Source organism: Bubalus kerabau, chromosome 8 (assembly GCF_029407905.1).
Source record: "Bubalus kerabau isolate K-KA32 ecotype Philippines breed swamp buffalo chromosome 8, PCC_UOA_SB_1v2, whole genome shotgun sequence".
NCBI classification, from domain to species: domain Eukaryota; kingdom Metazoa; phylum Chordata; class Mammalia; order Artiodactyla; family Bovidae; genus Bubalus; species Bubalus kerabau.
Genome location: NC_073631.1, coordinates 69,083,803 through 69,219,864, shown reverse-complemented (window position 1 = coordinate 69,219,864; position 136,062 = coordinate 69,083,803). Strand labels below are relative to the sequence as shown.

At 42.9% G+C, this 136,062-nt stretch overlaps 1 protein-coding gene and 2 long non-coding RNA genes across 3 annotated transcripts; all 3 read right to left on the bottom strand.

Moving 5' to 3' along the window:
• Positions 1 to 41,640: 41,640 nt before the first annotated feature.
• NOD1 (nucleotide binding oligomerization domain containing 1) lies at positions 41,641 to 83,061 on the bottom strand. Its single transcript, XM_055590484.1, has 11 exons — positions 82,883 to 83,061; positions 81,444 to 81,618; positions 76,833 to 78,660; positions 70,606 to 70,689; positions 69,284 to 69,367; positions 67,788 to 67,871; positions 60,501 to 60,584; positions 59,325 to 59,408; positions 54,720 to 54,803; positions 49,814 to 49,897; positions 41,641 to 42,593 (listed from the first exon to the last, which is right to left on the bottom strand). Exons 1-11 carry the CDS (start codon positions 83,057 to 83,059, stop codon positions 42,521 to 42,523), a joined length of 2,841 nt encoding a protein of 946 aa, XP_055446459.1. The 5' UTR covers positions 83,060 to 83,061; the 3' UTR covers positions 41,641 to 42,520.
• Positions 83,062 to 83,064: 3 nt separating this feature from the next.
• LOC129659262 (uncharacterized) lies at positions 83,065 to 135,820 on the bottom strand. The gene is made up of 3 exons (XR_008717917.1): positions 134,940 to 135,820; positions 85,586 to 85,683; positions 83,065 to 83,180 (listed from the first exon to the last, which is right to left on the bottom strand). It is a non-coding gene; the product is annotated as an uncharacterized LOC129659262 (long non-coding RNA).
• Positions 126,564 to 134,847, bottom strand: LOC129659261 (uncharacterized). The gene is made up of 2 exons (XR_008717915.1): positions 133,833 to 134,847; positions 126,564 to 126,839 (listed from the first exon to the last, which is right to left on the bottom strand). It is a non-coding gene; the product is annotated as an uncharacterized LOC129659261 (long non-coding RNA).
• Positions 135,821 to 136,062: the final 242 nt, after the last annotated feature.

Genomic DNA, 136,062 nt, shown 5'->3' with positions numbered 1-136,062 from the left:
TTTAAGTGCTCAAGAGCAACATGTGACCATTGGCTACTGTGTTAGACACACAGGTCCAGATGACTAGGAGGTGGTTTTTCTACTCTGTCCTTAACGTGAAAATATTTTTGAAAGCCTTATAATTCTGACTTTAGAGACCTGAGTTTCTCAAAGTTGATTTAGCTACTATGCATGAGCAGAGCTGGTCTTATTTTGTTACCAAATGGAAATATGGAAATAGAATATCCAGCTTGCTTTCTTTCTTTTTTTTTTTTTTTAATGAAAAAGGCTAGAAATGTCTTAAAGGTTGATGGCCTAATGAGCCCTCTTTGTGTGCTCTCATAAATGTCACTTTTTTTTTAACCAATCAATTTTTTTAATTGAAGGATAATGACTTTACAGAATGTGGTGGTTTTCTATCATCATCATCAAGAATCAGCCATAGGTACACCCATGTCCTCTCTCTCCCATCTCCCTCCCCATCCCACCTTCTGGATTGTCACAGGGCCCCTATTTGAGTTCCCTGAGTCATACAGCAAATTCCCATTGGCTATCTGTTTTCCATATGGTATTGTAAGTTTCCATGTTACTCTCTTCATACTCTCACCCTCACCCTCCTCCCCCACACCCACCCCGTGTCCATAAGTCTGTTCTCTGTGTCTGTTTCTCCATTGCTGTCCTGAAAATAAGTTCACCAGTCCCATCTTTCTAGATTCCATATATATGCATCAGTATATGATATTTATATTTCTCTTTCTGACTTACTTCACTCCGTATAATAGGCTCTAGGTCCATCCACCTCATTAGAACTGACTCAAATGCGTTCTTTTTTATGCTTGCGTAGTATTCCATTGTATATATGTACTACAGATTCTTTATCCATTTATCTGTCTATGGACATCGAGGTTACTTCCACGTTCTAGCTGTTGTAAATTGTGCTGCAGTGAATATTGGGGTACATGAATCTTTTTCAGTTTTGGTTTTCTTGGGGTATATGCACAAACAGGCTCTGAATAACTGGTCCAATTGATAGATAGGAATGAGTGTCTGGTGTTTTAGCCAAATGACCAATAGGAATTGTGAGCAGTGCTGATGGATAGCACTTGTCTGAATTGTCCCCTGTGTCGAGCTCTGCAGGGACAGTTTTGTGAGTTTCTGGCCTTCTTAGCCAGTGGTTGACTTTTTACCACATCCATGCTTAAACCTCTAAGCTTGTTCACCTGATTCTCATTCACAAAACTCAGTCTTCAAAATCCAGCTTGAGAGTCACCAATAGTTAATTCTAAGCTCTCTTCTATAAGATATTCTCCAGTTGGTGTGGGGATTCTATGCTCTTAGTGAGCTGTTGTGCTTCCCCAGTGGCTCAGCAGTAAAGATTCTGCCTGCAGTACAGGAGACACGGGTTCAATCCATGGGTCAGGAAGATCCTCTGGAGAAGGGCATGGCAACCCGCTCCAGTATTCTTGCCTGGAAAATCCCATGAACAGAGGGGCCTGGCTGGCTACAGTCCATAGGGTTGCACAGAGTTGGACACGACCAAAGCGACTTAGCACACACAGCACAGCATAGCGAGCTGTTGAAAGGAGTCAGAGGGTGGGGTTGTGAGGGAGCTTGTCTACAAGGATGGACCACATCCAGGGAAGACACATTACGCTCTTCTGTTTCAAGATCCCCATCAGCCAGTGATTCTCAACACTTGACTAAACATGAGATCAACTCAGAAGGTAGGAAGGTAAGGCGGAGGTGGCTCTTCAAAGATCCCACTGCAAAGATTCTTGAGTTGATTGTTCTGGTGTGATACTGTTGCGTAGCCAGAGTACACCCCTTATCTAGGGTTTTCTCACACCCGCAAAGTAAGGGGTCAGCCCTTGAGGAGGAGAATGCCTAGCATATTGCAGACCTCTGCAACTAAGCTGTAGCTTCATCCCCTCCAATTCTTTTTCCTGCTTGACTGATCTCTTGACTCTTTAAACTAGAAAGCTGCTCCTTTATCATGCATTCTTCCCAACTCTGTGGTTCATAGAATAAGCTACCTTTTTCAGCAAGGCTCACATCCTTGATTTGCACAGCAGAGTTTCTGGATTCTTGAAAGCCCTTTCTGCCTCCAGGACATGGCTGTGACAGATCAAAACAAGCTCTTGTCTTTTCTTTTGGCTCTTAAGAAGTCCACTTCGACTTTCGAAATTGAGCAACAATGTCTTTGTTTTAATCCTTATTGTCTCTCCCTAAGGAAGCAGCAGCTGCCAGTGAGTCACTGAGTTGCCATAAGCAACCAGGAATGCAAGGAATGAAAAATGTAGCAGTTAATAATTCAAAAATAGCATTTTATTACACTCACGTCAATCACTGGAAAGCCACTGTGGTAACTGTGTGGGCATATGAGTAGCTAGAGTCTTGTATAGCCTTCGTTCTTAATGTTGGTAATCGTCAGTCTTTTCACCATGAAGAAGAATGTGTGGGAGTAAATGGAATGCAGGGTAAGTTGAAGTGGTTCATTCATTTAGCACATATTTAGTGAATTTGATAGATACAAGATACTATGCATGTATTGAAATATTTCCTGCCCTTAGGCAGCTATATGGTTCTGTATTCCTGTTAGAAGTTGGTAATCAGCTTTGGTGTAGCAGATATACGACTATAACATGGATGCTTAAAACCTAGTTCTTTTTCTTTGCAGTTTTATGAAGCACGTGCAAGTGTAAGGTGTACGGCATGATAATTTGACTTATATGCATCACAAAATGACTACTATAGTAAGCTCATTAAGTATTTATCACTCATATAGATACAAAATTAAAAGGAAAAAAATTGTGATGAGAACTCTTAGGATTTACCCTTTCCTATATAATACATCAATATTAATTATATTTTTCATGTTGTATATAACACCCCTAATACCTATTAGTCTTATGACTGGAAGTTTCTAACTTGGTTCTTGAATAAGCATTTTTGTCAGATCTTTCAAAGCATGAGATTATTAAAGTAATTAGAAACCACTTGTGCACCTGGTAACAGTTTTGTACCTTGTGCCTGACCCGTGTGTGTGTCAGTGCTGCTAAAACAAAAGTGAAAACAGATGAAAGTGCTATGAACTCTGTTTGCAGTAAAGACAACCACATAAATTTGTTAACTCATTTCCATTTTTAGAGATCTGTTTCCTCAATGAGGACGGTGTTATAGTTCTAATCCATTTTTTTCTCCTCACCTTATTAAAGCAGCTAATGTAATGTTACATAGTAACATGTTTTGTACAATCTGATGAGTTTGGACACACACACACCTGTGAAACCATCACTAAACCAACATGAATATATTTCCATCCCCCTCAAGAGTCTCCCTCCTCAAGCCCCTTTACAGTCGGTTTCCCCCATCCACACTCGGGCCTGCACAGCCGTTAATCTACTTGGTGCTGCTATAGATCAGACAGAAACGTCCAGCATGGGCTTCACTGGTGTCAGGCTTGCTTGGCTCAGCATGTTCGTGAGAGGCATCAGTGTTGTTACTTGAATCAGTTCTTATTGCTGAGTATTCTATTATATGAATATGACTATCTTGGTAGTGTGTTATCCATTCTCCTATTGGTGAGAGCTATTTCTAGTTTGGGGCTATTATGAATAAAGTGGCTATGAACATTTATATATAAATCTTTATGTGACATGTGATTTAATTTCTCTAATAAATACCTAGGAGTGGATTTACTGAGTTGTATGCTAAATATTTAACTTCATAAGATACCACCAAACCATTTCCGGAGTCGGCTGTACCAGTTCACATTTCCTCCAGTAACGTGAGGGTTTATCATGTCATTGTCAGCACATGGATTTGTCAGTCTTTTGAATTTAGACCATTCTAGGGGATATGTTGTGGTATCTTGTAGTTTAGTTTGAACTGACCCAACCACTAATCATGTTAAGCATCTTTTTATGTGCTCTTTTGCCCCTCTTACATTTTTTTGGTGAAAGGTCTGCTCAAATATTTATCCTGTTTCAATAGTTTTGTTGAAGTATAATTTACAGAACCATAAAAATCTAACCGTTTGAAGTGTACGAGTCTATGGCTTTTTAGTATATCTACAAAGTTGTACAATCCTCATCATACCTAATTCTGTAATATTTTCATCACCATAAAGAAAACTTTATACCGATGAGCAATCACTCCTCGTTTCTCCCTCCTCCAGCAGTTAAGCAACCACTAATATATTCTGTCTCCATCATTTCCCTTTCTAGCTTTTTCATATAAAAGGGGAATCATACAAAATAGTCTTTTGCACCTAGCTTCTTTCACCTAACATGTTTCTGGGGTTCACCCACATTTAGCAGGTGTAACTGCCTAATTTTGCTGAATAGTGTTCTACTGTATGTATATACCGCATTTGTTCATTTACTAATTGATAAAATTTGGATTGCTCCCACTCCTTTGGCTGTTACGAATAATGCTGTTAGAAACATTCGCCTTCGGGTCTTTCGTGAACATACATTTTTCGTTTGTCTTAGGTAAGTACTTAGAAGTAAAATTGCGGGATTAGATGCATGCGGCCTTCTATCCCATCCAGCCTGAGATATGTTGGAGGCTTACTGTTATCTCATCCCCATATCACCATGTGAAGTTTCTGCTGTTCTGTTCACCTGTTGCTTGCCACAGCCAGTATCTCATCATCAGGTTAGCTGGAATGTTGGCCTTCTCTGGTTGCCCCCAAGATGATACTGTTTCAGCAGCACTCCTGAGCAGGAGTTTTCTCAGCATGATTTTTCCCCAAATCAGTTCAGTGCCCTCCAGCAGATGCAGCCTGCTCCACTCTGGTAGCACTACAGTGCCAGCAACTTGGGAGATTTCTGGGGGCAGGTGGAGCTCCCACAGGCTGAAGTGCTGGGCTCCCACTGATTTTGCCAAGATTCAATAGATTTTCTTAAGTAAACGTCACTGTTGCATGCCTTGGGTCAGTTTCCAATTTTGAAATGACTCTTTTGATAGTTTTGTCAAGTTTTAGTATTTTGTGGAGACAAAGTATGCTGTACTCGTGACACACTTATTCCTGAGGTCTTACAGGGCTGCTTATTTTAAATTGTGAAAGTGTTAAGTTGCTCTGTCGTGTCTGACTCTGCGATCCCCTGGACGATAACCCTCTGGCTCCTCTGTCCATGGGATTTTCCAGGCAAGAATTCTGTAGTGGGTTTCCATTCCCTTCTCCAGGAGATCTTCCCAACCCAGGGATTGAACCTGGGTCTCCTGCATTGCAGGCAGATTCTTTATCATCTGAGCCACGAAGAGATTATTTTTAAATTGGGTCATGCATAATCTTCTTATTGAGTTGTCAAAGTTCTTTATATGTTCTGTATACAAGACTTTAATCAGATATATGATTTGCAAATACTTTCAGTCTGTGGCTTGTCTTATTGTCTTAACAGTATCTTTGAAAGAGCAACAGTTTTCAGTTTTGATTGAAGTTCAATTTATTTTTTTCCTGTTCATGCTTTTTGTGTCCTAAGAAATCTTTGCTTAATACAAAGCCACAGAAGTTTTCCATTTAGATCTATGATACAGTTTGAAATGATTTTTGTATATGTTGTGAAAGTAAGTATTGAGGTTTATATTTATCCAGAGGACTCTCCAGCTTATTTTTGTTGATTCTCCTTTCCCTGTGGAATTAACTTTCCATTTTGTTGAAAATCAAATGGTATGTGTGGATCTATTTCTGGAGTCGCTTCTGTTGCATTGAACTATATGTCTTTACTTATGCCATTATTACACTGTCTTGATTATTATAGATTTATGTAAGTCTTATATCACTGCCTTCAGCTTTGAAAAACATTTTGCTGGTCATAGAATTATACATTGTCCTTTTTTGTTTTGTTTTCCGGGACTTCCCTGGTGGCTCAGATGGTAAAGTGTCTACAATGCGGGAGACCCGGGTTTTGTTTTCCTTCAGTACTTAAAGATACTGCTTCATTACCTTCTGTCTTACATAGCTCAGGCAAGAAGTTTGCATCATTCTTTTTAAAAAAAGTTTTTAATTGAGCCATAATTTGTATACCATAAAATTCACCATTTTGAAATATACTATTACATGTTTTTGGTATATTCACAAGGTTGTGCGACCACCACGACTGTCTAATTTCAAAACGTTTGCATGACTCCAAAAGGAAACCCCATGCCCATTAGTAGTCATACCTCATTGTTCCCTTAGCCCTGCTCTCTGTGGAGCTGCCTGTTCTGGACATTTCATCAAATGGAGTCATAGAATATGTGTTCTTTGGTATTTGGTTTCTTTCACTTAGTATGGTGTTCTCAAAGCTCATTCTGCTGTGACACATGGCAGTACTTTTCTTTTTATGGTTGAATACTATTCTGTTGGGCTTCCCTGGTGGCTCAGAGGTTAAAGCGTCCGCCTGCAATGTGGGAGACCTGGGTTCCATCCCTGGGTCAGGAAGATCCCCTGGAGAAGGAAGTGGCAACCCACTCCAGTATTCTTGCCTGGCGAACCCCATGGACGGAGGAACCTGGTGGGCTACAGTCCACTGGGTCACAAAGAGTCGGACACGACTGAGCGACTTCACTTCACTTTGGTATTCTGTTCTATGAATATACCACATGTTTTTTTGGTGGACATTGGATTGTTTGCGTTTCTCACTATTTTGAATAGTGCCACTGCAAGCATTCATGTACAAGTCTTTTTGTAAAAGCCTGTTTTTAATTATCTTTGGTATGTACCTTGTAGAATTGCTGGGTTGCATGTCAACATATGGCGTCTCTGTGATTAACTCAGTCAGCTACCAAACTTTTTCCAAAATGGCTGTGTCATTTTACATTCCCACAAAAAATGTATAAAGTTTCCAATTTCTTCACGTCCTCACCAACACCTGTTATGTTCATCTTTATTAATATAGCCATCCCTAATGACTTCACGAAGTGGTATTTCACTGTGGCTTTGATTTGCATTTCCATATCTGTGTTCTTCATCTTTTCATGTGCTTATTGGCCATTTGTATTAATATATCTTCTTTGGAGAAATGTCTTCAGATCCTTTCCCCATCTTTAAATTATTTGTCTTTTTATTGTTGAGTTTCAAGAATTCTTTTTAATATGTTCTGGATTCCTAGACTCTTATCAGATATATGATTTGTAAAGCTTTAAATATTTTCTCCTGTGTTTTGAGTTGTCTTTTCACTTTTTTGATAGTGACTTTTGTAGCACAAAAAATTTTAATTTTGATGAAGTTCAGTTTTGTCTTTTTCTTTGGCTTGTGCGTAGGTGTCATCTGTGAAACTATTACCTAATCTAAAGTTAGAAAGATTTACACCTCTGTTTTCTTCTAAGAATTTTACAGTTTTAGCCCTTATATTCAGGTCTTTGATCCATTTGGAGTTAACTTTTATGTAGACCAGGAGGTGCCAGCATCCACATTCATTCTTTTGTGTGTATGTATCCAGTTGTTCCAGCACTATTTATTTGAAAGACTATGCTTTCCTCCATCTTTCTTTTTTTGAAAATCAAGTGACTGTCAATATATAGAGTAATTTCTCTGTTTTATTCCATTGATCTATGTCTATTCTTCTGCCAGTATCACACAGTCCTGATAACTATATGTTTGTAATATGTTTTGAAATTGGGAATTGTTCTTGGTTAAGAAATGTTGGAAGTTTTCCCTGGCAATTGACCTAAAGATAAGGTGATACCAGTTTGTAAGTATTGGCATAGCTTTACATTTTTGCACATAGTAAATGATGCTGTAATCCAAATGATAGGAAGATCCTTAATTGGGCATTCTTCCACAATTGAAATTGACAAATCTTTGCTTGATAGGATTTTCATAAATATTGTACTGTACCTTGTCTAGCAAGGTGAGACCTCAAACCGTGTTGAGAATTGCTAGTGTTTGAATTGTTAGCTGACAGTCAATTCAGAACAGCTTGTAAAAAATCTTCCTTTGGAGCTTTCCTGAGAGTTCCATGTTTGCAGAATCTGTAGCCACTGGAGAAGTGGAGTTTCCCTGAATGTAGCCACCTTCTTCTCTCCTGGGTTCCATCTCTTGTGGGTCGTAGAGGCCCTGGAGGAGTCAAAGGGCCTCACCACTCCAGAGTAAGGTGAGGCCGGGCAGGAGGACCTTTGAAGAGAAGACTTGCCCAGCTCCCTGTCCCGCCCAGACCCTAAAGTAACCCAACATGACCTCCACATGAGGGAGCATGGAACATTGGCTTGCGACACTTCCCGGAGTCCCCAGGGTGTTGTCTCCTAACTTACTGACTCAGAGGTGCTTGGCTGCCATTCTGGGAAATCAGCTCACCGACATTGCTCCCTCCCGGACACTTTGTATGGAGGAGTATTTCTCAGACATCTACAACTTTCATTGTAAAAGTCTGGGGAGTAGGCACTTCTTTAAAGTTGCTGGAGTGAAATACCAAGAAGGCCTGGTGGTTGTGAAGGTCTTTGCAGTTCAGGATCCCACGTTGCCTCTAACCAGCTCTAACAAGAGCTTGAGGAACTGAAAATCTGGCTTCGTTCTGCACAGAACTGTCTGTCTTTCTAGAAAGCAGCAGAAAAAGCATCTGAGAAGGCAGCCATGCTCTTCAAGCAGTATGTGCAAGACGACCTCTATGATCGCATCAACACTCGTCCGTTCTTAAATAACATTGATAACAGGCGGGTGCTGATACGATCATAGAGGGAGTCTGGATCCTCACAGCTGTGGACGAAGCACACAAATCTGGAGTCGGTCATGGGGACGTCAGGACGGAGAACGTGATGGGTCCTTCTCACTGGTTTTGCCAGTTTTAAATCCACTTACCTTTCAGAGGACAACCCAGCAGATGTCAACAATTTTTTTGATACTTTACAGAGGAGAACTTGTTACATTGCTTAACCCACTATGATGCTACTATTGTTAGACTAGCCTATGATGGTTAGAGCTTGTGTGTGTGCGCTCAGTAGCTTCAGTCGTGTCCAGCTCTTTGCAATCATATGGACTGTAGCCCACCAGACTCCTCTGTCCATGGAATTCTCCAGGTAAGAATACTAGAGTGGGTTGCCATGCCCTTCTCCAGAGGATCTTCCCAACCCAGCAATTGAACCCATGTCTCTTGCATTGCAGGCAGATTCTTTACCCACTGAGCTACCTTATTGTCCATATAATAACAATGCATATTTTTGAAGTTAGTGATTATAATATCCCTTATTTTTCTCATATCTTTGAGGATTCCAAGGGTGAACTTTGTCCCTTCAACTATTTGTGTGCATTTTAATAATATTTATAGCTGATCTGTTGCTGGGACTCAAGCTTTGTGGGTACCCTCATTCTTGAAGTGACCAGAATTAAAGGAAAAGTATATAATACAGGATCTGTGGTTTTACTGAGTGTATAATTTGGAGTAAGACATAACTACATTTGTGTGAATATCAGTGTATAAGTCTACTGCTGTTGACAAAAATATTGCTGGTAGTTTGATGTTGAAAGAAACTAGCCTCGTACGTTACTGAATTTTAAGGTCCTTTCAGCTACTGTGATGCTTAGGGTATGTGGCTTCTTTGTGATGAGGTAGGTGTGTTATGTGACACACCCACCTGTTTTATTTGTAATTCTCACTCAAAATCAGTTGATACAGTTTCATATTTTTAGCTTCCCAAATTAATTTGAATGCTTAATTCTGCAAGTAAAATTTCATTGAAATATTTACATTATTTCTAAAATGTAATTTGTTGGGAATCAGATTCTGAAGTCTGTAAAATAGTGCATATATGTGGTGATATTGTCACCTTCTTTGAAAGATACTGGCTTATTCATTATGATTTACTTGTCATCATTTTAATGGAGTATGAAAAATGCTCTTGGAACTGTGTCTTTATGCTAGGCACATCCACAGAGTGATTGATGGTTGACTTTCTTAAAAATACATATTTTTTATATTAAAAAAAACTTTTTTTGAAGATATAATTGGAAAAGTTATATTGTTAAAATGGTCATACTGCCCAAAGCAATCTCAGATATGTAATCCCTATCAAATCACCCATGTTATTTTTCACAGAACTAGGACAAGTAATCCTTATATGGAACCATAAAAGACCCAGAATTGCCAAAGAAATCCTGAGGAAAAAGAACAAAGCTCAAGACATATCCCTCAGACTTAAGAAAATACTACACAGTTACAGTAATCAAAATAGCATGGTATAAAAACAGACAAATGGATTAATAGAGTAGAATAGAGAACCCAGAAATAAACCCACACACCCAAGGTCAATTAATTTTTGACAAAGGCAAGAATATACAATGGAGAAAAGACAGTCTGATCAGCAAGTGGTGCCGGGAAAGCTGGAGAGCCACATGTAAATCAAGGAAGCTAGAAGACTCCCTCACACCCTCAAAAACAATCTCAAAATGGCTTAAAGACTTAAATGTAATTCACAAAGCTCCTAGAAGAGAACATAGGCAAAACATTCTCTGGAATAAATAGTAGCAATGTTTTCTTAGGTCAGTTTCCCAAGACAATAGAAACAAAAGCAAGCAAGGAAAAAAAAAGGGGGGCTGGCTAATCAAACTTATAGTCTTCCTTTGCACAGCAAATGAAATCATAAACAAAATGAAAAGACAACCTATAGACTGAGACAATTGCCAAAGTAATATGTAAAACCACTGTTAATATCTGGTGAATACATCACTTACTGTCCACTGTTGTTCTGTATCCTCTTTCCTGTTTAATTTTCTTTGTTAAGATGCTGTGTGAAAGTAGTTGACTTATCCACCAGTATCTCTTGAGATTATAAATTGAAAAGAAGGTAACTGAAGAATATAATTTAGTATATAGTGAAACTGTGGTGTCATCTCATTCCCGGGCATAGGTTAGCCACACATGATAATGGTAAAAATAAGACTATTAATTAAGCTATTGACATCAGCCCTTTGATAGTTCTTTTATCCGGCCAGCAGCCCACCAGGCTCCTCCATCCCTGGGATTCTTCAGGCAAGAACACTGGAGTGGGTTGCCATTTCCTTCTCCGACGCGTGAAAGTGAAGTTGCTCAGTCGTGTCCGACTCTTAGCGACCCCATGGACTGCAGCCCACCAGGCTCTGTCCATGGGACTTTCCAGGCAAGAGTACTGGCGTGGGGTGCCATTGCCTTCTCCGTTTGTGTAATGAGCTTATGCTAATAAAAGCCATATCTTGTATTTTGTAGCACTCACTGTCTGCCACCCATCATGCTAAGTACAGATATCTCATTTAATCTGTACAACAGCCTTTCAGAAAGGAATTTTCAGCCTCGTCTTCACTGACAGGAAACTTGAGGAAGCTAAGTGATTTGACCAAGGGAAAACCACTGGTAGTTGACTGAACCAAAATTGTGAGTATGAATATCAGAGTTCCTGGCTCCAGAAATTTGATAGTGTACCACCAGAAGTTTATAGAGAGGATATAAAGCAGAGCTTGATAAGATGTTAGTCTAGGATTTCCTAGTATCAGAAATAGCAAACCCTTTTTGTCTCAACACAGCTGATCACTGAAGCTATCTTATGGTAAGTAGGTTGCTTGGTTAGTCATGGAATGCTTCAGTAGAGGTTAAAACAGAGAGGACAGATGTGTAAAAACCTTGGGGATCCTCTGTCTCCAAAGGCACATTGAGTGGAAACCTCAAAGTCCAGATAAGGGGGAGTAGGACTTAAGTTGTAGGGCTAAATGTTGACACATTTATTTAGGCTCTTAATTTGTAGTTGAGCATAAGTCCCCCTCTTAAACCTCACCTGAGTGTGCCTGGGAGCTTTTAACACCTCATACTTGAAACATAGTACTTTAACTCTGTAACCAAATTCTATCTTTTCAACCAGGTACACTGTTTTTCCCATGTACCTTAATTCAGTTCAATCACTCAGTCCTGTCCAACTCTTTGCAACCCCATGGACTGCAGCACACCAGACTTCCCTGTCCATCACCAACTCCCGGAGTCTACCCAAACTCATGACCATTGAGTCGGTGATGCCATCCAACCATCTCATCCTCTGTCATCCCCTTCTCCTCCTGCCCTCAATCTTTCCCAGCATCAGGGTCCTTTCACATGAGTCAGTTCTTCACATCAGGTGGCCAAAGTATTGGAGTTTCAGCTTCAACATCAGTCCTTCCAATAACACCCAGGACTGATCTCCTTTAGGATGGACTGGTTCGATCTTGCAGTCCAAGGGACTCTCAAAAGTCTTCTCCAACACCACAGTTCAAAAGCATCAATTCTTCAGTGCTCAGCTTGCTTTATAGTCCAACTCTCATATCCATACATGACTACTGGAAAAACCATAGCCTTGACTAGACGGACCTTTGTTGACAAAGTAATGTCTGTGCTTTTTAATATACTGTCTAGGTTGGTCCTAACCTTCAAGGAGTAAGTGTCTTTAATTTCATGGCTGCGGTCACCATCTGCAGTGATTTTGGAGCCCCCAAAAATAAAGTCTGACACTGTTTTCACTGTTTCCCCATCTATTTGCCATGAAGTGATGGGACAGGATGGCATGATCTTAGTTTTCTAAATGTTCAGCTTTAAGCCAAATTTTTCACTCTCCTCTTGCACTTTCATCAAGAGGCTCTTTAGTTCTTCACTTTCTGCCATAAGGGTGGTGTCATCTGCATATCTGAGGTTATTGATATTTCTCCCAGCAATCTTGATTCCAACTTGTGCTTCGTCCAGCCCAGTGTTTCTCATGATGTACTCTGCATATAAATTAAATAAGCAGGGTGACCATATAGCTTATGTACCATATAGGAGGTACTCCTTTTCCTATTTGGAACCGGTCTTGTTCCATGTCCAATAGGTTTCTCAAGAGGCAGGTCAGGTGGTCTGGTATTCCCATCTCTTTCAGAATTTTCCAGTTTATTGTGATACACACAGTCAAAGGCTTTGGCATAGTCAATAAAGCAGAAATCGATGTTTTTTTGGAACTCTCTTGCTTTTTCGATGATCCAGCAGATGTTGGCAATTTGATCTCTGGTTCCTTTGCCTTTTCTAAAACCAGCTTGAACATCTGGAAGTTCACTGTTCACATATTCCTTAAGCCTCAGTTAAAATCATTTGTTGCATCTTCAATAGACCTCTGTGGCAATCTAAAGGAATGGATGTCTAGGTTACTTTTCCCTTACATCCTTGCTTATAAATATTCTACCATCCTATAAAACCTTTCAAAACGCCCTTTCTTAGAGAAAGCTGCCTCTGTGCTAACCTATTACAAACCACATCCTGTAATTTGTAAATACTTAATCACACTTAGCCTAATGCCTTTTATCGGTTATTTATTTTCTTATCTGATTCCATCTAGTAGACTTTAGGCCAAAGGGTGGACTTAGTTTTAAATCATATCCACAAATTCTTGGGTGTTTCCCCAATCAAGAGGTAAAAATCAACTTTATTTGTCTTGAGTATGGGCTGGCCCTACTAATTCTAACTAATACAGCAGGAGTGATGTTGAATGCCTTCCGAGTCTTGGTTAAAAAGGGGAATACTGTTTCTCTCTGGCTCTCTCAGGAAGTTTCCATTCTCTGAGGAAGCCCAGGCCACATCAGTTGCCAGATATGTGAGGAAGCCTTCGAGATTACCCCAGCCCCAGCTACTATCAGACTACAACTATAGGAGAGACCCTGGGTGAGAACAACTTAGCTGAGTTCTTTCAACCCTCAGAATTGTAAGAGATGATAATACATGTCAGTTTTGTTTTATGCCACTAAATTTGGGGTGGTTTTTTACCCAGCAGTCACTAACTAGAACAGAAACCTAGGAACTCGAGAGTCAAGGACCATCCCAATAGATGAAATGGCTACTTCTCTCAAGCAGTGCCAGGGCATGTGTTTGCTGTAAGTCTTCTGTTGACCAGGGCTTCTTACCAAAGCTTTTCTTTTCTCAGCACCCCGATGCTTTGGAAATCCTTGTAGTTATGAGAAATGTACAGCTTTCCAAAAATTGGCAAGCGAAGTTAAAGTAACTACTAAATTTAAGCAAGAAGGAAAGTAGTCCAAGTTAAGAGAGTTGTTCAAGACAGTTAACTGTGTTCTCTTTAAGCGCTTCCTGAATGCAGCTGACATTTGTTAGCCATATACATGCTGCTTAGTTAATATTCATTTTTGCTTATCATCGTAGTTGAAATGGGCTGTGTATGTTTATTTTGAGCTTAACGTAAAACAAAGAAAAGGTCACTTTAGTTTATGGTTCTCATAATTCCTCTTTTAGATGTTTTAAAATAAAAAATTTCAAGAAAATAAGGATATTTGTTGTAGAAGTTTTCAAAAATCCAAGTGTAACACAAAGGAGAAAACACCATGTTTTTCCTTTTCCCATTTCCCCATGGATTTTAACCCCCTTAATTTGTTGGTATATGTCATTCCAGACTCTTATTCTATGTCTATCTATGTATTCATAAGATGCCATAATATATCAGATCATATTATTCCTCTGCTTAAGATCCTCCCTGGATCCCATCTTACTCAGACACAGCTGGAGTCTTTACCATGACCTCAGAGACCCTACAGCATCTGGGGTTTGTGTGTGTGCACACACAGGTGTGTACATTCCAGTGGCTCTTTCTAAAGTCATTCCCCCCACCTGTCCTCCTGTTCCCGTGTAGCCACACTGGTCGTTTGATGTTCCTGAAATACAGCAGGCAAGCCCCTGCACCAGGGCCTTTGCGCCTGATCTTCCCTCTGCCTGTGACCTTTCAGGTCTCGAGTATCTTCTTTCACTTTTTTGTTGCTTTGGCTCAGCTGTTGCCTTCCCTATCAGAGATACCTTCCTTCACCATGCAATACAAAGTGGGAGTACCTTATGAGCCCACTAATCTCCCCTCACCCTCACATCTGTTTTCCTTATCCCAACTTGCTCTTCTTCTATATCACATATTTGGCAAACTTGGCCCATGAACCTGAGGTTGCTGAGTCATGTTCTAGAAGATTTGGTGTTATGTTTATTCTGTGATCCTTTTCCAGGTTGTTTGTTTTGTTTTGTTTTTTTTTTTTTTTTTTTTTTTTTTTTACTATGGTACAAAGTATGGATTGAGGCTGCTGGGTTTTTTTTTTTTTTTTTTTTGCATATGAATATCCAGTTATTCTAGCACCACTTGTTGAAAAGACTGCTCTTACTTTGATTATATTGTGTCAAAAATCAATGATCTGTTCATGTGTGGGTTTGTTTCTGGATTCTGCCTTTATTTCTACCCTTCCCCAGTACTACACTATCTTGATTGCTGTAGCTTTGTGCTTTGTAGTAAGTCTTAAAATGAAGTAGTGTGAGTCCTCCAACTTCTTTATTTCCCCTCAAATATTTCAGGTTTTATATTTTCTCCCCCTCTTCCTTCCTCCCTCCCTAGCCTCTTATTACACAGGCTTGGATCTCCAGTGTGATATGAATAGAAGTGCTAAAAACTGAGAACTTTGCTTGTTCTTGAACATAAAGGGAAAGCCTTCAGTCTCACTTCTAAGTTTATGTTAGCTGCAGTGTTTAGTAGATGACCTTTATAAAATTGAGGAAATTTCCCTTTGTTGTTATGTCCTGAGACAGTTTATTATGAATGGGTATGGAATTTTGTAAAATGCTTTTTTCTCCTTTTCTTTTGAGATGATTATAAGGTTTTTCTTCTTTGATCTGCTAAGATGAGTTTCACTGATTTTTGAATGTTGAGCCAACCTTTTATATATTTCTGGATTCCATTTGCTAATATTAGTTAAGATTTTTTTTTACACCTATGTCTGTGAGAGATGTTGGTATATAGTTTTCTTATATTGACAGTATCTTTGGTTTTGGTATCAGGGTAATGGGGGGGCTCATTAAAAGAGGTACGAAGTGTTACTTCCTCTCTTGTTTTCTGAGTTTGTATAGAATGTTGTAAATTTTCCTTTTTGTTCTACTTTAGCTGTATCCCATGAAACTGATATATTGGTTGAAAACAAGGATGGGGGGTGGTAGACTATTGGGAGCTGACTCACATTAGACTTGAGTCAATTTTTGTCCCTTGAGGCAGGCAGATTTCCTGAGTTAAGTCAAAGAATTCTTTCAAATCAGGCTGAAGAGTCTCTGAAGAGAATAGACTGACCGTGGCCACAAGTATAGGGCCAGTGTTTGTTTCCACTCGTAATGAGCGGGTAATGTTTGTACAATAATGATTTCAGCAGAAGTATTCTGTTGACTTGAGGTTAGGTTCCAGTTTTTATAAGACTGAAGGGTTGGGGTTAATAACTGTGAGGGAAATCAAATATCATAAAAGACCTTTTGTCTGAAGTATATAAAATAACAGTTGTCACTTGAAACTTTTGTCGGTGAGGTCAGGTTGTGGATGAAAAGAATCTAGCAGTCAATTAGATTTAGAGCAGTAACGGGATTGACAAGAACACACAAGAGGTTTTGCCTTTTCTTGTATCACAGAGAGGGTGGGAGAATGCAAGACAAAGGTGAGAATTGTGAAAGTGTTTTGTTAAGCCATTAGGTGATGGCTAGAGGGCACCAAAGTATGGTAACAAATAGGGTTAGCAGTAAAGAAGAAACCCTGAGACATCAGGAAATTCATCTCATTCCGCTGTATTGGGTAGAAGAAGCTGTCTGCTTTGTCATCATCTGTTCTATCTGAGGGCCTTCAGTCTTCAGCTGAAGATCATCTGCTCCGAGAAGATCATTGAGACAGACTCCAGGGCGTCGGTCTCCTGGAAAGGTCTGTTTCATCCAGACTCAAAGGTAATTTTTCTCTGATATTAAAACACTTTTAAAAATTTCTCTTATGACTTGTCAGTTTTTGTTCTCCTAGCCCAAGTTTTGAAAATGAAAATAATCTCTCAAAATAGTTTTTAGTTAAAATACAAATCACCAGACAAATTCAGTTTTTTTCTGTTTTTCTTCCCTTTATATGGTGAAGAAAATCACAAATTACCTAGTAGCTGCTGCTGCTGCTGCTAAGTCGCTTCAGTCGTGTCTGACTCTGTGCAACCCCATAGACGGCAGCCCACCAGGCTCCGTTGTCCCTGGGATTCTCCAGGCAAGAACACTGGAGTGGGTTGCCATTTCCTTCTCCAGTGCATGAAAGTGAAAAGTGAAAGTGAAGTCGCTCAGTCATGTCTGACTTTTCGTGACCCTGTGACTGCAGCCCACCAGGCTCCTCCGTCCATGGGATTTTCCAGGCAAGAGTGCTGGACTGGGGTGCCATTGCCTTCTCCTACCTAGTAGACTTTGCACAATATCCAGAAAACATTGCATTGTAAAAGACACATTGGAAGTTTTAGCATTCTCAAATTGGGAGGGGCAAAAATAAAGAGTTGACAAGGAGACAAGACAGAAACATAAGTATCTAACTGCAAAACATTTTTACAAGTTGATATGTAAAAATAGTAACAGTTGCTATTCAAGTCACTCGGTTGTGTCGGACTCTTTATGACCCCACAGACTGCAGCTTGCCAGGCTCCCCTGTCCTTCACTAACTCCGGGAGCTTGCTCAAACTCATGTCCATTGAGTTGGTGATGCCATCAAACCATCTTGTTCTCTGTCATCCCCTTCTCCTCTTGCCTTCAGTCTTTCCCAGCATTGCAATCTTTTCCAATGAGTCGGCTCTAAGTGACAATTATACGAAATTTAATTTTTTCAAAAGAAACTGTTAAAATAATTTGAGTGTGCCAAAGATATATAGATTTCACAATATTTTTATTTTTTAGGAAGAAACTACTGTCTGGGCACAGAGTAAATTGGGTCATTTTATGGCAAGAAAACCCTAATTTTAATTTGACTTTATTGTATATCACCCAAACGGTGATTCACAGTGATGGCTCTGTCTGCCTTTCGTTAACACAACTTTCTAAAGCCTTCCTAAATATTTGTTAAGACATATGTAAGCATGTAATTTTAAGTTTTAATCCTAAAAAAAAAAAGTTTTAATCCTGCTTTAAAATAGGATTACCAATTATACTGAATTTCCCATCTTAGTAAAATCATTTCCTTGATAAATAGTTAAACCCTATGCTTTGCTTAGTCACTCAGTCCATCAAGGGTCATTGCTTTGCACTCGGACCACTTTATTAAATAAATGTTCCTCAGTGTGTGTGGTCTGTGCTTAATCTCTCAGTCATGTCTGACTCTTTGCAACCCTATGGACTGTAGCCTGCCAGGCTCCTCTGTCCATGGGGATTCTCCAGACAAGAATACTGGGGTGGGTTGCCATGCCCTCCTCCAGGGGATCTTCCTAACCCAGGGATCAAACCCAGGTCTCCCACATTGCAGGTGGACCCTGTTCATTATCTAATATATATGAGATATGTTATTTTGTAACTATATTATAGTTTCAACCATTTTATTAGTTACTACCTAAACCAAGATAACTCATTTTATTTCCTCCAAACAGAGAACTAGAATACATGAAACCAAAAACTTTAAATTTTTTTCTCCATGGTTGGCTGTATATTTTGTATCTTTTATAGACCTAAAGATTACAAAAATAAATATTTTCCAAGGCATTTACCCTTACTCTTTAGTCATTCTGTAATTTTTAAAATAGGAAACAAGAATAAATTAAAACTAGGTAAGTGACCAGCATTTTGTACCTTTTCTGTCAAAGTGTCCAAAGATAGTTTAACTCAATTTAATATTAAGTTCTTAACAAAGTTAACAATGGATTGGGAAACTGCAATTTGTTTACACATGAAGTCCCTATAGTTCGTAGCATAATAAGTATTACACATGACTAAATCAACTTGACTAAAATGCAAGAGATGTAGAAAAGTTCAAATCATAAAAACATTAAATCCAAGTCTATACAAGCTAGTACTTTGCACTAGTATTATTTTTATGTGATAGTAAATACGTGAGAAGATTGAAGGCCGGTTTCATTTCCATCCATAAGCCAAAAATGCAATGTCAAAAGTGTTAACTTTTCTGCTTTTTTTTTTAATTTGATAAGCTAACATGCAAGGCCATTATTTAATCTGACAATTAACTTTTCACCTGTATTAGTTTTAGCAAGCAGAATTTGAAGAGGCAATGTGTGTAAAGCTTGAGACTGAAAATTATTTGCATTTTATCTGGGCTGGAAGCATATGTGAATAACAACAGATAACTTTTTGATTAATTTTTACTTTTTAAAATTAACTTCTAGTTGAAGAGGAAGGGAATGGGGGGCAGGGAGCCAGGTCTAGGCAGATGAGATCAGGAAAGTTAACCTATCATCTGGTAATTGTATAATTCTGTAAAGTATAATTTAATATTTATAGAGAAAGTTGTAGGATTTATAGTACGACCCATATCAGTTTGAAAGTTTTGTTTCTGTCCTTCCATCAGAGATAATCATCTTGGGCTAAGGGAGATCATTGGTGTTTGGCCGCTACAGTTTCCTTTATATCTCCTTTATGATAGTCTAGAGGCTTCAAGTTCTTCCTGTTTTCAGCTAGAATGAGAAATTATTCCAGTGACCTTTTGGGTTTACAATGTCACGTTTTTGCAACTCCTGGACCCATCAAAGGGAAGAACTGCTTGAGTGCTTGAATGAGGTCAAGAAGGTTTGAGCCAGGACAGAATTGGGAAGTCCTTAACAATGGCACAAAGATCTGAATGTAACCAGGATTAGAAGTTGACATATTAGGGGCCTCTTCATATAGAGATTGCAGGACTACCTGGAGTTATCGTGGATCATTCCAAAGATAGAAAAGGAGAGGAGAGAAAGGAAAGACAATAAGAAAGTGTGGAACAGGGTTAAGATGAAAAGACAAGTGAGGCAGATTTTAAATTTTGTACATTTTTTGGCCTAGGGAGTCTATTAGGGAAGTTTTGGAGTCTGGCCTGTATTTAGAAGTGCTTCCTACTAATTTTTAGCTGTATTTTAAAATAACTTTACACTCACAAGGAATTGCAAAAGAATAGGACTGAGAACTAATACCTTCACCCAGAATTCCGCATGCCCTGGTGATAAGACCTTATATAACCACAGTTCACTATCAAAAATAAGAATTTGACAGTAGTACAATGCTTTTAACTAAACTACAGATCTTTTTCAAATTTTACCAAGTTTTACATGTGTTCATTTTTTAAATGTATAGTTCTATGACATTTTATCACATATATAAATTCCTACAACTACCACAACAATCAGGATACAAAACTTTCCCATGCTAACCTTTTTATAATCATACCTTCTCCGTAGTTGTAACCACTGGCCACTACTGATCTCTTCTCTATCACCATAATTTTGTCATTTCAAGATGGAAATGTATATATAATTTCTATAAGTGGGATCATACAGTATATAACCTTTTGAAATTGGCTGTTTTTACTCAGGTTAATAGCCTTGAGATCCTTTCAACCTATTGCATGTATCAGTAGTTCCTTTTTATTGATGAGTAGGATTCCATTGTATGGACATGCCACAGTTTATCCGGTCACTTTTTATAGGACATTTTGATTGTTTACAGATTTCAGCTATTACAAGTAAATCTGCTGTAAATATTCATGTACATTCATGTACAGATTTTTGTGTGGGCATGTGTTTTCATTTCTCTAGGATAAATACCCAGGAGTATGATTGCTGATTCCTATGGTACGTTTATGTTTGACTTAAACTGCCAAACATTTTTCCAGACTAGATGTATCATTTCATATTCCCACCAGCAAAGTATGAGAGATCCAGTTGCTCTATATCCTCACCAGCAGTTGGTACTGTGAACTTTTTCATGCCATTCTTTAAGGTTTCTAGTTGAATTTTTTGCTTTCTCGCTCTTGCATTTAGAGAATATACATGCTGAAAATAGGACTCGTGAGAATTGTGGATTGCAAATGTATCTCCTAGTTCATATATTTTCACCCTTTTAACAGGGTTATTCTCATAGCAAAAAGACTTAGTATTGATAAACTTCAATTTGTTTTTATTTTTCTTTTATGATCATGATTTTGGTGTCATAACTAAGAACTGTGCCCAACCCATAAGATTCTCTCCTATGTTGTCTTGTAAAAGATGCATGATTTCACTTTTCACATTGATATTTACGATCCATCTTGAGTTAATTTTGTGTCAGGTGTGATGATGTTTATGTTAAAGCTCGTTTTTATAAAAGTGTAAAAAAGTACAGTTATAATACCATTTATTGAAAAGCCATTGTTTCTCCTTTGACTTGTTTTGCCCTTTTGTCAAAATCTGTACTTGGTGTGTTATTTCTGGCACTATTCTCTTCTGTCCTGTCCCTCTACCAATACTACATTGTCTTAATTACATATCTATGTAGTAACTATTAGAAAATTGGGTAGTGTGATTCTACCAACTTCTCTTTCTTCCTGAAATATTTATTTTTCTATTTCCATATAAATTTAGAAAGCTGCTCTATGTCTACCAACAAAAAAGCCTTCTGAGATTTCAAAAAAAAATTGCATTAAGCCTGTAGATCAGTTGGGTGATAATTGACACCTTTAATATGTTGAATCACTTTTCAATCCATAAATACAGTAGGTTTCTCTACTTATTTAAGTCTTTAAAAGTATTTTCATCAGAGTCTTGTCATTTTCTTCATACCAATCCTGTACATATTTTGTTGAATTTAGACTGTAGCATTTCCCTCTTTGTGTGTGTGTGTGTGTGTGTGTGTGTGTGTGTGAAGCAATTACAAGTGTATGTGTATTTTTTATGTAGATCGTTTTTTAAAGTGTTCATTGGCTTTGTTGCAGTATTGTTTCTGTTTTATTGATTTTTGAAAGCGAGACATGTGGAGTCTTAGTTCCCTGCTACTGCTGCTAAGTCACTTCAGTCGTGTCCGACTCTGTGTGACCCCATAGACGGAAGCCCACCAGGCTCCCCCGTCCTTGGGATTCTCCAGGCAAGCACACTGGAGTGGGTTGTCATTTCCTTCTCCAATGCGTGAAAGTGAAAAGTGAAAGGGAAGTCGCTCAGTCGTGTCCGACTCTTAGCGACCCCATGGACTGCAGGCCACCAGGCTCCTCCGTCCATGGGATTTTCCAGGCAAGAGTACTGGAGTGGGGTGCCATTGCCTTCTCTGAGCAGGCATCAAACTCACACGCTGCATTGGAAGGTGGAGTCTTAACCACTGGGCTACCAGGGAAGTCCCATGGTTTTGTGTTTTTAATTTCATTTTTTATATGTTTATTGTGAGTACATAGACATCCAGTTGATTTTTGTGTGTGGATCTTGTATCTTGCAACCTTGCAAAACTCACTGTAAGTGGTGCTCTCTGTTCTGTTTCCTGGAAGAAATGGTATAAAATTGCTGTTATTTTTTTCACTGTTACAATTAAGCAATGAAACCATCTCGCCTAGAGGTTTCTTTATCAAAAGGTTTTAAACTGTGGATTCAATTTCTTTAGTATTTACACAACTTCAGGTTACCTATTTTATTTGGGTAAATGTTGACAGTTTGAAACTTTTGCGGAATTGGTTGATTTTATAAGTTGTCAAATTTATGGACATACAGTTGTTTTCCCTTAGTATCTTTTTAATATTTCCTGAGTCTGTAGTACTTTTCCTTCTTTCATTCATGATGTTGGTCATTTCTTGTAAGACAGGAAAATGCATCTTTATTATGTCAAAGTTTTTAAAATCATGTATAGACTATTTACATGTAATTTTGGTCAGTCAGTCAGTTCAGTCGCTCAGTTGTGTCCGACTCTTTGCGACCCCATGATCCGCAGCACACCAGGCCTCCCTGTCCATCACCAACTCCTGGAGTTCACCCAAACCCATGTCCATCGAGTCGGTGATGCCATCCAGCCATCTCATTCTCTGTCGTCCCCTTCTCTGCCTGCCCTCAATCTTTCCCAGCATCAGGGTCTTTTCAAATGAGTCAACTCTTCACATCAGGTGGCCAAAGTATTGGAGTTTCAGCTTCAACATCAGTCCTTCCAATGAACACCCAGGACTGATCTCCTTTAGGATGGACTAGTTCGATCTCCTTGCAGTCCAAGGGACTCTCAAGAGTTTTCCCCAACACCACAGTTCAAAAGCATCAATTTTTCGGCGCTCAGCTTTCTTCACAGTCCAACTCTCACATCCATACATGACTACTGGAAAAACTGTAGCCTTGACTAGATGAACCTTTGTTGACAAAGTAATGTCTCTGCTTTTGAATATACTGTCTAGGTTGGTTTTAACTTTCCTTCTAAGGAGTCAGCGTCTTTTAGTTTCATGGCTGCAGTCACCATCTGCAGTGATTTTGAAGCCCCCCAAAATAAAGTCAGCCACTGTTTTCGCTGTTTCCCATCTATTTGCCATGAAGTGATGGGACCAGATGCCATGATCTTAGTTTTCTAAATGTTGAGCTTTAAGTCAACCTTTGCACTCTCCTCTTTCATCAAGAGGCTCTTTAGTTCCCCTTCACTTTCTGCCATAAAGATGGTGTCATCTGCATATCTGAGGTTATTGATATTTCTCCCAGCAATCTTGATTCCAGCTCATGCTTCTTCCAGCCCAGTGTTTCTCATGATGTACTCTGCACATAAGTTAAATAAGCAGGGTGACAATATACAGCCTTGACATACTCCTTTCCCAGTTTGGAACCAGTCTGTTGTTCCGTGTCCAGTTCTAACTGTTGCTTCCTGACCTGCATACACATTTCTCAGGAGGCAGGTAAGGTGGTCTAGTATTCCCATCTCTTTCAGAATTTTCCACAGTTTATTGTGATCTAGACAGTCAAAGGCTTTGGCATAGTCAATAAAGCAGAAATAGATGTTTTTCTGGAACTCTCTTGCTTTTTCTATGATCCAGCGGATGTTGACAGTTATGTTAAGATTTAAGTATACTATTTTATTTTCTCTTTGTTCCTTCTTTTTTTTCATTGATCTTTTCTATCTTGTGAGTTATTTGAACATTTTTTGTAGCATTCCATTTAAATTTATTTGCAGCATTGATAAGTTTATCTCTTTGTACAATTTTTAAGTGGTTATCCTGCATTTGCATATATAATGTATATAACAGTTTACCAGTATCAGCATTATGTCACTTCAAATGGAATGTAGAAACTGATCATTGGTTAGTTGGAATCTTGTTCCCTTTTTGTGCTAAAGTGCCTGTCAGATGAACAACATTGCTCATGTCAGATTTCTCCAAAGTGACCACTGCAATACCTAATTGTCTTTGATAAAATTATGCACCTTGAAGAGATGTGTGCATGATTTAGCAATATAAGAGGTATCATGAAGAAAAGGTTTTTGGCCTTATTAGGGAGTGCAAACTTAGACTAAAAAATTCTCATGAGGATTATTGCATTGATAATGTGCTTTTGTAACTATGTCTCCAGTTCTGTCAAAGACCAGATTGCAGGTGAGGACTATTTGGAAAAAAAAAAAAAAAAAAACAGCTCTAAGAAGACACAACTATAGAAAGTAAGTCTTAAAATACCTTGAAAGGTGACTGTTGTGGGTTGAGTTGTCTACCAGAAAGCCATGTTGAAGTCTAAACTCCAGGTACCTGTGAATGTGAGTTTATTTGGAAATAGGGTGAAGTTAAAATGAGGTCATACTGAATTAGGGTGGGCCCTGAATCCAGTGACGTGTCATTCGATGGAGAGGGAAGTAGGCCATGTAATAACAGCGGCAGAGACTGGACAGCTGGAACTATAAGGTAAGGTAAACCAAAGATTGCAACAACCACCAGAAACTAGAAAGGACTCAAGTAATACAGTGACCCAAGGCAGAGTTTATTCCAAGGATCCAGGGCTGATGAGATGAGACTTTCCGAACTTAGAAGCTATCAGCACCAGCCTCACTGGCAAGCCGTCTGGTCTGTCTCCCTCACTGTAGGCTTTCCTTTTATAAAGGAGTGATTGTCAAGAAAATGGACAACTAGGCAGATAAATAGCAATGCTGAGTTAAATGCTTAGCAGCCAAATTTTACCAAAGAGCAGTGATCAGAATTCAGAAGTCCTAGGAACCAAGTATAAACCTAATGTTGAAGGGCTCAACAAATTATTTGGAGCTCACATTTCAGCAGCAGTCCTCTTGTAAAGGACAACCTAGAGACTATGGAGATTCAAGGAGTTTGAGATTCGTTCCTGATTTACAAGTCAAGCATGGTTTGTGACAGAGAAGGGTCTAAACTAGATTCAGGAAGCTCCACTCTTGTCATAACTGACCAATCACAGACCACTGTGACCACAACTGAGATCAAAGTGAAGTTTCTTTAGCAAGGTGAGGACCTGAGGGGCATCCTTGTAAGAGAGTTGGAGCAAACTTACAGGTCTGGACTGGTGCTGGGTGATTCAAAGAAGGGTTAACAAAATGGAGGCTGGTAGTGATGTGGGTGCTGTCAGGAGCTTGGGGCTACTCAGTAATTGTATACCTTGATAATTTTATCTAGGAGGCGATACATGTAAAGCAGAGATAGAGTTGTTGACAAAAAGAAAAGTCATGTCAGAAACAGGAGGTGCATAATTACTTTATGCAGAATGTAGTTGCAGAATGTCTCATCTCTTGTTTGAGACGTGCCTGCTGAGTGGTTCTGCCCTGCTGGGTCCACTGTCTTCACCGAGCTGCCTCGTCTGATCATTGATATATTGTTGTTGATATATTGTGACCATTGTTTATGTTTAGGTGAGGCTGTCGCAGCCTTTCTACTACTTGCCAAGACTTCTTCCTTTTCTAGGAGTCCGACCTGGAGACCGCATTTATCACTTCTGCCTACATGCAGTTGGTTAGGACACAGTCGTGGCTACAGCTAAGAGGATGGGAAGTAGATTTTAGCTGTGCCCAAAGAAAATGTGAAATAAGTTTAGTAATTATGTGACACTCTTTTTTCATTGTTTTTGTTCTTTTTTCTCTTTATCCCCATTTCCACTCCCATAAGACATACAACGTAGTATTTAATATGTGTCCTTCTGAAGTACCTTCTATATATTTAATTAATTAATATGAATCTTTGAAAGATACATAGGATTGCTTTGAGTGCATTCATAAAGTGTAAGTAAATGTTCATTGTATATCATTGTGATAATTTTTCCTGTATTTTTGAGATCCATTTATGCTGCTACATACAGATCAAATCCATACCTCCTGATTGCTTCAAAATATTATGTTTTATTCATATTCATTTGACATTTTACTTACCATTTCACCACATACAAGAAGTCAAAAGCCTTACTAATTTGTCGTATTTATTCTTCCAGTTATTTTTGCCGAGTGGAGCACCCCTTAGTGGCTTACGATAATGATTTTATTTTAATCACATGTCTGCAGTTGGCCTGGGACTGGCAGAGACAGCTCATCCGTGCTCCATGCACTGTTAGCTGGTGCTGGCAGGTTCTCAGCTGACTGGGCTGGAGTCCACTGAATGCTCTGTGGCCTCTGGTGGATGATGTTGGCCATTGGTGGGGGCCTCAGCTGGGACTGTTTGCCAGAGCACCTACATACAGCGTGTCCATGTAGCTCCCCGGCTTCCTCAGTGTGGCGGCTTGGTTAATCTAGTCCTGGAAGAGGTTTCAGTTTAGCAGATCTGTCTTTGATGTTGAGAGTTACAACCTGTCTTTCTATCCTTCTAAATAAACCCTTCTTTTTGTGATAAGACTGCCTCATTAGACTTTCTTGACTTACGTTTGAAACTGTTGTTGACAATCCTACTGCTGTCTGAATAACTTGATGTTACTCTCTATTTCTCCCCATGCTCTTTGATTTCTTACACCACTCAGTTTAGTTATAATAATAATGCCATCAGCTCCCATTTATTGAATGCCTATCACACACCAGACACTCTACCCTGTACTTGGCATTTAAGCCTCACAACAACCCACTGAAGATGGTAATTTCCCTATTTTTTGGAGGAAGAAATGAAAATTTACATGGATTAGGCCATTTGCTCAGGTTATATATAATTGATAAGTATGGAACCCAAACCCTACTCAGATGTTTCTAATTTTTAGTCTGTTTTCAGTCTGCCATACTGGACCTGACGGGCATGATTTTTATCTCCTAAAAAGCCAACACAGTTATGTAGCATCAAGCTGTGAGTTGTCCATCAAACTACTTCCTCCTGTTGCTAGGCGCACGACTAGATTCCCTCATTGCAGTTAGGCTTAGCCACATGGTTGGGTTCTACCTACAGCATGTGAACAGAAGAGATAGACCCTATTTCATGGCCAGGCCCAATAAAATGTTCCATTTCCTGTCCTTTATGCTCTGCTTCTGCCATCTATTAATAGTTTATGGTGCCTAAAATGACCTTTGAAACCACACATTGATGATGTCAAAAACTGACAGCCCGGGTCCCTGACAGGGGTACCTGACAGAGCTCCCTGCCACCAACCTCAAACCTCTATAAACTTTATATGAGAAGGAGATAAATTTCTGCTTATTTAAGCCATTATGTTTTTAGGGGTCTATTTATTACAGCAGTTAGCCTTCCTTAATTTTTATGGACTGTTTCAATTATGCTTTTGTGGGTAACAACCCACCTCAAAATTTTAGTGGCTTAAAACCATAGTCTTCACTCATGATTCTGTGAATTAGAAACTTAGGCTCTTGCCTATGCTTGTTCATACAGCCACAGCCAGCAGGTGGGTGAGCTGGAGGCTGACTGGTCTAGCATGGCCTGACTCATGTGTCCTGAGATAAGAGCTAGAGCTGGCTGCTGGCTGGACCACGTGTCTCCAGCAGGTTTGCCTGGGGTAATTCACATGGTGGTAGAAGCGTTCTCAGCAGCGAGAGGGGGCAAGCCCCAATCTGCAAGTACCTTTAAGGCGTCTACTTGCATGTGTTTGCCAATTTAGCAGTATCCAATGCAAGCCACATAGGTGGAGGGAAATGTGATTTCTTGGGGAGTGCTCAGTGCAAGCACTCTGCAGACACGCTACAGTACTCATGTGCAAAGTAGGCAAATTGTTCACGTGTGCAACAGCTCAGCCACACATTTGATAAGAGATTCCAGCTTTAAGCTGTATTCATAACCTCCGAATCAAGTTGTAATAGCAGGGTTGGCTTTAATAAAAATTATGATGATTTTGTTTTAAAATTACATTTCAGGTCTATATGAAAAAATGAAATATTTGCCAACACGTGATACGTTCAGGTTAGTAGCACTGGTACTATAACGATGATGCTGTAGTTTATGGCCTAAATTTACCTGATGTTTTATGAATTCAGTTTATCAAGAGCCTATGGATTTGTAACCAAATCCATACTGTGAAGCAATCTTTAATTGCTAGATTTTTAATTTAGATCTTTTAACTCTTTAATCTTTAGATTCACCCTTATTTAGGGTCACTTGTAAATAAAAAAGCTAGAAGTTCAGTACTTCCTCACTTTCTTTTACCTTTTGCTTTATTAGGCTGCACTGAGCCACCTGCAGTGGCAGAATGCTTTCCTGTCTGCTCAGGGTAAAGTACTCTGCATGCTTTGCCTCCGTGATGGTATCAGTACAGTGGTTAAGGCCCTGAGTTCTGGAGCCAGAATGTCCAGGGTCATATCCTATCATTTCAGCTGGTTGTGTGACCCTGGGCAATTTAACTACACAGTGCCTCAGTTTTTGCATCTATAAAATGGGGATAATTATCACAAAGTAACTCATAGGATTTTTATGAGATTAAATGAGATAAAGTATATTAAAAAAAACAAACAAAAAAACGCTTAGTTCAGTGCCTAGCCAGTTAGAAGAAGTCATAATCATTTTTTTTTTTAATTTTAGGTTTCTTGAGGTGTAATTGACAATTTAATATTTTTAATTACTCTTCAGACCTATGAGAATGAAATATTTACCAATACATCAGAAACTCAGGTTTGTAGGAGACTGCCTATTAGGAGATGCAAGCTGAAGCCTCGACATAAACGTTTCAAGATGTATATAAGTTACTTTCAAATGCTATAGCAAATGGAAAAATTATGTTGAAAATATATTAAGGTTAAACAAATATGATAAAATGTTAATACTTGTCAATATATGTAGGATATGAGTGTTCATTTATTATTTCAGGTTTTCTGTAGGTTTGAGACCTTTCCTGGTAAAATATGGAGGATGGACATTCTCTCCCCAGTTCTCTCAGCATCCCATTTTTCTTTTCATTCCTCCTTGCTTTCTCTCATCTTCCCCAGATTCTCTCCCCAGTCTGTCCCATGAGGGCCTCTTGTCTCTGCTCATCTACAGGTCTCTCCTTGTTTGTCCTTACGACTAGCAGCAGCGTTGCCAGTATAAGTGGTTAAACATACAGCTCTGGAGCCAGGCTGTCTGTGTTGGAATATCTGCCGTCTCTCTTACTGTGTGACCTTGGGCAAATGACTTTTAAACTCTCTGTGGCTCCTCCAAATGGTTGTGAGGAGTGAAGAAACAATGAGTATCTATAAATAATTAGAAGAGGGCCTAGTATCTTGAGAGCTTTCTGTAGGAATTTGCCATAATGGTACTATCCTCCTGGTGTCCTTCACTTCTTTTCTGTTCAGCAATGATGGGCCCTGCAGCCTTCCTCCTGAGGACAGGTATTTGAGGGAAGATTGCAAATGCTTCTTACTTAATACCTTTTTTTTTTTAACACAAAGGAATTGAAATGAGCAAAACTCTTCCTGAAAAAGGTTTCCACATTTAGAAGAAATATATTCTACTCTGTTTTTGCTTTCCTATTACCCTCTGAAGAGATGATTGTTTAAGAGTAAAATCTTGCATTAACCCTGGATGTCGACCATGGCATCAACACCTTACCCTAACCTCACAAGCCCACCTCGTCTGCACTGTCTTCTCAACTTACTCTGGAAATGGCACCGCCCTTCTTCCCGTGTGAGGCCAGTCTGTCACCTATGCTGGAGATTCCAGCCTCCTTGCCTTCTCAGGAGCCATGCATTCTCTTTTATTCCTTATTTCTCTAGTACTCACCTTTCCCTCCCATTCCATCTTTTCCATGAGCATTTAGCTCCTTCTCATCTTAAGTTGGGCTTCCCTGGTGGCTCAGATGGTAAAGAATCTGCCTGCAATATGGGAAACACGGGTTTGATCCCTGGAGAAGGAAGATCCCCTGGAGAAGGAAATAGCAACACACTCCAGTATTCTTGCCTGGAGAGTTCTATGGACAGGGGAGCCTGGCAGGCTACAGTCCGTGGGGTCGCAAACCCCTAACACTTTCATCTCAAGTCAGACGAGGGAACCCTCCCTAGACCCCATATCCCTTTTGAGCCACCGTCCTGTCTTTCTGCTTCACATATTTCTGGAAAGATATTTTCCTCTTCCAGTTATTTCTCAGTCCACTCCAGTGGCTTCCCTGTTGCCAGTTTAACAAAATGGCTGTTACTAAGGTGACCCATAACCTCTGAGTCACTAAATCCATGGGCATTTACTTTGACTTACAAAAACATTCAGCAGCAGTGTAATCTCCTTATTGAGACCTCTTTATTCATCATTGGCTATCTGTTGTTCTGTCAATAATAAAGTACTGTATCTTTGACCCAGGAGTCTCAGGTCTCATGCTAGCTTCCATGAAACAGTGTCTGACTTCTAACTTGTGAGTAGGCCAAAATCCAGTCCCAGACCTGACACTGACCATTGTATTCCTAGCAGTTCCATAGTGCTTTGCATGAAGTAAGTGTTCAATATTTGTGAGATGGATGGATGGACAGACAGATGGACTTTCTCAGTTCTGCCAAGATACTGCAGGGATCAGACCTGAAGAGCCAACCGTGTGCTGGATTCATTCTGGGATCATGTGGGGAGACGGCTGAGAGAACATGAACGTTAATTTGATCTGAAGTTTCTCTGGGCTTATGTGTCTCATTGGAGAGTATTTTGAACTTCCAGCTTCTCTTCTGAAATGTAAACCATCTGACAGAGGTAATCCTGTTGGTTCCATTTTATTCTGAATTACTTGAATCCGTGTAATGTTCTAATATTTAGCTGAGTTTAGCAGTAGTGCGTGGGGAGGGTTGATGTGGGATGTCTGCAGCCTGGGGTGGGCAGAGGCCTGGGTTCTCTTTCAAAGGGGGAATTCTGGATATTCCTGGGTTTCTTGGAGAGGATATGACGGTGGGTGAACCAGGAAGTGAGAATGAGAAGTGGGTAACAGCAAAGGCACATTTGGTCGGCCTCAAGATCTACCCAGAGCCTGCCAGCAGTCACTGGGGACATTCCATAGAAGTTCATCTCTGAAGCTGCTGGTGCCAGAATGCTTCAGACTGTGATTGTCCCTGTTGGGATGGATTGTTCCCCTTTTACGAAGTAACATAAGCATAGTTTTTGCACATAGAATAAAATTATTTTCAGGACAGATAAAAGAGTGAAAAGAATGAATGAGAAAATTAAATTTATACCTATTAAGATTTCTTGAATTAGACACTGAATAATGTGTAGAAAGGCCAACAGCCTTTACGTTGACAGAGGGGTTCTTGGAATAGACAAAGGTGACAAGAATTATCTAGGGTTTGACTATCAACAGGAGGGATATCACCCCTAAGGGGGTAAAAGTTGGTTCTTGTGGGGGAAAAAGAGTTTAGTAATTCAATGGCCTGCAGGGTCAGGGTACCTAAACAGAAATACAGTATATTTGTGGTATTAAGAGTTTTATGGTGGAAGGGGGGATTAGGTAAAAATGTCTTAAAATTCTCTTTACAGGGGTAATAATGAAAAAAAGTTGAGAAAACTGGACTAGATGATTCAGATGGAACTATAAGGTTGACCACCAATAGGCCCTTCTCGGGACTATGTGTTGACTCAGCAGAAGGAAAAAGATCTCACACGTTGTCTGGTGAGTACCCACTGGGAGATCTAAAAGCAGCGGTGGGCAGCTGGGCCATTCCCTGGAGCTGCTCAGTAGGTGATGAGCTGCTGGCTCCATACAAATGCAGTGCCCAAGATGCCAGGCTGATGGGTCCTGGCACATATGGCCAGCTCCTGGACAAGACACAGCAGTAGGAGGGTATGAATCAGGATGGGAGTCAGGATTCCAGTGGCTAACCCACCCACCTTCCATGCTCCTTCTGTTCTGACCTCCCTCCATCACTACTCTTCTCTCCTGCTAGCTCTCAAGACTGCCATTATTCATTTCTGCTGGAGGCCAGGGGATCAGTAGCAATGTCAACCAAGTGGGTGGAAAGAATGCTAGAAACACAGAATCACATGCTGACATCAAAGACAGAAATGACCTTCAGCCATATGAGTTTAGTGTAGAACGCCAGATAATTCACTCTAATGTCTGTGAAATCAAATTAAAATGCAAATAAACTTGGAGCTTTCTTAATCCCTGCTTCTGAATAGGACCTGGACAGGCAGTTCCTTAACAAAACAAAAATGGAGACAGTGTCAGGTATGTCAAGATGCTTAGTTCTTATGTGCATGCTAAGTCACTTCAGTCATGTCCAGCTCTTTGTGATCCTATGGACCAGAGCCCACCAGGCTCCTCTGTCCATGGGGTTCTCCAGACAAGAAGAGTGGGTTGCTGTGCCCTCCTCCAGGGGATCTTCCCAACCCAGGGATCGAACTGGCATCTCTTAGGTCTGCCTGCATTGGCAGGAGGGTTCTTTCTCGCTCATACCACCTGGGAAGCTTAGTTCTTATCCCATAGGTATTCGGCCTCTGGCTTCTGGTTTCTGAGCTGCTTACAAGTCTAGACTCTGCTGTCAGTTCAAAAATGGCAATGTTGTTTCGGAGGGGCTCTCAAGGTGGGGAAGGATGGCTTAGCACTGCTCCTTCTTTTGCCCTATCTCAGATGCTCATTAGGCTCATGCTACCCCACTCCAGTACTCTTGCCTGGAAAATCCCATGGACGGAGGAGCCTGGTGGGCTGCAGTCCATAGGGTAGCTAGGAATTGGACACGACTGAGCGACTTCACTTTTCACTTTCATGCATTGGAGAAGGAAATGGCAACCCACTCCACTGTTCTTGCCTGGAGAATCCCAGGGACGGGGGAGCCTGGTGGGCTGCCGTCTCTGGGGTCGCACATAGTCGGACACGACTGAAGCGACTTAGCAGCAGCAGCAGCAGAGGGGAAAGGTCTGATTAGATAACAAATGTTGGTACTTCTAGAGCCCTACTATATGTCAGACACTGTTTTAAGTGCTTTATAAAAATACTTATTAATTTACTCCTCGTAACCAAACAGCCCTGCAAAGGGAGCAGTACTACTATAGATGGAAAGCTCAAGTACAGAAAAGCTAAGTCATTGTCCAAGGTCACACAAGTCCTGGTAGCCCTGGAATTTGAACCCAGACCCTCAGTAGCCACAGAACTGGCTGTAACTCTGCTGTTTCTCTCCCTAACTTAACAGTGTCTTTGAAGTCATGGATGAATGCACTGACAATGAAATTGCTCTTAACACCATGTACTTTGGATTTTTATGTAAGTAGAACATTGGATCAGTATCAGCACCCCCTACACAGTTGAATCCTTCAGGCCACTTATGTAATGGACTAATCGCTGGATACATGCTGCCCTCTTGTGATGGAAATAATCCCAGTACGACCTTCTCCAGCTCTCTGGAATACACCTACCTCCTTTGGTCCAGTCCCATGGTTGTAGCTGGCAGAGGATGTGTGGGCTTTGAAGAGTCAGACGTGGGTCACCCGACATTCTCCAGGGTGTTCCTCGCCTTGAGACTGTCAGTCAGTGAGACTTGAAAACAGGAGTCTGAGTCTTGGAGCTTTTCGCGTCATTGGTATATGAAGATAAGACCAGGCTTCCCAGAGCAACACTAAAGACACCCCACCTAAGTCCTTGGGGAGCAGAGTTCATTTTGTTTAACTTGCCCTAGTGAATTGGGATCAGGTTTAATAGGCTTGACGAAAAAAAAAAAAAAAAAAAAGTCAACTGGAGAATGAACTGGAGGTCACAAACTGTCTAAACAGAGGGAAAATAAAGCCAGCCAGAAGGCCTGTGTTCTAGTCTTGCTCTACAGATAATGTGTGTGACCTTGGGCAAGTCACTTTTGCTCTCTGAGGCCAGTGTCCTCACTGGCATGGTAAGAAGGCTGAACTAAGTGAGCTCAAATCTTAGCTATTACCAAGTCCAACCTTCTACAGGAAAGGAAAATCCCTTTCCTGAAGGGAAATCCACCCCCAGCCCCCATTTTTATACACATTCTCATTACTAATTTGATGTACATATCCGAACTCACTAGTTCTCATTTTCTTCACTCAGGAAGTAATCCCTGCTTCCTAGGGTTCTTGGGAAGAATTAGTTACCACTTGACCCAGTGCTAATGGAATCAGTCAGACTGGGTTTGTTTAGACAAAGCAGAGACACATGCACACATACACGTTTAAAATCAAGGAAAACTGATTTTGAAGATACACTTACTCAGTTATAAGTGACTGTCTTAGTGCCACTTGAGAACAGATGCCAATGTAAGGGCCACTCGTGAGTCCCTGCAGCTGCAGGTATTACCAGGGCCTGTCTGTGGCGGTAACATCCCTGTGCCTGTGGGCAGGGCCTGGGTGCCATGTAGGGTACAGGTCCAAGGCAGGGAGTCTCATTCCTATTCAAAGGAGACAGCACATTGTTCTCTAACTTCCACCCCCTTCCAAACCATTTATTAGACTACTAAACCTGATGGATTCATGTAGATTGAAAAAAATAATAAAAATTCACAGCAAGAATCTTTGACTTGCTAATCCCACTCCAAAGAAATAATCCTAAAGAAACTTTTTTACTTCCATAGAAATGTCTATAATAATCATCCCTACAGCCAGTCTGGATACCTGAATGTCTAACACTTGGGACATAATTAAATTAATATACCAATAGAATACAAATGATAATTATAAAGATTAATAACTGTGGGAAAATTAAATAAATTATAAATGTTCACTGTGATTCAGTTCAGTTCAGTTGCTCAGTCGTGTCCAACTCTTTGTGACCCCATGAATCGCCGCGTGCCAGGCCTCCCTGTCCATTACCAACTCCTGGAGTTCACTCAAACTCATGTCTATCGAGTTGGTGATGCCATCCAGCCATCTCATCCTCTGTCGTCCCCTTTTCCTCCTGCCCCCAATCCCTCCCAGCATCAGAGTCTTTTCCAATGAGTCAACTCTTCACATGAGGTGGCCAAAGTACTGGAGTTTCAGCTTTAGCATCATTCCTTCCAAAGAAATCCCAGGGCTGATCTCCTTTAGAATGGACTGGTTGTATCTCCTTGCAGTCCAAGGGACTCTGAAGACTTCTCCAACACCACAGTTCAAAAGCATCAATTCTTTGGCACTCAGCTTTCTTCACAGTCCAACTCTCACATCCATACATGACCACTGGAAAAACCATAGCCTTGACTAGACGGACCTTTGTTGGCAAAGTAATGTCTCTGCTTTTCAATATGCTATCTAGGTTGGTCATAACTTTTCTTCCAAGGAGTAAGCATCTTTTAATTTCATGGCTGCAGTCACCATTTGCAGTGATTTTGGAGCCCCCAAAATTAAAGTCTGACACTGTTTCCACTGTTTCCCCATCTATTTGGCATGAAGTGATGGGACCAGATGCCATGATCTTCATTTTCTGAATGATGAGCTTTAAGCCAACTTTTTCACTCTCTTCTTTCACTTTCATCAAGAGGCTTTTGAGTTCCTCTTCACTTTCTGCCATAAGGGTGGTGTCATCTGCATATCTGAGGTTATTGATATTTCTCCCTGCAGTCTTGATTCCAGCTTGTGCTTCTTCCAGCCCAGTGTTTCTCATGGTGTACTCTGCATATAAGTTAAATAAGCAGGGTGACAATATACAGCCTTGACTGTGATTATAACTATATAAAAAAGATGTCAAAATAGTCAACCCTAAAAAAGGAAATTCTGACATGGATGAACTTTGAGGACATCATGCTAAGTGAAATAAAGAGTCACAGAAAGACTGTATGGCTTCACTTACGTGAGGGAACTAGAGTAGTCAAAATCAGAGAGAAAAAAAGTAGTAGGTGGTTGCCAGGAGTGGAGGCAGGGGGAATTATTGTTTAATGAGCATAGACTTTCAGTTTTACAAGAGTAATTCTGGAAATGGGCATTGGTGATTACACAACATATGAATGTGTTTATACCACTGAAATGTATAAAAATGATTAAGATGATAAATTGTATATTACATGTATTTTACCATAATAAAAGTATCCATGTAGGCAAAATATGGAAAAATGACATGCAAAAAGGAAGTTGCTATTAGCGTTATTATAAGCATTATTTTTCACAGCTTATTGTGATCCACACAGTCAAAGGCTTTGGCATAGTCAATAAAGCAGAAATTGATGTTTTTCTGGAACTCTCTTTTTCAGTGATCCAGCAGATGTTGGCAATTTGATCTCTGGTTCCTCTGCCTTTTCTAAAACCAGCTTGAACATCTGGAAGTTCACGGGTTCACGTATTGCTGAAGCCTGGCTTGGAGAATTTTGAGCATTACTTTACTAGCGTGTGAGATGAGTGCAATTGTGTGGTAGTTTGAGCATTCTTTGGCATTGCCTTACTTTGGGATTGGAATGAAAACTGACCTTTTCCAGTCCTGTGGCCACTGCTGAGTTTTCCAAATTTGCTGGCATATTGAGTGCAGCACTTTCACAGCATCATCTTTCAGGATTTGGAATAGCTCAACTGGAATTCTGTCACCTCCACTAGCTTTGTTCATAGTGATGCTTTCTAAGGCCCACTTGACTTCACATTCCAGGATGTCTGGCTCTAGGTGAGTGATCACACCATCATGATCTTGGCCGTGATGATCTTTTTTGTACAGTTCTTCTGTTTATTCTTGTCACCTCTTCTTAATATCTTCTGCTTCTGTTAGGTCCCTACTATTTCTGTTCTTTATCAAGCCCATCTTTGCATGAAATGTTCCCTTGGTATCTCTAATTTTCTTGAAGAGATCTCTAGTCTTTCCCATTCTGTTGTTTTCCTCTATTCCTTAACATTGATCGCTGAGGAAAGCTTGCTTATCTCTCCTTGCTATTCTTTGGAACTCTGCATTCAAATGGGAATATCTTTCCTTTTCTCCTTTGCTTTTCACTTCTTTTCACAGCTATTTGTAAGGCCTCCTCAGACAGCCATTTTGCTTTTTGGCATTTCTTTTCCATGGGGATGGTCTTGATCCCTGTCTCCTGTACAATGTCATGAACTTCCATGCATAGTTCATCAGGTACTCTATCAGATCTAGTCCCTTAAATCTATTTCTCACTTCCACTGTATAATCATAAGGGATTTGATTTAAGTCATACCTGAATGATCTAGTGGTTTACCCTACTTTCTTCAATTTAAGTCTGAATTTGGCAATAAGGAGTTCATGATCTGAGCCACAGTCTGCTTCCAGTCTTGTTTTTGCTGACTGTATAGAGCTTCTCCATCTTTGGCTCAGGAAGCAACAGTTAGAACTGGACATGGAACAACAGACTGGTTCCAAATAGGAAAAGGAGTATGTCAAGGCTGTAGATTGTCACCCTGCTTATTTAACTTCTATGCAGAGTACATCATGAGAAACTCTGGGCTGGAAGAAGCACAAGCTGGAATCAAGATTGCTGGTAGAAATATCAATAACCTCAGATATGCAGATGACACCACCCTTATGGCAGAAAGTGAAGAGGAACTCAAAAGCCTCTTGATGAAAGTGAAAGCAGAGAGTGAAAAAGTTGGCTTAAAGCTCATCATTCAGAAAACGAAGATCATGGCATCTGGTCCCATCACTTCATGCCAAATAGATGGGCAAACAGTGGAAACAGTGGCTGACTTTATTTTTTTGGGCTCCAAAATCACTGCAGATGGTGACTGCAGCCATGAAATTAAAAGATGCTTACTCCTTGGAAGGAAAGTTATGACCAACCTAGATAGCATATTAAAAGTCAGAGATATTACTTTGCCAACAAAGGTCTGTCTAGTCAAGGCTATGGTTTTTCCAGTGGTCATGTATGGATGTGAGAGTTGGACTGTGAAGAAAGCTGAGCGCCAAAGAACTGATGCTTTTGAACTGTGGTGTTGGAAAAGACTCTTGAGAGTCCCTTGGACTGCAAGGAGATCCAACCAGTCCATCCTAAAGGAGATCAGTCCTGGGTGTTCATTCAGTTCAGTTCAGTCGCTCAGTCATGTCTGACTCTTTGCGACCCCATGGATCACAGCATGCCAGGCCTCTCTGTCCATCACCAACTCCCGGAGTTCACTCAGACTCACATCCATCGAGCCAGTGATGCCATCCAGCCATCTCATCCTCTGTCGTCCCTTTCTCCTCATGCCCCCAATCCCTCCCAGCATCAGAGTGTTTTCCAATGAGTCAACTCTTGGCATGAGGTGGCCAAAGTACTGGAGTTTCAGCTTTAGCATCACTCCTTCCAAAGAAATCCCAGGGCATGTTCATTGGAAGGACTGATACTAAAGCTGAAACTCCAATACTTAGGCCACCTCATGCAAAGAGTTGACCCATTGGAAAAGACCCTGATACTGGGATGGATTGGGGGCAAGAGGAAAAGAGGACAACAGAAGATGAGACAGCTGGATGGCATCACTGAGTCGATGCACATGAGTCTGGGTGAACTTCATGAGTTGGTGATGGACAGGGAGGCCTGGCATGCTGCGATTCATGGGGTCACAAAGAGTTGGATAAGACTGAGAGACTGAACTGAAGCATTGTTTCAAAATTTTTAATATTGTGATACTGCTTTTGTAATACAAATGTGACAGAGAGGAAACTGTCAAGGAAAAAAAAAGTTATTTTGATATTTGTTATTTGCCCCAAAGAGCACTTAAGTAGGCGTGGGGAAAATCAGAAGCTTGTTTAGCATCCTTGAACTTATTTTATAATTTACTGTGGTTTAAAATCTTTTTTTTATTATTCATTCATTCATTTCATTACAAATCACTGGGGGCCTACAATCTTTTTAGTGCTTAGTGCTCTGAAAGAGTTTTAAGCTGGTCTGGGTGCAGTTAATTCGGCTTTAAGTCTGTGAGAATCCTGCTGGGATGGCCCCTGGGCGCAGTAGCTCTGCTGCCAGCCCATCTGTGCAGCAACATGAGCTTTGGCCTCCTTACCAGCTAATTCCGCTTTTCATTAAAATTCCTCTCTATGGACCTGAGATAATGGTCATGCTTTTGCCTTTCAGGTCCAGAGCAAGGATTTTTATTCCTGTAAGTGAGCAATTAGTTACTGGAAATAGACATGTGTCACCCCTGGAAGTGGACCAAAACACCAATGAGCCAAATGTGCCTTCCCAGTTGGGGAGCTGAAAGGGACACCTGGCAAAGGCTGGCGGGCCTGGCTTTGTGGGGTGGTGCCAGCTTCGCTCTGTTCGTACTGTGCAGTGAAGACATGGATGCGCTTCCCTCTGTTCAGTGAGTGACACGTAAATGGTGAGAATGATGACAACTCACGGCTGTGCTTTTCACTGAAGGAGTCAGGATACTGCAGGAAGCTCAATGTTGAATGCTTCTAGACTTGAATTTGAGAACTTCTAGTGCTATATTTGACCTTGTTGGGATGTTTCCTAAGCCTAAGAGTGTCAAGGGGATATGGGGGATGCCACTGTGAGCAGAAATGAGAAACATTGGTTTTATAATTGCTGTTGTTTAGTCGCTAAGTCATGTCTGACACTTTGGGACCCCATGGACTATAGCCCTCTAGGATCCTCTGTCCGTGGGATTTCCCAGGCAAGAATACTGGAGTGGGTTACCATTTCTTCTCTAGGGGATCTTCCTGATCTAGGGATCGAATCCAAGTTATCATACTGTGCATTGACCACTGGGGGCTTCCCTGATAGCTCAGTTGGTAAAGAATCCACCTGCAGTGCAGGAGACCCTGGTTTGATTCCTGGCTCAGGAAGATCCACTGGAGAAGGGATAGGCTACCCACTCCAATATTCTTGGGCTTCCCTTGTGGCTCAGCTGGTAAAGAATCTGTCTGCAATGCAGGAGACCTGGGTTTGATCCCTGGGTTGGGAAGATGCCCTGGAGAAGGGAAGGGCTACCCACTCCAGTATTCTGGCCTGGAGAATTGGGTCGCAAAGAGTCAGACACGACTGAGCGACTTTCACTTTCATTGAGCATTGACCCTGTACCAGCATTACACTGATCTCCAGGCGGCACCTTATTTAATCCTCACAACAACTTTGTAAGTCAGTACTCTGGGATTTCCGTTTTCAAGGTAGAAATTGAAATTCTGACAGTCTTAAGATGTGGCCCAAGGCCCCACAGTGATTTTACATGGCTTATAAGTTCCAAGTCAACATGGACATGTAGGTCTGAAACACGGAAGCTGTGGTTTCTTTCCTGAAATCAACTAACATGTCCTGTAGAAACAGTCGTATCCTAAGTTTGTGGAATTCCTCCCCCACCTCCAATTTCCTATTATCTTTTTCTTGATTTCTCCATTTTTCTGCAGAGAAGTTTACCTATGGGCAGTGGAGAACCTTCCCAACAAATTAGGAGTCTAATTTCACTTTTGTAAGAAAATCCATCATTCGCCATCTGGAAGACCAAAGTATTTCCAGGTTAGAATTTAACCCAATACCACACAAATTCAGTTTCCCTTAGAGGCAACAGTTTTAATTTTCATAGTCTCTAAAAGTAGTAATATTTGGTAGTTTCTGGGTTCTAGAATCTCAAAAGTTTAGTTTTAGCAGTTTATAATAAAATATGATTCTGTCAGCTGGGAAGTGTGGTTCTCTGACTTGGCAAGTCTTGAAGTCTGTTCTGAGCACCCTTGGCCTTCAGCTCAGCAAGCGCTCATTCCTTTATGTGATCTGGGCGTATCTGCTGCTCAGATATTCTGGAAGAGAGGTCCTCCCTTGGGTGGGGGTGGCGGTAGTGACTGTTAGGCAGATACCCAAATCTGGGGTGGCCAGGACCTTAGGGGAATAGCTCCCATGTGACTGTACAGGATTTTTCCCCTAACTTTCAGGGCTAACTTGTTGAATTATACCCTTCTTAACTGGGGTTACTGTATAAAGCCAGGCTGGACTTCTGACAACTCCAAGGTACTGTTGAACGGCCCCCCACTTACCCCTGTCAGCTCAGTGTCTCTTGCCACAGTGGGTACAAGCCCACCCTGGTCCTCTACTTGGCAGTGAACAGCCGAGAAGGGTAGGGGACAGCCCATCAGGAAACAGTGGTGAGGGCCATGAAATCTGGCTATGCCAGCGTACCCTGGCCCCAGCCACCAGGGACTCAATTATTCCCCCTGAGAAGCCACTTGTGTGGACTGGGAGGTCAGATGGAGAGGCCTCAGATGCTTTCTCTGCTTTCTTCCTTCTCTTGGTAGGTGGAGGGACTTGTGAAGGATCACACTGAGGATGCGTCTGACTGTTTCTCATCTGGTTCTCACAGCACGTCACCCCAGGGCCCCACCCAATGCAGTAAATGTCTCTGAAGGGGTCAGAGCGTGCTTGCCAGGCCGACTTCCTTTTTAAAACCCCTGACTCAGACAACTGGAAGGACTGATGTTGAAGCTGAAACTCCAATACTTTGGCCACCTGGTGCGAAGAGCTAACTCATTTGAAAAGACTCTGATGCTGGGAAAGATTGAGGGCAAGAGGAGAAGGGGATGACAGAAGATGAGATGGTTGGATGGCATCACTGACTCAATGGACATGAGTTTGGGTAAACTCCAGGAGTTGGTGATGGACAGGGAGGCCTGGCATGCTGCAGTTCATGGGGTTGCAAAGAGTCGGACATGACTGAGCAACTGAACTGAACTCAATTAGAAATAATGAGTGTTTCAGTATTTTACTAACAAATGAATTGGCAAATGAACGAGTTATCTGGTAAAACCTCCTCCTTCCCCCCATTTAGCATCCACTGCATGCCCACCATGGTGGCGGGGGTCTAACATGCTCTCCCAGCTGAGTTCTCAGCGACTCGGAGCCTTGCCTCCAACACAGCTACCCTCACAACTGCTCAGGGGCAGGAGACTTCCCTTTCTCCACAGGGCGAGAGAGAAGCTCCAGTTTGGATGCCATGGCCACAAGGGCACGCCAGGCCTTTATTCCTTTTGGAGGACGGTACTGATTCTTCTTCCTGGGGCAGAGCCCATTCCACAAAAGCCCTGAGTGGGGCCTCAGTATTATGCAGACATTGCCCTGTCCCTCAGACTGGTGAAGAGGGCATCCTGCCATCTTTGTCAGCAGACAGACTCCAGGACTAAGACAAAAGCCCATGGTGGGTCCTTCCTTTGGCACCAGCTCCCTACAGAGCGAGCCTGGGAGGAGTCAAACCCCCACACTGCACCCCCTCAGTGTCTGCAGTGAGGTGGGAATAGTATCAACACTTGGGGAGGCACTGAGGAGGAAGACAATATTTCAGGCAAAATACTTTCCTTTGTTGAGCACCTCTGCCCCCCAAGAAACATGGTACCAACTGTGCACCACGTCTCCATCTCTTCAGTGAACATGGCGGTGACTGACTCGCTCCCCCTGGCCTTGGGGCAGGCATTTGTGCGAGCTCTGAGTCTCATTCCTCTAGGTGCAGATTTTACATAATCATGGCTATGCATTAACATCTCTTTATAGAATGTTTACAGTCACTAAAATGGCTCATGCTTTTCCTGCAGAATTGTAACAGCCACTCAGGGCTTCTGCCAGTCAGAGGGATCTCTGCCAGATCCCACTTGATCTGCATCAGGAAGGCTGGATTCCTAGAAGTCCCACCTCAGCAGACCCTGGATGCCGCCATCCAAGACAGGCGACTGCACTGAGTTGCCCCCAGGTCCAAGACCCACCCAGGAGAAAATATCCCCTCAGAAACAGACAATCCTCTTCTCATCTTCAAAGACCTTGGCCTCCTCTGGCTTTATCAAGTTTCCATTTAAGCTGTTGGAGAAAAAGAACACAAGTAAGTGAGGGACTACTGTATACACCTTCCCAACATGTGTTCCTAACACACACTCATGCTTCACACAGCCCTGAAATTCAAACACTTTTTTCTTTTTTAAAACTGAAGTATAGTTGATTTACAGTATTGTGTTAATTTTAGGTGTAGAGCATGGTGATTCAGTATTTCTGTACATTATTTTTCAATGCAGGTTATTACAAGATAATGGGTATAATTTTCCTGTGCTACACAGTATATTATTATTTTATAATATAGTAATTTGTATATATGTTAATCTCATACCCCTGATTTGTTCCTCACCCTTTTGGTAACCACAAGTTCATTTTCTATATCTGTGAGTCTCTTTCTGTTTTGCATATATACAAGCATGTGTATTATTTTTTTAGATTCCACATCTACCTGATATAATAGTCTTTTTGTGACTTATTTCTTTTAGCATAATATTCTCTAGGTCCATCCACTTTGTAAATAGCAGTATTTCATTCTTTTTATGGCAGAGTAACATTCCATTGTGCATATGTGTGTGTACATATATATTATGTGTACATATATATGTACATATACATGTGTGTTTATCACATATTAACCCAGTCATCTGTTGATGGGCACTTGGTTGCTTCCATGTCCTGGCTATTGTAAATAGTGCTGCTGTGAACACTGGGGTACATATATCTTTTCAAATGAGTGTTTTATCTTTTTCTGGACATATACCCAGGAGTGCAATTGCTGGATCATAGGGTAGTTCTACTGTTAGTTTAAGAATCCTCCATATTGTTTTCCCTAGTGGCTGCACCAATTTACATTCCCACCAACAGTGCATGAGGGTTCCCATTTCTCTATATCCTCTCCAGCATTTAGTATTTGTAGACTTTGATGGTGGCCATTCTGACAGGTGTGAAGTGATACCTCATTGGGTTTAGATTTGCATTTTCTAATAATTAGTAATGTTGAGCACCTTTTCATGTGCCTGTTGGGAATCTGTAAATTGTCTTTGGAAAAACGTCTATTCAGGTCTTCTACCCATTTTTTAATTGGGCTGTTCTTTTGATGTATGAGCTGTTATGTATATTTTGGACATTAATCCCTTGCCAATTTCATCATTTGCAAATACTTTATCCCATTCTGCAGGTTGTCTTTTCATTTTTTTAGGGGTTTCCTTTGCTATGTAAAAGCTTTTAAGTTTAATCAGGTCCCATTTGTTTATTTTTGCTTTTATCCATTTTGCCTTAGAGCTCCATTTTTAATTCCTAATGTCATATTTTATATCTCCCTGCTTATCCCTTTATTTAGTATAGTTATAGTCATTTTTTTCAATTTTTTCATCTTTAATCCATGTACTGGTTTAAGCAATCTTCAATCCTCAATATATATTTGCTTTTTCTATTGGTATTTTCCCTTTGCTATAGCTTCTTTTCCATTTAGAGAAGATTCTTCAACATTTCTCTTAGGGTAGGTTTTGTAATGGTGAATTCTTTGCTTTCTGCTTCTCTGAGAAATTCTTATATTCTAAATGATACTCTTCCTGGGATTAAGTATCGTAGGTTGATACTTTTCCCTTTCAGGACTTTGAACATATCACGCTATTAACACTTCTTCTGGCATGCAAGGTTTCTGCAGAGAAACCAGCTGATAGCCTGCTGGGGATTTCCTTGTAAAGGACTGTTTTTCTCTTGCTGCCTTTAGAATTCTTTAACTTCTGCCATTTTAATTATGATATGTCTTGGTGTGATTCTGTTTGAGTTCATCTTATTTGGGACCTTCTGTTATTTCTGTTCCTGGATATTTGTTCCCTTCTTTAGGTTTGGGAAGTTTTCAGCCATAATTTCTTCAAATACATGTTTTATTCCCTTTTCTCCTTCTGGAATCCTTACACAGCAGATATGGGCACATTTTATATTATTCCATGGATCTCTTATGTTGCTTTCATTTTTTTTCTGTCTGCTATGTTGATTGATTTCCATTATTTTATCTTTCAGATCATTTGGATTTGTGTCATTTAATCTGCTATTGCTTTTACAGTGAGTTTTATCTCAGAAATTGAATTTTTGATTAGATCTTTTTATAGTTTTTGTTAAAATGATCTGTGCTTAGATCAGTTTTCTTCATTCAGTTAGCATTTTTATTACCAGCTTTTTGGTAATAAAAATTACCAAAAAGACCAATTATCTCTAGTTCATTACTTTTCCCAGGGGGTTTCTCTTGCTCTTTCAATTGGGAGTAGTCCCTCTGCTTTTTCCTTAACTGTTTCACCTAAATTCACTGAAAGAGAGAAAAGTAATCTCTTGTGGTCATGGAGAGGTGTTTTTATGTGAGTGTCCCTATGTAGACCGTGTGTGCCCAGTGTCTTTGGTGTGAGGACTGGATTTGACTGTGAATGCCAGCCATGTCTTCTTCAGTGTGCTGGCCACCATCACCTTGATGGAGTGTGGCTAGAACTGAAAGAGCTAGAACCTGCACAGGAAGTGATGTGGGACCTCCTCTCTGCTCAGTAACCATCACACAGGGCAGGTGCTGGAGCAAATGCCCTGAGCTTTGGGCTAGAGAGTTGGCTCTGTTCCCTGTAAGTGTATGTTTTCCCTTCTCCCTGCACTGGGGCTTGTGCATTTAGAGAGGTCTGATGCCCCACCTGTGTAGGCGTCTCACATGCAGCCCAAGGTCATGTTTCTTCCCACTGTGGTCATGCCAGATCTAGAGCAGGGCTGTGGCATGGAGAGCCTGGAGCATCTGCTTGGCTAGCAGTGGGGGTCATGGCATCATGGCCGAAGCAGCTGTGTTGCCATCAGACATCGGGGCTGCTTTAGCAACCACCCAGCAGGCGCCTGGGGGCCACGTCTGTCCCTAGATCAGGTCTTCTGCCAGGACTTGGATTCTCTAGATCTAGTGCCAATCTGTGGTGTGGAGTGAGTGGGCCTGGGGTGTTAGCTCAGCGCGGCTTTGGGAGCACAGTGAGGTGGCAGCCAGTCGGGCAGACCTCTTTCTGCCCTGTCTGGTGGCAAGCAAGCACCCACACACTCCTCCCAAGTGGAGTCTAGGTGCTCCAGCCTTTCTCTCTGTCATAATGGCTCTCCAAGCAGCCAAGGGGGCTTGTCTCCTCTGCTCGGGAGCCCAGGACTGGGACACCCAGTCTCTGGTTCAACCCGCTCACTTCCCAGGCTTCCTTTTCCTCTTAGTCCCTTTCCTGGGGTGCCATCGTCACCTGATTCTTTTTTTCTCCCATCCTACCTGATTACATGGGAATCTTTCTTGTAGCCTTGGTTGTATAGGAGTTCTCCTGCCAGTTTCCAGTTTTCCATGAGACTTGGTCTACACTTGGATGTGTTTTCAATGTGTTTGTGGAGGGAGGGGAGCTCCCCATCCTCTTACTCGGCCATCTTGATGACTTGTTTGATATTAATCCTTTCCAGATGGCCAACAAACACACGAAAAGATGCTCAACATCACTCATTGTTAAAGAAATGCAAATCAGAATTTCAATGAGGTATTACCTCACACAAGTCAGAATGGCCATCATCAAAAGAAATCTACAAATAATAAATGCTGGAGAGGATGTGGAGAAAAGGGAACCCTCTTGCACTGCTGGGGGGAATGTAAACTGCTAACAACTACTATGGAGAACAGTATGGAGGTTCCTTAAAAAACTAAAAGCTATCATAGGACCCAGTAATCCTACACCTAGGCATCTACTCTGAGAAAACAATTCAAAAAGGTACCTGTGCTCCCGTATTCACTGCAGCACTACTGAAAATAGCCTCAAGGTCCATGAACACAAATGGATAAAGAAGACGTGGCATATAATGAAATATTACTCAAACACAAAAAGGAACAAAACTGGGTCATTTGTAACAATGTGGACGAACCTAGAGTCTGTATACAGAGTTAAGTCAGAAAAATATATTAATGTATATATATGGAATCGAGAAAAACAGTACTGGTGAACCTATCTGCAGGGCAGGAATAGAGATGCAGGCATAGAGAACTGACTTGTGGACACAGTGAGGGAAGGAGAGGGCGGGACAAACAGCGAGTAGCACTGACATATGCACGCCCATGTAAAACAGACCGCTGTGGGGAGCTGCTCCTCTCAGCGCTGTGTGACGACCTCAAGGGGTGCCCAAGAGGAAGGAGACGTATGTATACACACAGCTGATTCATGCTGTTGTACAGCGGAAACTAACAACGTTGTAAAGCACTTATAATCCAATTTAAAAAAAATCCCTTCATGGAGCTACCGTCACTCCATGGAATGGGTCTGAGGTCACCAACAGCCTCTATAAAACTGAATTTAAATGACATTTTTCAGGCCTTATCTTTCTTGATCTTCACAGGCATTTCTTCCTCCTCCTTGAAACACTACCATCCGTTTCTTGGCTTGATATTTACATCTGATCACTCCATCTTCTTTTTTATATTCTCCTCCACATAACCTCTAAATAATGGATTTCCTCCAGGCTTGGGGCCTGGCCCTCTTCCCCAGAAGAACCTCATCTATCCCTGGCCTCATCTGTATGTCAGTGACCTGGGTGAGACCTCTGTACTCCGGAGCCTCTTACCTGGTTGACATTTTCACCTGGGTGCCTCACAGTGGGCACCTCTCCCCAGGGGTCCCTAGCTCCATGAATGGCACCACTCTTCCTCCAGTTGTGCAAGTTAGTAACCTGGAGGTTAACCTTCCCCACCTTCATATTCTGTCACGAAGTTTTGTTTCCTAAATATCCCTAGCATGGCTCCCTGGAATCTCTCCACATGTTCCCCACCACCGTCCTGATCTGAGTACCTATCACCTCTTCTCTGCCCCACTGTGCTGTCCTGCTAACTGTCCCTTGACGTGGCCTCTGGCCTTTACCATCTTTCCTACGGAGCCAGGGTGGTTTTGTTTTGTTTTTTTTTTTAAACAGTGTGGCTCTGAGCACATCCCTCTTTGCTTGAAACCTTTCAATGACTTTCTACTGCTTTTAGGATAAACACCAAAAATATGCAACAGGACCTATAGATATTTCAGGGTCTCGTCTCCACCCTATCACCTCCACCTCCTGTGGCCCTTCCACACTGTTCTTCAAAGGTACCACATTCCTTTGTGCCTCAGGACTTTTGTACATGACGTTCTCCTTCCTAGAACACTTTCTTCCCACCTCAACTGATGATCTCCTATTCGTCCTTCATGGCTTAGTTTAAATGCCACTTCCTTCAGGCGACCTTCCCTGAACTCTCCTTTGTATTAGGTTCCTGTCTCAGCTTTCCCCTCTCCAGCACTCATCATGATTGTCATTAAATAATTACTTGAATAATTTTTTCCTTTACTGTGTCTTCCTCACTAGATGTAAACCCATGGAGCAGGTCCCTCTTGCTCACCACTGGATTCTCAGAATCGTCACAGCACCTGGCACTCACTTGTTACTCAACAAATTAAGATGCCGTGCTTTCCCTGGGGACTCTGCAGTGACCATGACACAGGCCCTGCCCTCAAGGAGCTCACAGTCTGGAGGAGACAGCCTCACAGAAAGCTCTTACAACAGAGTGTGGTTAAGTGCTGTAATTTATGACACCGGGTCATCGAATACTGCTAATTTTTGTCTTTGAAGGCATAACTCATGGAGAGACTTCATATCTCAAGTTCTTTTTGAACAGGGATGAGGCAGACATAAATGTCATTACAGATAAGAGAGTCCGAGGAGATGGCCCAAGGTAATCTCTGCCAGTGGTGACCCTGGGCAGAGCCTGACCCCAGCCCTGGCAGCCCATGAAGTGAGACTTCTGGGATGAGCCAGGGACTGGAGTGAAGCCACTCCTGGGCCAGCGCCTGAGACTTCCTCCTTGTCTTCTTTTCTAATCCTTCCTGACACCAATGCCTTGTTCAGGTTCTACACAGCATGCCTTAAAGACTGATACTTAGTCCTATACAAATAGTTCTTTGTGTAGGAACACTGGTCTTTGGTAGGCCATTTCAAGCTAGTCAGAATTAAAGCAGCTGCATGTCCTTAAACCATCCTAACCAGTCACTGAGCAGAGTGGAAGCCAGCTGTGGTCCAGACTGTCCTTCAGCCTGGTCTCCTGTCCTCTCCCCACCTCTATCTGCTGTCTTCAAACAACAGAGTCAGCAGCAAATGCAGTGCTTCGAGGAAAGGATTCCTGGCTGAGCAGTAGGCTTGGCTTTGAAGATGACTTGGTACAGCCCCTCCATCAATCTGTTTGGAGCCTGGGATCTCTTCTCAAGCATAATGTTTTCAAATATTTTTTTGGCTTTGCCTCCAAATGAGAACATTTTACATTGTGAACCAGCATCTATGCTGGTACACATTTATACATACACACCCACATCTGAAATTAGATTATGAAATATCTCATAGTGTGCACACAGCATTCTGGTGTTCTACTCCATTTCATTCTTTAAATAATGCTAGTTACAACCTACCAAACCAAAGTCTCTGTCCTCCAGGGGAACCCGGCTCTGGCCCCTGCCAGGCTTTCCATGTTGGTCTGAGCCTCACACTCTGCTGGGATGTCTCAGGCCAGGCCTGGGGCAGAGAGCAAATTCCAGAGCTCTTGGGGGTCTGGGTTCAAGGACACAGGGTCCCTCTGTTCTCAACTTGGTTACATCAGTACTGAGGCAGTCAGGGCCCTTTCTGTTACTAGTGGGACACACATTCCCTCAACCCCCCTGAATGTACTCCAGGCCCAGTCCTACCTGTGGTGGAAGAGGGTGGAGGCTGCATGTGTCCCATGGGAGGCACGAGAAACGCAATGGGGCACAACATTGCAGTAAGGCAAGCCATGGGCTTTCCTTCTGCTGGCATAAGCGAGTCCTCAGAAGAGAAACAGGAAGTTGGAAAAGAGTACATTCAGCTCAAATACAGCCTGGAAGCCCAGAGAGGAAAAGAAGATGCTTCCGACTCCAGGCCATCTCTCAGTGGGAATCAGTTCTCAGTCTGTCTGCCCCTGTACAATCTAGGACGGGGACTGCAGAAGAGTCCTGACTATGAAGTCACAGCCTTGAACTTCAGCTTCTCCTCTTAGGTGTGACCTGGGTCTGGGCCTCAGTTTCTACATCTGTGAAATGGAAACAGTACTACCTACTTTCCAACAATCTGTAAAGATGAGAAATAAATGCACATTGCCTTACATTGTGCATAGCACATAGTCAGTGGTGCTAAGTAAATAATCACTGTTGTTACCACCACAAAAAGTGGTAGATCAGTCTTACCAAATCTCCATTATGCCAGTGTTCTTCTGTAATGCCTCTGCCAGCTGGGCAATCCCCTTGGCTGTGATCTGGTTCTGGATAAGCCTGAAAGAAACACATACCTTTTGTATCAAGTTATACTGGATGAACTCTGTCCACGTCATTAGGGGGTTGGAAGGGTATGATGGAATGAGAGACAGGGTCAGGAAGAACTGAATCCATTTAACTTTCAGTCTAGCAAAGATTGTCTAGATCAGACTCATGAGAATAAACAACATGTTTTAAAATGTTTAACTTTTCTGATGGGCAGAAGACCTAAAGAGGCATTTCTCCAAAGAAGACATACATATGGCCAACAGGCACATGAAAAGTCGCTAATTATTGGAGAGGTGAAAATCAAAGCCACAATGAGGTACCACTTCATACCAGTCAGAATGGCCATCATTAAAAAGTCTAACAACAATGCATACTGGAGGGGATTTGAAGAAAAGGGGATCCTCCTACACTGTTGGTGGGAATGAAAATTTGTGCAGCCACTATTGAAATCGGTATGGAGGTTCCTTAAAAAAACTAAAAAAATAGAGTTGCCATAAGACCCAACAATCGCACTCCTGGGCATATATCCAGATAAAACTATAACTTAAAAAGATATATGTGCTCCTATGTTCATACAGCACTATATACACTAGCCAACACAGGGAAACAACCTAAATAGCCATGAGATGATACAGAAGATGTGGTATTTATACACACACACACATATATATATACATTGAACTATTGCTCAGCCATTAAGAAGAATATCATACTAAGCAGAGAAGGACAAATACCGTATATAGCACTTAGCGGAATCTAAAATATTACACAAATGAACCTATCTACAAAATAAAAAGACTGCACAACAAATATAGAGAACAGACTTCGTGGCTGGCAATGAGGAGGAAGGGTGTGGAGGGAAGGACTGGGGACTTGGGATTCGTAGATGCAAATTATCATGTACAGGATGGTAAACAACAAGGTCCTACTATAACAGGGAAACTACAGTCACAATCCTGTGATAAACCATAATGGAAAAGAATATGAAAAACAACATGCAGGGAGCTTCCCTGGCAGTCCAGTGAGGTAAGACTTTGCCTCCCAGTGAAGGGGATGCAGGTTGGATCCCCGGTTGGGGAGCTACAAATCCACATGCCAAAAACCCAGAACATAAACAAGAGAAGCAATATTATAACAAATTCAGTAAAGACTTAATTTTTAAAAAATATATAACTGAGTTACTGTGCTGTACAGCAGACATTAAACATTGTATTAATATATAAATTATACATCAATAAATTTTTTTAATTTCTGTATATTTTTAGCATAATCTGTATATTCACATGTAGGTACTTTTACTACATGAACATATATATGCATGTGTGCTTGACACTTTTCATTGTTTGGAGACTACCAGTCTGAACAACAAATTCTAAGGAACGTATCTGGGAACAGGCAGTCTGATATCTCCTTCCAGGTAGCTGGAGAAAGGCAAAGCAGCTTTTAAAGTTAAGTATTTTTAAAGAGCTAGGCTTTCTCTTCTTTGAGGGGGGGGAAAGGCTTCCAAAATGGTGCCATGTCCTATCCAACATCTGAGAGGGAGGGAGGGAGGGGAAACTATTCATGAGTCCCAGTGGAAAAGCATCCAGATTGGGGCCTCTAGGAGTATACCCCATTATGGTGGGTAACAGTGACTCAATGAAACGAAGGTTTCAGATAGAGCTGAGAAGCCTGAACAATTCCTGAATTGCTCCCCTGGGAGGCTGTGCTTCTAGCCCACCCAGGAAAAAAATGCAGCACAAGTCAGTGATATGTCTACTTTTTTTTTTTTTTAATCATCACGGGTTCACTCCTCTCCTCTGGCTTTTTGTAGATAAAGGCTGCAAATGCACTTGACCTTTAGAAATTTTGGGCACTGATCCAAGAAGGCAGCTACATGAGGAAGATGAAGGCCTGTATTACCATGACTGATGAGATTTCAGAAATTAAGCCAATCCCTTCCAAGGAAGCAGTATAGCATGGTTAAAAGCTCTCCTCATATACAATTACACCTACTCCCCACCTTCCAGCTATAGATCCTTGAAGAAGCTCTCTGTTCTTCAGCTGCCTGACCTATGAGAATAACTAAGAGAACCCCACAACCCTGAGTGTGTGAGTTTCAATAGGCAGATGGGTATGAAGTAGTTCTCAGTCTCTATCATGGTGCCCAATGCAAGTTCTTGTCACCATTCCTGCCCAAGCACACAGGAACAGGCAGCCATGCTGTAGCCAGGACCCAGTGACTGTTGCCACATCTCCCACAGACTGGGGCCCCGGGTCTTGGTGCAGAGGTGGTAACCTTCTGGTAAGCATGACCACAGTGTGACTTGGACTTTTTGCAAAAGGAGCAAAAATAGAACCTGGAAGTGGGCACAGAGTTCTGCATTTAGTTCAATTCCGCTATTTCCTAATGATCCCTTCCATGGTTGCAACCACTGGCACCACCTACGCCTTGCTGGAGGTAGGCTGAGCTGCCTGCAGCCTAGACCTGGCAAGAGGCTGGGTAGGAGGAGAGGTTAAAAAGCCTGGCAGTGCTCAGGCCCACTGGCTACCTTCACCCTGGCCAGTGTGGTCTGTGCTCGCACAGAGTGAAGACTCACTCTCTAGCCCTCTCCTAACTGTGTTCTCCCTGGAGAGGCTGGCCTGACACCTAGGGAAGGGCATAAAAGAAAGTCTACAGGTCAGAAAGAAAAGGAAAAAAAAAACAAAACAAAACATGTAAAAGAAACACACTGGGCCTATATATATATATATAGAAACTGACATGATGATCTAAAATTCACGTGGAAATGCAAGGGACCCGGAATAGTCAAAACAATATTAAGAAGAACAAAGTTGGAAACACACACTTCCTGGTTTCAAAACCTTATTACAAAGTTACAATAAGCAAGACAGTATGGTCCTGGCATAAGGATAAGCATATGGCTCAACCAGAATAGAAAGTCCAGAAATAAACTTACACATTTATGGTCAACTGATTTGACAAAAGTGTTAGGGCCATTCAAAAGGGAAGAGTCTTCAACATGTTGTACTTGCACAACTGATTATCTAGATGCAATAAAATAAAGCTGGACCCCAAATCTCATACCGTACACAGAAACAAACTCCAAATGGATCAAGGACCTAAATGTAAGAGCAAAACTGTAACACTTAAAGGAAATCTTTGTGACCTTGGATTAGGCAATGATTTCTTAGTAAGACACCTAAAGCACAAGCAACTAAAGAAAAAATAAATTGGACTTCATCAAAATTAAAAACTTTGGTGCTTCAAAGGTCACTGTGAAGAAACTGAAAAGAAATATTTGCAAAATTGAAAAACTCTACAGAGAGGAGGAAATATTTGCAAATCATCTATCTAGTAAATGTCTCGTACCTAGAATATTTAAAGAATCCTAACAACTCAGTGGCAACCCACTCCAGTACTCTTGCCTGGAAAATCCCATGGACGGAGGAGCCTGGTAGGCTGCAGTCCATGGTGTCGCTAAGAGTCAGGCACGACTGAGCGATTTCACTTTCACATATTGGAGAAAGAAATGGCAACCCACTCCAGTATTCTTGCCTGGAGAATCCCAGGGACAAAGGAGCCTAGTGGGCTGCCATCTATGGGGTCACACAGAGTCGGACACGACTGAATCAACTTAGCAGCAGCAGCAACAACTCAGCAATTAAAAGGCACATAACCCAACTTAAGGCTTCCCAGGAGGCACTAGTGGTAAAGAACCCACCTGCCAAAGCAGGAGATGTAAAAGACAAGAGTTTGATCCCTGGGTGGGGAAGATACCCTGGAGGAGGGCTCAGCAACCCATTCCGTATTCTTGCCTGAAGAATCCCCATCAACAGAGGAGCCTGGTGGGCTCAGCAAAGAGTCGGACACTACTGAAGCAATTTACCACAGCACAACCCAATTTACAAATGAACAAAGAATGTGGAGCCAGTTCTCCAAAGAAGATATACAAATGGCCAATATGCACATGAAAAGACACCCAACATTGTTAGTGTCAGGGAAATGCAAATCAAAACCACGATGAGACAGCACTTCATTATTCCCTAGGATAGTATGACCCCAGAAGACCTGTGTTGGTGAGGATGTGAAGAAATGGTGACCCTCGTACATGACTGCTGAGAATGTAAATAGCATAATCACTTTGGAAAACAGTTTATCAGTTAACAAAATAACCATATAACCCTGAAATTCTATTCCTAAGTATATACCCCAAAGAAAACATATGGTTACACAAACATGCACGAATGTTCACAGTAGCATTATTCATAACAGTCATAAAGTAGAAACAATCCAAATGTCCACCAACTGATGAATGAACAAAACTTAGACTATCCATACAGTGGAATATTTAGCCATAAAAAGCAATGGAGTGCCGATACATGCCACAGCATAGATGAAGCTTGAAAACTTATGCTACTGAAATAACACAGAAACAAAAGGCCCCATATCATACGACTGCATCTCTATGAAATGCCCAGAAAAGGCAAATCCACAGAGACTGAAAATAAGATTAGTAGATGCTAAATCCCACAGACAGAGGAGCCTGTTGGGCTATGATGGTCCATTGAGTCACAAAGTCGGATACGACTGAGGTGACTTAGCACGCATGCAGGAACCAAGGGAGAAGAAGAATGGGGAGTGGTTGCTTAATGCATACAAGTTTTGGGGGAATAGGGGAGGTGGTTAGATAAAATGTTCTAGAGTTAGAGAGTAGTGTGGCTGCACAACCTATAAATATGCTAAAAATCACTGAATTGTATACTTCAAAAGAGTGACTTTTATGGTATGTTAATTTTATGTCAAAGTTGTTTTTTTTTTTTTAAAGCACAGTGTTGAAATCTGAATTACCATAAATGTTTCAATGTCTGGTTGACTTTCAACATCTCTGCAAAGCTCTCTGCCACTTCGTCATCAAGTTCATTTTTGGTGAGCCTGTAAGAAAAAGGAAGAGTGGACTCAGGGCAGTCAGTCCTACCTGGTATCCTTCCTTCATTGTGTTCCTGGCCCAGGAGTCTCCAGCTTATGCTGCTAATCACTTGCTGAGAACTCAGCAAACAGCCAGGCTCCAAACCCAGCCTCTGAGCCCCAAAGACAATAAATGGAGGTTCATTTCTAGTGCAAATCCTTCACCCAAGCTCCTACTTCTTGGCCCTGCTGTTGTCGGGGAGCCCATACTCCCCTCCATCCTTGCTAAGCTCTTGGATTTCACAGAAGACAGGGGCCCATAGAATGCAAGGGACCAATGCTTGCTTCTCTGGTCTCCTGCAGCCTTTAAGATCCCTTGAACATCACAGACAGTCTGTTACTAAATTCAGTCTGATGAAGACCTAGAAAAGCCTGCCAAATGCATGTTAAAATGTGATCATCACTTTGCCAGTTATGAAGGACCCAAGTTCTGTGACTGAAAGTTCCAGTAGTCTCTCAGTTGTTCTTAAAAGCAGAAAGTGCCCTGGGTAAAGCACAGAGGGCAAGATGCTTCTGGTGGTAAAGAGGATTAAACCCTGTTGTCCCAATGGATGAAAGGATAAATAAAGGAAGGAGAATAAAATAGAAAAAAATTTAAAAATCATTCCTTGAAGGGCAATTTGGTAGTGTCTATCCAATTTTTTTGCATTCCAGTCCCCTATAATGAAAAGGACATCTTTTTTGGGTGTTAGTTCTAAAAGGTCTTGGATGTTTTCATAGAACAGTTCAACTTCAGCTTCTTCAGCATTACTGGTTGGGGCATAGACTTGGATTACTGTGATATTGAATGGTTTGCCTTAGAAATGAACAGAGATTCATTCTGTCATTTTTAAGAGTGCATCCAAGGAAAGACTAGAGATCTCTTCAAGAAAATTAGAGATATGAAGGGAACATTTCATGCAAAGATGGGCTCGATAAAGGACAGAAATGGTATGGACCTAACAGAAGCAGAAGATATTGAGAAGAGGTGGCAAGAATACACAGAAGTACTATACAAAAAAGACCTTCACGACCCAGATAATCACGATGGTGTGATCACTCACCTAGAGCCAGACATCCTGGAATGTGAAGTCAAGTGGGCCTTAGAAAGCATCAGTACGAACAAAGCTAGTGGAGGTGATGGAATTCCAGTTGAGCTATTTCAAATCCTGGAAGTTGATGCTGTGAAAGTGCTGCACTCAGTATGCCAGGAAATTTGGAAAACTCAGCAGTGGCCACAGGACTGGAAAAGGTCAGTTTTCATTCCAATCCCAAAGAAAGGCAATGCCAAAGAATGCTCAAACTACCGCACCAATTGCACTCATCTCACACGCTAGTAAAGTAATGCTCAAAATTCTCCAAGCCAGGCTTCAGCAATACATGAACCGTGAACTTCCAGATGTTCAAGCTGGTTTTAGAAAAGGCAGAGGAACCAGAGATCAAATTGCCAACATCTGCTGGATCATCAAAAAAGCAAGAGAGTTCCAGAAAAACATCTATTTCTGCTTTATTGACTATGCCAAAGCCTTTGACTGTGTGGATCACAATAAACTGTGGAAAACTCTGAAAGAGATGGGAATACCAGAGCACGTGACCTGCCTCTTGAGAAACCAGTATGCAGGTCAGGAAGCAACAGTTAGAACTGGACGTGGAACAACAGACTGGTTCCAAATAGGAAAAGGAGTACGTCAAGGCTGTATATTGTCACCCTGCTTATTTAACTTCTATGCAGAGTACATCATGAGAAACTCTGGGCTGGAAGAAGCACAAGCTGGAATCAAGATTGCCAGGAGAAATATCAATAACCTCAGATATGCAGAGGACACCACTCTTATGGCAGAAAGTGAAGAGGAACTAAAAAGCCTCTTGATGAAAGTGAAAGAGGAGAGTGAAAAAGTTGGCTTAAAGCTCAACATTCAGAAAACGAAGATCATGGCATCCGGTCCCATTACTTCATGGGAAATAGATGGGAAAACAGTGGAAACAGTGTCAGACTTTATTTTTTTGGGCTCCAAAATCACTGCAGATGGTGATTGCAGCCATGAAATTTTTAAAAGACGCTTACTCCTTGGAAGGAAAGTTAGGACCAACCTAGATAGCATATTCAAAAGCAGAGACATTACTTTGCCAACAAAGGTTCATCTAGTCAAGGCTATGGTTTTTCCAGTGGTCATGTATGGATGTGAAAGTTGGGACTGTGAAGAAAGCTGAGCGCTGAAGAATTGATGCTTTTGAACTGTGGTGTTGAGAGTCCCTTGGACTGCAGGGAGATCCAACCAGTACATTCTAAAGGAGATCAGTCCTGGGTGTTCTTTGGAAGGAATGATGCTAAAGCTGAAACTCCAGTACTTTGGCCACCTCATGAGAAGAGTTGACTCATTGGAAAAGACTCTGATGCTGAGAGGGATTGGGGGCAAGAGGAGAAGGGGACGACAGAGGATGAGATGGATGGATGGCATCACTGACTCGATGGACATGAGCTTGGGTGAACTCCGGGAGTTGGTGATGGACAGGGAGGCCTGGTGTGCTGCAGTTCATGGGGTCGCAAACAGTTGGACATGACTGAGCGACTGAACTGAACGGGTCCAAATTTTAAATGTGTTTCACTTTGGACCAATAATTAGACTTCTAGAAATTGACCTTATGGTGTGCAAAGACATTACACACAGGTTTCTATACATGCAGTATTGATTGTAGTCTTTTTTGGTCATAATGTAAGATGTGAACAAATTTCAGTATCAGTAGAGGCAACTGGAAAAATAAGTTGTGAGTGTGCAGCCTTTAGAGAGACTGAGGTAGGAGGAAGAATGAGGCTGAAGAGCATAGCACTTAAGACACTCTGAGTCAGATAAGCCAGCTGGGAATTGCTTACTAGCAGGGTGACCACAGCAGGTGGTTGAACTTCTCTGGGCCTGAGTTTTCCCATCAGTAAATGTTAACAGTAATGGTACAACCCTCCTTGCATGGTTGTGAGAATGAGTTCCTGTACGAAAAAGACTGAGAACAATGCATGATGTATTTATGGTCAGTACTCAAGAGATTCTGGGGATTGACATTATCCACCTAGAGCTGTGAGTCTCAACTGGGGTGAGTTTCCATCCAGAGACACTTGCCAATCAATGTCTGGAGACAATTTTGATTGTCACAATTAGGGGTCACTACAGAGTATCTAATGGGCAAAGACCAGGGATTCTGCTGAATATCTTACAATGCACAGGACAGCCTCTCAACAAAAAAGAAATATCTGGACCAAAATGTCAAAACAGTGTTGAGACTGAGAAACCCCAACATAAAAGGACATATAAAATATGTACAATATATGGCTGAGATGTTTTTTAAGCCACTTGCTAAATTCTATTTTGTAAGAAAAGGGATATTTATTTGAATATACATTCAAATGCTAGAAATAGAAGATTATATTTAGGAAACATGAAAGGGGAGGTACTTTCACTTCCTACTTTCCAGACTTCAGTGTCATATTTTTTTTCTCAGAAAGTATGTTTTTTACTTTTCAAACTCTTTTAAGAGATTTTTTGAAGAGAAAAGGGAAATGAGCTTACTGGGCAGCAGGTCTAGTGTTGGAATTCTCACAATGACATTTACGTTAACTAATTTAGTCAATATCTCATGAGGAGGATATGGAGACATGTAATATAACTTCCTCACCTGGAAGGAATTTATGATACAGGCAAGTAAATAAAATACAGTAAAAGAAAAATATGGTAAATGGCCAAAAAAAGAAGAACCAAAAAAAAAAAAAAAAAAAGAGCACTTTCAGAAGGTAACATTAATTAATTAGTGGCCCTGGAATGCAGAGAGGAGTTAGGACAGGTGAGCGGGAGCATGAAGGTCAACTCCGGATGTGACTAGCTGGGGAAGGAGGAGGCTGCATGGGAGAAACACAATGTAAGAGGAAGAAGGGAGAACACTGAAACAAGTATGCGAAAGTTTGACCCTTCAAGGCTTATCTGGGGGTGTTCCAGAGATATCCTGACAGTTAGAATGGCTGGCCTTCTGATTTACCTGAGGCCTGCAGTGGCCAAGAAAGCTAAGGTCTCAAACTCAGGCTCCGAGGGCCCATTCCACCCATTCTGTATTTGTCTGTGCTTCTGGGAATGACTATCATCTTCTCCAGGAGGAAATTAAATTATAAACCTTCCTTTGAGGAAAGGCCTAGAGCCTTTTCAATTTTCAGGCTTCCCTGGTGACTCAGATGGTAAAAAAATCTGCCTGCAATGTGGGAGATGTGGGTTTGATCCTGGATTGGGAAGATGCCCTGGGGGAGGGCATGGCAACCCACTCCAGTATTCTTGCCTGGAAAATCCCATAGTCAGAGGAGCCTGGTGGACTACAGCCCACGGGGTCGCAAAGAGTTGGACATGACTGAGCAATTAAGCACAGCACAGAGCCTTCTCAATTCAAAGGCAGCCTTTCAGTTAAGATTCTAGGCTGTGCACAGTCTTTGGAAAAATCCCCAAGACCTAACCTTCCAAAATAACTGGTTATTACCAGAATATTCTCAGAGATGCATTCTGCTGCAGGGCCCATCCGAGGCTCTTTCCTCCTTCTGTAGAGATGCCGTTGAATGCAAGACTAGGAAGGAAAAACATTTGGAGGAGGTTATTAAAAACATGTCTACATTTGCCTTTGGCCTGGTAGCTCAGATGGTAAAGAACTTGCCTGAAATGTGGGAGAACCAGGTTTGATACCTGGGTGGAGAAGATCCCCTGGAGGAAGGCATGGCAACCCACTCCAATTTTCTTGCCTGGAGAATTCCATAGACAGAGGAGCCTGGCAGACTACAGTCTATGGGGTCACAAAGAGTCGGACGCAACTGAGAGCCTAACACACTCAGTGACTAAAGCATCTGGAAAGACTTGCCAGGAGGTGGCCCCTGCCTGGGCTGACTCAAAGCAAGAAGCAGAAGTGCTCAGCTGTGCCAGCAGCCGCTCGAGTTTGTTGCTTCAGAGCCCAGGTTCAGACCATGAGGACAGGCCAGAAGGGAAATGAAACATGGGCCAGATCTGGTCACAATGCCCACAGCGGGCTGAAGAGGCTTGGCCAGCTCTGCTTTGGATGCTGACACCTACAGGCACACATCAGTGAGGCCTAGGGAACTCTCTGTTCTCATAAGGAAGGAACTCTGCTACTTCCCCTACCATAGGAGACTCTCTGTAATTGACAGCAAGAACACAGGCAACCAAGAGACACCCAGGTCTCAGGGCTTCAGCCAGAGGTTTAAAGGAGGGCCGGGAAGGACCAAGTCTGTTTACGGAGATGAAAGGTCCCCTCTTGTCCCAGCACCATCCTGAGAATGAAGAAGGGGCAGAAATAAGCTGCCCCGTGTCCCTTTCGGTTTTATTTGGACTGAAGAATTCCTCCCCAACCCCCAAGGGGCACATGCAGACTGCCAAGGGGCTGGCAGTGTCCCATGTCTGATATGATGGGTGTGTGCACATGTCACATTACGGAGCTGAAAACTTAACCATGATGTACCTTACTGTATGCCTATCTTCTATGTCAATACAAATGTTCTGGAAAAAGTAGAACCACACACACAAATACCTTCCCTGTTAGGAATGCCAGCCACCCTCTTCCCCTTGGTTCCTCCCCTGGTAAAACAAGAGGTGCACTGAGTGACCAGGTTGGCCCTGAAGACACTGGGTCTCAGAAAGCAGCAGTTACCTCAGGTTGGTCAAGCTGGGGTGGTTCCTCAGAGCCTCTGCGAAGGCCTTTGCTCCTTCATCACCGATTTGATTGCCCCACATCCTGAGGACAGAGGTGAGACAGTAAAAGTTACCTCATGCTCATCCCCTTATTTTCTGCTCGTGGCCACAGGAGATGGCGTGTAATCTCAACAGGCAGATGTCTCTGCTCCATCTCTGGAGCTGTGGCCTGGAGATGAATCCCTCCACCAGCCCCTTAGTGAGCTGCTCTGGAGGAACAAAACCAGTAGAAGCCTTGTGAACATAAGTCAGACACAATTAGAAACCAATTCTGACCCCTGAGTTTTTGGAGAGCTGTCAGTCAGAGCCTAAGCTCACGACCGTCCCTGAAATGTCACAGGATATACAGGTTGACAAGAGCTTGAAAGGAAGGCCTGGGGAGGTGCCAGGTCCCAATATCCATTTGACCCTGAGCAGCGGAGACACATGTTCCTGAAAGCATAGTCAGTCTTGCATAAAGCAAATATCAAGAAACACACTGAGAAACTTAATCAGCAATTTTCCTGGTATGTAGAGAGGACATCAAACCATGCTGTTCAGATTGTTGTAGATTGGGTGGGGAGTTGCAATGACAAACTGTATTCCCTTCCCCACAGCAGAAAACCTTAAGAGGATCTGGCTAAATCAAGGGTCTGTATGGCAAGACATTGGGTTCCCAACCTGGCCCTGCCCCCTACCACCTATGCGTGCTTGGGTGGTGTGTAGTCTCTTAGGTCTTAGTCTCCTCGTCTGAAAGCAGGAATAAGAAGAGCATTTCCTCATAGAGTTGTGAGAATGAAGTGAGTTAATATATGCAAAGCCACTCAGAACAGTGCTGAGCCTATATGAGTCAGCAATTTCTAAAAGGCTGAGGGTCACTCTCTACAGAAAGCAAGTCTGCTGGGCCCACCACAACACAACCAAAGCTGCCTCAGCCACATGCTCTCACCAGGCAAGTAGCCTGCTGATGTCTCTGGCAGTATGGCTTGTAAAACCCCAGAATGAGAGTTTTCAGCATTTTGCATAAAAAGTGTGTGAATATAACTGCAAAAGATCAAACTTTTAATAAAGTGGGAAACTATGCATGACATGAGATTGAGTGAAGAAAGAGAGTAAAATTCTATACGGATAGTTTGACGTCTACAATATTAAAACAGTATATATATAGAGAGAGAGATCAAGAAAGCTTAACTGTCATCTAGGGTTGATAATTATTTTTGAGAAGATGATCTCTATTAAACTTTTCATATTTTCCATATAATATTTTCCATATTTTACAAATAAAACTATTTATGTTTCTTTTAAAATCAGGGGAAAATTGTAACTATGAAAAGCTTTAGTCTCCTGAATCAAAACCATAATGAGGTATCACCTCACACCTATATGAATGGTTACTATCAAAACACCAGGAAATAACAAGTGTTGGTGAGGATGTGGAGAAATTGGAACCCTTATGCACTGTTAGTAGGAATGTAAAATGCTACAGGTGCTATAGAAAGCAATATGGTGGTTCCTCAGAAAGTAAAAACAGAATTGCCATGTGGTCTAGCAATTCCACTTCTGAGTATATACCCAGAAGAATTGAAATCAGAGCTTCAAAGAGATATATGTACACCCATGTCAATAGCAGCATTATTCAAAAGAGCTAAAAGGTAGAAATAACCCAAGTGTCCATTGACAGATTAATGGATAAACAAAATGTGGTATGTGCATAGAATGGAGTATTATACAGCCTTAAAAAAGAAGTAAAGTCTGATACATGCTACAACATGGATAAACCTCGAGAACCTAATGCTAAGTAAAAGAAGCCAGTCACAAAAGGACAAATACTGTATGACACCACTTACGTGACTACCTACAGTAGCTGAATGCACAGGGACAGACAGTAGGAAGGTGGTTGCCAAGGGCTGAGGGGAGGGCAGAATGGGGAATTACTGTTTCATGGGTATAGGGTTTCTTTTTACAAGATAAAGAGAGTTCTGGAACTGGATAATGATGATGGTTGCATGACTATATGAATATACTTAATTTTAAGTGTATCAAACTGTACACTTAAAATGGTTAAGATGGTAAATTTTATGTTACATGTATTTTCAATAAAAAATTGAATTAAAAAAGCCTCCAGAGAGGGGAGGCAGAGACAAGATGGTGGACTAGAAGGATGTGAACTCACCTCTTCTTACAAAAACACCAAAATCACAACTAAGTGCTGAACAACTATCAGCAAAAAATGGTGGAACCTACCAAAGAAGATATCCTACATCCAAGGAGGCCACAGCAAGGCAGTATGAGGGGCATACTCACGATAAAATCAAATTCCATACCTTCCGAGTGAGTGACCCACAAACTGGAAACTTGTATCACAGAAGTTCTCCCACAAAAGTGAAAGTTCTGAGCCCCATATCAGGCTCCCCAGGCCGGGGGTCTGGCAACAGGAGGAGGAGGTCCCAGAGAATCTGCCTTTGAAAGCCAGTGGGGTTTGATCACAAGAATTCCACAGAACTGGGGGAAATAGAAACTCTACTCTTGGAGGGCACATGCACCAACCCAGGGGAAAAGCAGTCACCTCATAAGAGCCTAGGCCAGACCTACCTGCTCATATTGGAGAGTCTCCTGCAAAGGCAGGGTGTCTGTGGCTTGCTGTGGGGACAAAGACACTGATGATGGTAGTTCTTGGGAGTACTCACTGGCATGAGCCTTCCTGGAGGCCACCATTTTTTCACCAAAATCTGGCCCCACATGATAGCCTGAAGGCTCTAGTGCTGGGTCACCCTGGGTCCACCAACCAACAAGGTGGGAACACAGCCCCACCCTTAGCAGAAAGGCTGCCTAAAGTCTTCCTGACCATACTGCCTGCTGCCAAGTCGCTTCAGTCATGTCCGACTCTTAGGGACCCCATGGACTGCAGCCTACCAGGCTCCTCCATCCATGGGATTTGCCAGGCAAGAGTACTGGAGTGGGGTGCCATTGCCTTCTCCCCCTGACCATACAGCTGCCCACTAAACACACCCCCCAACACAGCTCTGCCTACCACAGGGACAAGACCCAGCTCTACCCACCAGTGGATGGGAACTAGTCTCACCCTCCAGGAAGCCTGCACAAGCCTCTCAGACAGCTTCATCCATGAGGGGGCAGACAGCAGAAGCAAAAGGGACTATAACTCTGCAGCCTGTGGAATAGAAACTGCAGTCACAGAAAGTTAGACAAAATGAAGACCGCCACAAAACAGAATGAAGAAAAAAGGATGAGAAGAAATGAGGACAGTCCAAGAGACCTCTGGGATAACATAAAATGCAACAACATTTGCATTGTGGGGGTCCCAGAAGGAGGCGAGACAGAGAAAGGACATATTTGAAGAGATAATAGCTGAAAATTTCCCTAATACAGGGAAGGAAATAGTCACCCAGAGATTCTCAGCAGAATCTTTGTAGGCCAGAAGGGATTGGAATGATATATTTAAGGTGATGAGTGGGAAGAACCTACAACCAAGAATGCTCTACCCAGCAAGGCTCTCGTCCACATTTGATGGAGAAATCAAAAGCTTTACAGACAAGCAGAAGCTAAGAGAATTCATCATCACTAAAGCAGCTCTATGACAAATGCTAAAGGAACTTCTCTAGGTGGGGAAAAAAAGGCCACACTAGAAATAAGAAAATCACGAATGGAAAAGCTTACCAGTATAATCAAACATATATAAAGGTAGGATATCATCCACACACAAATATGACCTCAAAACCAGCAACCATGAGGAGAATATAAATGCAGAATACTGGAAATGCATTTGAAATTAAGAGATCAGAAGCTTAAAACAATCTCGTTTATATACAGACTGCTGTATCAAAACCTCATGGTAATGACAGAAAATCTACAATCGATACATACACAGAAAAAGAAAGAGGGATCCAAACACAACACTACACTCAGTCATCAGGTCACAAGAGAACAAAAGAGGAAGTAAAAAGACCTACAAAAATTCCAAAACATAAACAAAATGGCAATAAAAATATATATGCTGATAATTACCTTAAATGTGAATGGATTAAGTGCCCCAACCAAAAGACACAGACTGGCTAAATGGGGTACAAGACACACACACACACACATACACACAGTCTACAATGGACTGATTTTAGATCTAGGACACATACAGACTGAAAGTGAGGGGATGGAAAAAGGTATTCCATGCAAATACAAATCAAAAGAAAGCTGGAGTAGCAATACTCCTATCAGACAAAACAGACTTTAAAAACTGTTACAAGAAACAAAGAAGGACACTGCATAACGATCGAGGGATCAATTTAAGAAAATGTAACAACTGTAAATATATATGTACCCAAAATACAATATAGGAGCACCACAATATATAAGGCAAATACTAACAGCCAGAAAAGGATAAATCAACAGTACCACAATAATGGTGAAAGTGAAAGTGGCTCAGTCGTGTCCAACTCTTTGCGACTCCATGGATTGTCCATGGAATTCTCTAGGCCAGAATACTGGAGTGGGTAGCCTTTCCCTTCTCCAGGGGATCTTCCTGACCCAGGAATCGAACCAGGGTCTCCTGCATTGCAGGCGGATTCTTTACCAATACCCCACTTACATCAATGGACAGATCATCCAGAAAGAAAATAAGGAAACATAGGCCTTAAATGACACTATTAGACCAGATGGACTTAATTTATAGAGCATTCCATCCAAAAGCAGCAGGATACACATTCTTCTCAAGTGCACATGGAACATTCTCCAGGACTGATCACATGCTGGGTCATAAAGCAAGCCTCAGTAAATTTAAGAAAACTGAAATCTTGTCAAGCATCTTTTCCAACCACAACACTATGAGATTAGAAATCACCTGAAGAAAAGAACTGTAAGAAACACAGAATGTGGAGGCTTGTTGGGGGCCGGTGTGAGGCACTCCGCCCATGGCAAAGGTCATGAGGAAGGAGGCTCGACATACGCAAAGGCAGGATCGAGCCTCAGGAGTCCCCCTGGAAATCCTCGAGCATCTACCCCCATAACCAGAGCCTGCCTACTTTACTACTTTGTGCTCTCACCTACACCTCTGACTTTACGGGGGGCTGTCCCCCACCACCTCTTTCGGAGAAGGAGTTAACTTAGAGCTCCAGTTAATAATAATTCCTGGGTGTGATAGGAATGTTTCAACCTACAAACTCCTCTGAAGGTTCTCTAGCCTGCCTGACAGGCTTGTCCGGCCACATGTGATTGCTCACAGCCTCCCAACCGTGAGAGGCACGAGATGCTTTAAACCCTCTAAAAACAGGTTCTTTAGAAAAGTTAGAAAGCTATTAGTATAAGTATAATGGGCTGATTAGAAATTGTATTGGTGAAGGGTTTTTTCATTTGTTGAGCCAATGTTGCTAAGTCTCCATATCCCCTGCCTTTACACACATTAATGAATATATAAAAGAAATAAGTATTAACCTTTGATATAAATCACATTAGACCTTAGGCTAAGTAAATTCTTTCCTTAACTAAAACCCACTACACCCTCACCCTATAGGAATGTAACTTTATTTGGGTGGCATCTGTTTTAAGAATAATCACCCCTGGAGAAATAAGTGTCCTGGTTGGTGACCGCTGTCACAAGGAGAGGGTCGTAAATTGTCAGCAGGCCCCCTGGCCAGAAGATGATGTAACACCCCTAAGACCTCTGTATACATTTGTATGAAGCACCTGACTTTGATAAAAGTCAGGACTGCTGACCCCGCGTGCCTTTTGCATAACATCTCAGTGTATAAAAGTAGACCATGGAAAATAAAGAATTGGGATCAGTTCCTCGAAAGACTGGTCTCCCCATGTCTCTCTCTCACCCTGGCTGAGTCTCCATCTGGAGCACGGAACCCACCATGCTTACTAATTATGCCTGGGCTTCTAAGATCCGACCGGGGAGGCCTCAGTGTCTCCTCTCCTTCGGGAGAACGGAAGGACGCCTGTGGCCTACGTAAGTGGTGCAAGCTTCTTGTCTTGAAGTTTTATTGGTCCCCCGCGTAAACCAAGCTACTCAGCTTCTTTTCTCCACTGAATTTTCCTACTGAGCTATCCTCATTCTATTACTCTTTATATCTTTGATGAATAAATAATTAAATAGGTCGCCGACGCCGTCCCCGCTTCGAATACCCTGGATCAGCTGGGGCTGGACCCCGGCAGAGGCTAAACAATATGCTGGGCTTTCCAGGTGGCTCAGTGATAAAGAACCCGCCTGCCAATGCAAGACACATGGGTTTGATCCCTGGGTTGGGAAGATCCCCTGGAGAAGTAAATGGCAACCCACTCCAGTATTCTTGCCTGTGAAATCCCATATATAGAGAAGCCTGGTGGGCTACAGTCCACGGGGAAGCAAAAGAGCTGGACACAACTTAGAGACTAAACAACGACAAACAACAGGCTACTAAGAAAACAATGGATCACTGAAGAAATCAAAGAGGAAATTAAAAAAATACCTAGAGACAAATGAAAACAAAAAGCACAGCAATCGAAAACCCATGGAAAGCAGCAAAAGTTGTTCTAAGAAGGAAGTTTATAGCAATATAATCTTACCTCAGGAAATTAGAAAAATCTCAAACAAACAACCTAAACTTACACCTAAAGCAATCAGAAAGAACAAACAAAGCCCAAAGTTAGTAGGAAAAAAATCACAAAGATCAGAGCAGAAATAAATTAAACAAAGACAAAATAGGAAAGGTCAATGAAACTAAAAGCTAGTTCTTTGAAAAGATAAACAAAATTGATAAACCTTTAGCCAGAGTCATCAAGAAATAAAGGGAGAGGGCTGAAATCAATAAAATTAGAAATGAAAAAGAAGATACTATGAACACTACAGAAATACAAGGGATTGTAAGAGACTACTACGAGCAACTATATGCCAATAAAATGGACAATCTAGAAGAAATGGACAAATTCTTAGAAAGGTACAAGCTCCCAAGACTAAACCAGGAAGAAATGGAAAATATGGACAGACCAATTGCAAGCGCTGAAAAACTCTCAGCAAACAAAAGGCCAGGACCTGATAGCTTCACAGGCAAATTATACCAAACACTTAGAGAACAGTAAACACCTATCCTTCTGAAACTGTCCCAAAATATTGTAGAGGAAGGAAAACTCCCAAACTCATTCTGTGAAGCCACCATCACCTTGATACCAAAACCAGACAAAAATATCGCAAAAAAGGAAGATTACAGGCCAGCAAGCACTAGTGTACACGGAGCAGGTCGTATACAAACACCCACGTGCATTCGCCTCTACTCACCCAACTTCAAAGATGGATTTGCTGTTCTTCACAGCCAGAGCGAGACTCTTTCCTCCTTCGCTTGTTATTTTGTTTTTTCCCAATCTGCAGAGAGAGTCATGCACACATCAGCTCCAGCTGTGAGGGAACTCCAGCATCAGCCACCCTCATCCTTGGCACAGAGCCCCCTGGGGCCCTCTTTCTCCTGGGACCCACAGCAGCCTTCCCTGGGCTTCCCCTCAGGAAGGGGCCTGAAGCTCTGAGGAAAGTAAGTCAGCACTCCTCTCCAGGGGACACAATCTCTGCAGAAACTAAGGGATCCGAGTTCTCCCTCAGATTCTTTAAATGACCTCCGAGCATCACTCCTTTCCATCAGCAGACCAGATGGTTCCCACTTCAACTGCAAATGGTCAAGGGGTAGGGTCCCATCACCAGAGCAGCACCAGGGGCTCCTCCAAGCCCGGTGCTCTGACATCTTTAGCAGGACATTTCCTATGATACAGCCAAGGTTCAAACTGTTGCCTGCAACTAGATGGCTGTGGCCTGAATGTTTGCCTCCCTCACCCCACCAGAATCTATATGTTGAAATCCTAACCCCTAGATATTAAGATACTAGGAGATGGGGCCTTTGGGAAGTGATAAGGTTATGCATAACAGCCCTCACAAATGGGATTAGTGACTTATAAGTGAAGTCCAAGAATGCTCCCTCTCCCCCTTTTTCACCATGTGAGGACGCAGCAAGAAGGCACCACGTGGGTCTGAGTGAACTCCGGGAGTTGGTGATGGACAGGGAGGCCTGGCGTGCTGCGATTCATGGGGTCGCAAAGAGTCAGACACGACTGAGCGACTGAACTGAAGAACCAAGAATCTTGCCCTCATCAGGCACCTAATCTTCTGGCACATTAACCTTAGACTCTCCAGTCCCCAGAACCGAAATCCCCAGGGTTTATGCACGCATGCTAAGTTGCCTCAATTGTGTCTGACTCTTTGAGACCCTATGGTCTGTAGCCCACCAGGCTCCCCTGTCCATGAGATTCTCTAGGTAAGAATACTGGAGTGGGCTGCCATGCCCTCCTGCAAGGGATCTTTCCAACCCAGGGATCAAACCTGAGTCTCTTTTGTCTCCTGCATTGGCAGGCGGGTTCTTTACCAGTGGTGCCACCTGGGAATGTTCTTTTGTTACAAAAGCAAAAGATGGACTAAGATAATGAGGAACTTCCTCAGGGGAAAAAGACCTCCAGAAAGGGGGACACTTGTGGCCTTTCTCCTGTCAGGAGTTAATGAAATCAAAATGCCAGGCTCTCGCTCCCAACACGGTAGGGCTTTCCCTCAGGACCTCCGCATACCCTTCCAAACTCTGAGCCTCACCCACAGTTCACTACACAGGTGTCCTGATTTGAACTATAAGGCCCTGGGGCAAGCAGAAGGCAGCTCTAGGGTGACATTTATTCTTTGCTTGAACAACAATGGGTGACCGAGAGAAGCTGCTGAAGACCCCGTTGCACCCACCCACTTACTTCAGGTGTGTGAGGCCTTTGCACTCATCCAGGATTCTGGCGATGTACCTGGCTCCAACATCGGTGATTTGGTTGTTGTATAAGCTTCGAGAGAAAGCACAGCCATGAGAATTTATGACCCCATTATTTTTTTAAAGTAAGTGCTGTCTGCTGATGTCCAGAGTCTGGGTCAAAAAGAGAAAGGAAGGGCACGTGGAGACCAGAGTTTGGGGCTCAGGGGTCCCACAGGCCGGGGTCAAGGCCAACACTGCCAGTTTCCCCAGTTTTATGACCTGGGATAATGTACCCAGCCTCTGTGTGCCTTAGTTTCTCCACCTGTAACAAGGGGTAAGATTTACAGCTCCTCACAGGATTGTTATGAGGGTCATACGAGATCATTCCAAGCTCTTGCATGTAAGTGCTCAATAAATGGTAGGCAGGGGGGCACTTTGAGATGAAGGGATAATCTCGAGGGGTAACATTTTCTGACCATTAGAACCACCTGAGTGTCTACCTTTTAGTCAGTTTACCACTTGACACCAATTCAACAATAAGGTTGAAATTGGCAAGCAGACAGGTTTCCAGTGTTCCACGGTCACCGGAACTCCAGAGCCAAAAAGCAACCTGGGATCGAGTGCTTCAGTGTCCTCATGTGATGGCTGAGAAAACTAAGGCCCCAAGAAGCTGACAGGCCGGCTCCAGCTCATAGAGTCCACAGCCGCCATGGGGCTGGCCAGGCTGGCCCACAGCCCCTCATCTCAAACTCCAAGATCCCAAAGGCTCCCCAAACCCAAACTTCTTTGTAACTATTTTGACAACCAATGTGGTGCTGTTCATGGTCTTTATCTCAACTGGTTTGACTGTTTCTACATTTTGCTGCAGAAATATTAAAGTATGGAAAACGGGGTCATGCCACCGCCAGTAGTAGGAACACTGATTTCTGATTCGTGTCATGCTCCAGGGTTTCTGGACAACAGATCATGGACCCACAGTAGCAAAATCTACCACATAAACAGTATTCTCACGTTCATAAAACATATCCCCAGGTATGCAGCCATTACATCTCTCAATCACCACCTGTAAAACTATATGCCTATATTAGGATCCCAATTATACAAGGGGGATGAGAGGGCTGGGTTCAGTGAGATTTCCTGACTTTCTCAAAGAGTGAGCTGCTGGCTGAGCCAAAAGCAGAACCCAGGATTCCTGGCTCCCAGTCCAATGCTTTTCCTGGTGTTCAGGGACATCAGTCTCAACCATCCAGTGATCCATAGGAAGGGTAATTTCCTGCTACTCTCTATTCTTACTACATAGCTGTCCCAGTGTTCTTGAGAAATACATACCCTAAAAATGTGAGAATCTTGTATTTGGTCAGCTCTTCATATAGCACCTTCACCCCACTGTCAGTGATCTGGTTCACACTGAGTCTGAAAAAAACAGTAAAGAAATTTAAGAATCAGAGCAGATTCTCACTGTGAAAGAACATTAATTCCACAAGGTTCTGAAGCTCATAGGTCCTGGAGTTTTCCCAGCTATAAATGCCCCCAGAGAGACTGGCCATAGTAGCCAGTCAAATGGCCCCTATAGAACCTGGTCTTCATGGGGTCTAAGAAACCCACCAGAATCAGCCCATTGACAAGGCTACAGCACAGCTCTGACTCAACACAAGGGCTACGAGGGACACCTGAAGGACACATGTGGCCAGCCCCCTCTGATATACTGCATTTGCCAGGGGCCTCTGTGTCAATGTGGCTCTCACTGTTCACAAGGGGCTATGGGATTTGGAAGCATGTGGAGCTGCATTTAGTGGTTATGAGGCTGGGGGAGAGGATGTTCCATCATCTCGAAAGTGGGGCCAGAGATGTTAGGGGTCCTGCAAAAGGCAGGACAGTCCCCACGTGGACTGTCCCACCCAAAATGCCAAGAGTCTTTCCATCTGGAAATGCACATGCTACACTTGCCTTGCCACCTGAAAAGGCTAGTCAAGGGAGACAGCTCCTGTGGTGTGGTTCTGTGTGGGAAGTTCAATGGCAAGGGAGAAACAGTCAAACAAGGCAGGCCTTGGCAACCACACTCTGCCATTCCTCTTTAATGCCAGTGCTGCTTGGAGCAGGCCAAGCTTTGAGAGGGGGCAAAAAAAAGAGGGCCTTGGGATGATGGATAACTCCTGGACAAGGGCCAGCTGCACACTTAAAATGCTCTTCAAAAGTGCTATACTAGCGGGATATTATGATTTGGCCAAAATGCAGAATTTTTTTGTTTTACTACCAAGGAATCTCTGTAACAAAGGGCCCTGATCTTCTCAATCCACCACCCCTTCATTTAGATGAGTCCAAGGGATGGAATGGAGAAAGGAGAAAAGGAAAGATATACCCATTTGAATGCAGAGTTCCAAAGAATAGCAAGGAGAGATAAGAAAGCCTTCCTCAGTGATCAATGCAAAGAAATAGAGGAAAACAACAGAATGGGAAAGACTAGCGATCTCGTCAAGAAAATTAGAGATACCAAGGGAACATTTCATGCAAAGATGGGCTCAATAAAGGACAGAAATGGTAGGGACCTAACAGAAGCAGAAGATATTAAGAAGAGGTGGCAAGAATACACAGAAGAACTGTACAAAAAAGAGCTTCACGACCCAGATAATCATGATGGTGTGATCATTCACCTAGAGCCAGACATTCTGGAATGTGAAGTCAAGTGGCCCTTAGAAAGCATCACTACAAACAAAGCTAGTGGAGGTGATGGAATTCCAGTTGAGCTACTTCAAATCCTGGAAGTTGATGCTGTGAAAGTGCTGCACTCAGTATGCCAGGAAATTTGGAAAACTCAGCAGTGGCCACAGGACTGGAAAAGGTCAGTTTTCATTCCAATCCCAAAGAAAGGCAATGCCAAAGAATGCTCAAACTACCGCACAATTGCACTCATCTCACACGCTAGTAAAGTAATGCTCAAAATTCTCCAAGCCAGGCTTCAGCAATACGTGAACCGTGAACTTCCAGATGTTCAAGCTGGTTTTAGAAAAGGCAGAGGAACCAGAGATCAAATTGCCAACATCTGCTGGATCATCGAAAAAGCAAGAGAGTTCCAGAAAAACATCTATTTCTGCTTTATTGACTATGCCAAAGCCTTTGACTGTGTGAATCACAATAAACTGTAGAAAATTCTGAAAGAGATGGGAATACCAGACCACCTGACCTGCCTCTTGAGAAACCTATACGCAGGTCAGGAAGCAACAGTTAGAACTGGACATGGAACAACAGACTGGTTCCAAATAGGAAAAGGAGTATGTCAAGGCTGTAGATTGTCACCCTGCTTATTTAACTTATATGCAGAGTACATCATGAGAAACGCTGGGCTGGAAGAAGCACAAGCTGGAATCAAGATTTCTGGGAGAAATATCAATAACCTCAGATATGCAGATGACACCACCCTTATGGCAGAAAGCAAAGAAGAACTAAATAGCCTCTTGATGAAAGTGAAAGAGAGTGAAAAAGTTGGCTTAAAGCTCAACATTCAGAAAACTAAGATCAAGGCATCCGGCCCCATCAATTCATGGCAAATAGATGAGGAAACAGTGGCTGACTTTATTTTGGGGGGTTCCAAAATTGCTGCAGATGGTGACTGCAGCCATGAAATTAAAAGACGCTTATTCCTTGGAAGGAAAGTTATGACTAACCTATACAGCATATTCAAAAGCAGAGACATTACTTTGTCAACAAAGGTCTGTCTAGTCAAGGCTATGATTTTTCCAGTAGTCATGTATGGATGTGAGAGTTGGACTATAAAGAAAGCTGAGCACTGAAGAATTGATGCTTTTGAACTGTGGTGTTGGAGAAGACTCTTGAGAATCCCTTGGACTGCAAGGAGATCCAACCAGTCCATCCTAAGGGAGATCAGTCCTGGGTGTTCATTGGAAGGACTGATGCTGAAGCTGAAACTCCAATCGTTTAGCCACCTTATGTGAAGAGCTGACTCATTTGAAAATACCCTGATGCTGGGAAAGATTGAGGGGAGGAGACGAAGGGGACAACAGAGGATGAGATGGTTGGAGGGCATCACCAACTCAATGGACGTGAGTTTGGGTAAACTCCAGGAGTTGGTGTTGGACAGGGAGGCCTGGCATGCTGCGGTTCATGGGGTTGCAAAGAGTTGGACACGACTGAGTGAGTGAACTGAACTGAGGAATGGAATAAAGCTCAGAGATGGAGAAATGTGAGGGATGAGGTGAGGGTCAGGAGTGGGTGAGGTAACAGACCAGAGCTCAGCAATTTTTTTTTATAAAGGGTCAGATACAAAACTGTTAGGCTCTGAGAGCCATCTGATCTCTATGGTAACCACTCAGCTCTGCAGAATGAAGCAGTCAATATGTAAATAAATGAGTGTGACTCTGTTCCAGTAAGATTTTATCTAAAACACAAGCCTTGGGCCAAACTGAGCCACAAGCTGTCCTCTGTAATTAACAAGAGGCAAAAGCGGTAAAAACTTGATTTTTAGGCCAATCAGAATGATCATATCAGACACTCTGGATCTTTCCCACTCATGTTACTAGCCTTGGTGATGGGGCCCAGTGTTTACAAGCACTGCAGGACTATCCCAGAGCCCACTAGTCACTCCCAATATTCATGCTTCCTTAGAAACAGAATCCCCCATTTTTTAGCTGGGCACACATGTTTAACTTCTGCCCAGTGAAATCTAAGCAGAATTCTCATTAGCAGTGGCTGATAAGTTTTCTTCAAAGAATGGGATGTGTCCTAAACTATAATTAAAAATATGCCACTATGTTCAGAGCAGCACTAGTCACAATAGTCAAGACATGGAAACAACCTGAATGTCCATCAAGAGATAAATGAATAAAGATGTGGTACACATATACAATGGAATGCTACTCAGCCATAAAAAAGAATGAAATAATGCCATTTGCAGCAACATGATGCAACTAGAGAGTATCACACTAAATCAAATGTCAGAAAGAGACAAATACCATATGGTATCACTTATGTGTGGGATCTAAAATAGGAAACAAATGAACTTATCTGTGAAACAGACTCACAGACATAGAGAAGAGATTTATGGTTGCCAAGGGGAAGGGTGGGATGGGGTAGGGATGGATTGGGAATTTTGGACTAGCAGATATCACATTATCTGTGATACACATTATCTGTATTACACATTATATAATACATTATGTGTATTATATCAATACACACAACGGATAAACAAGGTTCTATTGTAGAGCACAGGGATCTATATTCAATATCCTGTGATAAACCATAATGAAAAAAAGAACATGAAAAAATTATGTAACTGAATCACTTTGAATCCCTTTGAATCAATGAATCACTTTGCTATACAGCAGAAATGAATACAACATTGTAAATCAAATATAATTCAATAAAATAAATTTACCAAAAGAAGAATGGGGTTTGCCCTTTGCCTTTTGCTCCTCTTGGTGACTAGAATGTCAACTGAATGGCTGGAGCTGATGCAGCCATTTTGGGCCAAGAGTTGGCAGTCAGATAGGGAGGACAACAAAGCAGTAAGGCAAAAGACAGCCAAGGCTGGTGGTCATGGAGACATCACAGCAGTCCTAAACTGCCCTCCTTTAAACTTTTTCATGAGAAACAAATAAGCTTATAACTTATCTAAGCCACCAGTATTTTGGTGGTGCTTGGTGCTCAGTCATGCTCCACTCTCTGCAGGCCCAAGGACTATAGTCCACCAGACTCTTCTGTCCATGGGATTTTCCAGGCATGAATACTGGAGTGGGTTGCCATTTCCTACTCCAAGGGATCTTCCCAACCCAGGGATGGAAACTGCGTCTCTTGTGTCTCCTGCATTGACAGGAGCATTCTTCACCACTAGCACCACCTGGAAAGTCCACCAGTATTGTGAGTTTTCTCTAACTCTCAGCCACAATTAATCCTCACTGACACCCTTAGGGAGCTCAAAATGCTTCCTTAGGGTGGTCCATTTCTTCCTGTTTTGTCTTTTGCTGTTTGCAGGAAAACTACGGGACCATCATACTGGTCTAGCATTTCCACCTTATGAAAGGGGCATGGGGAGGCAGAGTGTGGCGTTGCCTGAGGCTGCATACAGAGAGTTGCTGGCTGAGAGCGCAGAGAACAGATTCCAGACTTCCCAATTCCCAGGCCAGCACAGGCTTGGGCTCCCTACATCCACCCATCCCTGCACAATGTACACTCTGGTGCTGGTGTAACTGGTACCTGGAATCAGTTCCAAATCCCTTCTGCTCTTCAGGAATGCATGAGCCAAGTAGTAGAGAACTGAACCTCCCCCCGTAGAGATTTACAAGGCATATTTAACACAAGATGCTAATAGAAGAAAGAAGACTGACTGGCTTTTCTTTCCTCTAAACCATCAAACAGGAAACTAAGAGTCAGCATTCTTTACTGAGATCCTTTGCTGCTCAGGGCTGCCAGCTTTTTTGGTAGAAATTAACGCTAATAAGCACAAAGTCTTCTTTTTTTTGCTTTTATACAATTTTTCGTGTGTCAGGAACTTTTCATGGGTTATCTCTGAGCCTCACATAAATCTCAAAAGGTAGGTTCTTTATGATTCTGGCTCCACCACGGCCCCCATACGTGACCTTGAGCAACTTCTCCGTGCCTCTGCCTCCTCATTTGCCAAAATAGAGATCTGGTATGCTGCAGTCCCGCCTGCAATGGGGGAGACTTGGGTTCAGTCCCTGGGTTGGGAAGATCCCCTGGAGAAGGGAAAGGCTATCCACTCTCCAGGGAAAGGCCTGGAGAATACCATGGACTATATAGTCCATGGCATCCCAAAGAGTTGGACAGGACTGAACGACTTTCATTTTCACCCTGAGACAGAGAAGGTCCGGATGCTCCCAGATTCGTGGTCATGAGTCCCAGGATAACCCAGGAAATCCAGCTCCAAGATCCTAGTCCCTGTCGCAAATCCAGGTCGCAGAGTTGGACACAACTGAGCAACTGAACAACAACAACTCTTACAGAGGTATTAAGAGGATTAAGCCAGGTAATATTTGTAAAGCCCTTTACTCTTTCGCAATAAATGCTGATTGCTATTACTGTAATTGCTAGGATATAAGAAACTCCTTTTTCTGAATGAGGACACTGAAACCTCCAAGAAGTTAAGCAACTTGCTCAAGGACACCCAGTTAGGGCCAATTGACATCCATCTAACTTGGACGCTTTGCTCATTATCTTCTGCCACCCTGAGACAGAGTGGGCTTCCCTTGTGGCTTAGTTGGTAAAGAATCCACCTGCAATGCGGGAGATGTGGGTTCAATCCCTGGGTTGGGAAGATCCCCTGGAGAAGGGAAAGGCTACCTACTCCAGTATTCTGGCCTGGAGAATACCATGGGCTATATATAGTCCATGGCATCCCAAAGAGTTGGACAGGACTGAATGACTTTCACTTTCACCCTGAGACACAGAAGGTCCAGATGCTCCCAGATCTGTGGTCATGAGTCCCAGGATAACCCAGGAAATCCAGCTCCAGGATCCTAATCCTTGGGTCTGTCACCTGAGCCCCAGCCCTGCCAACCGCTCCCTGAACCTGGTGGCTTCACCTGATGACAGTGAGGCGGCTGAAGCATGGCTGCAGTTCACGCACGCCGAAGTCGTTGAGGTTGTTGTTGTCCAGGTCGAGCGCCAGCCGCTTGCGCAAGTGATGCAGGACGAAGGAGAGGGCACTGCAGTCAGCCGAGCAGGCATTGCAGAAGGTCAGTTTGAGGTAGTTGGCGCAGATGCCCCTGGCCGCCAGCTGCCCCACCTTCTCACTCTGCGTCTCGTAGATGCAGCGCAACATCCAGATGAAGGTGGGCAGGGCCTGCACCTGGTTGAAGCCCCCAGACTGAACCCGGGGCAGGCTCTTCAGGTGGGAGCGCAGGCTGGCGAACAGATGAGTCCACAGGGCCTTGCGTTTTCGCCGCAGGGCAGCGGTGGGCACCAGGTGCTGCAGAAGTTTCTGTTTGCCTTTGGACAACAGCCCACACAGGAAGAGGTTGGTGAAATGAAAGTGATCCTTGTTCTTGAAGGGGTCTTCCCCATGCAGGCCGTGGCCCCCCAGGCACTGGACAGGGAGAAAAGGAGGATAGCAGGTCGATGTGGCCACAGCCTCCTCGGGAGGAGTCCACTCCTGGAAGAACCTGAGCAGCTCCCTAGTGCCTACCTTGTCGTCCACCACTAGAAAGAGGGCAGCAAAGAAGGCCTGGAGGGTTAGGTGGAAGAACTCATAGGACTGCTGTTCCCCTCCGAGGCCCAGCTCCGGCATGGTCCGAAGGAAGCCCAGCTGCAGGTCCCCCTCCCGCACCTCGGACGCCTGCACCTCGTCCTGGTTGAAGACGAAGAGGCTCTTCTCCATGCCCCTGTGAGCCACCCGGCCCAGCGAGCACAGGGTGTCCCGGCCGGCGCGGAGGGTCTCCGTCTGGCTCCGCGTGTTCTGCTGCACCAGGCTGGTGGGCTGCGTCCTGTTCAGGTGGACCTCGGTGACCAACAGAAAGATGTCAGTCAGCGTCACCGTGAGATCAGGCAGCTGCGGGGAGCTCTCAAAGGCGTCGTGGAAGTGCTGGAAGCACCGGAAGATGATCCAGCAGAAGAGGGGCACCGCGCACAGGCTGCAGAGGTTGGGGTTGGCCTCCAGTTGATCCAGCAGGCGCTGGCGCACGGCGTGCTCGGGGAACATCCTCCCGGTGTAGGCGCGCAGGTGGCTGGGGGAGAAGCCGCGCAGGAGCACCTTCTTCCAGAGGAGATGTCGCGGGACCTCGACGCCCGTGCGGGCCGTAAGCAGCTTGCGCGCCCCTTTGAGCAGCTTCCCACTGAGCAGACTGGCCAGCAGGGCCAGCGGGTGGGCGGGCTCCCAAGGGGAGGAGGTGTCGGGCTCGCTGCTCAGGTCGAAGTCTGAGTGCAGCTCGTCCAGGCCGTCGAAGGTGAAGAGGGCCGTGTGGGGAAAGCGCAGCAGGAAGGCGAAAACCTCCTCGGGGTCCTGCTCTGGGTAGCAGTAATGCTTGAAGAGCAGGTCCTGCAGACACAGTGCCGCGCTCTTCTTGAAGCAGCTGAGGGTGCGGCAGCGGAAGTGGAAGAAGAACTTGATTCCTGGGTCCAGCTGGCCTGCTGCCCAGAGGCTCTGCAGCCGCTGCAGCAGCATGGACTTGCCCATGCCTGCATCGCCAAACACGAAGATGATCTCACCCTGCTCGTTGAGGACGCCCGTGGATGCGTCCAGGAGGCAGGCCAGGCTGTCCAGGCTGCCCAGGCTCTCGTTGCTGAAGTTGACCAGCTCCACCACCGTGTCTGTGTACATCTGCTCCAACAGCAGCTCCTCCTTCTGAGCATAGCACAGGATGAACTTGGAGTCCCGGCCCAGTTGCTGCTGCAGCTTCTGGCTGTATCTGCTCACTGCAGGGAGAGCCGGTGGGTGAGAGGTGGGAGAAGGATGAGAAAGAGACACAGGTGGAAAGGGTATCCAATAGGGAGGTCTCAGGTGAAGAAACAAGTACACAGACAGACAAACCCACAGCCTGGACACTGAGTCCAGGTGCAAGAACTCCTCAAATACAAAGAGCTAGCATTCCAGAATCCCCTGGTCCTCTGGCCTCCACCCCTCTCTGCCGGACCTCAAATTTAGCCAGCCAGCAGGGACAGAATCCAACTGGGATCAGTGTCTGAATCAGGCTCCCTACTCCTCGGCACAAGTCGTCATTGAACACCAGCTAAAAGCTGAAGCCCCTTCAAAATAGAGGGCTAGGCTACGTGGCTCTGCTGCTCCAGCCCACCCCAAGTGTTCCACTCAAACAGCTCAGGCCAGTCTGCACTGAAACTTGTACTATGAGGAAGAAACTGTCCCAAAACTTCTTGTGCTTATTACACTGCTCTTAAATAGTCTCATAAAACCCAATGCCAAACTTTTTGTGATGATACGTTTGATATTAATATGGACTACAAAGGGGCTGTGCCTCACTGTAACTGAGTAAATAAAGGACTTCACAGAGCACAGCAGTCCTGGTTCCAAAGCTGAGGCCTAGGGAATCACTGATGCTTAGCACATGCCCTAGGGGGAGCCCTGGGATTGCCCATAGGCAGATACATGGTTTAACATGAGGACATAGGTGCCACTCTACAGAACCAAGCTACAAAATGGCCTTACTCCAGGCAAAAAAAGGGTATTCCATAAATTCCTTTAAAATATTTTTGGGGTTTTAATGATAACAATAAAAATTAGACACGTGCATATTTCCAGATTCACTTACAACCCTCTCCTATCAACTTGGTTCTCTGCTTAACATTTGTGAAGTAAATTCTATGTTTCTAAGTTTTAGTAAGGAAAAATGTACAGACTATAAATTCACCTATTTTACAACAGGTTTACAATTATTTTTAGTAAATTTTCAGATTTACGCAAACATTGCTATAATCCAGGGGTACAATATGCATCGTAAGTGCATTTGCCGACTATCTCTGTCTCACCTTGGCCCTGGGAAACTGTTGGTCTGATTTCTGTCTCCATAAATTTGCCTTTTCTGGACATTTCCTATAAATGGATTCATACAATATGCAGCCTTTTGCATCTGGCTTCTTATAGAGTGAATTATACTTTAAAATATGTCACAGTAGCTAGGTAAAGGGCCCAATGGAGAAAATTCCTTTTAGAAAACTCTTCATCAAAGGAATATTTTCCTTTTTTCATAGGGGAAGATAACAAACCTAGACAGCATATGAAAAAGCAGAGACATCACTTTGCTGACAAAGGTCTGTATAGTCAAAGCTATGTTTTTTCCAGTAGTCATGTACAGATACAACTGGATGTGAGAGTTGGACCATATAGAAGGCTGTGTGCCAAAGAATTAATGCTTTTGAACTGTGGTATTGGAGAAGACTCTTGAGAGTCCCTTGGAGAGCAAGGAAATCAAACCAGTAAATCTAAAGGAAATCAACCCTGAATATTCATTGAAAGGACTGATGCTGAAGCTCCAATATTTTGGCCACCTGATGTGAAGATCTGACTCACTGGAAAAGATCCTGATGCTGGGGAAGATTGAAGGCAGGAGGAGAAGGGGGTGACAGAGGATGAGATGATTGGATGCCATCACTGACACAATGGACATGAATTTGAGCAAACTATGGGAGAGAATGGAGGACAGAGGAGCCTGGTGTGCTGCAGTCCATGAGGTCAGAGAGTTGGACACGACTTAGCAACAACAAAAATAACAAAAGTGAGGTGAGCAGGAGCAGTGAGAGTGAGAGTGAGAAGCTAGCAATGGCTGGTGCTTAAGTGTTGGAATCTCAGAAGCAAAAGCTTGGCCCTGACACTCTGTCTCTGGGTCTAGTTTCTCCCAAATACACAGCTGGAACATGATCCTATGCTTCTGTTTTCAAGGTCAAACTGGATTCTTTGAAACTCAAGAGTTTGGAAGCTCAGTGCTGGTATGCTGCCAACAGCTGTTCTTAAAGTGGAGCAACCACAGGCGTGGAAAGAAGATTCCCTGGTCCTCAGACCAGACTGTGGCTCCAATTATGTGCTCTCTCAGCACCTTGGACTGCTGTGCTCCTTATCACTATTTGCAAATATACATTCGTGTTACTACCAGTTTCCTGCATTAACCTCTGAGCTCCCTGAAGGCAGGAACCATATCTGGGTCTGCTCCCCACTGTACCCCTGGCATCCAGCACCCCCAGACTTAGCACATGGTGAGCACATCATACATACCTACTGAACTAATCATTTAACTAAAGGGCAAGGTGGGGGGGAGGGGCATGATGTTTTGGAAATAAGGACTGGCAGTCAGGAGTGATAGATGAATTCTTCGCCTAGAATCAAATTTGGAAAGATTTTTAAGAAGGAAAAAAAGACAACCTTGAATTTGTACAACCACTAAAATGTCTAGATATGTCAGAATAGGAAGCCAGCAAGGGGTTCAAACAGAAGTCATCCCGATACCTCCATAGACCCTTACATAAACCAGACCAGCTACACGTAGGCAGTTCAATCACAGTCCCCTGGGCTGCACAAGGGTGACAGGGACCCAGCTCTTTTTTTCTAAAAGAAACACAGAAGCAGAGCCTGCTGCCTGGGGTGGAGGGCAGAGCTGGCCGAGGCAGACCCCACCTTTGTCCCCTGCTGGGCCTGCACAGAGAACATTTCTAAGCCCCGGGGGCCTTGCCTCCAGGTGGCTACCTCATACCTGGGTCAGTGTTGACAACAGCTTTGCTCTGAATGAGCGGAGAAGGGGAGAAGCCAATCTCGGAGAGCCAAGGCCTGAGATCCACATAAGCGTCTGCGAGTTGCTGGATCACGTGCAGGAAGAACTCGGACACCTCCTCGCCCTTGCTCTGTACCAGGTCCAGAATTCTGCGGACCTAGCGGGGCGCAAGCAGGAGGGTGAGGGCCAGTGCTAGGGTTGTCCACCCCCCAGAGGGGCCCACATGCAGGGCTCTGAGCTCTTACAGCCTCGAGCTTGACTGTCCACCCAGCCAGTGAGAGATGCTACAGCCTGAAGGCCCAGGATTCGTGAAATGGACCTCCTGAGCAAGAAACAAACTGCATGGCTCTAGGAAAACAGAGGCTTCCATGAGCCTAAAAATAAAAAGGTCAGACTCACAACTGGGGTCAGGCCCACCCCTGGAATTTCCTTTTCCCACCTCTTCTTTTCCCTCTTAACCTAACACTACTGCTCTCTGGGAATGAGAGCTGAGGGCAGAAAATCAACCATTAGGCATAGTGAGGTGGGTGCTGGGCCACAGAGCAAATGGACAGCAGACCCCTGTGTAAGGTGTACCTTAAGGAAGCTTTCTGTCGTATTAAAAATTCAAGGGACAAAATCACCACAGTGTTCTTTTGTGCTTTTCTCAGAAACCTTCCTGGTCTTTTCTGAGCCCAACAGGTCAGAAAAGTGCTGCCGGTGGTTTAGTCACTAAGTCATGTCCGACTCTTGTGACCCCATGGACTACAGCCCACCAGGCTCCTCTGTCCTCTGTCCATGGGATTTCCCAGGCAAGAACACTGGAGTGGGTTGCCATTTCCTTCTCCAGGGGATCTTCTTGATCCAGGGATGGAACTGGGATCTCTTGCATTGCAGGAAGATTCTTTACCAACTGAGCCACCAGGGAAGCCCCAGCAGATCATGTTACAAATGAATTCTGTCACTCCTCTCCCCAAGGAGGATTTGGTCCCTCCATTCTGTTTTTCTGAACATGATGCAAAGTTAAAGTGAAACCAAGGGCCGTGAAGACTCCCCACAGTGAAGTGTAACAAAGTCTTTACTGTGGACCTAGGCTACAATGCAGCCATTCCTCAATCAGAAGTGAGGGCCATTCTCAGAGCCATACCCAGCAGTGAGCAGCTCTCCAGGGTTTAAAAGGCACGGAAGAGGGTAGCATAGCTAGCATTTCATGCTCACTTTCTTTCTAAAGAATTCACTAATTTAAAGTGAATTGGAAAATGAGTTGTTTGAGAACCAGTACACACAGCAAGGAGAATGGAGGGGATCAGAGGAGTTTGCTGTGTCGTGATCACAGAAATGAGATATGTAATTTCTGTTCTGTAAATAATCACCCAATGTACTGAACTCTCAAAGCTCTTCACCCCGTCTGGCCACCAGAGCTGGCCTCCCGTCACCAGCACCTTGTCGGGCTGCGTGGGGCAGGCACACACGATCTCTGCATCTTCAGTGGAGAAGTAGTCATTCTGCAGCAAGTTGTCCAGCAGACATTGAGTGTTTCGGATGTGAGTGACCAGATGCTCCCGGTTGACTTTCAACAACTTAATGAAGGAGTAAGACTCTGATGGGACTATTTCCATCTCACTGCTTTTCCATGGTTAAAGAAGCAAGTGGCTGCTTTCCCCAAATTCATCTTTGGCTGCATGTGTCTTTCTGGCAGAAGGGCAATCAGGATCCAGGGTCAGCCTCTCAGTGCAGCCTCTGAAGAGACAAATGAAAATACCAACAAAGCCAAAGCCATGGGAAAGATTTCCTCACCCACCATCCCCCACCTTTCTTTGGTCCTGGAATTTCTCTATTTAGAGCAGGAACAGCATATTAAAAAACAGAGACATTACTTTGCCAACAAAGTTCCGTCTGGTCAAAGCTATGGTTTTTCCAGTAGTCATGTATGGATGTGAGAGTTGGACCATAAAGAAGGCTGAGCACCAAAGAATTGATGCTTTTGAGTTGTGGTATTGGAGAAGACTCTTGAGAGTCCCTTGGACTGCAAGATTAAAGCAGTCAATCCTAAAGGAAATCAATCCTGAATATTCACTGGAAAGACTGATGCTGAAGTTGAAGCTCCAATACTTTGGCCACCTGATTCAAAGAGCCAATTCACTGAGAAAGACCCTGACACTGGGAATTATTGAGGGCAGGAGGAGAAGGGGACGACAGAGGATGAGATGGTTGGATGGCATCATTGACTCATTGGATATGAGTTTGAGCAAACTCTGGGAGATAGTGAAAGACAGGGAAGCCCAGTGTGCTGTAGGCCATGGTGCCACAAAGAGATGGACATGACTGAGCAACTGAACAAAAGCAGGAAGGAGTCGTGCTTAAGATATTGATCTGAGATGTATTACAGTAAAAAAAAATAATAATTTAGTTGTGTCTGCTTGTGGGTTACATCAGTGGGGTAGATGACCAGAGGTAGACAATGCTTTTGTTTAGCAAAACTTAATTATTACTTTTTAAAAAGTGTGCCTCCATGAAACGCTATTCAATGCTGTGTGCTGACCTGGATGGGAGAGGGGTTTGGGGGAGAACAGGTACATATATACATGTATGGCTGAATCCCTTCACTGTTCACCCGAAACTACCACAACATTGTTAATCAGCTATACCCCAATACAAAATAAAAAGTTTAAAGTTTGGGGGCGAAAATGTATGTCTCAATCCTAGACTGGAATAAGGATGCAAATGTATATTTTCCAAATTAGCTGACAGGGATTAGAAGTTTCTACACGCCCTGTGAGGGGACAGGGCCCAGAATTTGGAGCCGAGGAGTTGTGGGAATTGATGGGAGAGAGCAAAATGCTCTGAGGAGAGAGCGACTGAGGTAGTCATGGCTCTCCTGCGGTAGTCAGAGCCCAGGAACCTGGCAACAGCAGCATGTCCGTCATCACTGCCTGATCTAGGTTGTACTGTAGTCCTCTCCACAGCCCCGCCCCAGCTCTCCTTATATCTCCAGCCAAACCGGTTACATATAAGCACCTGAGGGAATGAAGGAGTAGCAATGGCCATACTGGAGTGAAGTGGGACAGAATGAGGACGACAGAGAGGTAATGTGGAATTCCAAGCAGTGGATGACCAGGAGACACCATCTCCCTGGAAATCCTCAAAAACCTCATATAGGTGCTGAACTTCCTGTCTTGGTAGGGCCCAAGCTCTTTTATTTGGGTATTAAGAAAATACTTTGGGTTTATCTGTGCAACCCCAGAATTGTACTGATTGCTTTTTTTTTCCCCCTCCAGAATAAGATCTCTTAGCCACTTAATTTTCCAATCATCCTGTGGATATAAAATGGATCACACTCTTGAAAGCAGAAAGACCTTGAACTAGTCTTTCATCTAAACCACACATATCCCAGAGAGATAGCTTTAAATATTTTTTGTTGATCTTAAAGAAAAAAACTCATAAGAGTTCCAAACATGTATGTTTCACAAGCCCACTTATGTTAACATTCAGGTCTCATGGTTCTCACATTTTTCCCCCACAACTAATCTCCTGCTCTTTGACACATTTTTTTCCTTGCATTTTTGCATTTTATTGTCTTTTACCTTCAAGTTGTGAAATGCAAGCCTTCCAGAGATTCTCAATGGGACTCCACACAATACCCTTCCCTTTTATAACCTGACTGAGCAAAACACAGTACATTCTAACATTCTAAACAAGAAAGGCAAGAGATTCTTATCAAAAGAAATTTGAAGGAACAAAAATGAATGATTAGCTACTATTCCACTAAAAGTATGCTGATTGATTAGATTCTAATTCAGCTTTTTCTACTGTTATCAATTCTATGACTCACTTAAGGATCCAAAGTTTTAGAAAATTAGTTCCCTTAAGGATACCAGTTGATGATGTTAAATGTATATTTAAACTAGTGGTTGAAAGTGAAAGTGTAGTAGCTCAGGGTCTGACTCTTTGAGATCCCATGGAATGTAGCCTATCAGGCTCCTCCGTCCATGGGATTTTTCCAGGCAAGAGTGCTGGAGTGGATTGCCATTTCCTTCGCCAGGGGATCTTCCTGACCCAGGAATCGAACCCCAGTCTCCCTCATTGCAGGCAGACGCTTTACTGTCTGAGCCACCAGGGAAGCCCAAACTAGTGGTTAGTAATACCTTTTTAAGTTTCTGGCATGTGTTCTTTGAAGTAAGTGAGAATACTGTAAAACAACATTCTATCCTTAAATCTTCAATTTCCAATTTCTTTCTGGAATCTGCAAAGTCAAAAAAAAAAAAGAGAGAAAGAAAGGTTTCTTTGAAAACCTTCTTGTGCTGCATGGTGCACAAATAAATTAATGAATAAAATTGGAGAAAGTAATTTTTAATACAGGACTGTAGGATCTCAGAGTACTCTTCGTTACCTTCTTCCTTTGGGATACTATTTTCCAAATCTTAGTCATTCAGGCACGACAGCCACATTTTTTGGCCATAATTGAGTCTCAAAAGCAAAGCTATGTACTTAACTTTTTCCTTTAAATTGACTTTATTTTACAACTCTAGCAGACTAATTTTAAAGGAAATTTTATATTACCATTATAACCAAAACACTCACTTGCAATAAATAAAAAAGTAACACAAAAATAAATTCAGTAAAGAATAAAACCATGCTATTGAATTCCAGCTTAACAATGTTGCCCAGAAAGGCTCTTGGTCTGAGGCTTGTTTTCTCTTAGAAGCATTTGAGAGGTGTTAAAGACACAGTCACACAAGAATGATACTTTCTCCTTGAGATCATGGTAAATCAGAGAGCTGGAAAGGGAGCTGCCTTGTCACTTGGTGAATCAGGGTCTTTTCACACCATGATGCTGGGAAAGATCGAAGGCAGGAGGAGAAGGGGACGTCAGAGAATGAGATGGCTGGATGGCATCAACTGACTCAATGGACATGAGTTTGAGTAAACTCCAGGAGCTGGCGATGGACAGGGAGGCCTAGCATGCTGCAGTCCATGGGGTCGCAAAGAGCCGGACATGACTGAGCAACTGAACTGAGCTCCATTCTTCTTAAGGCTTGGAATGGGTGTTACACAAGGGCCTTCATTCCTTCGCTCCCAGTCCTCATGCATCTTCACTGTGGGTCTCATTTCACTCCTGGCTTCTAACTCTTCCAAGCCTGTGATTCCCACAAAACCACTGACGTGCCTTCCCAGCCCTTCCCCAGAGTATCACCCAATAGCCATCACTACCTCTTACTGCCTAAGGCGGAAACTTAAGGAAAACCTGATTTATGGCCACCTAAGCAAAGCAACAAATTACAAGTCAGCCAGCTGGCAAGGAGACTAGCTTGAAATTTAACCAGATTTGCAAAGATCTCTCAACTCAGCAGGAATTTAACAAGGTGTGGATGGTGAAAGGGGAAACAAAGAAATCTGATCCTGCCCTGTTAGAATCCAAGGGTAGACCAAATCTAAACCATGGAACACTCCAGAGAAATGCAGTTCATGGACATTTGGTTACCAGAAATACTGATGCCAGAAAAGATTGTGAACCGGCTTTTCAGATTAGAGTTTCTCAGAAAGTCAGTGAGGTGGGGGTTAAAGAAGTAAGGTCACTATAATCCTATAAACTCAGAAACAAAGTAACTACAGGACCTAGTGGTTTAGCCTGAATTCCTTTCAACAATTAGATTCAATTTTCATGCTTGAAAAGATCAGAAAATAAGACACAAAAATGGTTTTGATAGTATGGTGAGGCAAGAACTCTCATACCAGGAATGTAAATTGATGGAAACCTTCTGGAAACACATTTGAAATACATATCAAGAGCCTGTGATATGTTTCAGTTTAGTAACTTCTCCTTCTAGCTCTCAGCCTTCTGAAAAGGTTCAGAGGTTCTGACAGTTTTGTGGGTGTTTTTTTAAAACAGGGGGCTTCCACTGCCAGTTCTGATAGCGCAGCTTGCTGTTCCCACAGAGGCCAACTACAGGTGAATGGATGAGCAGATTGGGGTGCTACATACAGTAGTGTATTATTGAAAAATAAATGTGAATGAAATATTAATATGACATGAATGAGTATCAGAGATGTTATGCTGAGAGAAACAAGACTCAAAAGAGTACGGAGTGTATGATTTCATTCATATGATTCTAGAAATCTGAACTAGAAATCAGAGCAGTGGTTTCCTGGGTAGGGGAAATAGAAGTGAGAAATTGAATGCAAAGAGGAATAAGAGAAATTCCTGGGGTGATAGAAGTGTTCTTTATCTTGCAGTGCCACAAATTCATGTATATCTCACTGACAGGTGTCAATCTTTTTGCCTTTTCATACTGCTCATGGGGGGGGGGGGGGCAAGAATACTGAAGTGGTTTGCTATTCCCTTCTCCAGCAGACCATGTTTTGTCGGGCCCTGACTAGGAGGGACATGCCCTTCAGCTGCTCCACGTAGCTGGAGGACATGCCTGGTGCTCTGGTTGTCCCATTGCTGGTCTTTGTTGAGGGTGAAAAACCATCATTGGCCATTGGGTGGCAGTCAATGTGCCAGCTGGGGGCTAGAGAAGTAAAATGGATGAGAATGGGCAAATTTAATTCAGATGACCATTATATCTGCTACTGTGGGCAAGAATCCCTTGGAATGGAGTAGCCCTCACAGTCAACAGAAGAGTCTTAAATACAGTACTTGGATGCAATCTCAAAAATGCCAGAATGATCTCGGTTCATTTCCAAGGCAAACCATTTGGTATCACAGTAATACAATCTATGCCCCAACCACCGATGCCAAGAAGCTAAAGTTGAATGGTTCTATGAAGACCTACAAGACCTTTCAGAATTAACACCAAAAGAATATGTCCTTTCATCATAGGAGACTGGAATGCAAAAGTAGGAAGTCAAGAGATACCTGGAGTAACAGCCAAGTTTGGCTTTGGAGTACAAAATGAACAAGGCAAAGGCTAACAAAGTTGTGCCAAGAGAACACACTGGTCATAGAAAACACTCTCTTCTGACAACACAAGAGATGACTCTACACATGGACAACACCAGATGGTCAATACTGAAATCAGACTGATTACATTCTTTGTAGCTGAAGATGGAGAAACTCTATACAGTCAGCAAAAACAAGTCCAGGAGCTGACTGTGGCTCAGATCATCAGCTTCTTACTGTAAAATTCAGGCTCAAATTGAAGAAAGTTGGGCAAACCACCGGACCATTCAGGTATGACCTAAATCAAATCCCTTATGATTATAAAGTGGAGGTGATGAACAGATTCAAGGGACCAGATCTGGTAGACAGAGTGCCTGAAAAACTATGGATGGAGGTTTGTAACACTGTACAGGAGGTGGTGACCAAAACCATCCCAAAGGAAAAGAAATGCAAGAAGGCAAAAGTGGCTGTCTGAGGATCTCATACAGATAGCTGAGAAAAGAAGAGAAGCAAAAGGCAAAGGAGAAAAGGAAAGATATACCCAAATGAATGCAGAGTCCCAGAAAACAGTAAGAAGAGACAGGAAAGCCTTCTTCAGTGAAAAATGCAAAGAAATAGACAAAAACAATAGAATGGGAAAGACTAGAACTCTCTTCAAGAGAATCGGAGATACCAAGGGAACATTTCATGCAAAGATGGGCTCAATAAAGGACAGAAACGGCAATGACATAACAGAAACAGAAGATATTAAGAAGCGGCAAGAATACATAGTTCAGTTCAGTCGCTCAGTCGTGTCTGACTCTGCAACCCCAAGGACCGCAGCATGCCAGGCCTCCCTGTCCATCACCAACTCCCAGAGTCCACCCAAACTCATGTCCATTGAGTTGGTGATGCCATCCAACCATCTCATCCTCTGTCGTCCCCTTCTCCTCCTGCCCTCAGTCTTTCCCAGGATCAGGGTCTTTTCAAATGAGCGGTTCTTCACATCAAGTGGCCAAAGTATTGGAGTTTCAGCTTCAACATCAGTCCTTCCAATGAACATTCAGGACTGATCTCCTTTAGGATGGACTGGTTGGATCTCCTTGCAGTCCAAGGGACTCTCAAGAGTCTTCTCCAATACCGCAGTTCAAAAGCATCAATTCTTCGGTGCTCAGCTTTCTTTATAGTCCAACTCTCACATCCATACATGACCACTGGAAAAACCATAGCCTTGACTAGACGGACCTTTGTTGACAAAGTAATGTCTCTGCTTTTTAATATGCTGTCTAGGTTGGTCCTTGGAGAAGGCAATGGCACCCTACTCCAATACTCTTGCCTGGAAAATCCCATGGATGGAGGAGTCTGGTAGGCTGCAGTCCACGGGGTCACTAAGAGTTGGACATGACTGAGTGACTTCACTTTCATGCATTGGAGAAGGCAATGGCAACCCACTCCAGTGTTCTTGCCTGGAGAATCCCAGGGACTGGGGAGCCTGGTGGGCTGCTGTTTATGGGGTCGGACATGACTGAAGCGACTTAGCAGCAGCAGCAGCAGGTTGGTCCTAACTTTCCTTCCAAGGAGTACGCATCTTTTAATTTCATGGCTGCAATCACAATCTGCAGTGATTTTGGAGCCCCAAAAAATAAAGTCAACCACTGTTTCCCCATCTATTTGCCATGAAGTGAATACATTCTATTTGCCAGAATACACAGAAGAACTGAAAAAAAAAGTCTTAATGACCCAGATAACCATGATGGTGTGTGGTCAGTCACCTACAGCCAGACATCCTGGAATGTGAAGTTAAGTGGACCTTAGGAAGCATTACTACGAACAAAGCCAGTGGAGGTGATGAAATTCCAGCTGAGCTATTTCAAATCCTAAAAGATGATGCTGTGAAAGTGCTGCACTCAATATGTCAGCAAATTTGGAAAACTCAGCAGTGGCCACAGGATTGGAAAAGGTCGGTTTTCATTCCAATCCCAAAGAAAGGCAATGCCAAAGAATTGTGCAGAAACTACAGCACAGTTGCATTCATTTCACATGCTAGTAAGATTAGACTCAAAATCCTTAAAGCTAGGCTTCTGCAGTACATGAACTGAGAACTTCCAGATGTACAAGCTGGATTTATAAAGGCAGGGGAACTAGAGATCAAATTGCCAACATCCACTGGGTGAAAGAAAAAGCAAAGGAATTCCACCACCCCCCCCCCCGCCAAAAAAAACCCCATCTACTTCTGCTTCATTGACTATATTAAAGCCTTTGACTGTGTGGGTCACAACAAACTGTGGAAAATTCTTCGATAGATAGGAATACCAGATCACCTTATCTGCCTCCTGAGAAATCTGTATGCAGGTCAAGAAGCAAGTTAGAACTGGACATGAAACAATGAATTGGTTCAAAATTGGGAAAGGTGTACGTCAAGGGTGTATATTGTCACCCTGCTTATTTAATGCATATGCAGAGTACACCATGCAAAATGCTGGGCTGGATGAGGCTCAAGCTACAATCAAGATTGCCAGGAGAAATATCAATAACCTCAGATATAAAGATGACACCACCCTAATAGCAGAAAGTGAAGAGGAACTCAAGAGCCTCTTGATGAAGGTGAAAGAGGAGACTGAAAAAGCTGCCTTAAAACTCAACATTCAAAAAACTAAGATCATGGCATCTCGTCCCATCACTTCATGGCAAATAGATTGGGGAAAAATATGGAAACAGTGAAAGATTTCATTTTCTTGGGATCCAAAATCACTGTGGACAGTCACTGCAGCCACGAAATTAAAAGACACTTGCTTCTTGGAAGAAAAGCTATGACAAACCTAGACAGAGTATTAAAAAGCCAAGACATTACTTTGCCAACAAAGGTTCATATAGTCAAAGCTATGGTGTTTCCAGTAGTCATATATGGATGTGAGAGTTGGACCATAAAGAAGGCTGAGCACCAAAGAATTGATGCTTTTGAACTGCGGTGTAAGATAAGACTCTTGAGAGTCCCTTGGACTGCAAGATTAAACCAATCAATCCTAAAGGCAATCAGTCCTGAATGTTCATTGGAAGGACTGATGCTGAAGCTGAAACTCCAATACTTTGGCCACCTGATGGGAAGAACTGACTCATTGGAAAAGACCCTGATGCTGGGAAAGATTGAAGGCAGAGGGAGAAGGGGAGGACAGAGGATGAGATGGTTGGATGGCAACACCGACTCGATGGACTTGAGTTTGAGTAGCTCTGGGTGATAGTGAAGGACAAGGGAGCCTGTGGTGCTGCAGTCCATGGGGTTGCAAAAAATCAGACATGACTTAGCAACTGAACAACAGCACATATATATGAATGTATGTATCACTATGCATAGATGTGTATTTATATGCATATATCACATATGTGTTGGAGTAGAAAATGGCAACCCACTCCAGTGGGTAGGTTGGAAAATTTCATGGACAGAAGAGCCTGGCAGGCTACAGTCCATGGGATTGCAGAGTCAGACATGACTGAGCATGCACACACATCACATGTGTATGCATATTCAACATGTGTGTATTATATTATGCATGCACACATATACATATATACCATTAATATCATTAGTATTAGTCACTCAGTTATGTCCAACTCTTTGTGACCCCATGGGCTGTAGCCTGTCAGGCCCCTGTGTCCATGGATTTCTCCAGGCAAGAATACTGGAATGTGTTGCCATTCCCTTCTCCAGGGGATACCCAGGGATTATATATGCACATATGATTTGTCAAAAGTCTACCTGTACACTTAAAATCTGTGAATGTTACTGTATGAAATAATACTTCACTGAAGTGTATTTTCTTTAAAGTCAAAATATATTTCCAGATAAATAAAAACTGAAAGAGCTTGTGTCCAGTGTAGCTGCACTAAAATAAGTACTGAATAGCTTTTTAGGTAAAAGAAAAATGATTTTAAACTCAAACAAAATGAGAGCAACAGAAAATTTTAATACGTGGTTAAATATAAATGTGTATTGACTGAACGAAACAATCCTATCTTCTGGGGTTTAAAATATATGTAGAATTAACATTTAAACAAGGGAAACGCTACAAGATGGCTGAATGGGAAAGACCCTGAACTTACCTCCTCTTACAGGCACACAAAATCACAACCATATGCAGAACAACCATCGTTGAAAATGACTAGAACCTACCAGAAAATTTCTTCTACAACTAGAGATATAAAGATGGAAGCACAGAGAGGTAGGCAGGAGGGGCAGAGTTGCTGTATAGTCAAGTCTCACATCCCCCAGTGGGCAATCCACAAACAGGAGAATAATTAGGACTGCATGATTTTCCCAAAGGGGTGAGAGATCCGGGCCCCATGTCAGGCTCCCCAACCTGGGAGTACTACACAGGAAGATGAGCCCCCAGAACATTTAGCTTTGAAGGCCAGTGGGGCTTATTTTTGAGAGTCAAATAGGGCTACAAGAAATAGAGACCTCACTTTTAAAGGGCACATACAAAATCTCACATGCTCTAGAACCAGGGCAGAAGCAGTGACCTGATAGGCGCCTGGGTCAAACCTACCTGCTATTCCTGAAGAGTCTCCCGGAGTGGCAGAAGGCAATTATAGCTCACCCTGGGAACACAGACACTGGCAACAGCCATTCTGGGGGGTTCTTTTACCCCATGGACATGGGTGCTGGCAAGTGTCATTCTGGAATCCTCCCTTTAGCTTGTCAGCCCCAGGCCCCAGCCCCACATGGGGCTACAGGCACTGAGTGGTCTGCAGGGACCAGTGCCGGGACAGCTCAGGCCAAGCAACTAACTGGGCATGGACACAGCCCCATCTACCAGCAGAGAGGCTGCTCTAACACCCTTAGATCCACAGCTGTCTCTGGACACAGCCCTGCCCAGCAGAGGGCCCAGAATCCAGCTTCATGCACCAGTACACAGGCAGTAGAACCAAGACCATCAGGGGCGTCCAGCCAGAGACCCTGGGACCCAGCTCTACCCAGGGCAGTCTGGAACCAGCCCCAGAATCCCCAAGGCACCAGCCCCACCCACCAGTGAGCCTGCTCTAGCCTTTCATCCAGCCCCACCCACCAATAGGCAGACATGAGTCACAAGAAAACTACAGTCCTGCCATCTCCAGTCCTGGCCCACTCACTAGCTGTCCAGATCCTGCCCTGGGCCAGTTGGGCCCAGGACCTGCCCATTAGCAGGCCAACACAAGATTCAAGACATCCCAGACCTTGCAGTCAATTGTGTCAGGAACTGGCCCCATCCACCAGTGATCCGACACCTGCTCTGGGACTCTTCAACCTTGAAACCAGACTCCAGGGCACAGCTCTGCTCACTAGTGGATGAGCAATGGCCCCTGAGGTCTCCTGGATCCTAACTCCACCCATCAGGACCCCAGCACAAGGATAGACCCCTGGGGGTTCTGCAGCCAGCTGCTTCATGAACCAGTCCAACCAATGAGTCGCTAGCAGCCGCTGCACAAGGCACGAACTGGCAACCAAAGAAACCAGGGTCAACAAAGCTCACTAGACTACCCACATAGCGCACCACAACAGAAAGACCCATACATCCCTCATGGGGGAACCCCTAGAGCATATAACTCTGGTGGTGAAAGGGAAGTATCCTGGGACACAAAGGATGCCTATGAAAAGCATCTTCTTCAAGGTTGGGAAATGTAAACAACCCATCAGACACATAAAAATAAAAAAAGCAACTAAGACAAAATGAGGCAACAGAAGAACATGTTCCAAATTAAGAAACAAGATAAAACCCCAGAAAAAGAATTAAGTAGACATAGACAATCTACCTGAGAAAGAGTTCAACATAGTGATCATAAGATGGTCAAAGAACTTGGAAGAATCAATGCACAGAACAAGAATTTAGGAGTTTTTAACAAACAGAAAATATAAAAAATAACCAAAATGGCATGAAAAATGCAATAACTAAAATGAAATATACACTAGAAGAACCAACAATAGACTAAAGGATACAGAGGACTGGATCAACGAGCCAGAAGATAGTAGCAGAAATCACTGATGCTTAACATAAAGAAGAAAAAAGTATGAAAAGAATGAAGACCTCTGGGAAAACATCAAACACACTAATATTTGCACTGTAGGGGTCCCAGAAGGAGAAGAAAGAGAAAATAAGGCTGAAAACAGAATTGAAGGCATACTGACTGAAAACTTCCCTAACTTGGGAAAGTAAACAGACATCCAGGTCCAGGAAGTGCAAAGAATCCCAAACAGAATCAACCCAAAGGAAAGACACCAACACACCTTATAATTAAAATGGCAAAACGTTGACGATAAAGGGAGAATATTAAGAGCAGCAATGGAAAAAGCAACCCATTATGTATATGGGAACTCCCATAAGGCTATCAGCTGACTTTTTAGCAGAAACTCTGCAGGTCAGAAGGGAATGGCACACCATATTTAAAATGAGAGGGAAAAACCTACAACCAAGAATACTCTACCCAGAAAGTAATCAGGACAAGCCCTGTGCTGCTGGAAGGAAGCTGTGAAAGAGGGAAGTTTCCTGCACCATGGGACGACCCTTCGCTGGTGGGGAGCTCTACAGGGACAGAAAGGGAGCCTCAGAGCCTTGAAGGAGAGTGCAGCAGCCAGCGGGCAGCAGCTGGAGCAGAGGGAGAACTGTATGGATGATCAGGGCCTCTGCCGTGCGTTCCCCAGTTTGAGACATGCGTCTATTGGGGTGGGTGGGAGCTGGGTGCGTTCCCCAGGCTGAGACATGTGTCTTTCAGGGTGGGTGGGAGCTGGGTACTGGAACTTGGGCTTCAGAGATCAGAACCAGGAAGAGGATTGGGGTAGGCTGTGTGTAAACAGCCTGGGCTGGGGCTGGATCTACTGAGCCTATGGCTGGGGGTGTACACAGAGGAAGCCTGGGCCATCCTAAAAGCCAGTTGCCACTGTCTGGAAAGTGCAGTGGGAGGGGAGGGAGCTGAACTGTAGCCTTTTTTCCTGTGCATGAGCTCACAGACGACAGGATGGTGCCTTCCCAGGCTCTAGGAGCAGTCATGAGCTATCACCACTCCAGGAGCAGCCAGAACCACCACTGCCACCTGCCTGCACACCACGCGTGGTTGCAAGCTGCTACCACCCACCTGCACAGGTTCCAGGAGTGGAGAATCCCAGGGACGGGGGGGCCTGGCGGGCTGCCGTCTATGGGGTCGCACAGAGTCGGACACGACTGCAGTGACTTAGCAACTTAGCAAGAATAGCCGCTGCTCCCATCACATTCTCTGGGGGCACACCTGAGCCACCATTGCTGCCAAGAACCCCCAAACAAAGCACTCGACACCACATCTGCACACCCTCTATCAAAGGGATAATACACACACACTAATGAAATAGATGACAGGCACCCATACTAAAACACAACCCTTGCACCAAATATATTAAACCCACACAAGTTACACAGGGATGTCTCCACATAGAAATAGTCCTCCCAGATCGCAGTCGGTAATTGTTTCTCCTAAACTCACAGAGTAAGAGAAATAAAAGCAAAATGAAGAAGCTAAGGAATCCAGGTAGAAAACCAAGAGCATTCCCCTGAAAGGACAAACAATAAAGCAGGCCACTTCAGTCTAACAGACACTGATTTCAAAAAGGAGACAATGAAAATATGAAGGAATTAAGAAAGGCTATCAACAACAATGCGGAGTACTGTAACAAGGGACTAGTAACCATGAAGAGGAACCAAGAAAAATTACATAAATCAACTGCAGGGAATTCCCCTGGTGGTCCAGTGGTTAGGGTTTGATGGGGCCTAGTTCAGTTCCTGGTTGGGGAACTGAGATCCCACAAGCCACATAGTGTGATCAAAAAAGAATAAGGAAAACTCATTTGCAGAGATGAAAGCTGCATAGAGGCAATGAATAGCACACTGAATAATGCAGAAAGATAAGTGACCTGGAAGACAGGATAATGGAAATCACTCTATCAGGACAGCAGACAGAAAGCCAAAAGAAAAAAAAAAAATCTATATAAGAGACTATGGGATAGTATAAAGCATGCCAATCTATGCATGATAGGGATTCCAGAAGGGAAAGAAAGAGAAAAGGGGGTCAAAAATGTATTTCAAAAATTATGGCTGAAAACTTCCCAGTCCTAAAGAAGGAAACAGATATCCAGGTACAGGAAGCACAAAGGGTCCCCAACAAGATAAACAAACTTACACCAAGACATAATAAAAAGGGACAGAATTAAAGAGAGGATTCTAAAGGCAGCAAAAGAAAAACAAAGTTAATTACAAGAGAACCCCCAATAAGGCTAACAGATGATTTTTCTACAGAAGCACTGCAGGCCAGAAAAGAGTGGCAAAATACATTCAAAGTTCTAAAGGGGAAAAATCTGCAACCTAGGATACTCTACCCAGAAAGATTATCATTTAGAATATAAGAAAAGATAAAGAGTTTCTCAAACAAGCAAAAACTAAAAGAGTACAGCAATACTAAACCTATCCTAAAGGAAATATTGAAAGATATTCTCTAAATAGAAAAGAATCTATAATAGAAAAGAAAAAATCACAAATGGAAAATAAATCACCTAAACCAGATTAATACATTTTCTGTGAAAGTGATGATAACCACAGTGAACAGCAAAAGGATGAACATGAAGATGTAAAAGAGGACCTCAAAATCATAAAATGTGGGGGCAGAAAGTCAGAAAATGTAGATTCCCCCCACCCCCCGCACCAAGAATGTGTCTCAGCCTATATGACTAACAATCTAAGGCAAGTAGATATAGGAAGTGGTAAACACATTTAAAAAACAGGTTAATCACATTTCAAAAACACATAATAGATTCACAAAAACTAAAAAGAAGAGAACATAAGTATAATACAAGAGAAAATCAAACTACAAAAGGATAAACAAAAACAGAAAAAGATAAAGAAGCAATATAAAATCAATGGGAAAATAAGGTTTAAGATAGAAATAAATACATATCTATCAATAATTACCTTAAATGTCAGTGGACTAAATGTTCTACTCAAAAGACATTTAGAGTGGTAGACTGGAAATAAAAGAAAAACAAGAGTCTACAATATGCTGCCTACAAGAGATCCATTTTAGGGCAAAGGATACATAGAGACTGAAACTGAAGAGGTGGAAAAAGATAATTTGCAAAAAAGAAAATAACAACAAAGTAGGGATTGCAATATTCGTGAGACAAAATAGACCTTAAAACAAAGACTATAAAGAAAGATAAAGGACATTATAAAATGATAAAAAGATAAATACAAGAAGAGAATTTTGTACTCATCAACATATACGCACCTAATATAGGAGCACCCAAATACATAAAACCATGCTAAAACATAAAGGGAGGAATTGATAGGAATACAGTAATAACAAGAGGCTTAGGTCGATGGACAGATCTTCCAGACAGATAATCAATACGTCAACAGAGATCTTAAATGATACAATAGAACAATTAGACCTAATTGATATTTTAAGGACATTACATTCAAAAAATAGAATACATGTTCTTTTCAAGTGCACACAGAACATCTCTAGGACTGACCACATACAAGGGCCTGAAACAAGCCTCAAAATTTTTAAGAGTACAGAAATTATTCCAAACACCTTTTCTAACCACAATGAAACTAAAAATTAACTGCAGAAAAAGAAATGAGAAAAAATTACATGGAGACTAAACAACATGGTACTTAAAAAAAAAAATCAACGAGTCAACAATGAAATCTAAATGGTAACTAAAATATACCTTGAGACAAATGACAATGAAAACACAACCATACAAAATCTATGGGATGCAGCATACATAGTTCTTAGAGGGAAGTTCTTAGTGATACAGGCCTTTCTCAAAAAACAAGAAAAATCTCAAATAAACCACCTCAATATGCCAGCAAATTTGGAAAACTCAGCAGTGGCCACAGGATTGGAAAAGGTCAGTTTTCATTCCAATCCCAAAGAAAGGCAATGCCAAAGAATGCTCAAACTACCGCACAATTGCACTCATCTCACATGCTAGTAAAGTAATGCTCAAAATTCTCCAAGCCAGGCTTCAGCAATATGTGAACCGTGAACTTCCAGATGTTCAGGCTGGTTTTAGAAAAGGCAGAGGAACCAGAGATCAAATTGCCAACATCTGCTGGATCATGGAAAAAGCAAGAGAGGTCCAGAAAAACATCTACTTCTGCTGTATTGACTATGCCAAAGCCGCTGACTGTGTGGATCACAATAAACTGTGGAAAATTCTGAAAGAGATGGGAATACCAGACCTCCTGACCTGCCTCTTGAGAAATCTGTATGCAGGTCAGAAAGCAACAGTTAGAACTGGACATGGAACAACAGACTGGTTCCAAATAGGAAAAGGAGTACGTCAAGGCTGTATATTGTCACCCTGCTTATTTAACTTCTATGCAGAGTACATCATGAGAAACTCTGGGCTGGAAGAAACACAAGGTGGAATCAAGATTGCCGGGAGAAATATCAATAACCTCAGATATGCAGATGACACCACCCTTATGGCAGAAAGTGAAGAGGAACTCAAAAGCCTCTTGATGAAAGTGAAAGTGGAGAGTGAAAAAGTTGGCTTAAAGCTCAACATTCAGAAAACGAAGATCATGGCATCTGGTCCCATCACTTCATGGGAAATAGATGGGGAAACAGTGGAAACAGTGTCAGACTTTATTTTGGGGGGGCTCCAAAATCACTGCAGATGGTGACTGCAGCCATGAAATTAAAAGACACTTACTCCTTGGAAGGAAAGTTATGACCAACCTAGATAGCATATTCAAAAGCAGAGACATTACTTTGCCAACAAAGGTTCGTCTAGTCAAGGCTATGGTTTTTCCTGTGGTCATGTATGGATGAGAGAGTTGGACTGTGAAGAAAACTGAGCGCCGAAGAATTGATGCTTTTGAACTGTGGTGTTGGAGAAGACTCTTGAGAATCCCTTGGACTGCAAGGAGATCCAACCAGTCCATTCTGAAGGAGATCAGCCCTGGGTGTTCTTTGGAAGGAATGATGCTAAAGCTGAAACTCCAGTACTTTGGCCACCTCATGTGAAGAGTTGACTCACTGGAAAAGACTCTGATGCTGAGAAGGATTGGGGGCAAGAGGAGAAGGGGACGACAAAGGATGAGATGGCTGGATGGCATCAGTGACTCGATGGATGTGAGTCTGAGTGAACTCCGGGAGTTGGTGATGGACAGGGAGGCCTGGCATACTGCGATTCATGGGGTTGCAAAAAGTCGGACACGACTGAGCGACTGAACTGAACTGAAGCTACCACATAAAAGATTTAGGAAAAGAAGAACAAACAAAACCTAAAGTCAGCAGAAAGAAGGAAATAATAAGAACAGATAAGAAATAAAAGAGAGATTAAAAAAACCAAGAGCTGGTTCTTTGAAAAGTGAAAGTGAAAGTGAAGTCACTCAGTCATGTCCGACTCTTTTCGACCCCATAGACTGGGGACTACCAGGCTCCTCTGTCCATGGGATTTTCCAGGCAATAGTACTGGAGTGGATTGCCATTTCCTTCTCCAGAGGATCTTCCCAACCCAGGGCTCAAACCCGGGTCTCCCACATTGTAAACAGACGCTTTACCGTCTGAGCCATCTGGCAAAGCTTACCAAGAAGAAAATAGAAAGAACTGAAATAAACAAATTAAGAAATAAAAAAACATAATAACTGATACACAGAAATTAAAAAAACCATAAAGGAATACTATGAGCAATATATGCCAACAAATCTGACAACTTAGAAGAAATGGACAAGTTTCTAGAAACATGCAGCTCACCAAAACTGAATCCAGGAGAAATAGATAATTTGAAGAAACCAATTACCAGAAGTGAAATAGAATCTGTAATTTAAAAATTCCCTATGAAGTCCAGGACCAGATGGCTTCACAGATGAATTCTACCAAACATAAGAAGAACTTGTATCAATCTTTCTCAACTCTTCCAAAAAACTGAAGAGGAGGGACACTCCTAAGGACACTCAGTGAAGCCACTACCACTCTGATACCAAAACCAGACAAAGAACCCAGAAAAACAGAAAATTACAGGCCAATATATTTGAAGAATACAGGTGCAAACATTTTCAATAAAATATTGGGAAACAAAATCCAACAACATATAAAAAGGATCATACTCCATGACCAAGTGGGATTCATTCCAGGTTCACAATGATGGTTCAATATATACAAATCAATAAATATGATACACCACATAAACAAAAGACAAAAAACACATGCTCATCTCAATAGACGCTGAAAAAGCATTTGACGAAATCCACTATCCATTCATGATAAAAACTCAAAGTGAGTATTAGTTCAGTTCAGTCACTCAGTCGTGTCCGACTCTTTGAAACCCCATGGACTGCACCAAGCCAGGCCTCCCTGGCCATCACCAATTCCCGGAGCTTGCTCAAACTCATGTCAATTGAGTTGGTGATGCCATCCAACCATCTCATCCTCTGTCATCCCCAAAGTGGGTATAGAAAGAACTGATCTCAAGCTGGTAAAAGTTATTTACAACAAACCCACAGCCAATATAATACTCAATGGTGAAGAGCTGAAAACTTTCCTGCTAAAATCTGGAACAAGACAGTTCAGTTCAGTCGCTCAGTTGTGTCCAACGCTTCGTGACCCCATGAACTCCAGCACACCAGGCCTCCCTGTCCAACACCAACTCCTAGAGTTTACCCAAACTCATGTCCATTGAGTCGGTGATGCCATCCAACCATCTCATCCTCTGTCATCCCCTTCTCCTCCTCCCCTCAACATTTCCCAGTATCAGGGTCTTTTCAAATGAGTCAGTTCTTCACTTCAGGTGGCCAAAGTATTGGAGTTTCAGCTTCAACATCAGTCCTTCCAATGACATTCAAGACTGATTTCCTTTAGGATGGACTGGTTGGACCTCCTTGCAGTCCAAGGGACTCTCAAGAGTCTTCTCCAACACCACAGTTCAAAAGCATCAATTCTTCAGTGCTCAGCTTTCTTCACAGTCCAACTCTTACATCCATACATGACCACAGGAAAAACCATAGCCTTGACTAGATGGGACCTTTGTTGGCAAAGTAATGTCTCTGCTTTTGAATATGCTGTCTGGGTTGGTCATAAATTTCCTTCCAAGGAGTAAGTGTCTTTTAATTTCAAGGCTGCAGTCATCATCTGCAGTGATTTTAGAGCCCCAAAACAAAGTCAGCTACTGTTTCCACTGTTTGCCCATCTATGTGCCATGAAGTGATGGGACCAGATGCCACGATCTTCGTTTTCTGAATGTTGAGATTTAAGCCAACTTTTTGACTCCCCTCTTTCACTTTTATCAAGAGCCTCTTTAGTTCTTCACTTTCTGCCATAAGGGTGGTGTCATCTGCATATCTGAGGTGATTGATATTTCTCCTGGCAATCTTGATTGCAGCTTGTGTTTCTTCCAGCCCAGCATTTCTCATGATGTACTCTGCATAGAAGTTAAATAAACAGGGTGACACTATACAGCCTTGACGTACTCCTTTTCCTATTTGGAACCAGTCAGTTGTTCCATGACCAGTTCTAACTGTTGCTTCCTGACCTGCATACAGATTTCTCAAGAGGCAGGTCAGGAGGTCTGGTATTCCCATCTCTTTCAGAATTTTCCACAGTTTATTGTGATCCACACAGTCAGCGGCTTTGGCATAGTCAATACAGCAGAAGTAGATGTTTTTCTGGACCTCTCTTGCTTTTTCCATGATCCAGCAGATGTTGGCAATTTGATCTCTGGTTCCTCTGCCTTTTCTAAAACCAGCCTGAACATCTGGAAGTTCACGGTTCACATATTGCTGAAGCCTGGCTTGGAGAATTTTGAGCATTACTTTACTAGCGTGTGAGATGAGTGCAATTGTGCGGTAGTTTGAGCATTCTTTGGCATTGCCTTTCTTTGGGATTGGAATAAAAACTGACCTTTTCCAGTCCTGTGGCCGCTGCTGAGTTTTCCAAATTTCCTGGCATACTGAGTGCAGCACTTTCACAGCATCATCTTTTAGGATTTGAAATAGCTCAACTGGAATTCCATCACCTCCACTAGCTTTGTTCGTAGTGATGCTTCCTAAGACCCACTTGACTACACATTCCAAGATGGCTCTAGGTGAGTGATCACACCATTGTGATTATCTGGGTCATGAAGCTCTTTTTTGTACAGTTCTTCTGTGTATTCTTGCTACCTCTTCTTAATATCTTCTGCTTCTGTTAGGTCCATACCATTTCTGTCCTTTATTGAGCCCATCTTTGCATGAAATGTTCCCTTGGTATTTCTAATTTTCTTGAAGAAATCGCTAGTCTTTCCCGTTCTACTGTTTTCCTCTATTTGTTTGCATTGATTGCTGAGGAAGGCTTTCTTATCTCTCCTTACTATTCTCTGGAACTCCACATTCAAATGGGTATATCTTTCCTTTTCTTCTTAGCTTTTCACTTCCCTTCTTTTCACAGATATTTGTAGGGCTCCTCAGACAGCCATTTTGCTTTTTTGCATTTCTTTTTCTTGGGGATGGTCTTGATCCCTGTCTCCTGTACAATGACACTCCAGCATTCTTGCCAAGATAATCCCATGGACAGAGGAGCTTGGCAGGCTACAGTCCACGGGGTTGCAACGAGTCAGACACAATTGAGTGACTGAGCACATACAATCACCATATAGAAACATAAATTTTAAATGAAGTACAGACCTAAATGTAAGACCAAGAACCATACATCTCCTAGGAGAAAACATAGATGGAATACTCTTTGACGTAAATCATAGCAATTTTTTTTCCATCTGTCTCCTAAAGCAAAGGAAATAAAAGCAGAAATAAACAAATGGGACACACTTAAGCTTAAGAGCTTTTGCACAGCAAAGGAAACCATCAACAAAACAAAAAGACAGTCTACTGAATTGGGGGAAAACATTTACAAATAATAATGGGCTGGCCAAAAAGTTCATTTGGGTTCTACAAGATGTTATATAAAAATCTGAACAGAGTTCTTGGCCAACCCAATCTAACTCATGAGGTGTTAATATACAAAATGTACAAACAGCTCATGCAATTCTACATCAAAACCAAACAAGTCAGACTTCCCTGGTGGTCCAGTGGTTAAGACCCTGTGCTTCCACTGCAGGGGATACAGGTTCTACTCCTGGTTGGGGAACTAAGATCTCAAAAGCTGCATGACATGGCCAAAATAACAAACAAAAACCCCACAAACAATCCATATTTAAAACAAGCAGAAGAGTTGAATAGACATTTTTTTTCCAAAGAGGACATGGATGGCCCACAGGCATATGAAAAGATGCTTAACATCATTAATCAGAGAAATATATATTAAAACCACAAAGAGATATCACCTCCTACCTGGCAGAATGGTTATCATCACACAGAACACAAATAACAAATGCTGGCAAAGATGTGGTAGAAGAGAACCCTTGTACAAGCAACACCTTAAAGAAAATGACAGGATTCAATTCACCCAAGTAAGAAATGATATACTAGATACAAACTAACAAAAGAGATCTGGTAGAGCTATATTAAAATTAAGGTAGAATTTAAGGGAAGAAATGTTACTAGAGGGAAAGGAACATTTCATAATGGTAAAATAATTAATTCTAAAAATGTCACAGAAACTTAACTTTGTATACACATGGTAACTTATTTTCAAAATATATAAAGCAAAAATTGACAAACATAAAAAGGAAGGACATACAAATCCACAATCAATGAGGATTTTCAAACAGTGAAAGTGAAAGTCACTCAGTCTTGTCTGACTCTATATAGTCCATGGAATTCTCCAGGCGGAATACTGGAATGGGTAGACTTTCCCTTCTCCAGGGATCTTCCCAACCCAGGGATTGAACCCAGGTCTCCTGCATTGCAGGCGGATTCTTTACCAGCTGAGCCACAAGGGAAGCCCTTTCAAACAGTGAAGGACTTTAATACATTTCTCAGAATAACTGAAAGAATAGACCAAGAAAATGAAACAGTAAGAATATGGAGAATATGAACAAAATGATCAACAAGTCTGTCTAGACTGATATCTACAGAACACCACAGCCAACAGCAACAGAATGTCCAGCATTTAGAATGCATGTTGAGTGTTCAAAGTTGACCCATATACAGGACCATAAAGCATTTTCTGAACAAATTTTAAAGAACTGAAATTATTCAGAACATGTTCTCTGACCACAAAATAAAAAATATTTAGAAAATTTCCAAAATCATAAGTCACGGGGGAAATAAAAGCAGAAATTAGAAAATACTTTGAATTACATAATAATGAAAATACAACTTATCAAAATTTGTGGGATTTAAAAAGTCATAGAAATGTATAGCCTTATATGCATATATTAGAAAAGAAAACAAAAAACTTTCATATTATTTATACTGTGCTTTTAATTTATTATTATACCAGGCATATTTACTCTTCTTTATATTCTTAGCAAAGATTTTTTTTTAAATAAATTAAATTTCATCATAAGGATGGTATTCTAATTTGTTCAGGCAGTTTCTTATACACACATATATGTATATATACATTCAGTTCAGTTCAGTCACTCAGTCGTGTCCAACTCTTTGTGACCCAATGAACTGCAGCACACCAGGCCTTCCTGTCCATCACCAACTCCCGGAATCCACCCAAACCCATGTCCATTGAGTAAGTAATGTCATCCAACCATCTCATCCTCTGTTGTTCCCTTCTCCTCCTCCCTTCAATCTTTCCCAGCATCAGGGTCTTTTCAAATCAGTCAACTCTTCGCATCAGGTGGCCAAAGTATTGGAGTTTCAGCTTCAACATCAGTCCTTCAAATGAACACCCAGGACTGATCTCCCTTAGGATGGACTGGTTGGATCTGCTTGCAGTCCAAGGGACTCTCAAGAGTCTTCTCCAACACCACAGTTCAAAAGCATCAATTCTTCAGTGCTCAGCTTTCTTTACAGTGCAACTCTCACATCCACACATGACCACTGGAAAAACCATAGCCTTGACTATATGGACCTTTGTTGGCAAAGTAATGTCCCTGCTTTTTAATATGCTGTCTAGGTTGGTCATAACTTTCCTTCCAAGGAGTCAGCCTCTTTTAATTTCATGACTGCAATCACCATCTGCAGTGATTTTGGAGCCCAGAAAAACAAAGTCAGCCCCTGTTTCCACTGTTTCCCATCTATTTGGCATGAAGTGATGAGACCAGATGCCATGATCTTAGTTTTCTGAATGTTGAGCTTTAAGCCAACTTTTCATTCTCCTCTTTCACTTTCATCAAGAGGTTCTTTAGTTCTTCTTCACTTTCTGCCATAAGGGTGGTGTCATCTGCATATCTGAGATTATCGATATTTCTCCTGGCAATCTTGAGTCCAGCTTGTGCTTCATCCAGCCCAGTGTTTCTCATGATGTACTCTGCATAGAAGTTAAATAAGCAGGGTGACAATATACAGCCTTGATGTACTCCTTTTCTTATTTGGAACCAGTCAGTTGTTCCATGTCCAGTTCTAACTGTTGCTTCCTGACCTGCATATAGGTTTCTCAAGAGGCAGGTCAGGAGGTCTGGTATTCCCATCTCTTTCAGAATTTTCCACAGTTTACTGTGGTCCACACAGTCAAAGGCTTTGGCATAGTCAGTAAAGCAGAAGTAGAGGTTTTTCTGGAACTCTCTTGCTTTTTTGATGATCCAGCGGATGTTGGCAATTTGATCTCTGGTTCCTCTGCCTTTTCTAAATCCAGCTTGAACATCTGGAAGTTCACAGTTCAGGTATTGCTGAAGCCTGGCTTGGAGAATTTTAAGCATTACTTTGCTAGCGTGTGAGATGACTGCAATTGTGCGGTAGTTTGAGCATTCTCTGCCATTGCCTTTCTTTGGGATTGCCTTTTTGGGGGATTGGAATGAAAACTGACCTTTTCCTGTCCTGTGGCCACTGCCATTTACACATATTATAAATAGCCATATACACTAAGAAGAAAACTCAGAAATCTATCGAAACATTGTCATTATTTTTGGGTGACAAGATTATAGGTGATTTTTATTAGATTTTGGGAGGCATATTCCAAATTATGTTTGATAGGGAGCATCTCATTTCTTAAATGAGAAAAAAATAAATATTTAGCCCATCCCAAGTACTTAGGTTTAACCCTCAGGAACATTGCTGCAGACTTTTGACAGGTTTTTGACCTTGCTGTCAACCAGTACTCTCCACCAGTTCTGTGTCCTAGTAACTTTGTCTATTTAGAACAGCAAGCAGGTAAGGACAAGCCCACATCAATGCAGGTACCTGTGTTCTCTGGCTGCCCCCATGGTCTCCTTTGCTGGCCAGTCACCAGGAGAAACTGGAGGGGAAGGGGTCTGAAGGGGTAGAAAGAAAGCCACACCTCCCAGGAGACAATGATCCCAAGTTAGTCTTATCACAGAAGGGTTGGTTGTGATGCCTTCCCAACTGAAGAAGTAGACTGTTAAGGTGAGCAGGCCTCCCAGAGAGGGAGCACCTCGGGTTCATTCCTTTCTCACTCATCATGTATTTATGGAACATATAGGACACATATGTCAATAAAATCAACTACCCTTGCCCTCAGGGGTCTTACAGAGAAGACAGTGTAACCAACACAAACCAACCAGACCACCAAATGCAAAGAAAACAGATTAACAGCTGAAACAGCTGATAAGAGGCTGAAAATGGTGGAAACAAAGCAGAGACTTTGGAATGTGGTGAACATGGATTCCCCAGAATGGAAGGAGGGCTGTGTCAGCCAAAAGTCTGGGAAGGCAGGTGAGGCCCGGGATTTAGAGGGCACGTGGGCTGACGTGCCATCAGGCCACCAGGACGCTTCACAGAAAGAACTCACTTAAAAAGGGGTCCCACATTTGGAGAACAACCAGGACTCGTGGGTAGAGACTGACTTCTATTCCAGTTTGTCCTGGCATCATAGGGAGTCCCCAGAGAAACCGCAAACATAGGTATATGCATACACACACACACACACACACATATGCACACACATTGAGTTTCGCTTTCCAAAGAGGGATTTATCATAAGCCTGCTCCTTTCTGCCCTTTCTACTACCCAGGGGATCCAGAAAGGAAATGCGCATTCTCTGATAACTGAGATGCTAAGATAAAAAACATTTCATAAAAACGTTCATCCATTTCTGATGTTTCATTCTATGTTTTAATAATTTTCCTCAAATATAAAAGCAATACCTGCTCACTGTGGAAAATTTGGAAATAAAGTTTAGAGAAACAAAGTTGCCCATCACCCACTGTTAACATTTTGGAGTATTTTCCCTTTCTGCTTTTCTCTATATTCACTTATACTGATCTTTCTGCATATTTGGCATCACACTATATGTAGTTGTACCTCTGCCAAGGCCCCCTTTTGAGCTGCAGAAGCTGACAGTTTCTGACAGTTGCTTTGCTTTCCCTGGTTTTTATTTTATAAAAAGAACCACCTGCCACTCTTGGCTGTTTTCAAGCCTCACACCTGAGAAATTCCATGTGCCAAACCGAGGATCAAAACTGATGACAAATGGTAGCCCTGCCTGCCTGAACTGCCAGGGCAAATCTGGACGCTGTACCTGGCAGCCTCCACCAGCTGCCAGTCACACGACGACAAGCTATCCATCACAGACAGGCCTGCGGAAGGGCTGCAGTGGGCAGGCGGTGGCGGGGGACGGTGGATGCTTGGCAGACTCTGGGAGGCTGCATCCTCAGGCATCCTTCTCAGGAAACCCAATGTCAAACCTGTGCTGCTCAGAGGTCTCAACAGGGCACTGACAGTCATCACTAACTCTGCAGAAGCACTTCGCTCTGGGTCCAGTGTTGACTGAACACTTCCACTCGCTGCAGGAAGCCAGATAATGTAAGGGTTCAAAGTGGTCTCTGGAGCCAGAGGGCTGAGTTCAGATATGTGTCCACTGCTCATGAGCAAGTCAGCCATCCTCTTGTGTCTCGGCTTCCTCCGAGTCTCTGACAGTTCTACTTCCGAGTGTTGCTGTAGGATTGAGTTCATGGTCACTAAGTGCCTAGACCTCATTTAACCCTCTCTGTTGTCTCACTCAATCCTTAGACCAGCCAGAGGCGGCAGAAGTCAGTGTTACCCCTGATTTACAGTGAGGACACTGAGGCATGCGGAGGGTATGCAGCGCCCCCCTTCACAGAGGTTGCGACACGGCTGGGCAGATGGACACAGAACAAGGGACTGCAGGAGTGACTGAGAAATGACCAGAGAGTCAAGTCTGTCTGTAGCTCTCCTGAAGGCTTCCTTGGCCCCACTGGAGCCCTCTGTAGTGGAAGGTGACAAAGAGAAGTGGCAAGAGCCTCTGTCTAGTAGGCAGTTTGGATCTAAGACACTAGAGAGATGCTGAGCCCTGAAAACTCACAGCACACAAGCAGCAGGGGAAGAACTGCCCAGTTGCTGAGGATCACCCAGGTGTGCCACCCCATCCCATTCATCCTTAGAATAAGGCCCAGAGATCAGTTCAGCATTCCCTGGAGATACTGACAAACACGTCCACTCAGCAGCAGTTTTGTTCTGTGCACAATCATCTGGCAGAGCCCGAGTGCAGAGGTTGCCCTGCCCACAGCGTGGTATGAATACTGACTCCCAGGAGGAGCAGACACTTTGGCCCCCATCCCAGCTGAAGAGGGTGTGGGGGCTAGAGTGAGCACAGAAACCTTGAGGAAATCATTTCCCAATATCCACATGATTTCATTCTTTTCTTACATACCCAAGTGTTGGGAGTCATCATTCACATATCTATGTATTTCAAAATAAATGGCGCAGCTTTCTGAAAATTGGTATATTTTTGTAACACCAGCAGATAAGATTCCCAACAGCAGATAAGATCCCTAGGCCTTAAAACATTCTTTAACAGTGTGGAAGATGCCAACATAGAGTCAGGCCACCCTACAACCATTTCTGCTGCTCACTTTTTCTACTTTTTCTGCATTCAGGCTGGAAACAAATACAAACATAAGCAAAATCAAGGCCAGCCTTGCTGGCATCCAGGTGCTGTGGCATTTGGCTCAGGGCCATCCGCCTCTGTTCCTATTCCGACTGCCACCTTCCTAAGCTCTAGTCATTTCCAGAAATGTGAGTCCTCACACAGACTGCTGTTTGCTATGCTCTGGAACCTTGGAGGCCACAGTGAAACGTCATGATTAACTTTCAGGATATAACTTTATTGATCACAGGACAGTTTCACAGACTCTCCTACCCACTCCTTGACAAAGAACACTATGAGAGAAGAGTGTTGCTCATCAGGTAGTTTGGATTCTCCTCCCAGGTACCAGGTAGGATTACACATTACTGAAGTTACCTGCTCTGACTCACAATACATGAGCAGAAGTGGAACAAGTTACTCAGCATGATTGCAAAATTTGTCAGCATACAACTCTCCTTTTCCTCTGGCACTAGAACCAGCGACATTCCAGCCGGTGGTTGCTCCATCCACCTGGCCCAGAGGTAATCACAGTAAGGAGAGCCTCTGCTAACGTGTGATGGGCATCGAGTGTGAACAAGAAACAAACCTTTGTTTTTTTGAGCTGCTGAGATTTTGCAATTACCCGTTACTGCAGCACAACCTAACCCACCCTGAAGATACCATTATTTGGGGTAAGAAAAGCACTTAGCACATTAAGAAGCTGAGGCCCAGAGGGGTGAAGTGAGTTTTTAAGGGCCAGAGAGTTGGCTGGAGGCAGAACAGAAGGCTTGGAATACTCTCTGCAACCCTCTCCCTGCCTTCGCACGACACCAGTTTCTACAGGACAGACAGCCAGGACATTAAAGAACCACTCGCAATAAAGATAAAGCCACGGGTTTCCCTGGTGGTCCAGCGGTTAAGGATCTGCCTGCCAATGCTGGGGACACAGGTTTGATCCCTGGTTGGGGAAGATCCCACATGCCGCGGGGTGGCTGGGCCTGTGCTCCACAACTACTGAGCCTAAGTGCCACAACGACGGAAGCCCACTCGTCTGGAGCCCGTGCTCTGCGACAGAGGCCACTGCAATGAGAAGCCTGCACACCACGACTAGAGAATATCCCCTGCTTGCCACAACTAGAGAAAGCCTGTGTGCAGCCACAAAAATCCAGCACAGCCAGAAATAAATATTGTTTAAAAAAAGAGATAAAATCATTACAACTTTTTTCTTCAGATGCCATAAAACCGACTTTAGAATTAAATCAAATCAAAATTCAGCATCATTTCCCACCTCTCAGACTTAAAAGTAATCTATACAAGAAAATACTAATTTATTTAAAGTGGGGGGAGGCATACAGTAAGCCACACATTCTCTTCTTTTGTACTGGACTGGCTGTGTCTGCTTGTTGGGGTCCTGCATCCAACTCCAAACAGCTATTTGCCCCACATCAGAAAAACCTCAGCCACTCAACCCAGTCCACCACCACCACTTCTATCAGAGTCACTGGCTAGGAATCATAAAAGATAAAAAGACATGATTAATGATAAAACAAAAAAAAAGAATGTGGTGGAGCGCCATGTATTGAAAGAAAGATCTTCAAGATATCCTGTCATTTGAAAAATGCAAGTTGCTGAAAGAGTACAATAACATAATTTTCCCATATCGTCTGCCCTATAGACATGCAAAACATTATATATTTTCTACAAGTATACATCTGTGAACATAAATGCAAAGAAAAACACCTGGAAAAAGACATACTTTATGAGAAGAGACAGTACTTCCAAACAGGCAAGGGCATAAAGGCAATGCCAAAGAATGCTCAAACTACCACACAATTGCACTCATCTCACACGCGAGTAAAGTAATGCTTAAAATTCTCCAAGCCAGGCTTCAGCAATATGTGAACCGTGAACTTCCAGATGTTCAAGCTGGTTTTAGAAAAGGCAAAGAAACCAGAGATCAAATTGCCAACATCTGCTGGATCATGGAAAAAGCAAGAGAGTTCCAGAAAAACATCTACTTCTGCTTTATTGACTATGCCAAAGCCTTTGACTGTGTGTATCACAATAAACTGTGGAAAATTCTGAAAGAGATGGGAATACCAGACCACCTGATCTGCCTCTTGAGAAATTTGTATGCAGGTCAGAAAGCAACAGTTAGAACTGGACATGGAACAACAGACTGGTTCCAAATAGGAAAAGGAGTACGTCAAGGCTGTATATTGTCACCCTGTTTATTTAACTTCTATGCAGAGTACATCATGAGAAATGCTGGACTGGAAGAAACACAAGCTGCAATCAAGATTGCCAGGAGAAATATCAATCACCTCAGATATGCAGATGACACCACCCTTATGGCAGAAAGTGAAGAGGAACTCAAAAGCCTCTTGATGAAAGTGAAAGAGGAGAGTGAAAAAGTTGGCTTAAAGCTCAACATTCAGAAAACGAAGATCATGGCATCCGGTCCCATCACTTCATGGGAAATAGACGGGGAAACAGTGGAAACAGCGTCAAACTTTATTTTTTGGGGCTCCAAAATCACTGCAGATGGTGATTGCAGCCATGAAATTAAAAGACGCTTACTCCGTGGGAGGAAAGTTATAACCAACCTAGATAGCATATTCAAAAGAAGAGACATTACTTTGCCAACAAAGGTTCGTCTAGTCAAGGCTATGGTTTTTCCTGTGGTCATGTATGGATGTGAGAGTTGGACTGTGAAGAAAGCTGAGCGCTGAAGAATTGATGCTTTTGAACTGTGGTGTTGGAGGAGACTCTCGAGAGTCCCATGGACTGCAAAGAGATCCAACCAGTCCATTCTGAAGGAGATCAGCCCTGGGCTTTCTTTGGAAGGAATGATGCTTAAAGCTGAAACTCCAGTACTTTGGCCACCTCCTGCGAAGAGTTGACTCATTGGAAAAGACTCTGATGCTGGGAGGGATTGGGGGCAAGAGGAGAAGGGGACAACAGAGGATGAGATGGCTGGATGGCATCACTGACTCGATGGACATGAGTCTGAGTGAACTCCGGGAGTTAGTGATGGACAGGGAGGCCTGGCGTGCTGCAATTCATGGGGTCGCAAAGAGTCGGACATGACTGAGTGACTGATCTGATCTGATCTGAGTAGTTTTATTCATAACGTTTTACTTTTTTATAAGAATATATACTTGCATAATTTAAAGTCATTTAAACTTTAAATAAACCTTTTTCATCATCGGGGCATCTTAGGAAAACTTGAGGCAGGTTAATGCAACACTCCCAGCAACACCATCTTTTAATGAACCTTGAGTTTCAGCTCACCCTCTTAGGGAAAAATGCTCAGTCTCCATTAAACTAAATGACAATCCACTAAAATCAAACACACTCAGATGGAACGGTATGACTCCTTCTGTGCACCTGTCAATAACCAGAGTGCTCCTCTTGGTTTGGTGAAATATCATAGTCAGACTTAATGGGTTTGTGGATGGGAACATTTTTGTTTTCAATTTAGTAGGAGCCTGTCAACTTACATTATTACTACTGAACCTGGTTTGAGATACAGCATGTAAGATGAAAAATCAAGCCCTACAAAATGGAACAAAAGAGTCAACAGAACTGACTTTCAAGTAGATAGTTTTAAACCTTAAAACTGTTTAACCTTAAGCAACACATTGAAAAAAATGATCCATAATTACCACAAGTCTCTTCATTTCCTTTGTCTTATTTTTCCTTTCATGTAATCCAAACCACTGAACACTTTAAAATAACATGGACTCAGCTTCCTTCTGTGTAACATTCTGACCCTGAGTGATGTTTTCATTTTGATGGATGATGTCAAAGGTACCTTATACTTTCCATCAATATCTCCTCCCCACTTAAATGGCTATCATTACTAACAAAACCTCTTTCGATTTTTCCCTTTCTTTCTGCTAAAAAAAAAATCCTATTGCTAGGATCTATCCAGAAAATGCCATCACAGGCAGAGCCACATTAGCCATACATGATGTGGATATATAAAACATTCTGTCTACACATTCCTGGACAATAGGAATTGATCATTGCTGTTTACTTACTGAACTCAGATTTAAGATAATGTAAAATAAAGCCATCCTTCTCTGCTTACCTCAAATAGATACCTGCCTACTTCAGAGATGACATTCCCCAGATTACAAAAAGACAACAAAAACAGGTTCTGCTGGGGCTTCCCTGGTGGCTCAGTGGTAAAGAATCCAGTGGCCAACACAGGAGATACAGGTTCAATCCCTGATCTTGCAAGATCCCACATGCCGCGGAGCAACTAGGCCTATGCACCACAACTACTGAGACTGTGCTTTCGAGTCTGGGAGCCACAACTACTGAAGCCCAAGGGCCACAGAGCCTGTGCTCCACAGCAGGAGAAGCCACTGCAATGAGGAGAGAGCCCACACTCTCTGCAACTAGAGAAAAGCCCATACTGCAACAAAGACCCAGCACAGCCAAGAATAAAATCAAGTAATTTTTTAAAAAAGGTTCTGCCAGGAGGCCACACCTGAGGCAAAGGATGGGGTTGGTGTTCTCAAGGTCTGCCCAGAGGAGGACTTCTTGTGAGGGGTCTGCCTTGTTCAATCAGTAATGTGCCACTGAGTGCCACTGAGTGCAAGCTCCTGAAGAGATCAAGCCCTGAGCCTTGGGAGTGGGAGCACTGACTCCAAGACCCTAGACTACCAGAGAACTAACCCTAGGGAGTATCAGATAGTGAGAACTCATACAAAGGAGACCACTTGAATACAAGACCCTGCATCACCCACCCACCAGTTGCACACTGTGCAGGACGCCTCATCTAAACAACAAATAAAACAAAAATACAAACCAAATCATCAGCATACAGGATAACCCTCACCCAGCCTTGTCCATCAAATCTCACCCTATATGAAGCTCACATGAACCACTGGACCAACCTGAGGAGGGCAGAAACCAAAAGGAAGAAAGAATTCAACCTTCTTCAAGGAAAGAAATCAACTTTCCTTGAAGCCTGGGAAAAGGAGACCTCAAACACAATAAGTTAAAAAAAAATAATGAAAAGGCAGAGACATACAGCACAAAAGGAGGAACAAACTAGAAACACAGAAGTCCAAATAAATTAAGAGGAAATAGGCAAACTACCTGAAAAAGAATTCAGAATAATGATAATAAAGATGATCAAAAACCTTGAAAACAAAATGGAGAAAATACAAGAATCAATTAACAAAGACCTAGAAGAATTAAAGAATAAACATACAAACACAAACAACAGAATTACTGAAATTAAAAATACTGTAGAAGGAATCAATAGCAGAATATCTGAAGCAGAACAAATCAGTGAGCTGGAAGATAAAATGGTGGAAATAACTTCTCAAGAGCAGAATAAAGTAAAAAGAATGAAAAGAACTGAAGACAGTCTCAGGGACCTCTGGGGCCATATCAAACGCACCAACATTCAAATTATAGGGGTCCCAGAAGAAGGAGAGAAAAAGAAAGGGTATGAGAAAATTTTTGAAGAGATTATAGTTGCAAAATTCCCCAACATGGAAAAGGAAACACTCAAGTCCAAGAGGCACAAAGAGTCCCATACACAATAAACCCAAACAGAAACATGCCAAGACACATATTAATCAAACGAACAATGACTAAACACAAAGAAAGAATATTAAAAGCAGCAAGGGAAAAGAAACAAGCAACATACAAGGTAAACCCCATATGCTTAACAGCTGATCTTTCAGCAGAAACTCTGCAGGCCAGAAGGGAATGGCAGGATATATTTAAAGTACCGAAAGGAAAAAATCTACAACCAAGATTACTGTATGCAACAAGGATCTCATTCAAAATTGATGGAGAAATAATTAGCTTTCAGACAAGCAAAAGTTAAGAGAATTCAGTACCACCAAACCAGCTTTACAAAAAATGTTAAAGGGACTTATATAGCCAAGAAATACAAGAGAAGAAAAAAGATCTACAAAATCAATGGAAAACAATTAAGAAAATGGCAATAGGAACACATATATCAATAATTAAATGTAAATGGATTAAATGCTCCAACCAAAAGACACAGACTGGCTGAATGGATACAAAAACAAGACCCATATATATGTTGTCTACAAGAAACCCACTTCAGATCTCAAGACACATGTAGACTGAAAGTGAGAGGATGGAAAAATATATTCCATGAAAATGGGGAGCAAAAGAAAGCTGAGGTAGCAATCCTCATATCAGACAAAATAGATGTTAAAATGAAGATTACAAGAGATAAGGAAGGACACTACATAATGATCAAGGGATAATCCAAGAGGAAGACATAACAATTGTAAATATCTATGTACCCAACATAGGAGCACCTCAATATATAAGACAAACACTAACAGACATAAAAGGAGAAACTGACAGTAACACAATAATAGTAAGAGATTTTAACACCCTACTCACACCAATGGACAGATCATCAAATCAGAAAATTAATAAGGAAACACAAGTCTTAAATGATACATTAGATGAGATGGATCTTATTGATATTTTCAGGACATTACATCCAAATGCAGAAGAATACACCTTCTTCTCAAGTGCACATGGACCATTCTCCAGGATAGACCACATCTTGGGTCCCCAATCAAGCCTCACTAAATTTAAGAAAATTGAAATTGGACCAAACATCTTCTCCGACCACAATGCTATCAGACTAGATATCAATTACAAGAAAAAACTATAAGAAACACAAACATATGGAGATTAAACAACACATTTCTAGGTAACCAAGAGGTTACTGCATAAATCAAAAGGGAGATAAAAAGATTTCTAGAAACAAATGACAATGAAAACACGACAACTCAAAACCTATGGGATGCAGCAAAAGCAGTTCTAAGAGGGAAGTTTATAGCAATACAATCCTACCTAAAGAAACAAGAAAAACATCGAATAGACAACCTAACTTTACACCTAAAAAACTGGGAAAAGAACGAAAAAAAAAAAAACCCCAAAGTTAGTAGAAGGAAAGAAATCATAAAGATCCAAGCAGAAATAAATGAAAAAGAAATGAAAGAATGATAGTAAAGATTAATAAAACTAAAAGCTGGTTCTTTGAGAAAACAAACAAAATTGACACACCTTTAGCCAGACTCATCAAAAAAAAAAAAAGAAAAAGAAGAAGAATCAAATCAACAAAACTAGAAATGAAAAAGGAGAAGTTACAACAAACAGTGCAGAAATACAAAGGATTATAAGAGACTATTATGAACAACTATATGGCAATAAAATAGACAACCTGGAAGAGATGGACAGATTCCTAGAAAAGTTCAATCTTCCAAGAATGAACCAGGAAGAAATAGAAATTATCAACAACCCAATTACAAGCATTGAAATTGAAGCTATGATCAAATATCTCCCAAAAAACAAAAGCCCAGGACCAGAAGGCTTCACAGAGAATTCTGTCAAACATTTAGAGAAGAGCTAATCCTATCCTTCTAAAACTCTTTCAAAAAATTGCAGAGGAAGGAACACTTTCAAACCCATTCTACAAGGCCACCATCACCCTGATACCAAAACCAAAGACAACACACACACCAAAAAACTATAGGCCAATATCACTGATAAACATAGACGCAAAAATCCTCAACAAAATTTTAGCAAACAGAATTCAGAAACACATCAAAAAGCTCATACACCATGATCAAGTTTATTGGGTTTATTCCAGGGATGCAACAATTCAATATATACAAATCAATCAATGTGACACACCATATTAACAAAGTGAAACATAAAACCCATATGATAATCTCAATAGATGCAGAAAAAGCCTTTGACAAAATTCAGCACCCACTTATGATTAAAACTTTTCAAAAAATGGGCATAGAAGGAACCTACCTCAACATAGTAAAGGCTATATATAATAAGTCTACAGCAAACGTTATTCTCAATGGTGAAAAACTAAAAGCATTCCCCCTAAGATCAGGAACAAGACAAGGGGTGTCCACTTTCACCACTAGTATTCAACATAGTTCTGGAAGTTCTAGCTACAGCAATCAGAGAAGAAAAAGAAATAAAAGGAATCCAGATTAGAAAAGAAGAAAGCTCTCACTGTTTGCAGATGACATGATACTGCACATAGAAAACCCTAAAGACAATATGAGAATATTACTAAACAGTGAATTTGGCAAAGTTGCAGGATACAAAATCAATACACAGAAATCATTTGTGTTTCTATATACTACCAATGAAAAATCAGAAAGAGAAATTAAGGAATCAATACCATTCACCATTGCAACAAAAAGAATTAAATATCTAGGGATAAACTTACCTAAGGAGAAAAAAGAACTGTGCACAAAAAAATTATAAGACACTAATGAAAGAAATCAAAGACGACATAAACAGATGGAGAGATATTCCATGTTCCTGGGTAGGAAGAATATTGTGAAAATGACAATACTACCAAATGCACTGTACAGATTCAATGCAATCCCTATCAAATTACCAATGGCATTTTTCACAGAACTAGAACAAAAACTTTCACAATTCATATGGAAATACAGAAGACCCTGAATAGCCAAAGCAGTCTTGAGAAAGAAGAATGGAGCTGGAGGAATCAACCTTCCTGACTTCAGATTATACTACAAAGCTACAGTCATCAAGACAGTATGATATTGGCACAAAAACAGAAATACAGACCAATGAAACAAGATAGAAAGCCCAGAAATAAACCCATGCACCCATGGGTACCTTATTTTTGACAAAGGAGGCAAGAATATACAATGGGGCAAAGACAGTCTCTTCAATAAATGGTACTGGGAAAACTGGACAGCTACATGTAAATTGCCAACATCCGCTGGATCATCGAAAAAGCAAGAGAGTTCCAGAAAAACATCTACTTCTGCTTTATTGACTATGCCAAAGCCTTTGACTGTGTGGATCACAATAAACTGTGGAAAATTCTGAAAGAGATGGGAATACCAGACCACCTGACCTGCCTCTTGAGAACCCTATGTGCAGGTCAGGAAGCAACAGTTAGAACTGGACATGGAACAACAGACTGGTTCCAAATAGGAAAAGGAGTACGTCAAGGCTATATATCATCACCCTGCTTATTTAACTTATATGCAGAGTACATCATGAGAAACGCTGGGCTGGATGAAGCACAAGCTGGATCAAGATTGCCGGGAGAAATATCAATAACCTCAGATATGCAGATGACACCACCCTTATGGCAGAAAGTGAAGAGGAACTAAAAAGCCTCTTGATGAAAGTGAAATAGAAGAGTAAAAAAATTGGCTTAAAGCTCAACATTCAGAAAACTAAGATCATGGCATCTGATCCCATCACTTCATGGGAAATAGATGGGGAAACAGTGGAAACAGTGTCAGACTATTTTTTGGGGTTCCAAAATCACTGCAGATGGTGACTGCAGCCATGAAATTAAAAGATGCTTACTCCTTGGAAGGAAAGTTATGACCAACCTAGACAGCATATTCAAAAGCAGAGACATTACTTTGCCAACAAAGGTCCATCTAATCAAGGCTATGGTTTTTCCTGTGGTCATGTATGGATGTGAGAGTTGGACTGTGAAGAAAGCTGAGCGCTGAAGAATTGATGCTTTTGAACTGTAGTATTGGAGAAGACTCTTGAGAGTCCCTTGGACTGCAAGGAGATCCAAACAGTCCATTCTAAAGGAGATCAGCCCTGGGTGTTCTTTGGAAGGAATGATGCTAAAGCTGAAACTCCAGTACTTTGGCCACCTCATGCGAAGAGTTGACTCATTGGAAAAGACCCTGATGCTGGGAGGGATTGGGGGCAGGAGGAGAAGGGGACAGCAGAGGATGAGGTGGCTGGATGGCATCACCGACTCAATGGACAAGAGTTTGAGTGAACTCCGGGAGTGGTGATGGACAGGGAGGCCTGGCATGCTGCGGTTCATGGGGTTGCAAGGAGTCGGACACGACTGAGCGACTGAACTGAACATGTAAAAGAATGAAATTAGAACACCTCCTAACAGCATACACAAAGATTAACTCAAAATGGATTGAAGACCTAAATGTAAGACCAGAAACTATAAAACTCTTAGAGGAAAACAGGCAGAACACTCATGACATAAATCAAAGATCCTCTATGACCCACCTCCTAGAGTAATGGAAATAAAGACAAAAGTAAACAAGTGGGATCTGATTAAATTTAAAAGTTTTTGCATATCAAAGGAAACTATAAGCAAGGTGAAAAGACAACCCTCAGAATGGGAGAAAATAATAGCAAATGAAACAACTGACAAAGGATTAGTTTCCAAAATATACAAGCAGCCCATACAACAATACCAGAAAAAACAAACAACCCAATCAAAAAGTGGAGAAAAGACCTACACAGACATTTTTTCAAAGAAGACATACAGATGGCTAACAAATACATGAATATATGTTCAACATCGCTCATTAATAGAGAAATGCAAATCAAAACTACAATGAAATATCACCTCACACCAGTCATAATGGGCCATCATCAAAAAGTCTACAAACAATAAATTTTGGAGAGGGTTTGGAGAAAAGGGAACGCTCTTGCACTGTTGGTACGACTGTAAATTGATACAGCCACTATGGAAGACAGTATGGAGATTCCTTGAAAAACTAGGAATAAAACCAGGAATAAAACTAGGAATATGACCCAGCAATCCTACTCCTAGGCATATACCCTGGGGAAACCAAAATTGAGACACATGTATCTCATTGTTCATTGCGGCCACTACTTACAATAGCTAGAACATGGAAGCAATCTAGATGTCCACCGACGGATGGATAAAGAAGGTGTGGTACATATACACAATGGAATATTACTCAGCCATAAAAAGGAACGCATTTGAGTCAGTTCTAATGAGGTGGATGAACCCAGAACCTATTATACAGAGTGAAGGGAGTCAGAAAGAGAAAGATAAATATTGTATTCTAATGCATATATACAGGATCTAGAAAAATGGTACTGAAGAATTTATTTACAGGGCAACAATGGAGAAACAGACATAGAGAACAGACTTATGGACAAGGGGAGAGGGGAGGAGGGGTGAGATGCATGGAAAGAGTAACATGGAAACTTACACTACCATGTGTAAAATAGGTAGCAAATGGGAATTTGCTGTAGGGAATTTGCTGTATGTCTCAGGAAACTCAAACAGGGGCTCTGTATCAACCTAGAGGGATGGGATGGGGAGGGAGATGGGAGGGAGGTTCAAAAGGGAGGGGATATATGTATACCTATGGCTTATTCATGTTGAGGTTTGACCGAAAACAGCAAAATTCTATAAAGCAATTACTTTCAATAAAAAATAAATTAAAAAAAAAAAAGGTTCTGCCAACCTGATCGTAAACCCCTGTACAACCTGAAGACACACAACCATAAACACTGAGGATCACAGCTGGATTCTCCTCAAGGAAACGGCTTCTCTCTGGAGTGTGGTTCATTTGAACAGGACCCAGGGCCTCCTCAGCCCAGTCTCACAGTGCAGAAGACAATTACACCCTGTGTGCTGACAAAGATGCTGTGGACGTAAGGCTCCACCATACTTCAAGCTGCCCAACAATGAGGTGGGTGGACCAACACCTCCCATCAGCAATTGAACAGCAAGCTAAGACCAAGCACAACTTTATACAACACTGATACAACTGCACAGAGAACACACAATATGGGTCAACTCAAACCGAGTCCTACTTTCTCTGCTGCGTAAGCCACAGAAACATCAGCTCAATTATGCTTCCAGAAACTAGACAAACTCAAGCTGCCATTCTTCACTGGATCTACACGGAACTCTATCTCTCATGAGCATGGGGTTCTGGGGAGGTTATTCCTTTTTCTTGTTTTGTTTCCAATTTATTAACCTGGAAAACCAGCCTAGTACTTTATGCCTCTGCCATACCTGAAAACTACTAACAGCCCCCTCCAGAGAAAATTTAGCAGACAGGTGAGGCTACAGTCATTATTTGAAGCTTTTAAGTTCCATTAACATTCATTTACTTTAAGTATCTGAAAGCACAATCTCTCAGAACTTCACAGATAGAAAAAGTCAGTCTCTCTCAGTCTCCTGTCTCGTTCTCCGTCTCTCCATCCATCTCTGAGTCTCCCTCTCTCTCTCCTTGTGAAAGCACCACTTAGACTGAACTCTAGGCACAGACACTGCCACCCTGCCACCACAAAGGCAGGAATGCAGACACAGTGCTCGTGAGTACTTGGGGGTGGATGCTCATGGGATACTGATCACCTTTCACAGCTATCTGGGCCTCCAGGGAACTCGAATGTCTGACTCCACATTCCTGAGCCAAGCATCTCCTTCTGGTCAAGAAACCGTGCTCAGAGTGCAGGGCCGGCCCCTCCTTTCCTGCTGGAACTGTAGACTTCTGGAGTGGAACAGAATACTGTCCAACACCCCTATTATAGAGATGAGGAAACTGAAGCTCTAGGCAAGGCCAAGACTTGTCTAGACCAACCAGAACTGGAACCCTGGCACTGAGGTCTCCAGGCACTGAGGCTAATGCTCTTTATTTCTGGTTACAGTAACCCCCTCAGCAGCCACGCGTTTCACCCCACCCAACCCCCAGCAGGGACTGGTACCCGTCAGATGTGGAAAGCAGAGGCCCCACCTCACCGTGTCCTCCCGTAAGCTCCTCTCTCCCCTCACTGGGAAGTCCCATGGTACTTTATCCCCACCTGTGTCACAGGATGGGGTACATTACTTTTTTCTTCTCCTGAATTCTTTCTCCATATCAATTGATGGTGGCAGTGAAGGGGCAAGACTCTAAAACCAGGCTGAAAGTGAAAGTGGTTCAGTCATGTCCGACTCTTTGTGACCCCACGGACTATACAGTCCATGGAATTCTCCAGGCCAGAATACTGGAGTGGGTAGCCTTTCCCTTCTCCAGGGGATCTTCCCAACCCAAGGACTGAACCCAGGTCTCCCACATTGCAGGCGGATTCTTTACCAGCTGAGCCACAAGGGAAGCCCAGAACCAGGCTACCTTATTCCAATCACTAGCTGTGTGATTTGGACAAATACATAGCCTTTTGTGTTTCAATGTTCTAATGTTCTTGTCTACAAAGTGCAGACTATAACACATACTTCCTAGGACTGGCATGAGGATTCAGTGAGTGAATACTTAGACGGCATTTAGCACAACACTGGTCACACTGCAAGCTTGTATCATGACCAAGGAGAAGGTGGTATAAGTTGGAGCTTTGGACTGGTTCATCTTTGAGGCCCAGCATTTGACTATGAGGATGAGGATGATGGGTTAAAAAATATGTTGAATGAATGAACCTAGCACAGTCTACTGCTGATAACAGGTGCTCTGTTAACGATCACTGAACAAATATGTAGATTTCCAGAATTCACAGGCTCACTTGGAAGTGTCACCGGGAAAGTTCACTAGTAGATAAATTCAGATCTGCAGGCACCAAAATTTTCTATTGCTCGACTTTTCCATTAGCAGCTGCCTTAAAAAGTTTAACCGAAGTACAGCTCTCAATTTCTAAGCATTCTCTTGGTACACAATCACCCATTGTTTTGTGACAATGTTCTCCATTGTGCCTTATGGTTGTGCTGTGCTAAGTCACTTCAGTCATATCTGACTCTTTGCGACCCCATGGATTGTAGCCCGCCAGGCCCCTCTGTCCATGGGATTCTCCAGGCAAGAATACTGGAGTGGGTTGCCATGCCCTCCTCCAGGGGATCTTGTCAATCAAGGAACTGAACCCATTTCTCTTTTGTCTCTTGCATTGGCAGGTGGGTTCTTTACCACTAGCGCCACCTGGGAAGCCCATGCCTTATGGGGCTGATATACAATTGTTAGTGGACATTTTCCTGTTTTTATCTAGGCTTTGAAAAACAAAGTTCCCAAAACCCCCTGCTGGTACTCATCTCTGAGGGCCCAGTGAATTAAAATATCTTAATAAAGGAAGCCAACAAAAGATAACAGAGTCTTGAATCAGAAACCCAGATCTGGAACCCTATAAGTGGGTTTAGGTGCTTATACCAAAGAAAGTTCTACAGAAGGGGCGGGTCTGGAAGCCAGAGAACATTAGCAGACGGCATTGAGGATGACACAGAACGTATCTGGAGCTTCTCAAATAAAAGGCGCTTTATAAGAACAAAACATGTTAGTCACCTAGGAGGCTTGAAGTGAAACCTGGGCTTCAACAAACACTCAGTTGACTGTTGGCCAAAATGCTTAGCTGGAGACTTTTACTGTCTGGGACACAAATCTACCTGGAGCTTAGCCAGACAGGATCTCGGGTGTGTGGGAGGGGACCCCAAGGCCCATTGAGAGGTCGAGGAGATGCCAGGTTCTTCTGAGAGGTGGCACGTCCTGGGCCCCCACCCAGCGAGAGCCTATCTCAGGAAGCAGGTCCTCCTTGCCCGCCCAGATACACCTGACCTGCTGTGACCTCTCACTCCATGACCTCACAACAGCTACACAGGGGTGAGAAGAAAGAGGGTAATGCAGATGCCCCAAAACAAGAGGCTTTTCCTGTACCTGAAAGCTCCATGTAAAGAATGTTTTTTTAAACACTCCAGTTTTTTCAGTGCAGTTCAGTCACTTAGTTGTGTCTGACTCTTTGCAATCCCATGAATCACAGCACGCCAGGCCTCCCTGTCCATCACCAACTCCCGCATTTTACTCCAACTCATGTCCATCGAGTCAGTGATGCCATCCAGCCATCTCATCCTCTGTAGTCCCCTTCTCCTCCTGCCCCCAATCCCTCCCAGCATCAGAGTCTTTTCCAATGAGTCAACTCTTCTCATGAGGTGGCCAAAGTACTGGAGTTTCAGCTTTAGCATCAGTCCTTCCAATGAACGCCCAGGACCGATCTCCTTTAGAATGGACTGGTTGGATCTCCTTGCAGTCCAAGGGACTCTCAAGAGTCTTCTCCAATACCACAGTTCAAAAGCATCAGTTCTTCAGTGTTCAGCTTTCTTCACAGTCCAACTCTCACATCCATACATGACTACTGGAAAAACCATAGCCTTGACTAGACGGACCTTTGTTGGCAAAGTAATCTCTCTGCTTTTTAATATGCTGTCTAGGTTGGTCATAACTTTCCTTCCAAGGAATAAGCATCTTTTAATTTCATGGCCGCAATCACCATCTGCAGTGATTTTGGAGCCCAAAAAATAAAGTCTGACACTGTTTCCACTGTTTCCCCATTTATTTCCCATAAAGTGATGGGACCAGATGCCATGATCTTAGTTTTCTGAATGTTGAATTTTAAGTCAACATTTTCACTCTACTCTTTCACTTTCATCAAGAGGCTTTTTAGTTCCTCTTCACTTTCTGCCATAAGGGTGGTGTCATCTGCATATCTGAGGTTATTGATTTCTCCTGGCAATCTTGATTCCAGCCCAGCATTTCTCATGATATACTCTGCGTATAAGTTAAATAAGCAGGGTGACAATATACAGCCTTGATGTACTCCTTTTCCTATTTGGAACCAGTCTCCAGTTTTTTAAGTATATGCAAATTCCCTGGTAGATGAACAGAGTGAAGAAAGTACCTCTTTCAGGGCTTTGGGGCTAAAGCCAGGGAGAAACAGACTAGCATGAACTACCATTCAAACTTCTCCCCTGAGCCAGGGGGTTTCCAGAATTTTTACCCACAGACTCTGACAGTCTGGCACCCATGGCTGCCATCCTGCCTCCCTTTTGGGAACCTTTTATTCCTATTCCTAAGGAGCTAGGGGGTACTGGACCCCACCCATGTGCATGCACAGAGGCTCCCACTGAAGGATGCTGGCACATGTCTGGCCATCATGCATTTATACACATCTGCTCCTGAAAACCACAGAGCAGGTGCTGTGGGCCAGGCAGACCAGTCCCTGAGTCCTGGTTCTGCCATCTTTTCTCTGTTCTGAAATTCAGTTCCTTCATTAGAAACTGAAAACCATAGGGACTTCCCTGTGGTCCAGTGGTTAAGAATCTGCCTTGCAATGCAAGGGACAAGGGTTCAATTCCTGGTCAGGGAACTATTATCCACACGCCAATGAGCAGCTAAGCCCGCACACCACAACGAGAGAGTCTGGCACCGCAACAAAGAGGTCCTGCATGATGCAATGAAGATTCCATGTGCTGCAGCTAAGACTCGATGCACCCAAATAAAGATTAAAAAAAAAAAGTAATTGAAAACCATAATTTGTCTCCCACATTAAGACAAGGTTTGTTGTCTGCTGTGGTTTAGTTGCTAAGTCGTGTCTGATTCTTTGTGACCCTATGGACTGCAGCCTGCCAGGTGCTCTGTCCGTGGGATTTCCCAGGCAAAAATACTGGAGCGGGTTGCCCTTTCCTTCTCCAGATCATCTTCCTGACCGAGGGGTTGAACTCACATCTCCTGCATTGGCAGGTGGATTCTTTACCACTGAGCCACCAGGGAAGCCCAAGACAAAGTTTATAAAGCTTAACAAGTAAAGGTCATTAATCATTTTTTTCTTATAGATTACTAACATTGAGAAAAGGTATGGGTGGGAACTCCTCAAAGCCTCCTACTGCCCTCTACAATAAATTTCCAAATCCTTCCCAGCCCAGGAGGCTCTGCTTGGCCTTCCTCATTGAGCTCGCCTCAATACACTCCATTCTTTCCACCTCTGAGCCGTCAAACATGCTCTTGCTTGCATCTGGTGTGGCCTTACCTCTCTTCATCCCCAAGAACTAGTTGAAAAGGCTCATTCTTGGAGGGGCAGATCCCAGACTCCCTTAATCCCAGGACATGTGTCATGACGTACTGTTGTCTTCGCTTACAGCACTTAGCCCATTTATACCTATGTACTTGTGTTCACCACCCCTTCCTCTTCCAACAGCTGGCAAATTCCCTTTGGCCAGGTGCTGGGCCCTGGGATTCATTCACTGCTGTATACCCAAAACTGGGTAGATTCCTGGCACCAGCAAGGTCTTCTGATAATATCTTTTGAATCAATGTGTTGCAGAATTGAAACCCCAAATAGCCAGGAGGAGCCAGGAGCTATAAGCAATTCTCTGACAGCCCTCAACACCAGGCTGGGAAGCCAACAAAAAACTTCATACCCATGAAGTTTCTTTTTTATTCATAAAGCCAGAAAAACAAGTGCCAGCTCATTATCAGAAATGTTAAATCATCCCCAAGTCACTCAATGGAGAATTCCCTTTTCTAGGCTCCAAGTTCCACTGGCCCAGGACTCTTGGAAGGCTGCCAGAGCTCCAAACAATGCAAATGCTAGGAGGGTGTAGAAGGGCGATGAGTAAGGAATTTCTTTAAAGGTAGTGGGCCTGGCACAGGCCACTGTATTTTTGATGCAATGCCCTTTAAACACTGTCATGTCCACCTGGGTCCCCATCCTGGGAAATTCCAGGCCTGGTTTCCGTTTTTCTCAAATACCCAGCACACCTGTCTGGGTGAACGTTTTAGAATATATTTAGAAACACAGAATGTCTGTGTTTTATTACAGCTAGGTTAACAATCTCAGTACTCTGAGATGATCGACATTTATCCCAAAATAAACATAATTCATTCTAATAATGTCAGTCAATACCAGTATCACCACCCCCAGTGTGTAATAGATCATCCAGTGGAAGCAATGTTGAGGTTTAAAGGTTATAAATGGAGGTGGAGGGGGGCGCCCATGTTCACTCCATCAGCAGGCTGAGGCAGGCAGTTCTTTGCAAGGGCCTTGTATCCAGGAGCACCACTCTGCAAAGAGCACAAGCACATTTGTGGATCAATTCCAGGAGGCAGGCATGGGGGTGGGGACGTGGGCAGAGAGGGAGGGGCACTCACTGAGTCCTGAGTGGTTATAACCTGGATTTCTGCTTTAAATCCTGAGTACAGCACTAACAATCTGTTGACTTTGGGCTGGTTATTTAATCTCATTGAGCCTTAGCTGTCTCCTTTGTAAAACAGGAGAAACAATAACTACAATATGAGGTTGTTGGGGAGATTAAATGAGCTAAAAAACAAAACAGAAACCTAAAGTCCTTCAACCAGTGCTGCAGAGAGTAAACCTACGTAATCGTTCACTATCGTTATTTAGGGTTTACGAGATCAGACACATCTTTATTTCACTTCATTTCATTAAAGTCTCAAGCCAATCCTTCCAGATTGTTAGTTATCCCCTTTTCACAGATGTAAAAACTGAGGCTCCTGAGGATTAAGTAGCTAATTCAAAGCCAGATAACTAGGAGATGGCAAGACCAGCACTTGAACCCAATCATCATACTCATTATCATCTTAACCACCATTTCCTGGAAGTCAGGTGGTACACTGAGCACTTCACAGCATCTTATCAAATACTCAAAACCACTCTCCAAGGAAAGAACTGTAACTATTTCATACAAACAAGGACACAAGGTTGGAAGAATTAAATCTTGGGCGAGGTCACACTGTTAGTTAAGGAATGAAGTGGGAGCTTGATCCTAGTTCTGACACCAAAGCTCACAGTCTCTTCCATTCAAGTCCTGACTGTCTAGTATTTGTCATAGATCTTGTAACTTCACTTGAAATCATCAACGTGCCTGAATTCATATTAAATGTAAACAACACTAGCCTTGTTAAGTGAAGTCCAGGAATGGCCCACTCCATGAAGGGGCCTGCTGTCCTGAATAACAAGGAGTTAGGATATCCCCAAAGAAAAGCCTAGGTTTCCACCTGGTTCCTTCTAGAAGGCTTGGTTGGGGGTCACTGATAGCAATTGGGAAATGTGTTAAAAAGAAGCATGAGGAGTTCTTGGTCATTAAACTTTTATCTTTTGGGAATTAGAAGACCACAAATATTTTCTCATGTAAATCATCATCTGCTCCCAGCTCTTCTACCATGGAAAGGCTTTCCTTTCCTTAGCAGTATTTGACTGCCCTACTCAGCTAAGTGTGACTCTGAAAATACCTACAAAGTTGCTCCATCCCCCAACTATTTTCTGTCCCTAAACTATATGATGGAGATGACATACAGAAGGGCCAATAGCAACAGAGATATAGTGAGGTATACAAAGATGTAGTGATGGTGACTTTTCATGTTTCATGAAAACAGTAACCAGCCAACACCTGGTGCTAACCTGATGCTCACTTTGCAAATTACTTAGACCCTCATGTTGACCCATTCAATAGTTCTATAGGAAACTATGTTGTTGTTTGCTTTATTGACTATGCCAAAGCCTTTGACTGTGTAGATCACAACAAACTGTGGGAAATTCTTCAAGAGATGGGAATACCAGACCACCTGACCTACCTCCTGAGAAATCTGTATGCAGGTCAGGAAGCAACAGTTAGAACTGGATATGGAACAACAGACTGGTTCCAAATAGGAAAAGGAGTACGTCAAGGCTATATATTGTCACCCTGCTTATTTAACTTATATGCAGAATACATCATGCGAAATGCCCAGCTAGATGAAGCACAAGCTGGAATGAAGATTGCTGGGAGAAATATCAATAACCTCAGATATGCAGATGACACCACCCTTATGGCAGAAAGTGATGAAAAACTAAAGAGCCTCTTGATGAAAGTGCAAGAGGAGAGTGAAAAAGCTGGCTTAAAACTCAACATTCAGAAAACTAAGATCATGGCATCTGGTCCCATCAGTTCAGTTCAGTTGTCACTCAGTCATGTCCAACTCTTTGCGACCCCATGAATCGCAGCGTGCCAGGCCTCCCTGTCCATCACCAACTCCCGGAGTTCACTCAGACTCATGTCCATCGAGTCAGTGATGCCATCTGACCATCTCATCCTCTGTCATCCCCTCTCCTCCTGCCCCTAATCCCTCCCAGCATCAGAGTCTTTTCCAATGAGTCAACTCTTGGCATGAGGTAGCCAAAGTATTGGAGTTTCAGCTTTAGCATCAGTCCTTCCAAAGAACACCCAGGACCAATCTCCTTTAGAATGGACTGGTTGGATCTCCTTGCAGTCCAAGGGACTCTCACGAGTCTTCTCCAACACCACAGTTCAAAAGCATCAATTCTTCTGTGCTGAGCTTTCTTTCTAGTCCAACTCTCACATCCATACATGACCACTGGAAAAACCATAGCCTTGACTAGACGGACCTTTGTGGCAAAGTAATATCTCTGCTTTTTAATATGCTATCTAGGTTGGTCATAACTTTCCTTCCAAGGAGTAAGCGTCTTTTAATTTCATGGCTGCAATCACCATCTGCAGTGATTTTGGAGCCCCCAAAAATTAAGTCTGACACTGTTTCCACTGTTTCCCCATCTATTTCCCATGAAGTGATGGGACCATGATTTTAAGACCATGATCTAAGATGCCATGATCTTAGTTTTCTGAATGTTGAGTTTTAAGCCAGCTTTTTCACTCGCCTCTTTCATTTTCACCAAGAGGCTCTTTAGTTCCTCTTCACTTTCTGCCATAAGGGTGGTGTCATCTGCATATCTGAGGTTATTGATACTTCTCCTGGCAATCTGGTCCCATCACTTCATGGCAAATAGGTGGAGAAACAATGGAAACAGTTAGAGACTTTATCTTGGGGGGCTCCAAAATCACTGCAGATGGTGACCGCAGCCATGAAATTAAAAGACGCTTGCTCCTTGGAAGAAAAACTATGAACAACCTAGACAGCATTTTAAAAAGCAGAGACATTACTTGGCCAACAAAGGTCTGTCTAGTCAAGGCTGTGGTTTTTCCAGTGGTCGTGTATGGATGTGAGAGTTGGACTGTGAAGAAAGCTGAACGCCAAAGAATTGATGCTTTTGAACTGTGGTGTTGGAGAAGACTCTTGAGAGTCCCTTGGACTGCAAGGGGATCAAATCAGTCCATCCTAAAGGAAATCACTCTTGAATATTCATTGGAAGGACTGATGCTGAAGCTCCAACACTTTGGCCATCTGATGTGAAGAACTGACTCATTGGAAAAGACCCTGATGCTGGGAAAGATTGAAGGTGGGAAGAGAAGGGGACAACAGAGAATGAGATGGTTGGATGGCATCACCAAGTCGATGGACATGAGTTTGAGCAAGCTCCGGGAGTTGGTGATGGACAGGGAAGCCTGGTGTGCTGCAGTCCCTGGGGTCACAAAGAGTCGGATACGACTTAGCAACTGAACAACAACATCAGTTCAGTTGCTCAGTCATGACCGACTCTTTGTGACCCCATGGACTGCAGCACACCAGGCTTTCCTGTCCTCCACTATCTCCTGGAGTTTGCTCAAACTCATGTCCATTGAGTTGGTGATTCTAACCATCTCATCCTCTGCCACCCTCTTCTTCCTTTGCCTTTAATCTTTCCCAACATCAGGGTCTTTCTCAATGAGTTGGCTGGGCCAGTTGATCTCAGAGCCACTGAAATTGAATTGAAACCCCAAACTATAGTTTAATTCAAAGGAAAATGACTACTCAGCAAAACAAATAACAAAGCAACAGATTTCAAGAGAGCACTCTAAGTGAAGTATAACACAAAATTGCCTTGCTGGTTCTATAGAAGCAGATCCCTTGTTAGGGCATCGTGCCCCTTCAGAGGGCCAAGGAAAGATTGCCACAGAGTAACAGCATCCCAGACCCAACAGCTCCAGAGGCAGGGAGGATGACTAAGGGGAGGGAGGGTGGCAAGCTTGTCCTGGCCAACTTTGCATTAAAATCTCTGCCCACAGTTTGGTCTGTGGTGGGATTTAGATAAAACACAACAAGAAGAATTCAACCCATAAAGTCTCGCTTTGACAAACTTTCCAGAACTGGGTAAAAGACATTAATTAATTGAAATGGCAGTGATTACTCACCTCTTACTACAAGAGTCAAGTTTGGGGGGTGGCGGGGGAGGGGGGGACACGTCACTGAGTAATGACACACCAAAGAGTTTTCCTTGAAACAACCTTCCTTCCTTCCAACTTTGGACTCTATAGATGGATGAAAGGAAGCCCTTTATATAAGATTCAGCTGACTCTGCCCAAAAGATAAAAGAAAACAGGACTTGCAGAAACCTGCAAGATACCTAAAAGCATCTACATGACAAAAATTCAGCAAAAGTTTAAATCTTATCTTTTTAAATTTCATCTTGCCTCAAACCCCCAAAAAAGAAGAATCATAGAAGGAACTGGTAATTTAAACTTCAAATCCTAAATTTAAGTCTTAGATACTGAATAAATATTGAACTTTTTTTTATAAAAGGAGACAAGAATTTAAGATTCTCATTAGGCAAGTATCAGGGATAGTGCTGTAAAAGCACTTGATTTTTATATCAACATTAAATCACTATTTATAGTATTTCTACTGTTTAATCTAAAATAAACAGTGCTGCTATTACTGTCCGAGAATCACCAGTGACACACACAATGGAACTAAGGTGAAAGATTCAGGGTGCCCCCACTGACAACTGCAGGATGTACGTTTTTCCCTTCCCCAAATTCCTGACTTCTTGGTCATCTAAGAAGGATTCATTGTCCCTAGGGCCAGAGTCAGTAGCAAAACAGGTACAACTGGGGCACAGCCCAAGGATCTGACAGCACGAAAGTCACGTGTGTGTGCCCGTGTCAATTCTGAAACCCTGTAAACAGCCCAGCTACAGGGGAGCTCATACGTGTATATGTGTATGCTGCTGCTGCTGCTGTGTCGCTTTAGTCGTGTCTGACTCTGTGCGACCCCATAGACGGCAGCCCACCAGGCTTCCCATCCCTGGGATTCTCCAGGCAAGAACACTGGAGTGGGTTGCCATTTCCTTCTCCAATGCATGCAAGTGAAAAGTGAAAGTGAAGTCGCTCAGTCGTGCTCGACTCTAGCGACCCCATGGACTGCAGCCTACCAGGCTCCTCCATCCATAGGATTTTCTAGGCAAAAGTACTGGAGTGGGGTGCCATTGCCTTCTCCAATATATGTGTATACATATATGCATATGTATTATTTATATATAGAGAGAGATAGATTACAGTAGAATAGAGGAAGTCTCAAACTTAAGGACCACTTCATTTTGTCATTCCTATCACATGGAGTAAAACTGTATTCCAGAGCCATTAATAAGCCCTACTGAGCAACAGGCTGGTGGCCTGAAATTGCAGACCTTAAACTACACAGTGACCGAGAAGAAGAAGTACAAACCCCTCTCCTGAGCAAGGCAGGAAAAGAAAAAGGGAATGGAGTTTCAAGGGAGACAATTGCTGGACACTCTCTTCACTGTGGCTGTACTAAACTGTTGAACACAAATCACCACTGAAGTGGCTAATAACTGCTACTGATGGAGAAGCAACCGGGCCTGCCAGGCATCTGATACACATTGTCTCCTTCAGGACAGAGCTACTATTTTTCCCATTTCACAAGAAAGAAAACAGGGGTTCAGGGAGATCATGCAAGTATCACAGAAGTGACAGAATCTGAATTTGGGCCCAGGTTTGATGGGCTCCAAAGCTTGAACTTAAATTTGTTCATTATGCAAAACCACAATCCACTTTTCCTGGAACCTCTAGAAGCCCTCTCTTTTCCCAGGTTGTTGTTTGTTTCAAATCCACCTTTCTTATCTGCGCCACACATGCAGTAGAAATCTGTGTCTTGTCTAGTGGCCCTGGTTGCTGAGATTAGCGATCAACCCTTGGGTGAGAAGAGGGTAAATTCTGTGCACTCCTAATATCCAAGTTCCTTGGATATGGTAAATCTCAAATAGGGGGCTTTCAGCAGGTACAAACCCGACCCTGCGGCAAGCACACCTGCTGCTCCTGCTGCTAAGCCGCTTCAGTCCTGGCCAACTCTGTGCGACCCCCATAGACGGCAGCCCACCAGGCTCCCCTGTCCCTGGGATTCTCCAGGCAAGAACACTGGAGTGGGTTGCCAGTTCCTTCTCGGATTTATGAAAGTGAAAAGTGAAAATGAAGTCGCTCAGACGTGTCCGACTCTCAGCGACCCCATGGATTGCAGCCTACCAGGCTCTTCTGTCCATGGGATTCTCCAGGCACGAGTATTGGAGTGGGGTGCCATTGCCTTCTCCGAAGCACACCTAACTTCACCCTTAAAGCAGAAATCCCAGAAGCTGTCAACGGGTTTACTGGCTTCCTTTAACTTTAAATGACAGTAATAGAGGCATTTCCCAGAAAGCAGAACCAACGAGGCATCATGACCTGGCAAAGCTTCTGTGTTTCACAATATGCCAAAAGACTGTGTGCATAGCTGAGGCAGTATTCAGGCGACGCTGCCAAGTCTTGTCTCATTTCCCTTCTCTGAGTCTCGGGAAACCAGATGGAGGGCCATTGCCCTTTTCCCAGGGCCACGCGGGACACTGGGTACAGCCGGATCTGTCTGCAGGCTGGACTCTTATCAAAGCCCCTGCCCGCCTTTCCACCCTCTCTTGGCAACCACTCTTTGGTTGTTGGTGCTCAACCCTGCCCACACAGTGGAATCAGTTGAGAAGTATAAACGATACAGACCCCCGCCCCCTCCATTCCCCCAAGGGGTTCTGATGGATCCAGCCTGGGCATCTGAATTTTACAAGCACCCCAGGTGATTCTACGGTGCAGGCAGGACTGAGACGCTTTGTCTGGACCACCGTGGGATAAACGATTCCCCTAACGCTGAAGCTCACCCCCCTTAACTTTCGTGGTTCCACACACACCGGATTTCTCCTCCTTGCTCCACCCGGAGCTCTTCCAGCGCAGCTTTGAATTCTGTCCGCTCGCAGGACGCCGCCTCTCTGCGCCTCCTCCGCCGCGGCGCCCAGGACCCCCAGAAGACGTGTGCTCCGCGCGACCCACCCCTGCCGCTGGAACTTACTTGGTCGCCAGATGTGGAGACCTCGCGGTACTGGGGAGCCAGAGCCGGAATCCGGTGCGCCGGGAGCGCGTGGGCGGGAACTCAGAGGTTGGGGAGTGCCGCCCGCGTAGCACGGCACCCGCAACTTCACCCGCTGCAGGAAAGGTACAGCCGCTGCGCGGGCCGGGAACGCGAACTGTCACGACCTTAGCGACTGCCGCTCCCCGAACCACCGCAGCCTGCGCTAAAAGGCCGAGGCGCGGCCCGGGCGAGCGAGGCGAACGCGGGCGGCCGGGAGAGGCTGCGCGCAGAAAGCGGCCCTGGGCAACCTGAAGGGGCAGTCCCTGCCCCAACAGAGTGGCCAGGCCACCGCGCGGGTAGGCCTGAGAGCTCGCCAGAGGTGACCCACGCCTACTGGTGGTGCCAGCTCCGTCCCGGCTGCTGCGAGCTCAGGCCCGTCCCGTTAGAAGTGCTAGCCCAGCGTCCGCAACCCGAGGCAGCTGCTTCAAAACACGACGGTGGAAACGCCTGTTAGAACACGTGCTCCCCCGTGAAACTCCTGTTAACACGTGACACATGCTCCCGGATGAAAAGCAGCTCAAAACAATCAAACCTTTTACGACAGAGCATACACTTCGATATGGACTTTTTAAAAATCTAAGATTTTCTTCCTGCCCTTAAATCTCTTCTTGGCGGTGTACATTGTGCACTGTTAAACGCTGTGATGACCTGTCAGGGAGTTTGTAACATGCTAGCTAATACATTTCCTAGTAAGCTGTTTTTTTAACGTTTTAAATGGAGAAGGTCTACATAAGGCATAACGATGCTATAAATAAGTTTCACACTGAATAAAATACATTCAATCATGTGACCCCATATGCTCATGAATATTTAGATTCCCAAAAAAGGCTGCCTTCTGAAAAGTTTGTTCATGACTCAAAAGTGAAACTTTGCAAAGGTAACACTGGTGGGAGACATGCAAACTTGTCAAACCTAATATAGAGACGCTAAAGATAGCAATTCTTCATGTATGTTTATCCTTACATGAGCTTCTGGTGGAAAAATTGCAAAATTTGTCCTTTCTTCTAGGATTCTGGATTTTATCTTCCATATCTTTTAAATACTCACATTTTCTATATCCTGCTTCTCTGTCTGCACTTTCAGTTAACTTCTTCAATTCTTTCCATTAATCAATTATTTTTGTGGTTATTTGAATCTGCTGTGTTACTGGTCTTTGCTAGGTGGAATAGTCCCTCCAGGCCCCCTATAATGTTTAAGTCCTACACCTGGAACCTGTGAATATGGCAAAGGAGAATTAAAGTAGCAGATGGAATTAAGGGTGCAAATCAGCTGACCTTGAGATGGAAAGATTAAGCATGGTCTATTGGTATGGGCTGGATGCAGTCACAAGGGTCCTTATAAATGGAAGAGGGAGGCAGAAGAAGGAGCGCTAAAAGAGATAGCAACTTGGGAAGGATTGGGCCTGGTGTTGCTGGTTTTGAAGAGGAAGAATGGAGCTATGAGCCAAGAAATTGAGCTTCTGTGGCTTCTAGAAGCTGCAGAAAACAAGGAAATGGGTTCTCTAGCAGGGCTCCAGAAGGAATACAGTTCTGCTGACACTTTGATTTCAGCCTTGTGAGACCCATTTTAGACTATTGAACTCCAGAACCATAATAAAAATTGTGTTGCTCTAGGCCACGAAATTTGTGGTAACTCATTACAACAGCAACAGGCAACCAATTCACCATCCACTTAAGTTCTTAATTTCAACAATAATATATTTATTTTCTAAGAGTATTTTGGTCTTATTTCTAATTTTATTGGGCAGGTTTAATAAGTCTCCTGTTCTCTGCTGATTCCACTGATTCAAAAATTCATATATAGTTATTTTTACTTTTAATTAAACTTTTTATTTGAGGATAGTTGTAAATTTGCTAGAGTGAAAAAGTTGGCTTAAAACTCAACATTCAGAAAACTAAGATCATGGCATACGGTCCCATCTCTTCATGGCAAATAGATGAGGAAACAGTGAGAAACTTTATTTTAGGGGGCTCCAAAATCACTGCAGATGGTGACTGCAGCCATGAAATTAAAAGGCACTTGCTCCTTGGAAGAAAAGCTATGCCCAATCTGCTGTTGCTGCTAAGTCACATCAGTCATGTCCGACTCTGTGCGACCCCATAGACGGCAGCCCACCAGGCTCCCCCATCCCTGGGATTCTCCAGGCAAGAACACTGGAGTGGGTTGCCAT

Bases quoted from the DNA above. Each gene is read 5' to 3' on its own strand.
- NOD1 (XM_055590484.1), bottom strand. From the start codon at position 83,059: ATGGAAATAGTCCCATCAGAGTCTTACTCCTTCATTAAGTTGTTGAAA. The intron at 60,585-67,787 runs GTGAGTAGAGGC...CTCTGTCCTCAG, and splicing joins AAATCCATCTTTGAAGTTGG to GATGTGGGGCAATCAAATCG. The intron at 42,594-49,813 runs GTAAGACTGATC...TTTCTCCAACAG, and splicing joins ACTGGCATAATGGAGATTTG to CTTAAATGGAAACTTGATAA.